The sequence below is a fragment of the Mirounga angustirostris genome, unplaced genomic scaffold, assembly GCF_029215605.1.
Source record: "Mirounga angustirostris isolate CCGP_5_RB_7025 unplaced genomic scaffold, mMirAng1.0.hap1 SCAF_4, whole genome shotgun sequence".
In the NCBI taxonomy this organism is placed as follows: Eukaryota; Metazoa; Chordata; class Mammalia; order Carnivora; family Phocidae; genus Mirounga; species Mirounga angustirostris.
Genome location: NW_026991712.1, coordinates 116,176,380 through 116,290,944, shown reverse-complemented (window position 1 = coordinate 116,290,944; position 114,565 = coordinate 116,176,380). Strand labels below are relative to the sequence as shown.

General features: G+C 39.4%; 1 protein-coding gene across 1 annotated transcript; it reads right to left on the bottom strand.

The window, feature by feature from the left end:
* Nucleotides 1–5,227: 5,227 nt before the first annotated feature.
* On the bottom strand, nt 5,228–72,560 carry LOC123860316 (guanylate-binding protein 7-like). Its single transcript, XM_064587534.1, is given in 16 exon segments — nt 5,228–5,282; nt 11,398–11,539; nt 24,586–24,757; nt 25,625–25,818; nt 26,146–26,248; nt 26,521–26,733; nt 28,090–28,370; nt 29,466–29,561; nt 29,564–29,620; nt 29,623–29,706; nt 31,013–31,120; nt 31,123–31,191; nt 31,194–31,216; nt 31,425–31,531; nt 71,735–71,862; nt 72,371–72,560. Coding segments are annotated over 16 exon segments (2,022 nt in total).
* Between the last annotated feature and the right edge of the window lie 42,005 nt (nt 72,561–114,565).

Below are 114,565 nucleotides of genomic sequence, written 5' to 3'. Positions count from 1 at the left end.
GTGGAAGAGCAAGGAGATTTTTGTCCAAGGAGAGAGGCAGTCCATAAACACAGAGCACTCTGAGGCTCTCCCCAAAGGGACTGGCTTTATTTGGAATGGAGTGTGGGGGGGAAGTTCAAGCCTAAGGACTTAAAGAAAATTTATTGCTAGCAGATTGACATTATAAGAAATACTAACAAGAGATTTTCAGGGGGGGAGCAAGTGACCCCAAGTGGAAAAACTAACAACATCAGTGAGGGAATATGTAATTATAAAAGACAAAATAAATGCATATTATTTCTCTTTTCTTAACTAACTTAAAATGCAATTGTATAAAATAATATGTATATAATTGTATCACAGGGCCTATAGCATATATAAATGTAATATATTAACAACAGAGCAAAGGAGTTACATGAGTGCAAAGCTTATTGGGATAAAGATATAACACCAGACATTGACTTGAATCCATGGGAATAAAGAGAACCAGAAATTGTAAGTAAGAAAGTTAATATAACAAGTCCTATACATTTATTCTTTCTCCTTCAGCTTCTTTAAAAGACACACAATTATATAAATTAATAATTACAGCAATGTATTGTTGGGCTTGTAATATATGTAGATGTAATATGTAATATATATGAGATCAGTAGCTCAAAAAGGGGGAGGAAGGAGTAGGAGCATAGGAGTAAAAATTCTATATCTTGCTGGAGCTAATTTAGCATAAATTTTAGGCTTAAAGAAGATCTATATCTCTATCTATTTATATCTATGTTTATATGTGGTTAGCCCTGGGGCAGCCATTAAGAAAATAATAAATCTCAACTCAGTATCTTTTCACCTTAAGTAACTGGTAAAAGAAGAGCAAACTAAATCCAAAGAACGGAATGGAGAAAATAATAAAGATTTTTGTAAATGAGTGTAATGAAATTAATGAAATAGAGAAAATTAATGAAACCAAAAGCCTATCTTTGAAAAGATCAACAAAATTGACAAACTTTAAGTCAAATTGGCCAAGAAAAAAGGATGGAAGACTCAAATTACTAAAATCAGGAATGAAATAGGGAATATTAATATCGACTTTCAGAAATAAAAAGAATTACAAGACAATACTATGAACAACTGTATGCCAACAAATTGTTTAAAGAATAGACTAGTACCGGGGCACCTGGGTGGCTCAGTGGGTTAAGTGGCCAACTCTTGATTTTGGCTCAGGTCATGGTCTCAGGGTTGTGAGATTGAGCCCCACGTCAGATTCCGCACTCAGGGCAGAGTCTGCTTGTCCCTCTCCCTCTGCTCCTGCCCTGGCTCGCTTGCACTCTCTCTCAAATAAATAAATAAATAAATAATCTTTACAAAAAGAAAATAAAAGAAAAATAGACTAGTACCTAGAAAGACACAAACTACTTAAACTGTCTCAAGAATAAATAGCTCATCCGAATGCACCAAAGTAGACAAGTAAAGAGATTGAATTACTGATAAAATTCCTCACAAACTTGGTAAAAGAGAGAAGAGATTTACCCAATTTCCCAAAGGTTATTTTACCACGTGTACTTTCCTTCTCTCTCTGAACTATTTCAGAGTTAGTTATAGGCATAATGCCTCTTTACTCCTAAATAATCCAGTGTGTATTTCCTAAAAAAAAAGATCTTATAGAACCTTATTATCTCCTTAGGTCATGGACTTCTTTGGTAGTTGCTGTTGTAAAAAGCAGGAATTCTGCCTCCCACCCTCTCTTGGAAGGGACCATCGAATATTTGAACAGACATTTTAGACCGGTCATTGCAAATGTTAAATAAACATGTAGCTATAAGAAAGAGTAGTTGATGTCTCTTATCCTATATCTATCTCCTTTATTATGAAATGATGGAAGTTTGAATCAAGGCTGTGGCATCCTTTGGTGCCATTCTTTAAGCTTTTAAGTTGAGGGATTGGAGTTATTCTCTTGGGACTACTTAGGCCTGTATTTGTCCCTGAGCTAATAAACAATATTCAAATTTTAAAAATTATTCAAACAATTACGAGATCATAGCTAGTCTATTCCAGAACTAAAAGTTTGTATATGTTGCTGAGTTAGTGAATAATTTTCACCAGGACAGACAATACTTATAACATGTAGTTTCCAAATGGAGTAAAAAGAAAAGAACCCTCAAAATTTGATGAAGATGCCACAGAGCATAAAAAGCTTTGAATTTACTTGGATTCACTATAAATCAAATATAAAAGTATTTATTAATGTCTTGAAACTTTGCTATTGTTTTGAATGAGTTGTTGCAATTATTACATTTTAGAATGAGGTTTGCTCTACTGGACATCATGATGAAGAGTGACATTCTTCAAATGTCATGGAAATCTTCAAACTATTTGCTGGACTTAATCAACTTTTGCATGACTACTTGGAAAAATGTTAAAATTAAAAAACAAAACAAAACAAAACAAAATAAATGTAGTATCTGTATCCCAAATAGATTATGATGAATTAGTCAAAATAAAAGGGAAACATAATAAAGTCAAGTGTAATGTAGAGTCCAAATGCTACTCCATTATTGTAGATTTTCCATGATTTTGACAAATACTGATCAACTGGTAATATTGTATGTTTAAGTTATGACAGAAAACCATGAGAAATTTATGTTTTTTTTCCCCAACTGCAAAATCTTATCTGTAACTTTATTCAACAAAGTGAAATATATTCTGGGTGATTGTAACTTGCCATTGGACAGTATTTGTGGGCATTGGTATGAGTATGTCATATAACAATGCAGCCATATAAAAAGTAAAGACAAAGGGCTACATGCACTCCTTATAAACATTAATAAATAAGTAGAATGTGCTGTCCCACAGGAGCTCATTACCTTTTTCATCAGAGGATAAGCTGACCTTCTAGTACCTGAAGTTATTAAATCCTTAAGTATCATTCCAGTTATATTTTCTCTTTGGGTTAGTCTTGTTTTGTAGAAGGAGTGTTTTAGGCACACAGCTCAACTTTGTTTAATAGCTAAAGGAGGATGCCTGCTTTTGGCTATAACAAGGAAAATCTAAAATGGGTGGTGGAGGAGAGACATGATGAACATCAATTATGGCCTATGACAAGTTGCAGGAGTTAAAGTCTGTGGCATGTACAAAGTCATGTGTATGAAGTCCTTTATAGGATTGTAGCTAGTCACCAACTTGAAGATACGATGATGGATTTCATTTACTGTAAGGCACAGTGATCAGAGTGGTGCAAGGAGTGAACCATTTTAGATGCTTCTGGGGCACTGACTCGAATCTTCTCAATCTCACCTCTGATGCTAGCTCTGGGTGTAGTGGACAGTTCAGAGAAGGCCTGAACTCATCTCAGGCTGAGAGCATCTTGCTTCAGTATATATAAAAACATTGTCCTCACAGGAGACTACAGGGGTTATGGACTTGGGGTTTCTCCCCTATAACTTCCCTCTCCTGGCCTCTCACAAACATGCTGAGCATGATCTTTCCCTAGGGCCTTTGTACTTGCTGTTTCCCTGGCAACCTAGGCTGTTCCCCTGTATATCCAAGTGACCTACTCCCTTTACAGCTTTAGCTCTTCACTGAAGGGTCACTTCACTGGTGCTCTTCCTGACCCCCTCTATAAAATTGGTCTACTTTAAATTGCCAGCATTTTCTCTCCCCTATTCCTGCTTCGCTTTTCTGCATAGAAACTGTCATATGACATTCTGGATAGTTTATATATGTATATATTAAAGATTTTATTTACTTATTTGACAGAGAGAGACACAGTGAGAGAGGGAACACAAACAGGGGGAGTGGGAGAGGGAGAAGAAGGCTTCCTGCTGAGCAGAGAGCCCGATGCGGGGCTCGATCCCAGGACGCTGGGATCATGACCTGAGCCGAAGGCAGACGCTTAACGACTGAGCCACCCAGGAGCCCCTGGATAGTTTATATTTTTATTGCCTGCTAGAATGTTACCTCCATGAAGGCAGCGATTTTTGTGTCTTTTTGACTTCCGAGTCCCTCAAAAAAGTACTTGACACATAATAGGCCTTCACTAAGTATTTGTGATTGAGTGGATCCAACTGTGAAAGTGAACACGTTGGTTAAAGGTTATGCTCCTCTTAGAGACTTTTGAGACATTCTGTAAAATTTCCTTCTGGAAATGTTTATACTCTCCTACTCTCCAAATATATATATAAAGTATGTCCTTTCACATCCTCCCAAACAAGTGGAATCATAGCTTTTTAAAATCTAAGCTACAGTGAGAGGTAGATAATATCACGCTGTTTCAGTAGACAATTTTTGATTACTGCTGAAAAAGAACATATACTTATATAATTATTTTTTACATTTTTATCTCATAGTATATAGGTTTTGTTGAGGCATTGAAACCTGAAATAATGTTGTAATAAGTAAAATGCATTTGGTGCCTACTATATGGTAGACATTGTATTAATTCCTTATAGGTGTTACTAATTAAATTTAATTTATTCTTCAGCACATGCTTATGATGTAGGTATTATTACTGGCATTTTACAGACCAGTAAATACAGTTTAAAGATTTTATTTATTTATTTATTTAAAAAATCAGTTAAGAAAACTATTTATACTGTCTTATAATTACATAATTTACTAGTGTTCTTCTCTTTATGTGCATTCATATTATCTTAGCTCATTTTCAATCTAAGAATTTCACTATTTCTTGTGAGATGAGTCTGCCAGTAAAAAATTCTCAGTTTTTATTTATCTGGAATTTTTTTTTTTTTTTTAGTTTTTATTTGTACACCTGAAACATTGTATGTTAACTAACTGGCATTTTAAGATATTTTTAAACTAGCTGTTCAGTGGGCCACAAGACCCTGACAATTGAGATTTCTTTAAATGTTAAGTCAGTATATTAAAAGAGGAAGGTCAAATTAAGTTCATCCATGCCTCTGTATTTGCAAAAGTGGCCTGGAACACTCTGGTGCTGTATATCTCTCCCTTTATCCTCACTAACTGTGACAGTCTGATTAGTTCTTTTAACAATAAAAAAGTCTCTGGTTCTCAATTAAGGGATTTCTTGTCTCAAGGACAACCTGGAACTATTTTTACTGAACACATGTCAGTTAAAAACAAGAGCAGGAACAAGCCCTTAGTTTCTCATAAATAGGCCAGATGTTAAGAAAAACCTCCTTCCTGTGTAACATAATGTGTGCAGTTTTTATTTTTGTTTCTATGTCAGGCTTGAAAATTGTTCTAAGGACTTTTTCTTTTAAACACTAGGTGTGAAAAGCTATATTTCCTCACTTTCCAGTATACTTGGAGTTGCAGCCTGTAGAATACTTATTCTAAAAGACAGAAACAAATCAAATTAATTTGCATGTTAGTATTATTACATTAAAATTTATGTATTTATATATGCTTAATGGTTTCAAATGTTATCCAGAATTACAGGTCTAGAATGTTTTTGTATTAAGCTGCTTTACACATGGAGAACTCCATGCAGAACATTTTACAGGACTCAATAGCAGGAGTTCATTTATTTAGTTGGGGTTACTGAGTCTCATATACAATAGGAGGCAAGACCAGCAAGTTAGAAAAACAACTTTCAGGGTGTGTGTGTGTGTGTGTATGTGTAGAGAGAGAGAGCAAATGTACATCCCATTCTCTTCTCACTCCAGCCCTTGGCGACCACCATTTCTACTTTCTGTGTTTGAGTTTGACTAACTTAGATACCTCATATAGGTGAAATCATAAAGTATTTGTCTTTTGTAATTGATTATTTCACTTAATGCTTTCATGGTTAGTTCTTTTTTTTTTTTTTTGATTTTTTTTTTTATTCATGGTTAGTTCTTGTTTTAGCATGTGACAGATTTTCTTGTTAAGACTAACATTCCATTGTATATATACACAACATTTTCTTTATCCATTCTTCTCTCCATATAGACATATAGGTTGCTTCTACCTCTTGAACATTGTGAATAATGTTGCAATAAATGTGGGTATGCAACTATCTCTTCAAGATCTTGCTTTCAGTTCTTTTAGATGCATACTCATTAGTAAAATTTCTGAACCATATGGTTAACTCTATTTCTAATTTTTTGAGAATCCATCTTATAGTTTTCCATAGCAACTGCATTTTTTTTTTTTTTTGGAGAGAGAGAGAGAGAGCATGCGTGTAGTACAGGGAGGGACAGAGAGAGAGGGAGAGAGAGAGAGAGAGATTTTTTTTTTCTTTCAAGATTTTATTTATTTACTTGACAGAGAGAGAGAGCAAGCAGGGGGAGCAGCAAGCAGAGAGAGAGGGAGAAGCAGGCTCCCCGCCGAGCAAGGAGCCTGATGCAGGGCTTGGTCCCAGGACTCTGGGATCATGACCCAAGCCAAAGGCAGATGATTAACCGAGCCACCCAGGAGCCCCAAGAGAGAGAGACTCTTAAGCAGACTCCATGCTCTGCATGGAGCCTGATGTGGGGTTCAATCTCACAACCCTGAGATCATGACGTCAGTCAAAATCAAGAGTTGGACACTTAACCAACTGAACCACCCAGGCGCTGCCATTTTTTATTTCCATTCACATTATACAAGAGTTCCAATTTCTCCATATTTTCACCAATATTTGTTATTTTCTATTTTGTTTATAGTGGCCATCCCAATATGTGTGAGATAATATCTCATTATATTTTTGATTTGCATTTCTCTAATGATTAGTGATATTAAGCATTTTGTCATATGCTTCTTGGCTATTTGTTTCTTCTTTAATGAAATGTCTATGTAACTCCTTTGAACATTTAAAAAACTGAGTTACTTCTTTCTTGTTGTTGTAAATTGTAGAAGCTCTTTATATAGTCTAGATATTTGTCCCCTATCAGATATATGATTTTCAAATATTTCCCCCCATTCCGTACATCGCTTTTTCATTCCATTGGTTGTTCCCCCCCCTTTTTTAAATCAGATTATTTTTCTTTTTTTTTAATTTAAATTCAGTTAGCCAGCTTATCATTAGTTTCAGATGTAGTGTTCAATAATTCATAAATTTTGTATAAAACCCTGTACTCATCACATCATGGCTGTTTCCTTTAATGCACAGAAGTTTTAAAATTTGACATAGTACCGTTTTTCTGTTTTTGCTTTTGTTTCTGTGATTTGTTATTGTCATATCCAAAAAATCATAGCCAAAACCAAAGTCATGAAATTTTCCTCTATGCTTTCTTCTAAAAGTTTTATAGGGGCACCTGGGTGGCTCAGTTGGTTTAGTGTCTGCCTTCAGCTCAGGTCCTAATCTCAGGGTCCTGGGATTTAGCCCCATGTCTGGCTCCCTGCTCAGTGGGGAGTCTGCTTCTCCCTCTCCCTCTGCTCCTCCTCCCCAAATAAATAAAAATTTAAAAAAAAATTTTTTTAAGTTTTATATTTTATGTCTAGTTCTTTAATGTATTTTGAGTTAATTTTTATATATGTTTTAAAGATTCAAGTTCATTCTTTTGTATGTGGATGTTCAGTTTTTCCAACACCTTTATTAAAGAGACTGTCCTTTCCCCCTTGTGTGGTCTTGATAAGCTTGTTAAAGATCATTTGACCACATATGTGAGGGTTTATTTCTGAGCTGTCTGTATGTCTATCTTTATGCCAGTACCCGACTGCTTTAATTACTGTAGCTTTGTAATATGTTTTGAAATAAGGAAATGTGCAGCCTCCAACTTTATTCTTCTTTTTCAAGACTGTTGGGGCTATTCAGAGTTCCTTGAAAGTCCATATGAATTTTAGGATACTTTTTATATTTCTGCAATAAAATGTCATTGGGATTTTGATAGGAATTTCATTGAATCTGTAGATTGTGTACAATAGAACGGACATTTTAACAATATTAACTCTTGTAAACCATGAACATGGGATGTTTTTCATTTATTTGTGTCTTCTTTAGTTTCTTTCACCTAGGTTTTATAGCTTTCATTGTATAAGTCTTGCCTTCTTGGTTTAATTTTATTAATTATTTTAGTAATTTGTATTTATATATAATAATTTATATTATGTATATATATGGTTTTTTTTTTTAAAGATTTTTATCTATTTATCTGAGACAGAGAGAATGAGAGAGACAGAGAGCACATGAGAGGGGGGAGGGTCAGAGGGAGAAGCAGGCTCCCTGCCGAGCAGGGAGCCCTATGTGGGACTCGATCCAGGGACTCCAGGATCATGACCTGAGCCGAAGGCAGTCGCCCAACCAACTGAGCCACCCAGGCGCCCTATATATGTTTTAATATACATGTTTATGCCTCAAAAAGTTATTTAAAAACATTCAGGGGGGGTGCCTGGGTGGCTCAGACAGTTAAGCATCTGCCTTCAGCTCAGGTCATGATCCCAGGGTCCTGGTATCGAGCCCCACATTGGGCTCCCTGCTCAGCGGGAAGTCTGCTTCTCTCTCTCCCTCTGCCTGCTGCTTCCCCTGCTTGTACACACACTCTCTCTGTCAAAAATAAATAAAATCTTTAAAAAAAATTTCAGGAATAAATCTAACAAAATGTACAAAGAGTATATGCTGCAAAATATAAAATATTACTGAAAGATTTAAAAGGGCTAACAAATTGTGGGACATAAGATGATGAATTGGAAGACTAATTTTGAGTGTCATTTCTTTATATATTTATCTATACATTTTATACAATTCCTAGTTTCACGCATGTAAGGAAAATTGATTCATGACAACTATAGCAAAAGGATAGTCTTCTCAATAAATGTTGCTAGGTCAACATTACACACTCATGAAAAAAAATAAAACTTGACTCTTACCTTCTAACATTATAAAATTGATTCTAGGTGGATTGTAAATCCCAATATGGAAGACAAAATAATAAAATGTTTAGAAGAAAGTCAGAGATTATTTTCATGTCCTCCAGGTCAGGCAATAGAACAAATAAATCAATAACTTGTAAATAAATAATTGATAAGTTTAACTATGTTACTATTAAAAATTCATGTTACCACTAAGAGAATTAAAAAGTAAACTAAATGCTAACAGAAAAAAATTATAGAATATAGGGTATATAAAGAAGTCTCTAAATCAAGAAGGAAAAAAAAAAGGATAGACAACCCATTAGACACATAAGCAAAAATATTGAATAGGAAGGTATGCAAAAAGCAGCAAACATGAAAATGCACTCAACCTTCCTAAGCATCACTAATTAATTAAAAAAATTAAACCCACAATTAAAACTATACACTTACTACAATGACTAAAATTTACAAGTCTAACATTAGTAAGTGATGATAAGATTGTGGAACTGGGAATTTTACACATCACCTATGACTATATAAATTTGGACAATCACATTGAAAAACTGATATTACCTACCATAAAATGAACAAATACATACCCTATGAGGAAATAATTTCACTCCTTGTTATATGCAGAAATATTGTTACTGAATACAACAATTTGGATGAATTTAAAAAATATAATGTTGAACAAAAGAAGCCAAAATGAGATGAATCATCTACATAATTCAATTTATATAAAGACAAAAACCAGACAATAGCAATCTATGGTTTTAGAAGTCAGATAAAACTTTCTGTATTAGTTATCTGTTACTACATAACAAATTTTCCCCAAATTTAGGAGCTTGCAATAGCAACATTTATAATCTCAAAGCTTCTGTAGGTCACAATAATCTGGCTATGGTTTAGCTGCATCCTCTGCTTCAATGTCTCCTATAGGCTGTAATCACAGTGCTGACTGGGGATGGTAGTCAGCACAAGGCAAAGTGGGGAAGGATCACTTCTCCAGATCACTTCCCAAGATCACTGATGTGGTTGTTGGTAGGGTTCATTTCATTATGGGTTGTTAGACTGGAGGCCTCAATTCCTTGAAGGCTGTTGTCTGAAGGTCATCCTTAATTCATTACCATGTGGGCCTCTCTACCATGGTAACTTGCTTCATCCATGTGAACAAGCCAAGAAAGAGAGAACAAAAGGAGGGAGAGAGAGAAAAAAGAGAATAGGATAGAGAGAAGCAATAAGAGGGAGAAAATGCTATCAAGATGGAAATCAATCTTTTGTTACTTAGTCATATAAGTTACATCTCATGTTTATGATATTCTGTTCACTAGAAGAAATTCACCAGGCTCAGCTCACACTCAAGGCAGAGGCAATTGCACAAGAGTGTGAATAATAGGAGGCAGGGATCACTGAAAACTAGTGTCAGAAATTGCTTTCTACAGTTCCTTTGTGGCAAAAGAGAGGGAGTGGAAATCTGGAAGGTGCTATGACTAAGTTTCTGGGCACATTTGTAAAATCTTATGCCTTGACTTACATAATGGCACAAAGACATGCCTACTCTTTGAAAATCTCCATAATATTACAATTTGGTTATTACTGTTTATGTATGTGAAATTTTGATTAATTTTTTTAAAACAAAAAACCGTAGAACTAGATTAGATCTCGGAGGGTAAGACTGAACATAGTTGGCAAGTTAAGAATTCTTAGTATAGAATTCTAGGTGAGTGATGATATGGAAATGGATTAGAAATAGTGATTTTTGTCTGACTCTAGATGTTTGTCAAATTTAGAATTCACAGGTTTTGTTGTTGGACTAAATTTGAGGCCTGAGAGAACAATAGAAATCAAAGATAGATTAAAGTAGTCATTATTCACCAAGATGGGGAAGACTGTGGAAGGATTACATTTAGAACCACAGGAGACAACCAAAAGTTTTAGTTTGGATATGTTAAACTTGCAATAATTACAGGGCAAGATATGGGGATGTCAAACAGTGAACTGAATTTATAGGCTTGAAACACGTAAGTAAAGTTAGAGCTAGAAATATGAATTCAGGGATTTTTTTTTTTTTTTTACATAGGCTCCACACCCAGTGTGAAGTCCAAAGAGGGCCTTGAACTCACAACCCTGAGATCGAGATCTGAGCTGACATTAAGAGTCAGAGGCTAAACTGACTGAGCCATTCAGGTTCCCCTCAGGGATAATTTTTATAGATTTACTCCAGTCATGGAAATGGAGCACCAGATTAAAGAAAAGAAAGGTTTCAAACAGAAGAGCCACAATACTTGGAGATTAAGATAGTAGAGCAAATTCCAGGGGAACCTGGAGCACTTGAAAGAGGTTTGGGAGTACTTGAGAGAGGTGCCGTTTATACTATGTGTAGGGGCACAGAGCAGTGAGCACTTTAAATGTTGAAATTACCTGCTATTGGAATTTTATCCTCATACGATGTTGGGTGATCGGTCTGGATTCAGTCAGGAAAACAGAGCCACCACCAAGCATTACAGAGAGAATTTGTTTTATGTAGGAATTATGTGAATACTAAGGACTAACTTTAATGACAAAGGGGTGTTGGGGTATGAAAGTCTGGAAAGAGGAGAGTCAGGGGAGGATGAAGGTATAATTACTAAACACTACAGCCTGAAGAATTGGTGAGGGGTAGAAAAGCCGTTATTTGTGGAGAAGTCTGACTACCTGTGCTGCCATCTGGTGTCAGTGGTCCTCGACAGTTCCGCAGAAACATCACATCTGACCACCACTGTATGAAGCCACAGCTGCTCGAGAATAACTGCATTTTTTCTACTTGCATCATCCAAATCTCCTTTGATACTTTTATCTAGAATATATAAAGGATAGTCATTATTCCAAAGAAGATATATAAATGTTAATGCACATGAAAATATGCCCAAAATAATTACTCAAGAGGGAAATGTAAATAAAAATCACAATGAGGTACCATTTCGTGGCCACAAAGATGGGTATAAACAAAATGAGAGATGGTAAAAGGTGTTGGCAAGGATATGGAGAAATCAGAGCCCTCCTACACAGCTGGTAGGGGATGTAAAATGGTGCAGTCAATTTGGAAAACAGTTTGGCAGTTCCTCAAAAGTTTAAACTTAAGAGTTACCATATGACCCACCAATTCTACTCCCAAGTATATACCCTTGAGAAATGAAGCCAGTCACAAAAGACCCATTAAATTCTATAATATGAAATGTCCAGAGTAGGCAAATCCATAGAGACTGAAAGCAGATTAGTTGGTTACCTAGGGCTGGGGATTGAGCAGAAATACTGCTAATAATACTGTTTCATTTTGGAGTGATGAAAATTTCTATAATTGATTGTAGTGACGGTTGCAACAACTCTATGCATCCACTAAAAACCACTGAGTTGTACCTTTTGAGTTTGTGAACTGTATGTATGTGATTTATATTCCAATAAAGCTGTTATCTTTTTAAAAAGAAGGCTATGTAACCTGCAGTCATGTATACTGCCACCTCTTTCCATGTCAGCTCCTCTTAGTCCCATTCTTCCTTGTGTCATATGACATGAAATTTGCTATGGAATTTTTGGGTATTTGCTAAGGACAGTTGAGGTTAAGATACATTTACTTTGGGTCCAGTGGGATATGTATATTTTTGGTTTACACTTACTTTCATAAATTGTTAATTCTTTTCTACCTGTTGCAGTGTAGTAATAATGACTTGCAGGAATTTTCCTACTGCTCACTGTCCATTATGATGTGAAGGTGTAAGGACAGAGGCCACATATGGGATCACATCTTAAGGTCCTCAGCACCAGCGTATGTGAGTAGTGGATATAAAACACGGTTTGTAGCACAAAGCACCAAAGCTAGTCTCTGCAAAACATTTTCCAGTCATGAGTTGAATAACCTTTTAAATGAGGAATTCAGTTCTTCATTTCATATGGTATTTGTCTTTCTCTGACTGGGTATTTTGCTTAGCATTATACTCTCTAGATCCATCCACATTATTGCAAAGGGCAAGATTTCATTCTTTTTTTATATCTGAAAAATATTCCATTCTATGTATATACCACCCCTTCTTTATCCATTCATCTATTGGTGGACACTTGGGCTGCTTCCATAGTTTGGCTATTGCAAATAATGCGGCAGTAAACACATGGGTGCATGTATCCTTTTGAATTAGTGTTTTTGTATTCTTTGGATAAATGCCCAGTAGTACAGTTACTGGACCTTAGGATAGTTCTATTTTTAATTTTTTGAAAAACCTCCATACTGTCTTCCACAGTGGCTACATCAGTTTGCATTCCCACCAACAGTGCAAGAAGGTTCCTTTTTCTCCACATCCTCACCAACACTTGTTTCTTGAGTTTTTGATTTTAGCCATTCTGACAGCTGTGAGGTGATATTTCATTATGGTTTAGATTTGCATTTCTCTGATGATAAGTGATGTTGAGCATCTTTTCATGTGTCTATTGGTCATCTGTATGTCTTTTTTGGAGAAATATCTGTTCACGTCTTCTGCCGATTTTTAATTGGAATATTTCTTCTTTGGGGGTGTTGAATTGTATCAGTTCTTTATGTATTTTGGATACTAACCCTTTATCATATATGTCATTTGCAAATATCTTCTTCCATTCAGTAGGTTGTCTTAGTTGCATTGGCTGTTTCCTTTGCTGTGTAGAAGCTTCTTATTTTGATAAAATCTCAATTTATTTTGCATTTGTTTCCCTTGCTTCAGGAGACATATCTAGAAAAAATGTTGTTATGGCCAATGTCTGAGAAATTACTGTCTGTGCTCTCTTCTAGGATATTTACGGTTTCAGGTCTCACATTTAGGTCCTTCATCCATTTTGAGTTTATTTTTGTCTTAGGTGTAAGAAAGTGATCCAGTTTCATTCTTTTGCATATAGCTGTCCAGTTTTCCCAACACCATTTGTTGAAGTGACTTTCTTTTTCCCATTGCATATTCTTGCTTCTGTTGTCAAAGATTAATTGATCATATAATTTATTTCTGGACTATATTCTGTTCCATTGATCTGTGTGTCTATTTTTGTGCCAATACCATACTATTTTGATTACTATAGCTTTGTAATAACCTGTATGTTGATTTTGTATCCTGCAATTTTACTGAATTCGTGTGCCAGTTTTAGCAGTTTTTTTGGTAGAGTTTTTCGGGTTTTCTACATAGAGTATTATGTCATCTGCTGAGTGAAAGTTTGACTTCTTCTTTGCCTATTTGGATGCCTTTTATTTCTTTTTGTTGTCTGATTGTGGAGGCTAGGACTTCCATTACTATGTTAACTAACAGTGGTGAGAGTGGACATCCCTTCCTTGTTCCTGACCATAGAGGAAAAACTCTCAGTCATTGAAGATTATATTAGCTGTGAGTTTTTCATATATGGTCTTTATTATGTTGAGGTATGTTTCCTCTGAACCTACTTTGTTGAGGGTTTTTAGCTTGAATGGATGTTGTACTTTGTCAAATGCTTCTTCTGCATCTATTGAAATGATCATGTGGCTTTTATTCTTTCTTTTATTAATGTGGTGCATCACATTGATTGATTTGCAAATACTGAACCACCCTTGCAACCCAGAATAAATCCCACTTGATTGTGGTGAATGATTTTTTTAGTGTATTGTTGGATTCAGTTTGCTAGTATTTTGTTGAGAATTTTTTCATCCGTGTTCTTCAGGGATATTGGCCCGTAGTTCTCTTTTTTAGTGGGGTCTTTGGTTTTGGAATCAGGGTAATGCTGGCCTCATAGAATAAGTTTGGAAGTTTTCCTTTCCTATTTTTTGGTTTAGTTTGAGAAGAATAGGTATTAACTCTTCTTTAAATGTTTGGTAGAATTTGCCTATGAAGCCATCTGGCCCTGGACTTTCGTTTTTTGGGAGTTTTTTGATTAATAATTCAGTCTCTTTGTGGGTTATTGGTCTGTTAAAGTTTTGTATTTCTTCCTGTTTCAGTTTTGGTAGTTTATATGTTTCTAGGAATGCATCCATTTCTTCCAGGTTGTCTAATTTGTTGGCATATAGTTTTTCATAATATTCTCTTATAATTGTTTGCATTTCTGTGGTGTTGGTTGTTATTTGTCCTCTCTTATTTGTGATTTTATTTGGGACCTTTATCTCTCTTTCTCTTTCTCTTTCTCTCTTTCTTTGGTAATCTGGCTAGAGGTTTATCAATTTTATTAATTTTTTTCAAAGAACCAGCTCCTGCTTTCATTGATCTGTTCTATTGTTTTTTTAGTTTTTGCTATAACCTTTATAATTTCCTTCCTTCCGTTGGCTTTAGGCTTCATTTGTTGCTCTTTTTCTATCTCCTTTAAGTGTAAGGTTAGGTTGTTTGTTTTAGATTTTTCTTGCTTCTTGAGGAAGGCCTGTATTGCTATATAGTTCCCTCTTATGACTGCTTTTACTGCATCCCAAAGGTTTTAGACCATCCTGTTTTCACTTTCATTTGTTTCCATGTATTTTTTTTTTAAATTTCTTCTTTGATTTCCTGGTTTGACCTGTTCATTGTTTAGTAGCATGTCATTTAACCTCCTTCTATTTGTGGTCTTTCCAAATTTTTTCTTGTAGTTGACTTGTAGTTTCATTTTATTGTGGTCACAAAAGGTGCATGATATGATCTCAATCTTTTTTTATTTGTTGTGGCCTGTTTTGTGACCTAATATAAGACCTATTCTGGGGAATGTTCCATGTGCACTTGAAAAGAATGTGTATTCTGCTGTTTTCTGGCGGAATGTTCTGAATATATCTGTGAAGTCCAGCTGGTCCAATGTGTCATTCAAAGCCATTGTTTCCTTTAGATTTTCTGTTTAGATGCTCTGTCCATTGGTGTAAGTGGGGTGTTAAAATCCTCTACTATTATTGTGTTTTGTCAACTGGTTCCTTTATGTTTATTATTGTATTATGTATTTGGGTAGTCCCATGTTGGGTGCATAAATATTTACAATTATTACATCTTCTTGTTGTTTTGTTCAGTTTATGATTATATACTGCCTTCTTTGTCTCTTGTTACAGTCTTTTTTAAAAATCTAGTTTGTCTAACTTAAGTATTGCACTCAAGTATTGCTACTCTGGCTTTCTTTTGACATCCATTTGATGTCACTTATCCACATGATAAATGTTTCTCCATCCCTTCACTTTCAACCTCCAGGTGTCTTTAGGTCTAAAATGAGTCTTTTGTAGGCAGCAAATAGATGGGTTTTACTTTTTTATCTTATGTCTTTTGGTTGGAACATTTTGTCCATCTTTATTCAAAGTAATTATTGATAGATATGTATTTATTGCCATTTTATTACTTGTTTTGTCAATGTTTCTGGAGATTTTTTCTAGTCCTTTCTTATCTTTGTCACTTTTGGCCTCTCCTTTGCATTCATAGAGTCCCCTTTAATATTTCTTGCAAGGCTGATTTAATGGTCATAAACTCCTTTAGTTTTGATTTGTCTGGGAAACTCTTTATCTCTCCTTCTATTCTGAATGATAATCTTCCTGGATTATCTTTTATTCTTTTTTTTTTTTAAGATTTTATTTATTTATTTGACAGAGGGACAGTGAGAGAGGGAACACAAGCAGAGGGAGTGGGAGAGGGAGAAACAGGCTCCTGGCTGAGCAGGGAGTCTGATGCAGGGCTCGATCCCAGGACCCTGGGATTATGACCTGAACCCAAGGCAGACACCTAACAACTGAGCCACCCAGGCGCCCCTGGATATCTTTTATTCTTGGCTGCAGATTTTTCCCATTCAGCACTTTAAATATATCATGCCACTCTCTTCTGTCTTGCCAAATTTCTGTTGAGAAATCTTCCACTAGTGTGATGGGTTTTCCCTGGTAATTTAAGATTTCTTTTGTCTTGCTGCTTTTAAGACTTTTTTGTTATCACTATATGTTGCAAATTTAATTACAATATGTCTTGGTGTTGGCCTGCTTATGTTGATTTTTATGGGTGTTCTCTGTGCCTCTGGACTCGGGATGTCTTTTTCCAGATTAAGAAAAATTTTCCAGATTAGGGAAGTTTTCTGCTATTATTTCTTGAAATAAAATTTCTTCCCCCTTTTCTCTGTTTTCTTCTTCTGGGACTCTATAATATGAATGTTATTACATTTGATAGAGTCACTGAGTTCCCTAAGTCTATTCTCATGTTGCATAATTCTTCTTTCTCTCTTGTTCAGCTTCATTATTTTCCATTATTTTGTCTTCTAGGTCACTAATTTGTACCTCTGCTTCTTCCAGCCTGCTGTTTATTGCATCAAGCCTGTTTCCAATCTTGTTATTGAATTCTTTGTTCTTAATTCTTTTAAACTCTTTTATCTCTGTGGTAAGGGTCTCACTGATGTCTCCTATTCTTTTCTCAAGCCCATTGAATATCCTTATGATTGTTGCTTTGAATTTTCCTTCAGGCATGTTACTTTATCTGTTTTTCTTAGATCTCTGGCCGTGGCCTTATCTTATTCTTACATTTGGGATAAATTCCTCCACCTTGGCATTTTGCATTTTCTCTAAGTCTCTGCCTTCATCTCTGTGTTAAAAAAGTCAGTTATGTCTCCTGCTCCCGAAAGTAATGGCATTATGAAGAGGTCAAGTAGTGCCCATGGCCTGGTGCTTCAGGGAGTGTCTCTGGTATGTGCCCCATGCACTCTACTGTTGTGTTTTGGCTGCTCTATTCTTCAGGCCAATCATCTGCAGAAGTTTTTGCCTGCTTGGGCAGTGTTCGGTTGCTGGCCTAAAGGTGCTGATTTTTAACTAGGTATGCTCTGGTCTGCTTGTGAAGTGAGACCTGACACCAACTGCACCAGAACTGAGGCCCTGCAGAATATTCTGGTGGGGAGATGTGATGTGGGCAGGGGTTTGTGCTGGCCTACTGGGGGAGGGGACTGCCGCACTGGGACTGAGAAGGGCAGTCCTGCCATAGTATGGGCTTGGGGGAGGGGGTGGCAGGCTTGGTGTAAGCAAGTTAGTCAGTGTCAGTGCTGAACGACTTCTGTTTTTATGGTGAGGGGTGGGGGAGGGAAGTGACACCAGCCATCTCCTTTGTTTCCAGAGAAATATCTCTGGGAATTTTCCCTCTCAAGGACACACTCAGGGAAGAGCAAACAGTCTCCCCACTGTGTGCCCCAGGCATCCCCCCGAGATAGCCATTTCCACACTGCCCACCCCTAGGTTGTTTGCCTGCCTTTTCTTCAGGAGCAATACAGTGCCCTCTGGTCTCTATCCCAGGCACCCCTTCTGACCTTTAAAACTCCAGGCTTTAAGCCCTGCTGGTTGCAAGAACTCATGAAATTCAGCCCCTTTCATTTTCTAAGCCAATGGTTTTGGGGAAATGTTCTCCTTGTGAGTTCCCCTGTGTGCTTCTGTCTCTTTTTCACTGTTCTCCATGACCACAGCTCGCTCCCCTTCACAGTGCTCATGATTCATTTCTCCCCAAACCACATCTCCATACTTCCTACCTTCTTGGATGTGTCCTCTTCTCTCCCTTTAGTTGTGGAGTTTGTTTTGTCAGTCTAGGAAGACATTTTGATTATAATTTTTCTCTTACCAACATATTCTTCTGTAATAAGACTTATTGGGATGGGTTAAATAGATGATGGGGATTAAGGAGTGCACTTGCAGTGATGAACACTTGGGTGATGTATGGAAGTGCTGAATCACTATATTTTACACCTGAAACTAATAATAACACTATGTTAACTAACTGGAATTAAAATAAAGCTAAAAAAATGTCTTCCTAAAGTAATAGAGTGTAATAAGTGTCAGCTTGATTGAACTGAAATTACATTTTTTGATACCCTACACATTTTTTTAAATAGACTTTATTAATTTTTTTAAGAACAGCTTTAGGTTTATAGAAAAATTAGCAAAAAGTGAAGTTTTTGTATATCCCTAACCCCTCTCCACCTCCCAATTTTCCCCAATTATTTATATCTTACATTAGCATGTACATTTGTTAGAAATGATGACTCAATGTTGATAGATTAAATTCCATATTAGAGTTCACTCTTTGTGTTGTACATCTATAGGTTTTAACTAATATATAATGACCATTATGGTATCATACAGAATAATTTTATTTTAAAGATCCCCTGTGCTCCACCTATTCATCCTTCTCTCCCTCCCTCTGAGCTCCTAGGAACCACTAGTATTTTCACTGTTTTGCTTTTTCAGAATGCCATACAGGTGGATGACAGAATGTAACCTTTCAGATGGGCTTCTTTTCATTTAGCAATATGTATTCAAGTCTGCTCATGTGTTTTGTGTCCTGATAGCCCATTTCTTTTTAGCACTGAATAACATTCCATTGACTGGATGTATCACAATTTGTCTATTCACCTGCTAAGCATATGTTGGTTGCTTGTAAGTTTGGGCAATTATGCATAAAACTGCTTTAAATATCTGTGTGCAGGTTTTTGTGTAAATCTGTTTTCAACTCATTTTGGTAAATAACTAGGAGTATGATGTCTGGATCAGATAGTAAGAATGTTAAGGTTGGAGAGAAACTACAAAACTGTCTTCCAAAATGGCTGTACTATTTTGCATTCCCACAGCAATAAATGGGAGTTATCACTTTACATCTTTAACAGTATTTGGTGTTGTGAGTGTTTGGATTTTAGCCATTTTAGTAGGTGCTTAGTGGTATCTTACTATGGTTTTAATGTGCAGTTCTCTAATGACATATGATGTGGAGCATCTTTTTGTATGCTTGTTTGACATCTGTGAATCTTTGATGAGGTGTCTGCTCAGATCTTTTGCCCATTTTTAAAGTGGGTTGCTTTCTTATTCTTGAGTTTAAAGAATTGTTTGTATATTTTGGTTACCAGTTCTCTATGAGATATATATTCTGCAAATATTTTATCCTAATGTGTGGCTTGTCATTTCATTCTCTGAATGGTGTCTTTTGAAGATCAGAAGTTTTAAGTTTTAATGAAGTCCAACTTATCAGTTTTTTATTATGGATTGTGATTTTTGGTGGTGTATCTAAAAAGTCGTCACCAAATCTAAGGTTTTCCCTTATGTTATCTTCTAGGAATTGTATAGTTTTATGTTTTACATTTGGGTCTATAATCCATTTTGAGTTTATTTTTGTGAAAATTGTAAGATGTGTCTAACTATCTTCTTTTTCTTTTTGGTTTATGAATGTCCAGTTGTTTCAGCATCATTTTTTGAAAAGATTATCCTTTATCCACTGACTTGCTTTTGCTCCTTTGTCAAGACCACACAGTCTTGATTACTGTAACTTTATAGCAAGTCTTAAAGACTTTATAGCAAGTCTTAAAGTTGGGTAGTTTCAGTTTCTTTTTTCTTCTACTTCAATATTTGTTGTTTATTCTGGGTCTTTTGCCTCTCCATATGAACTTTAGAATCAATTTGTCAATATCCACAAAATAACTTGCTGGGATTTTTACTGTGGTTATACTAACCTCTAGAAGTGACAGCTTGACAATATTGAGTGTTCCCATTCATCACATGGACTATTTCCCCATTTATTTAGATTGTCTTTGTTTTCTTTCATCAGAGTTGTTATTTTCTTTATAAAGATCTTGTACATATTTTTTTTTTCAGATTTATAACCTAAGTATTTAATTTTCAGGGGTGCTAATATAAATGGTATTGTATTAATTTCAAATTCAAAGTGTTCACTGCTGATATATAAGCAAGCAATTGATTTTTGTAGGTAAACCTTGTATCCTGTAATCTTGCTATAATCATTTATTAGTGCCAGGAGTTTTTTGTTGTTGTTGATTCTTTTGAGATTTTCTACATAGATAATCATGTCATCTGCAAAGGAAGATAGCTTTATTTCTTCCTTCCCAATCTATATATCTTTCATTTCTTTTTCTTGTCTTATTTATTAGAACTTCTAGTATGATGTTGTATAGAAGTGGTGAGAGCAGACATCATTGCCTTGTTCCTGATCTTAGTGGGACAGCATCTAGTTTTTCACCATTAAGTATGATGTTAGCTGCAGGTTTTTTGCAGCTATTTATCAATTTGACAAAGTACTCTTTCTCATTTGTGGGAAGTTTTATCATGAGTGTTAGATTTTGTGAAATGCCTTTTCTTCATTAATTGATATAATCATATGATATTTCTCCTTTAGTTTACTGACTTGAGTTTAACCTAACTCTGTAAAAGTTGGTGTGGCACCTTGCTTTGGAATTAGTTGTTATTTGGCATCTAGTATTCTCAGTCCAGGGTCCTTAGTGGACCCCTCATAGTAAGAGTCCCATTTAGCACCCTGAAACATAAGAAGAAGGAGCCCCAAACTGATGATATCCTGATCCACATGGGGTTCCTGAAAATGCAGACCTTAAGCAGTTTCAGGTCATCAATCTATTTGATGCAATTCTTCAGCTAATAAAAATCTGGGAATAAAGGAATAAATGATTTTGGAGTCAAGATTTATAGCTTTACAATATTCTTGAACAAGAGCAAGAGGCACTAGCCACTGTGAGAGAGAATTAAACACAACAAAACAAATACTCTGATATTGTTGGGATTGGGGAAATCTATTTTAAAAAAAAGAAATAAGAAGAAACTGTTATGTACAAATTTAAAAGAATAGCTGCCCTTAGTTCAGCAGTTAGTATTTTTGAGCTTGGGGAGAAGGACAGAAATTAAAATTTAAGAGGTTTTTGTATTTGTATGATTGATATCAGAAGGATGGAGGCTTCCTCTATGACCTGGGTTCTGGATGCTAGCATTAAATATTTGTGAATGTGGAAAAGACAAAAGGATCACAAATGCCACTCTCCGAGAGGTCCTGATGTCCCTCTGTTCATTTCCCTCAGCACAGTATCAGCTGACTGTAACTTTTCCTCCATTCCACCCTGAATTGAGTATAATTTGTCTCATGATACATATTTGATGGTGACTATAGGCACTACCGGTATGTACCATCCTAGTTTCTTGGCCATTCCTCGGCTTGCCCTGACCCTATTACTCCAGGAAAAGATTTGATGTCTGGCAGTGAGGCTAGTTGGAAAGAGCATCTTTGCCCTTGACCCAAAGATCCAATCTGCAAAATTAAAATAATAGTTAGCTAGTTTGGCTTCCCTTCATTGTCTGTGATATCTGGTTCAATAGTGAATATCTATGCAAGTAAATTTTTGTTAATCTCCACTTTTGAAAGTATCATTTATACATGTCATCAAACCTTTTGAGAATAGTTCATTTAAAGGTAAGGAATTTTCAAATTTGAGATTTTGTTATTAGCCTAACCAAAGCCTGCTGACAAAAAGCTATTACTTTATGTTTTGTCTATTTGTTATTATTATAAACCTCCCCGTCCTTCAAAACTAGCATTTCCACTGCTTTTGTATATTTAAAAACAAAGAAAAGTTCTCATTCTTGGCTAACCTGCATCGTGAAAAGGACAAATATTTTACCATTAAATAAGAAGTGATTACTGATAAAATAATGTTAAAAATAAAGTGTGTGAGGGGCTGCTGGGTGGCTCAGATGGTTAAGCATCTGCCTTGAGCTCAGGTCATGATTCCAGGGTCCTGGGATAGAGCCCTGTGTTGGGCTCCCTGTTCAGCGGGGTGTCTGCTTCTCCCTCTCCCTCTCCCCCTCCCCCTGCTCGTGCTCTCTCTCTCTCTCTCAATCACTCTCTTTCTCAAATAAATAAATAAATAAATAAAATCTTAAAAAAATAAAGTATTTGGTTGGCTACAAAAGCAACAATTAATCATATTCAGAAGGATTTTAGATGGCTTCAGAGAAGAGGTGCCATTACTGCTGGATCTTGAAGGATGACTCAGATTGCAGCAAAGAGAAATTGGAGGAAATGTATTTTAGACTGAAAGAAGGGAATGAGCAAATATATAATGGTAGTAAGCAAACGCTAGGAATCAGCTGGAGTTCACTATATCTGTAGGCTCGTTAAAGATGAGGTTGATAGATCAGTTGGGACCTGAGTCACGGAATTTATTCCAAAGGCAGATACAGGCTTTGAAGGTTATTAGGTATGTTCAGAGTAGTATTGAGTTCCACATTCTGATGGCAGAAGGAAGAAGAGTAAAGTGAGGACACTGGAGATAGAGATCACTTCAAAGGTTGCTGCTACAGCTTAGAAGACATATTACTACTGTTCTACCGCTCCAGGCATGTGTGGAAGCATTGTTCCACAGTGTTGTTCAGGGAGTCAGGTTCCTTCCATCTTGTTTTGTATCCACTAAGAAAGCCTATTTATCTCCAAGGTCAAAGCTCAACTGCTGCCAAATCTGATCTAGTAGGAGGGAAAAGATGTACTGGTGGAGCACAGGAGCATAATTTTATGGCCCAGACTTTGAGTCACATACACATACTTCTTTTTTTTAAGATTTTATTTATTTGATAGAGAGAGACAGATAGTGACAGAGATAGTGAGAAAGAGCACAAGCAGGGGGAGAGGCAAAGGGAGAGGGAGAAGCAGGCTCCTTGTGGAGGAGGGAACCTGATGTGGGGCTCGATCCCTAAAGGATGGCAGCTCCCATATTTATTCTAACATTTTTTGAACACCTGGTGTTTGTGTGGTGGCCTCTGTGCTGGGACAGAAATGTGTTCCAGTTCTAATGATGCCTTTTGGGAGAGAATGTAGGTTTGATTCTAACTAATTCTCAGTTCTACTTGAGGCAGCATGGTCACACCCATCTACAAAAAAATGGGAATTGCTAACAATGTGTAGAAAACAGGCTATCAAGCTGCATGTTGGAATAAGGAAGACCGTTCCCTTACACTTTACAGAGTAACTCACACAGATCTGGAAACAAATGCAGCAAATTATAGGGCTTTCTGGATTCTGTATTTCATATCAGGCATAATCTGATACTTTCATGACCCAGTGGATCCATTTTATTTTTTTTTAAAGATTTTATTTATTTATTTATTGGAGAGCGAGCGAGAGAGAAACAGCATGAGAGAGGAGAGGGTCAGAGGGAGAAGCAGGCTCCCCGCCAAGCCGGAAGCCTGATGTGGGACTCGATCCCAGGACCCTGGGATCATGACCTGAGCCGAAGGCAGTCGCCTAACCAACTGAGCCACCCAGGTGCCCCTCCATTTTAGATCTATCTGATGGTTTTACTAATACCCTAAGGACTATAGGACTAACGTCCTACTCACTCCAGGCATTATAAAAACATACTATTCTCACTACAAACAGCAGCCTAGCAATCTGGGGGTGCCATCTGTTCACTTCAGAGACTAACACTACAGAAAGTGCTAGAGTCTTGTGGATTTAAGGACCTCAGCAGAGTCCAGAGGGATCTGAGGTTTCAATGAATCATGTCGTTATGATTCTCCTTGGGATCATGATTTTCATTAGTTTTGGCCCTCCTCTTTCTGAGGAATCACAGACTTACCTTTAGCTTGTGATTCAACATTTTTTCCTGCTCCCCCTGAAAGTTTTCTCTTTCCCTCTCCAACTAATCTCTCAGTTGGGCTATGTTTTCTTTGAAGCTTCTCTCTTGAGCCTCCAGTTTTTGCTGTTGCTGCTTGTATTTCTGGCCTGGCAGGTCCATTTCCTTCTCAGATGCCTCCTTCTTAGCCTGCTCAGCTGTTCCACAAACATCTTAGAGAGAAGAAAGCAACAATCAGGTCTGATGATTTTATTTTGCAGTATTTTATTTGTTTTGCTGCAACTGCAAATCTGGCCTTTTCTTATACTTCTCTTTTACAATCTTGTTTACTATTTCTTTAATTTGATCAAAATTAAGTCTGACTTTTGTATGTCACACCTTAGTAATTGGTAATCATGGTTTATCTTTAAACTTTTGTTAGAAGAAACTAATATGACACAGGCTTCCAAAGTATGTCCCAGCATCACAAAACCCCCTCATTTTCTTAATCACTAAAAGGAATTCTGGACCTATGTCATTATGAGCCCAGAATCTTCATCCCCACACCAGGTAACTCACTAGGATCTGGCATTTCTTCCCCTAACACTTTATCAATCACATCAAAGATCCATGGGCCCAATGAATATTTATCTTCATTATTCATGGCAATCTCTTTTTTTAGTAGCTGTATCTCTGCATGCAACTCCTCAGATTTCTTTAGAAATCCTTCATTAAGAAGTTCTTCTTGGATCTATAAAAGAGAAGGAGTCCACTTTTGAAAATCCTCTGTTATCAACAGTAAGGGTTTTGAGTTTAACAGTTTCAGCACTGAAGCATCATGTCTACTGTTCTATCACCTGAGAGGGCTCTTTGATGAGTCCGTCCTGGAGAGAGGGAGTATCCATGGTTTACACCTTCCCATGATTCCCTCAGCACCACCTCACTAAGAGTGGGGTGGGGTCAGGCTAGGTCAGACCTGAGAACTATCCTCACGAGAGGAGTTCTAGCACTGAGGATGCCCTTCAGAGCGATATAGGATTAATTCTAATTATTTCTCAGTTCCACTGAGGTAGCATGAACACACACATCTAACAGATAATGGGAACTGCTGCCCCCCCTCTAGACTGCTGCTTATCAAGTGCCAGGTTGAGTTGAAGAATTAATTTTCCTCTGTGCTTTGCAAGATGACTCACACAGATCTGGAAACAAATGTAGTACATTTTAGAGCTTCCGGAATCTTGTATTTCAAGTTCAATCTGATACTTTTAAGACCAGATGGAGTTCTTTCAGGTCTGTTTGATGGTTCAACCAAGAATCCTAAGGACTAGTGGACTAAGGCCCTATTTAACTGGGGCCCAGTGAGATCACCCTAACAGTCACCACAAACAGCAGCCCAGCACCCTCAGGGATGTTAATTGCACACTACAAATTCTCATACTAGGTGCTGGAGTTTGTGGATTTAAGGGCCTCAGCAGAGTCCAGACAGATCTGAGGTTTCAATGAATCATGTCTTTATGATTCTTCCTGGGATCATGATTTTCATTAGTTTTGGCCCTCCTCCTCCTGAGGAACCATGGCACTGTCCACTGGGCACTGCCTAGGCTCTGTGCAGACTTACCTTCAGCTTGTGATTCAACATTTTTTCCTGTTCCCTCCGAAGGTTTTCTCTTTCTCTCTCCAACTTCTCTCTCAGTTGGGCTACGCTTTCCTTGAAGCTTCTCTCTTGAGCCTCCAGTTTTTGCTGTTGCTTCTTGTATTTCTGTCTTAGTAGCTACAGTTTCTTTTCAGCTGCCTCCTTCAAAGCCCACTCAGCTGTTCCACAAATGTTTTAGAGAGAGAAGAAAACAAAAGTCAGGTCTGAGTCTAGCCTCCTCAGCACAGATACCAAACTGATGTTGAAAAGGTAGCTGAGAAACCTCTGAATTATGTGGGTTACCAAGAGCACATTTCAGAATGTGATCGAGATGGCCCTCCTTGTCTGTCAGATTTAAAAAGACAACTCTGATTGTTATATTTAGCAGTGCTGTTTCACAGAAAGAGAGGAAGCTCTTTGTTTCAGGAAGGTTTTGCTCTCATCTCTGTCTGAAAGTAGTGCAAGAACCTACCCACTCTGCTAAGAGCTCAACCCTGCACCTGTACCTGCTAGGACCTTCTCCTGATAGGTGAGGACATTGTCTCCCTGCAGGATGGAGTTTTCTACTGCCACCTGGTTCTGTAAGAAGTGCTGGAGAACTTCATTTGCCTGAAGAAACAAGGAGCAGAGACATGTCATGTAGCAAAGAAAAATTGTTCTCTTTAATCCAGAATTCCCAATTCTACACCATTTCTTGGGAAGAAATATTTCTAGGCTCTTCAACAATATAAAACTAATTGCAGATAAAAACTAAAAGGGTGGAGATATGGCAATGCTCTGCTTTCTCCGTTAAAATGGTGCTATAATCTTAGATTTTCAGAAAAAGCAACACCCTTTGACTCTAGGATTCTGACGACTACCCCTCTCTCTTTATTCCCCACCTTAACCCCTTTCCTGGGCACTAGGTTATAGTCCCATTCAACCTTTTCCTTTGCTTCTAAGTAAAGATGGTATCCTCCAGGAACAAAGAAAGTTCCTCTTGAAATGCTTTTCATCAGGGTCTCTGAAAGTTGTTTATGCTGTGCCTGGGAATATTTGACAGAATCATCTTCATTCTGCAGCAAGAAATCTTCCTTTATCTCCTCTATGGTGTCCTGCCAGGGAAATGAGGGAGAAATCCAATAGAAAGAAACTGTTAGGAGGGAAAGTTCAATGTCATCCTCTTAGAAAAAGCATCATGATCACCTATGAATAGACTGGAACATGGAATGAACCAGGAGTCAAGAGACTTTTAGTCCTAGTTCTTTTTTTAAAAAATTTATTTATTTGAGAGAGAGAGAACACACATGTAAGTTGGGGAGGGGGTAGAAGGAGAGGGAGAGAGAGATTCTCCAACAGGCTCCTCGCTGAACACAGAGCCTGATGGGGAACTCAATTCAGCAACCCTGAGGTCATCACCTAAGCCCAAATCAAGAGTCAGACACTCAACTGACTGAGCCACCCAGGCACCCCAATAGACTTTTAGTCCTAGTTCTGATCGATTCTCTGTGTTACTTGGAAAGCCCATTAACTCTCTTGGATTCAGGCTTATCATCTGTAAAATGATAGGGTTGGAAGACCTAAACTCCAATTTTACTTCTGCTGTAGTATGAGTAACAGTGACTCAACCATCAACAATGAACAATAGGAAGTTGAATTGTGGCTGGAAGTAGTGTTTCCTCAGAGGATTTGGGTTGCAATGGATGGAAATGTGTACAAAGAAAATCAAATACCCAGTGATGACTGAAGAATACTCTGAACAGAGTTTGGAATCTTTCATGAGTTTTCCCCCAAGGACTCAACTGTGTGAAGATATAAGAAGAGAACTTTGGGATGGCTGGGTTGCTCACTTGGTTTGGCATCTACCTTTGGCACAGGTCATGATCCCAGAGTTCCAGGATCGAGCCCCACATCGGGCTTCTTGCTCAGTGGAGAGCTGCTCTCCCTGTGCCCCTCACCCAGCTCATGCTTGCTCACTCGTGCCCTCTCTCTCTCAAATAAATAAATAAAATCTTAAAAAAAAAAAAAAAGAACAGAACCTTTTTCCTTGAATCTGTAAATTGCAATCCATGGGACTGGATATGCCAACAACCTTAATGAACTGGAGGCTCCTCAGAGGCCTGCAGATGAGAACTTGGGTCAGGCTGACATTTGTTTTTAGCCTTGTGATACCATGAGCAGAGCACATGACCACCCCATGCCAGATTTCTGATCTATGGGTTGGTGAAGCTTATTCATGTTTGCTGTTTTAAACTGGTAAATTCATGGCAATTCTCATGCAGCAATAGAAAATTTTAAAAAATGCCTATGTTAGAGTAAAAAGGTAATCTATAACCTGTAGAGCCCTGTCTCACAACAATCCAGGCTCCTTTGAACATGATAAAGAGATGAGCTATTTGATCAAAAATATAGGCTCTAAGCATCATTTCAGAAGGGGAGAAATCAGGAGTGCTAAATGCTAAGACAATTACCATGAGTTTTTTCTGGAACTCCCGCTCGTCATCCTTGAAGGAGTGCTCCATGAACACTGCAGTGGCTTCCCTCTCACAGTCTGCATGCACATCCAGCAACTCCTGGAGCTTGTCTGTGGGGAGCTTCACTCGCTGGGCCATCTGCTTGCTGTAGTGGTCAGCTGCCTTCTGCACGGCCACTGAGTTCTCACGCTGGGCTAGAGCTGTCACTGCGTTCTCCAAGCAAGGAACTGCTTCATGATTAATGGCATCCACATAGGCTTTCAACAGAGTCCCCAGCCCTGAATAAGCCAGGAAATTTGAGGATAAATACCAAGGTCTCAATCACTGGCTTATAGTTTTTATGGAGCATCATTCTAAGATCACAAAAACCCCACCTTATTTACAAGGAAATTTTATTTTTCTCCTTTTGGGAATCTATTCCTTTCTAACAGCATTACTGTTTTCCTGTTCTTTCTTTTATTGTTCTCCATTTTGTCCTATGACAATTTAAATTAACAATTACACAGTATGTGCATGGATTACTGGAAAAATGATTTCCTGTTCATGAGAATGAAAAGGAATAGATTATATAGGTGAAGTAATGGACACAAACAAGACCAGCTACATAATTTGTGTGGCCTGGTACAAAACAAAAATGTAAACTCCTACTTGAAAATGATTGAGAATGGGGGCACCTGGGTGGCTTAGTCGTTAAGTGTCTGCCTTCAGTTCAGGTCATGGTCCCAGGGTCCTGGGATCGGGCTCCCGGCTAAGTGGGAAGCCTGCTTCTCCCTCTCCCACTACCCCTGCTTGTGTTCCCTCTTTTGCTGTGTCTCTCTCTGTCAAATAAATAAATAAAATCTTTAAAAAAAAAAAAAAGAAGAAAATGATTGAAAATTCAAAACAGGGATAGAGACTCTTAAAGCAAGTATGGGCCCATCTCCACACAGGGCACTACAGGACTGCTTACATCACATGCCCATGAAGCCTGCCCTGCACATAAGATTACACAAAATTCTGTTTCTCAGTGGACTTGCAGGAACTCGTAACTTCTACTTATGACCTGACTCATGTAAATTTGCAAAATATCTGCTATCTCCTTAAAGACAAGAAGTTATCCCATGGAATTTCTCAATGTACAGATGTCCTCTCTTTAACCCCATCTTGCCTTTTTATGATTAGTGGATGAGGTTCCTGAGATATATTAGGTCTCAGCAGACTCTCACATAGGGAGACTTTAATGAATAAACACATATGGATATCTTTTCATGGCATGAATATCTGCTTCCACAGTTACACACAGATGTAAATAAAATTACCGCCAAATCCAGGGTATCATCAAAGCTCCACCACACACTGACACAGAGACGTGCTTTGGGACAAAGGTGATTCACAGCTCTCAGTGACAATGATTCCCTCTTTTAGGGTCTTGGTCTTTGTATGATTGAAAATATAGGTACAGAATTTCTTTGATTGCTCCTGGAAGTACTGTCCAGCTTGTCTTCTGGCACCTTCTCAAGATGGAATAAGAGATTTCTGTCATTTGTAAGCCAAAGATGAAGCACTTCCATTTTGGAAAGAAATGCCTGATACACTCTCTGGACATGTTGGAGTTCTGGATTCTGGGATTTGTGCCTGCAAAGTGGAAAAAAAATGATCACTGAAAGGTGGCTTTAGGTAAGGGGGTCAGGACTTTCATTTCCAGGCATTTTTGCATCATTGCAGCTCCTGTGCCTATAAATCTCCTTTAACTCAATCATTTCAAATCAACCTGGGCCATCACCACAGACAAGGAAAATCCATTTCTGCATGGAGCAGAGCCAAGAAAATATGGGAGAAGAAGGAGAGGCATCAATCCCAACTGAAGCAACTTATGGTTGGTTCCTTAACACTGTTATGGAATTCAGTGGTTGAAGTATTCATTAAATCTTTATTAAATGACTAATGAGTAAAAAAAAAAAAAATGGTGAGAATTCCTTTTGTGATTTGACTGGCCCCATATTAGATATGAAATATGGACCCTAAAATAAAGTAATGCCCAAAGAAGAGTAAGATATTGCTTATGAAAATATCAGGAGGAGGACAAATAATACCAAGGTAAGAAAAAAACTTAAAATTCAGAGTAAAAAAAAAATGACACTAAATAAATATGTTTGGAGTTCTTTTAGCAGAAACATCCCTACGGTAAGGTTAACTTAAAGGTAATTGGAGACCTTAGCACTGTCTATATCAAACTGTATCTGACTTGACAATGCTTCACAGAATTTTGATTTTGGGGGGTATGTCAGATGTTCAATAAAAGTTCTTTGAGGGCGCCTGGGTGGCTCAGTTGGTTAAGCGACTGCCTTCGGCTCAGGTCATGATCCCGGAGTCCTGGGATTGAGTCCCACATCAGGCTCCCAGCTCAGCGGGGAGCCTGCTTCTCCCTCTGACCCTCTCCCCTCTCATGCTGTTTCTCTCTCTCTCTCTCTCATAAATAAATAAATAAAATCTTTAAACAAAATAAAAAAAATAAAAGTTCTTTGAAACAATGAATACATGAATGATGAAACAAAAATATGTATTACTTCAAAGTGCCATCAGTTATTCACCTGGCTAAAATAAATTAAAAATAAACTGCATGTAAAATTTACATGTAGTAAATTGATATTAAAATGGTAACAATGTACAAGACTATGAGAAAGAAGAAAGTGAAATCATGAGAAAGATCAATGTGAATCTGGAAGTCTTACTAGATGGACATTTTTTTTTTCTCCTGGACATTTATTGTGTAAATATCTTTTCTCTGAAATTTGTAACTCTGGCCATGAGTAAAATACTCATAGAAACATGAAATATATTTTTTAAATTAGGTCATTTAAATATGGTATATGCAAGCAAAAAAAATACTATTCAGTCTTAGAAAGGAAGATATTCTAACACATGTTGAAATATCCACCACCCAGAACATGCTCTGGAATCAGCTTCAAGGCAACCTCCAGGTACTCATCTTCGGTGATTGAGGCTTCATCTATCTTCAACTCTAGGGTGAAATCCCGAACAGTCCAAAGTCTGGAAAGAAGCTCACAAACTCGGTGGAGTCCTTTTCTTCCTCAGAGGTTGAGGAGGATTTTGCCCTTTTAGCTGTGTTTGCTCAGTCACATAGCTGAGAATTTAGCTAAGGAAGGAGAAAGTATTTACACCACAATTTTCAGCTCGTCGTATTTAAAAAACAAATTTTATAAACATTAACTTATGTCCCATGTCCCCTTCTCCTCAACCATGACAGTTAAGTCGCAGGAAAGATGACATCTCAGTTACCATTCCTGTAAACTCAATGAAACTTGGTGGCTTGGTCCCTGGAAGGATCTGGCAGCTGCTCCAGGGCCTGGTGGTTGATGGTGCCCAAGCTGTTGTAGATTAAGGTGCTGCTCAGAAGCACAGTCAGGGCAAAGATCCATGAGTCATTCTTAGGGTTTACCTAGAAAGCACCTTAGAGCAAAAGGCTAAAGAGTCCACTCTTCATGTACTTGTTAACATTTCCATTCCATAACACGTGACTGGAACATAGTAGGTGGGCACCAATAAACAGGAAATTATTCCTATAGCAAATTTTATGTGTCGTGGTCAACATTAAAAACATAAATGTTATTCAGTTAAATTCAACAGCTATTTGTTGAGTTTCTTCTAAATGCCAGGCAGTGCATTTGGTTGGGTGGATGCAAAGATCCATATGATAGTCCCTGCCCTCAAAAAGTTGGCTTTCTGGGTTGGCTGACCAATAAGTAAACATACAACAGCAACCAAGTTAATGATCTCAGGAGTAGAACCGAAAGCTAAAATATAAAAGAAGAAGGGGATAAATGCAAAAATGAAAAAAAAAAAAAGTGTCCTGGGAATTCTGAGCAAAACATTACTTCTGACTTTGAAATGATGGCAGTAGATAAAAAAAAAAATAGCTGGGTTGGAGCACCTGGGTGGCTCAGTCGGTTAAGTGTCTGCCTTCGGCTCAGGTCATGATCTCAGGGTCCTGGGATGGAGCCCTATGTTGGGCTCCACACTTAGCAGGGAGTATGTTTCTTCATCTCCCTCTGCCCCTCCCCCTGCTCATGCTCTTTCTCTCAAATAAATAAATAAAATCTTTTCAAAAAATTTAAAAATAGCTGGGTTTTAAAGAAATGATGGAACTATGGACTTGGACTTGTGGAAATGAAAAGATCATGCAGGCAGAAGGACCAACACAAGCCAAGTCAGAGTTGAAAAGCACAGTCATACAAAGATCTAATTATTCCATTTGTCTGAAGCAATGTGTAAATGTGTTACACATTTGTCTAACAAGGCTGGGAAGGAGATTCAGGACAATATGTGAGTGGCACTGAAGGCCAGGAAAACAGAATTGCACACTACCTAAATCACACCACATGTTCTAAATTTATTGAGCTGTTCTGTTGCCATCAGTTATTAATAATATAATATGTTTTGGTCCTTTAAACAAAAGCAATTAGATAAAAAGAAACAAGTTTGGGCCAAAATACAGTATTTTTCTCATTAAGAGTCCCTCTTCATTTTGGGGGGGCAAAGGGAGGGGATAGTGTGGATCTAATTCATTGGGAATTAAATTGAGGGGCCCTGTAAAATAAGTAACAAGTTGGTAGGGTTTGTTGTTGTTGTTTAGTGTGAAAAGTTGCTGGTACATTCAAAGAAGGAATAAACTTGTTAAAATTCAAACATGGTGAGATGAATTCATGAGGCTGAATAGGTATTGTTTTAGTTTCTCTTCTGTTTTTATTTTATACTTTATTTTATATTGAGGACTTTAAAACTTCTTAAGTTTTAAAATATTAAAAATTTTTTAAATTCAGAATTTCTAAATTTCTCCTTTATTTTTCTGGGCGGGGGGGCAGTATTGGAATCAAACAATCTACTGCTGCAACAATGTAGACTCAGACTCATATAAAGTAAGGAGAAACTACTGATCGCACCTAACACTATAAAGGCAACAAACCTACAAGTATCCTGTTTGCAATATTTTCTACTGGTCAAGATCATGCTTTTTAGAAGTCAGTGAAGAATTAATCTCTAAAGTCCAGAAACTTAGACTAAAATCATTATGAATGTTCCTGGAATAGCCAAAGCTTTTCTGGGGTTTATATAAATAGATTACTTTGTTTAAACCCTATTTTCAAGACTACTATATTCAATGTCACAAATCTATACACTTTAATTGGTAGTCCCATTGACCTGATGAGTTACAATTTAGATAGTTTACATGTTATTTCACCAGGAAAGTTTAGATCTAATCCTTACCTAAAACAGGGTTTCCTCCATGGCACCCTGTACTGGTTGTACTAAGTACTTGATATCTTCCCAGCTAGCCTCTGGGTCTTTACTTTCTTCACTGCAGTGTCTCTAGTACTTAGCAGAGAGCCCTGGATTTAGCTGCTTAATAAGTGCTTATTAAATTGTGTCATTAACCCTGGTGTTAAAAATAAGATGAATATTTTGCCTCAAAATACCAAAATATTTGTGCTCTCAAGGAAAAAATTCAAGGTAAGAGAATCTAACCTCATTATCCATAATTTGCACTTGCTATTTGTGGGAATATGGCACAGAATTTGAATTGAGGTGGTAAATTAATAGGCAAGAGCAAGGAAGGGTTCTCAACTCCCTGCCTTACCTTTTTCACATCCCCCAGCCCCTCAGTGTCCAGAAGGATCAGGGTGTGTTTCTTCTTGGTGGAGTGGGGCACACATCACATCCAGATGCCCTTGGTTTCAGATCTCACTGTGGAATTCAGTCGGAAATGTGCAAGGGAGGAGTCAACAACATACAGGGCCAGTGGATAGTCCAGGTTGCCCAGGAGCTACAGTGGTGAAACTTGTAAGAAAGTAAGGGCCCAGCAGGGAGAGGAGTTTTTTCCATTTTAGTGACAATCTAACATTTATGCAGATTAAGGACTTTCTTTTTTTTTTTTTTTAAGATTTTATTTATTTATTTGAGAGAGAGAGAATGAGAGACAGAGAGCATGAGAGGGAGGAGGGTCAGAGGGAGAAGCAGACTCCCTGCCAAGCAGGGAGCCCGATGCAGGACTCGATCCCAGGACACCAGGATCATGACCTGAGCCGAAGGCAGTTGCTTAACCAACTGAGCCACCCAGGCGCCCCGATTAAGGACTTTCTAAAGAAACACTTTGGGCCCCCTATTCACCTTGCACCTGTAGAGGTTCAAATAGGTCACATGACAGATTAATGTAAACTCTACCAACCTGTGTAGTTTTAGCTGACCCTTAAGAGGAAAGAAAAAGCATGCATCCATAAGTAGAATTAGAGAGGGGGCTGAAACAAGAACTCTGTGTTTCTGGTTCACTCTTCATGTAGCATCTCCCTTTCCTTATCTGGGTTATTTTTAAGAGAAAGCCATCTAAACGGAGAAGACACTGACATGGGAAGGACAGCATCGAGCTGTCACTCGAATCCAGTTCTGTCACAACAGTTGCCTAATAGGGGAGCAGTGAGGCCTGAGTCTTGAAATGTAGGCATCTTATCCATAATGTGAGGCTCTGAATGCCTAGATAAGTAGACAGGATTTGTTAGATAAGAAAATCACTAAAGTTTTTCAGATGGACGGTAATAAAACCAAAAATATATTTAGAAAAATTGGTATGGTATTGGAATAGGGGAATAATTCGGAATTGAGATTCTGAAGTAGTTAGAACGCTTCTAGAATTTTAGAGCAGGGATGGACTCAAGTGACCATGTAGTCCACTGGGAAATTGCCTTGTTATTATTTGACGTCATCTCGAGTAGAAAAGAAAAAGGACATTGTTGAACCTCCCTAGCTAATATTTATCTCTCAATTTTAAAAATTCTTTAATCCCGCAAATAAAACCTATGAATTTATTTGGATCAGACAAGGAAGTTTCCTTCTCTGATTGATGGTCAAGAATTTTCCTTAAAAGAAAAATAAAGACACGGTATTTTGCTTAGAAACTAATAGGAGATTGGAAAGTAAAAGGGGAGAGAGAAGGAAGGAGAAACTACAGACTGGGAAGGATGAAGGGAGGCGGGAGGGAGGGAAATGGATGAATGTGTGGGATCCTGAGAGTTTAGTGGACTGCAGTTCAACCTCTAGTGGTGCTGAGCTAGAGAGAAATTAATACATTTGAAAATAATAGCTGCATGTTCTAAAGAGACAGAAAGTCCTATAGGACAGTGGGGAAATTTTTATAAAACATCAGTAAGAACCATAAGAAACAACTAAGTTAAACAACAACAACAAAACTCCACATCAGGGAGCCATAAGAACGTTCACATTGCTCTTAACGACAGACTACGTTGACCCTATTATATTTATTTTTATAAAGATCATAACATTGAAAGGAAAGCTCAATGCTTGTCAGTAATTAGCACAGTGTTGGACACTGTACAAGACCTAGAAGCCACTTTTAGACTTCTTGTGACTCTTGGGACACTTATCACTGATGAGTCAAACATTGTAGAATTAATCAAGACTTTAGGCATTGATTCTCAAATAAAAAAGTATGTATCAGTATCAGTATCAGAACCAGCTAAAGTAAGTAAATGCTGTAGACTTATCCTAATTTGCTCTAACCGTGGAGGAAAGGGCTCAGATTTTAGATTTATTTATTTGAGAGAGAGCGTGTGTGAGCGTGTGTGCTCATACAGTGGGGGAGGCAAGGGCAGAGGGAGAGGGAGAGAATCTCAAGCAGACTCCCCTGTGAGCATGGAGGGCTGAGATTTTAAATTAGTGGTTTTTTTTCTCACATTTTACATGATTAATTACAGATGATTAAAAAAAAAGAATACTGTGGGGCACCTGGGTGGCCCAGTCACTTAAGCGTCTGACTCTTGGTTTTGGCTCAGGTTGTGATCTCGTGGTCATGAAATGGAGCCCCGTGTCAGGCTCCATGCTCAGTACAGTTATTTTGAGATTCTCTCTCCCTCTCCCTCTGCCCCTCCTACTCTCTCTCTTTAAAATAAATAAATCTTTTTTAAAAAAAAAGAATATTGTGAGGGGTGCCTGGGTGGCTCAGTCGTTGGGCGTCTGCCTTCGACTCAAGTCATGATCCCAGGGTCCTGGAATGGAGCCCCGCATTAGGCTCCCTGCTCTGCAGGAAGCCTGCTTCTCCCTCTCTCACTCCCCCTGCTGTGTTCCTTCTCTCGCTGTGTCTCTCTCTGTTAAATAAATAAATAAAATCTTAAAAATAAATAAAAATAAAAAAGAATATTGTGGATTAAGTAAAACTTCTGGATTTTATAAAGTCGGGGGGAAAGGAAACAAAGGAGAAATAAAATTTTTGCACTAAAAATAGGAAATACAAACAGCAAATAAATGTGAAAAGGTTCTCAAATTGATTTATAATTAGATATATGCCATATGACTATACAGTTACCAGTTGGTGATGAGGGTGTGAAAAAATCTCCATGACTGCTAATAATCATGTAAACTGTACTTAAAGTTTGAAAAGCTGTTTGATATTATCTGGATAGACTGAAAACATACAGACTCTGTGATCTTGCAAGTTCATTTCTGCATATAATCAACAGGGGAAGGTTGAGTACCAGAATATAAGTACAAAAACATTTATGATAGCTGAATTCATAAACAATAAAATGTGGGACTAATATCAACATTCATTTATAATAAATGGAGAAAAAATTGTGATATCTTCATACGACTGCACACCATAAAGCAGTTAACATAAATTACACATACCTACAAGAAAGTGGATGATTTTTATAAACTCCTTGATGAGAAAAACATGCAAAAGAATACATACAGTATAATTCCATTTATATAAACTTTAAAAGCAGACCAAATTAAACTTTTTTGAAACACGTAGACTGTAAAACCACTTTTAAAAAGCAAGGAAGAAGTGCCATGGAAATGAAAAACATTGGTGAGCACAGATGAGAATGTGAAAGGGTGTGATTTGGGCTTTTGGTATTGGTAATGTTAAACTTCTTGACCTGAGCAGTGATTACGCAGGCGATCACCTTTCATTTAATAACTTTATAGTACATGAATGTTTTATACACTTTTCTGTGTGTATGTTAGTTTGCACATTAGAAAATACTGAATACAGAAAGTGTAATTTATCAAACTTTTATTATGAAATGGAAAAAAAAATGAATCTTAGCTCCCCTGAGATTTGGGAATAACAGGTTTTTCCCTCCCTCCTCTCTTTCTCTTCCTTCCTTCTTCCTTTCCTCTACTTTTTTTTTAATATGACACAATAAAATAAATTTTTATGCTCTGGGAATGATCGTGTAGTTTGGGCAAAAGTGATGCAAAAGTGATGCAAAAGAAAGGGATCACAGCAGAAGCTAAGCTGATGAGAGTGGATGGGATCCAGAGGATAAGTAGAGGGATCTATTGATAGGGTTGGGAGACTCTTCTTTTTTACTAGATAAAAGAATAAGATTTTGTGGACAGATAGGGTTGAGGTTGTAAATTTGGTGGTGAGAATTAGAATTTTTCTTCAGTGGGAGGAGTTAGGCTCTTCCTGAAGATGACACTAGAAGAAGCATGACCAACCTGCACTATCAATGATTCCAAGCAAATGGCCTTGGTCCCAGGACAACACTCACCATGGTTCTGTCCCACCAGGCAGTTCATCAAGTAGGATTTTCTTGTCCAAGACAGCCCTGCAATGGCCACCACCACCACAGACTGAGATATATTGTTAAGAATCTCTAGTGCTTCTGGATTCACCATCAGCTGCTCTTCCTGGTTTTCTACCAGGCAAATGGGGGCCGTCATGGTGAGTCCAGATGCCATGGTGACCTGTAATCCAGAAGAGCTGTTCAATATAATGCAAGATCCCGAAGTCCCCTCTTAATGGTCATACAAATTACACACGTATCAGCTTTCTGCTTATGGAATATATACACCATTTCTAAGGGAAAAATATGTACCCTAGTTAGTGTGTCAAAGCTTGGGACAGAAGCCTTACATCTCTTATTTATTGATCTTAAAATGGCTCTTAAAATAACCATATCCAGGAGATGCATAAAATGAATATAATGAGGAAAGCAAAGGACAGAGATGGAGTCCTGAGAAAACCAACATTTTGGGGGTAAGGCAGAATGAGACATAAAGATAGATGAGAAGAGTAGTCAGAAGAGTTTCTAAGAGTTCCAGGACAACATGGTGGCTCATCAAGTCTACAAATATTTATTGAGTGCTGCATGTGTTGTACTGTTGTAGGTGCTCAGTATCCAGAAGTGAACACATGGATAAAACTCTTGTCTCATGGAGCTCTAGTCTAGTAGGGGCAGCCAGGTAATTAACAAAACAAATGAGCAAAGATATGTGTTAGATGATGGTAAGTGGTCTGGAGAAAAGTAAGCAGGGGATGAAATACATAGCAATGGATAGGGGTTGTTGTGGGTGGAATTACATACAGAATATTCCAAGAAAGAGACAAAATTAAGGTAATCAGTGCCCGTGACGAGGACAGATTTCATGAAAGGGCAGTAATAGGAGGCAGACTGGTTGGGGGAGTGAGCGCAAAAGAAGGGAGAATAACAATGCAGCTTGTCTCAATATGCAAGACCTTTATACATAGTGCTTAAAGAAATATATGGGTCCAGGATTCATTCATGTAACTGAAAAACATTTCCCCTTTATAAGTTTACAACAAAGAGAGCCAGTCGTAGGATGTTTAAGGATCTCCCAGATCTGACAGAGCTTCACATCTGAGCTAGATTCTGCCTTGTTTTCATCTAAATGAATGGAACATTCCATCATACCAAAAGACAGAGACTAGCCAAAGAACATTTGCTGTGTCTTTATTCTAAGTTAATGCTTAGTAACATTCACATGTCCCCACACTGCTTCTAGCCCTCTGCCTAAGGTGGGGTTACTCGAATAAGTCATTCAGGCAGTACGGGACCCGAAGTGGTAGGAGCTCTCATGGACAAAGGTGCCCCTATGAGGGTATGCTCACAAGTAAGTCAATGCTCACTGGGCACAATTACCTCCTTCAAGAGAGAAGTGAGCTCACCACTCTGGATAATATAACCCTGTATAATTTGGGACAGGTGGTGATACAAAATTACAATTTTCTTAGCTGGTTTGAGACACTAATTGAAATATCAGTCTGCAATCAAGCATGATTTCTGGATAAAGAATGCATCATTACATAACTTTTCAATGCTCTCCACATTTTGTGGGAATGGAAAATATTGCCCATTTGTTTCTTCTGAGAAACAAAATGATTAACTACATGGCAAATACCCATGAATTTTCAGGCACATAAAAGGGATTTGTCAAAGATGTTAGTAATAGACAGGGAGATGTAGAGCAGAGCTAAAATTAGAGCAAGAGCAAGGAGATAAGATTGACAGAGACAGAGAAAGACTGATGATTCTGGAGAGAAAGGGATGACTGACAAAGAGAGACAGCATCATACTCTATGTTTGGAGCCCAACTGTGGGGGTACAAATACTGGTTCCATACTTTACAAACAGTGTGACTACTGGAAAGATATCTCTCTCTGTGCCTCCGTTTTTTCATCTGTGAAACGGGAATTCTTATCGTAACTAAATTGTAGGGCCAGTAGAATAAAAATATCCCAGAATACATACATACAGAACACTTAAAATTATATTTGATACCTAATAAATGCTATGTAAGCATTGCTTAAAAATAAGTATCTAAGGGGCACCTGGGTGGCTCAGTTGGTTAAGCGTCTGCCTTTGGCTCAGTTCATGATCTCAGGGTCCTGGGATCAAGCTTGGCATCAGGCTCCCGGCTCAACAGGGAGTCTGCTTCTCCCTCTCTCTCTGCCCCTCATCTTCGCTCCTGCTCTCTCTCTCTCTCAAATAAATAAAATCTTTTAAAAAATAAGTATCTAAGGAAGCAAGGAGGGTGAAATTACAGAAGGCAAAGAATTGGTTTGGGTAGAAATGGTGACAATTCTTTCCCACGAATAAAAGCTGGTGTGAAGGAAACAAGGATTACTGCAAGCAAATTGTCCCACGAGAAGCCAGAGTTGGCAGAAGCAGAACCAGCATGAACCACTGACCAGAAGGGCACTGCAGACCATGTCAGGCAGGGGAAACCGAGAGACGTTTCAGGATGTTAGCACAGATTCTGGGGGAGACTGCTGTGGTTCAATACCTAGAGTTCTAATCATCTACTGCCTGGGAGACCTTGAAAAAGGAACCTACCTCTGTAAATCTTGACTTTGTTATCAGTGTTACAGTGTTAAAAAAAAAAAAAAAAAAGTAATTCCTGCTTAATTCATTACCATACAGGGCAATAACAAAAACCTCCCAGTACATTAAATTTTCCACAGTTAACGTACTGTTTCTACAACAAGCCTGTGAAGCTACCAAGTATTGAAGCAACAAGTTCTCTGTCAATAGGTTCTGTAAACTGGGACTTACCAAGAAATATTAGGGTAACTAAAATATTTTTTGTTAAAAAAAATCAATTTGATTCTTAACAGACTTCTGTGCAATTTATCTTCTTTTCTATGGATGGATGGGAGAAGAGATTAGAAGTAAAACATGAGCTTTGTAATACTGTGTCAGGAGGAAATGTAGAGTTCTCATAGTTAATATTTTGAAAAGCTTTGGGGAAGAGATGATATTACAAAGTGATTTAAAAAAAAATTTTTTTTTTTAGATTTTATTTATTTATTTGACAGAGAGAGAGATAGCGAGAGCAGGAACACAAGCAGGGGGAGTGAGAGGGGGAGAAGCAGGCTTCCTGCTGAGCAGAAAGCCCCATGCAGGACTTGATCCCAGGACCCTGGGATCATGACCTGAGCCAAAGCCCGATGCTTAACGACTGAGCCACCCAGGCGCCCTAAAAAAAATTTTTTTTAATGCAAAGCAGGACTGTGGTAGCAAGGCAAGAAGCTTTTATCTCCAAAATAGACAAGTAGAATGAGATAATTCTGCTATATACAGATAAATGATCATTGGTTTCCTAAGGTACTGTCTGTAAGAGTTATCTGGAGTGATAGTTAAATGGTCAAAACCTGTATTTTTAATAAATACTGCCATTTATTATTTGTGGGGTCGTGCATTTAGAAATAGCGCATGATGAACAAACCATATAGTCAGGTCATACAGTTATTTTTAACAGTTGATTAACAATGGATTAGGAAGAATGCCATTGAATTCTTCCATGTAATATAGCTTTGTAGTATCTTCAGAATATTGGATGTTATTAATAAAAGAACAATCGACAATCCAAATTTTAGATTTCAATTGTCTCTAAGGTAAGGATCATCCTTTTGTTTCTCCAATGCCCAGCAGGGCGCAGGCAGGACCTTGTCTGAGGAGGAAGGGTGCTGGGAAGTGGAGGGAGCGACCCCACACAGCACCTCTGCCACAGGGTCGGGGGTCGGGGGGGTTTGGTCCTTCAGTCTGAGAAAGGACTCCAGCCCCCTTTCTGTGGGTACGGTAGGATGCACTCCTTCCGTGCAGGGCTCTTTATGCAAACCTGAGTGGACACCAGGGGAGGAGCAGCGCCTTTTGGGGACACGCTGCGCGCGCTGTCACTTTGCAAAGCAAAGCGTCCCAAGGGCCACACACCATCCGGTACCCTCGCCATTCTTTTGCTGTCTTTGCCACCTGCCAGCGTGGAGTCTGCGCTTGGGAATTTGTTGTTGTTAGTTAACGGATATATGCATGGAAGACCAAGTTTAGGAGCGAGTTTACCTAGGGCGGGCGCTGCAGTCAGGGGACAAGTTCTCAGCTGCCCTCTCCTACCTTTTTTGCACTCCCGCGTCTGACTTCTACGGACACGGACTGTTCTCTTTAGAACTTAAAGCAAACCGGGTATTACAGCCATGCTTTTCAGGTTGCGGATGGAGACTGAAATCGAAAGGACACGCTTTATTCATGTTCCATCTATGTGGATTTTCACTTTTAGCAGTCAGGATACTTGAGTGTGTGAATGAGGCGAAGTAGAAAATCCCCGTTCTTCCACACCCGTCCCTCCTGCACAGTTGGCTTAGGTTTCCTTGGCCCCCCAATAAATACAGAGCAGTGGGAGTGATGTGAGCAAAATAGCTTGAGAATATTTCAACAACCTGTTTCTCAGGGGTACTTTGTCAGGGAAGAGGTTTTTGTTTTTGGTTTCTTTTACCATTTTTAAAAATTTTATTTTATTATGTTATATTAGTCACCATTCATTGCATCATTAGTTTTTGATGTAGTGTTCCATGATTCACTGTTTGCATATAACACCCAGTGCTCCATTCAATATGTGCCCTCCTTAATACCCATCACTGGGCTAACCCATCCCCCCAAAAAAACCATCAGTTGGTTTCTCAGAGTCATTGTCTAATGGTTTGTCTCCCCCTCTGATTACCCCCTCTTAATTTTCCCCTTCCTACTTTTTTTTTTTTAATATAATGTATTATTTGTTTCAGAGGTACAGGTCTGTGATTCATCAGTCTTACACAATTCACAGCACTCACCATAGTACATACTGTTCCCAATGTCTATCACCCAGCCACCCCATTCCTCCCACCCTCCACCACTCCAGCAACCCCCAGTTTGTTTCCTGAGATTAAGAATTCCTCATATTCAGTGAGATCATATGATACTTGTCTTTCTCTGATTGACTTATTTTGCTTAACATAATACCCTCTAGTTCCATCCACATCGTTGCAAATGGCAAGATTTCGTGTTTTGTTTTTTTTTTTTGATGGCTGCATAATATTCCATTGTGTATATATATACCACCTCTTCTTTATCCATTCATCTGTTGATGGACATCTTGGCTCTTTCCATAGTTTGGCTATTGTGGACATTGCTGCTATAAACATTGGGTTGCAAGTACCCCTTCGGATTGCTACACTTGTATCTTTGGGGTAAATACCCAGTAGTGCAATTGCTGGGTTGTAGGGTAGCTCTATTTTCAACTTTTTGAGGAAGCTCCATACTGTTTTCCAGAGTGGCTGCACCAGCTTGCATTCCCGCCAACAGTGTAGGAGGGTTCCCCTTTCTCCGCATCCTTGCCAACATCTGTCGTTTCCTGACTTGTTAATTTTAGCCATTCTGACTGGTGTGAGGTGGTATCTCATTGAGGTTTTGATTTGGATTTCCCTGATGCCGAGTGATGTTGAACACTTTTTCATGTGCCTGTTGGCCGTTTGGATGTCTTCTTTGCAGAAATGTCTGTCTGTTCATGTCTTCTGCCCATTTCTTGATTGGATTCTTTGTTCTTTGGGTGTTGAGTTTGATAAGTTCTTTATAGATTTTGGATACTAGCCCTTTATCTGATATGTCATTTGCAAATATCTTCTCCCATTCTGTCAGTTGTCTTTTGGTTTTGTCGACTGTTTCCTTTGCTGTGCAAAAGCTTTTTATCTTGGTGAAGTCCCAAGAGTTCATTTTTGCCCTTGCTTCCCTTGCCTTTGGCGATGTTTCTAGGAAGAAGTTGCTGTGGCTGAGGTCAAAGAGGTTGCTGCCTGTGTTCTCCTCTAGGATTTTGATGGATTTCTGTCTCACATTGAGGTCTTTCATCCATTTTGAGTCTATTTTTGTGTGTGGTGTAAGGAAATGGTCCAGTTTCATTCTTCTGCATGTGGCTGTCCAATTTTCCCAACACCATTTGTTGAAGAGACTGTCTTTTGTTCATTGGACATTCTTTCCTGCTTTGTCGAAGATTAGTTGACCATAGAATTGAGGATCCATTTCTGGGCTCTCTATTCTGTTCCATTGATCTATGTATCTGTTTCTGTGCCAGTACCATACTGTTTTCATGATTACACCTTTGTAACAGAGCTTGAAGTCCGAATTGCGACACCACCAGCTTTGCTTTTCTTTTTCAACGTTCCTCTGGCTATTTAGGGTCTTTTCTGGTTCCATACAAATTTTAGGATTATTTGTTCCATTTCTTTGAAAAAAGTGGATGGTATTTAATAGGGATTGCATTAAATGTGTAGATTGCTCTAGGTAGCATAGACATTTTCACAATATTTGTTCTCCAATCCATGAGCATTGGAACATTTTTCCATTTCTTTGTGTCTTCCTCAATTTCTTTCATGAGTATTCTATAGTTTTCTGAATACAGATTCTTTGCCTCTTTGGTTAGATTTATTCCTAGGTATCTTATGGTTTTGGGTACAATTGTAAATGGGATCGACTCCTTAATTTCTCTTTCTTCTGTCTTTGTTGTTGGTGTATAGAAATGCAACTGATTTCTGTGCATTGATTTTATATCCTGCCACTTTACTGAATCCTGTGTGAGTTCTAGCAGTTTTGGGGTGGAGCCTTTGGGTTTTCCACACAAAGTATCATATCATCTGCAAAGAGTGAGAGTTTGACTTCTTCTTTGCCGATTTGGATGTCTTTTATTTCTTTTTGTTGTCTGATTGCTGTGGCTAGGACTTCTAGTACTATGTTGAATAGCAGTGGTGATAGTGGACGTTCCTGCCATGTTCCTGACCTTAGGGGAAAAGCTCTCAGTTTTTCCCCATTGAGAATGATATTTGCTGTGGGTGTTTCATGGATGGCTTTTATATCGAGGTATGTACATTCTATCCCTACACTCTGAAGAGTTTTAATCAAGAAAGGATGCTGTACTTTGTCAAAAGGTTTTTCTGCATCTATTGAGAGGATCATATGGTTCTTGTTCTTTTTTTATTAATGTATTGTATCACACTGATTGATTTGTGGATGTTGAACCAACCTTGCAGCCCAGGAATAAATCCCACCTGGTTGTGGTGAATAATCCTTTTAATGTACTGTTGGATCCTATTGGCTAGTATTTTGGTGAGAATTTTTGCATCCATGTTCATCAGGGATATTGGTCTGTAATTCTCCTTTTTGATGGGGTCTTTGATTTAGGGATCAAGGTAACGCTAGTCTCATAAAATGAGTTTGGAAGTTTTCCTTCCATTTTTGTTTTTTGGAACAGTTTCAGAAGAATAGGTATTAATTCTTCTTTAAATGTGTGGTAGAACTCCCCTGAGAAGCCATCTGGCCTTGGGCTCTTGTTTGTTGGGAGATTTTTGATTACTGCTTCAATTTCCTTAGTAGTTATGGGTCTGTTCAGGTTTTCTATTTCTTCCTGGTTCAGTTTTGGTAGTTTATACATCTCTAGGGATGCATTCATTTCTTCCAGATTGTCTAATTTGTTGACATATAGATGCTCATAATATGTTCTTATAATTGTTTGTATTTCTTTGGTGGATTCCAATGTTTTTTTAAAGATTTTATTTATTTATTTGAGAGAGAGAATGAGATAGACAGAGAGAGCATGAGAGGGAGAGGGTCAGAGAGAGAAGCAGACTCCCCGCCGAGTGGGGAGCCCGATGCGGGACTCGATCCCGGGACTCCAGGATCATGACCTGAGCCGAAGGCAGTCGCTTAACCAACTGAGCCACCCAGGCGCCCCTCCAATGTTTTTTTAAAGGATTTTATTTTTAAGTAATCTCTCTACCCAACATGGGCCTTGAATTTACACTCCCAAGATCAAGAGTCACATGCTCTACCAACTGAGCCAGCCATGCACCCCGATTCCAACATATTTGAAAGTGTTCATTGTACTGTTCCCCTACACTGTTTTCACACTATGACCATTGGACAAAAACAGGTAAGTCATTTGATTAGGATATGGTATCTCTAAGTCCACAGTTCTAACAACTTGTATTTAGAACATTTATATAAAGAAGAAAGCTCTGCAATAAGGTCTTTGTATATCCTTTCATCATGAATAGACTTTACAAATGTGTATGAAATATGAAAAGAGAAATTAACCAAAATAACAAAATATTAATAATATTAGTAATTCTTATAATGTACTAATAGTTTTTGAATCATTTATTTTTGAACTTTTGTTGAATGAAAGTAGCATGACATACAGACTTCAAAAATGAGCCACAGTATTATACTATTAAAACAAAAGATGAAGGGCACCTGGGTGGCTCAGTCATTAAGCATCTGCCTTCGGCTCAGGTCATGATCCCAGGGTCCTGAGATGGAACCCCGCATCAGGCTTCCTGCTTGGTGGGAAGCCTGCTTCTCCCTCTCCCATTCCCCCTGCTTGTGTTCCTGTTCTCACTAGTCTCTCTGTCAAATAAATAAATAAATCTTTAAAACAAATAAAAATTAAAAAAATAAAACAAAAGATGCTTCATTTTATAATATCCATGCCAGGAAATACAAGCCTGTTTTGTCGGTGAGCTGAAAAGTTGTTGTTTTTTTTTTTTTTTAAGGCTTTATTTATTTGACAGAGAGAAAGACAGCCAGAGAGGGAACACAAGCAGAGGGAGTGGGAGAGGGAGAAGCAGGCTTCCCGCGGAGCAGGGAGCCTGATGTGGGGCTCGATCCCAGGACTCTGGGATCATGACCTGAGCCTAAGGCAGACGCTTAATGACTGAGCCACCCAGGTGCCCCTGGCGGTGAGCTGAAAAGTTTTATCCCAACACCAAACAGCTTAGCAGTCAGGTAGTGAAACAATTACAACACTGTCAGATGTGTCTACGACCTTTGAAATCCAGAACCACTTATATTTTCAGTTGTTTCAATTTCTTCTTTTAGTCAATATATCTCTTAATGCAACTCCTCAGACTTCTTTTTAAATCCTTCATTAAGCGGGGCACCTGGGTGGCTCAGTTGTCAAGCGTCTGCCTTCAGCTCGGGTCATGATCCCAGGGTCCTGGGATCCAGCCCTGCATCAGGCTCCCTGCTCGGCGGGAAGCCTGCTTCTCCCTCTCCCACTCCCCCTGCTTGTGTTCCCCCTCTTGCTGTCTCTCTCTCTGTCAAATAAATAAATAAAATCTTTAAAAAAAAGTCCTTCATTAAGCAATATTTCATTAAGCAGTTCTATAAACCAGAAAGGTCCACTTTTGAAAAACACCTAAATTATCAAGAGTCAGGGTTTTGTATTTAACAATTTCAACAACTAAACACTGTCTATTTCTCTACCACCTTAGGATGCTCTTTGATGAGTTTGTCCAATATTTGCATATGATTGGACATGAGAAATGGGAGTATCCAGGGTTTATACCTTCCTATGATACCTTCAGCACCATCCCACTGAGAGTGGGGAGGGGCTGGGACTGGGTCAGGTCTGAGTACTATCCCTTTAATATGTTACAGCCCATAAAATGCACCTTAGGGAGGGAGTGTAAGTTTGATCCTAATTAATTCTCAAGTCCATGGAGGTAGCACGAGCACATGCAGAAAACAATAAGAACTGTTGACCCTCTATAGAACACTAGTTATCAGGCTCCAGGTTAAATCAAAGAAAAAATTTGCCTCATCCCTGGGAATATGTTGGATTTTCATCCCATGATTAGGCTATATGATATGATACAAGTTGACCTTTAGAAATGGAAGTTACCCAGGTTGGCATTACCTACTCACATGAGAACATGCCCATCAAGGCACCCAGGTGTCACTTTTTGAAGGATACTATGGGCCAGTCTACTCCCTTGCAAGATAGTCAAGTAATCTGTTTCGCCTTCAGGGGTAATATTACCCAATGTGTATGTTAGGGCTTATGAATAGGCAGATGCCTTGTTCCCCCAAGATTCTGCTCCTGGGACTCAGCCTCTCCAGATACTTGCCCTGTTCCAGGTCCCTGGCTACCCTGGCCTTCCAGCCAGCAGGAGCACAGTACACATTCCACCAAAGGGCTTTGGGAATCGGGGGCCCTCCAGACCTGTGGAGCTCGAGTGCATGACTAACCACCTGTGTAGACTCCAGGATGGAGGGAGCACACCTACTGAAAATTATTCTGAGGTGGCAGCTTTAAACTGGCAACAGTCAGTCTTCATTTGGACTTGCGGTCTGATTGGGTCCCAGGCTTCTCCCATTATCAGGGCTCCCAGGTATTTCTGTTGAAGGAAACAAGGATGAATCAGAGCAGCCCCTCCGTGCCAATTACCTCACATTTTGCCTTCATGGGGAATATTAGTCAGTGGCTAGTTTAGGGCTTATGACTGGGTAAATGCCTTGTTTTCCCAAGGTCCTGCTCCTGTGATCAGACTCTCCCAACCCTTGCCATATTCCACATCGCTGATAATCCTGAAATGAGCTGCAAGCTCATGTGTAATAATACCCCCTCAGTAAACTCTGGGCAGCTGGGGCTTGCAAGGACTGGGGATCTAGGGCCTGGGCCCAAACACCTGTATAGCTTCTAGAATACAAGGAGCCCATATCTCAAAAGGTGCCACTCTGAGGTGGCAGTTGCAAGTGGGCTACAGTCATTCTCCATTTAGACTTACTATTGATTGTGTACCAGGCTTCTCCCACCAGAGCTCCAAGGTGTACTTTATTGGACTATACTGGAAAGGCAGTCACATCTTCCCTGGCAAGTCAGCAGTATAGTATCCTCCAGTATTGCCTTCAGGGGGAATAGGCTCATTTGTGTAGGTGAGAGCTTGGAATTAAGCAGATTCCTTGAACCCCTAAGACCTGTTCCTGTGACCCAGCCTTTCCCTCCACTTGCCTGATCCATGGCCCAGGCTACTCTGACCTGCTGGCCCATGCCTACACACCCTGTCACCCAACCTTGGGCAGCCGAGGCCCTCCAGGCCCCAGAGACTTGGGCCTGTCTCCAATCACCTGCTCACGACAAATCTTCCTGAGGTGGGAGCTTTAAACTGGTGACAGTCCCTATTTGGATTTGCTGCCTGATGGGGTCCTGGGCTTCTCCACCAATTAAGGGTTCTAGGTATCTTGTATTGGAGGCTATCATGGCAAGTCGGCCTGACAAGGCAGTCCAGATTCCTCCAGGTCTGCCTTCTGCGAGAATATGCACATTTGTGTATTTTAAGATTTGGAATGAGGCAGATGTCTAGTACCCCCAAAAAGCCCATTTTTGTGACCTGGCATATCCGGACACTTACTCTGTTCCAGGCCTCTGGCTACCCTGTCCTGCAAGGGCACATACCTGTGAACTATGCAATCCATTGGCTGGCTTTGGACAGCCTGGGCCTTCCATGCTTGTGTGGCTTAGGCTGGTCTCCAAATACTTGCACAGTCTCAGGGTAGAGAAAGTCCCCCCCCAAGAAAATTACTCTGAGCGAGCAGCTATCAACTGGCAACAGTCAGCCCCCATGTGGCCTTCTTGCCTAATGGAGACCCAGGCTTCTGGAACCAGGACTCCCAGGGATATTCAGTAGGATATTCACCATGGGGTACCTAGTGCGTGGGATTAAGCAGATGCCTTGCACCCTCAAAAGCCTATTCCTGAGACCCGACTTCTCCTGGCACTTGCACCGTTCCTGTGCTGTGGTGCAAAGCCTGCGCATGAGCAGTAAGCATCCCATCAGCCAAACTTGGACAGCCAGGGCCCTTCATACCTGCAGAACTCCGGCCCATCCGGTCACCTCTGTAGCTTCCAGGGCAGAGACAGCCCATAACCTGAAACCTTTTTGAGGCAGTAGCTTTAAACTGGCGACAGTGAGTCCTCATTCGGACCGGCTGCCTGATAGGGTCCCAGGATTCTCCAGCAATCAAGGTTCCCAGGAGTCTCTTACCGGACGAAAACTCGGCCAGGCAGCCCTGCGCCACCTGGGAAGGCACTGGAGATTGCCCCAGCTCTGGCTTCAGGGGAACTGCTCCCCACTGGGTAGGTAGAATTTGCGATAGGCAGCTGCCTGGTTGGCCAATTATCTGCAGCTGGTTCTTGGCTCTTTGCAGACTGCGCACGCATTCAGACTGCGCGTGCGCACAAAATATTCAGTGAGCCGGCCTGGGGCACAAAGGCTCTCCAAAACAGTAAAGCCACACTGTCCACGACTCCTTGCGTATCCTCCTAGCTGGAGGCAGCCCATCCCCTGAAAATCCTTCTGAGGTTTCGGGTGCTAATGGGTGGCAGGTTCCATTTAAACCTGCTGCCTGATAGAGTCCCGGCTTCTCTCCCAGGAGTGTCTTAATGGAGGATCAGTGCACTAGCCAGGCCATCCAGAACCAGGTAAGGCAGTCCAAATTTCTCCGGCTCTGCTTTCAGGGGGAATATGCACCTTTGTGTAATCCAGGGCTTGGAATTAGTCAGATGCCTTGTACTCCCAGGAGTGTGTCCTGTGAGTCAGCCTCTGCCAACACTTGCCCCGCTCCCCAGGTGCCTGCCTACCCTGACCTGCTGGGACCCCACATAGGCAGTAGGCCGCTCCTCAGCTGACTTGGGGCAGGCTAAGCCCTTCTGGTCTGTGGGGCTTGGGCCAATCTTAACCCCCCACATAGACTCCAGGGTGGAGGAAGCCCAGTTGGTGAAAATCATTCAGAGGGGGTGGCTTTAAACTGGCAACAGTCTCCATTTGGACTTGCTCACTACTGAGGTCCCAGACTTTTCCAGCAGCCAGGGCCCCCAGGTCTCACTTATTGGAGGATCACCGGGCCATCAGGCCCCGTCCCTCCCTGGCAATGTCACTAACTCCAATTCTGCCTTCAGGTGCTATATTCCCCACTGGGTAGCCAGGGTTTGTGATTAGTGCTGGATGCCTTGTTCCCACCCACCGCTTGCTCCCAGGGGTCCTCCCTGCCTGTGAAATTCCAGCATGGCCCCAACCACCTGCCATTGTCTTGCGGTAGAGGGAAGCCACTTCCCAAAAGTTGTTCCGAAAGGGCTGCTGCAAATGGGTTATAGTCATCCCCCTTTTGGACCTACTTTCTGATTAGGTCCTAGGCTTGTTTTATTGGATGAAACCCCTTGTCAGCCAACTGGGGTTGAGATCTGATTCCTCCTGCTTTGCCTTCAAGGAGAGTATGTGCTTTTCTATAGGTCAGGTCTTGGAATTAGGTCGATACTTTATACCCCTAAGAGCTTGCTCCTATGATTAGGCCTTGTTGACACTTGTCCTGTTCACAGTCCCCAGCTCCCCTCACTTTTGAGTCCAATGCATGTGCAGTTTGCACCCATTCAGCTGGCCTGGGTGGCCTAATGTGTTTTTTTCCTCCTCTCTTATAAGAGTTGAAAAGCCCTGGTTGTGCTTTATGTAGCATCAGAGGCCCTGGTTCCTTTCATATGCTGGTTAGCTGTTGTTTAACGTGCCACCTCCTGGGTAAAATTTTCTTACCCTCACATGTACCTTGCACTCAGCAGAAGAGTATAGGGAAAAAGAGGGAATGTCTCCTCCCTTTAAGTACATTGCCTAGATGATTGATTATGCATAATAACATCTCATTATAATTATTTACTAGAATTACATGTCATGGCAATATTATCTGCAAAGAAGCGTGGGGCGTTTAGTCTCTTTAATTATAATCTCTTATTCTACTTAAATTAGAAATTCTAATTTCTTATTGTAACTGCAACCTATGTGTCATGTGCCCAGGTAAAAATCAGATGTTCTTTTTCAATGAGAAAAGGAAGAGAATGAATGCTCAAGATAAATACCAGTGTCTTCCACAGCAATCATGAATAACTCTAGAACTTATGTTGTATTGAAGTAGACAGACAATACAACATTGTACCCTGAGTAGAGAAAGCAGAATGATATATATATGCACAGGATAGTACCTAAATAAAAAAGAAGGAAAATCCAAGTGGAGAGGGAGATACAGGCTTCCAGTTATGGAATAAATGAGTCAGAATAAAAGGCACAGCATAAGGACTACAGTCAATGATACTGTAATAGCCACGTAACAGGACAGATGGTAGCTATACTTGTAGCGAGCACAGCATAATGTTAAACTTGTCAAATCACGAAGTTGTACACCTGAAACTAATATAACATTGTGTGTTAACTGTACTCAAAAAAGAAAGATAATCTGATATCACTGAAGAAAGACTGACCCAAGGAAACTTTCTAAAAGGAGCAAGTTAGTAAAGATAGTTAAAATTGAAAAGTAACAGCATATAGAATGATTTAAAGGATTAAGATGATTAGAAGGTATCTAAATGATTCCTAGGTTTTTCACTTGAATAACTAGATGTCAAAAAGTAACAAAAATTATCATAGTGTCTTTTCAGTGGATGTTGAATTTTTGGGGGGCATGTTTAATAACTTGTATACTCTTAGAACATTTGAATGGAATTGTATAACCCTGAATACATGTATCTCCTGCTAGAAAAGCATTTATTCACAGTTTATCATGCTCATTTGTATCTCCCCATAGTAAGTTCTCATCTCAGTAAGATGAGAAGCAAATTTTCAGTTCATACAGGATACCAAATATTGCTACCTTGAACTGATGTGCAGCTCAGGAAAAAGTTCTGCCTGGGAAGTTAGATACACATTCATTGTATATCTGTAAGACTGTAGTTTATGCATGGAAACTGTAGGAATGTCCTTATAACACTTTGCCCAGAGGATGCATGAAATTAGAATGAGAAAAGCAAAGGACTGATGATGGAGCCCTGAGAACACTAATATTTTGAGTATTACTACAAACAGAATAAGATGTGAGGGAAACTGAGAAGGAGAGGCCAGAGAAGGGCCTAGGAGTTCCAGGAGAACATGCCTCAGAAGCATAGGATGAGTACGTGTCAAGAAGGAGGCAATGATCAATAATATGAAATATATTCAGACAGTTCACATAGAAGGACCAGATATATCATTAGGTTTGCCATTATGTATTACATCAAAAAAGACACACGGAGTACTTGCTATGTGCTGGGCATTATTCTAGATGCTCAGTATCCAGGATTCAAAAAAAAAAGGAATACAAATTCCTGCCTCACGAAGCACTAAGAAACCAGAAATATGTGCATGTTAGGCGGTGGGAAGTGCTCTGGAGAAAATGAGCAGAAAATGAGGATACAGCATATTGGGGGTTGAACTTACCGGAGAGTATTCTAAGAGACAAAATGAAGGTGATCTGTGAGCTTGCTGAGGACAGATTTAGTAAATCTGTGGGCTTTGGAGGCAGGTTGGATGGAGAAGTGATCTTGAGAGAAGAGATCAAGAATTTGGCTCTCTCTCAAGTAAGGATAGGGCACATCCCATCAAGAGGAAGAGCAAGCAGGAGAGAGTCATCAGCAAGGGCTGACTAGGAGGGCACCCTTGGAGGATGTCAGGCAAGAGGAACCCAGTGCCATCTAGGGCTGTCCCAACACATTCTGGAGTCAGGCTGTCAGAGTTCAACTAATTTGAACTGATCAGCTGAATCAGAGTTGAACTGATCAGTTCAAATTACTCCTATGAGAGCTTGAAAAAGGATCTTACCTTTGTAAGCCTCAATGTTCTTATCAATATTATGGGTGACAGGTATTCCTTCTTGATTCATTACTGGTTAATAACATTGTTTCTTAATAGGTTATTTTTAAATTCTCCGTATCAATATACTATTTCTCCAATAAGCAAGTAAGGCCATGAGTTCATATGTGTCAATAAGCCCATGTAAGTTGTAAAGTTCGAAGAAATCTAGATAAACTAAAAACCCTTTTGTCAGAAAAAAACATTGGTTTAACAGGCTTCCTCTGAACAATGTATCTTATTTTACATTAGCTATTGAGGAGTAGTATGGAATAATACATGAGTCCTTTCTTGGTGTTACAAGCAGGAAAAATACCAAATATTGCCACCTTGAACTGATGTGCAGTTCAGGAAAACGGAGTTCTTAGAGTTAATATTTCAAAAAGCTTTGGGAAGGAGTAAATGAGCTTACAAAATTGTAGGTTTGGTTTTGTTTGGTTGTTTGCTCCCGGTGACGCCTGAGGGGGAGCGGCGCCTCCCGGGATGCGGCGCGAACGCTGTCCCCCCGCAGGTGCCCGGTCCACGGGACACGCTGAGCGGCCGGAGCTAAGCTCCCCGCGCCGGCCTCCCGCCGCCTTCCCGCGGGCAGTGCGGAGCCTGCGCTTGGGCCTGTGCTGTTCTTGCTAGTTTGTTAACCGAAACGTGCACGCAAAACCAAGTTTAGGAGCGAACTTGACCTGGCGCGGGCGCTGCAGTCAGGGGACAAGTTCTCAGCGCCCCTCGCTCGCCCCTCGCGTGCTCCGCCTGCGTCTGGCTTCTCAGGAAACCAGGTGTTCCCTTTGGCAGCGGGAGAGCTGCGGGATATTACAGCCATGCGGCCGTGGAGGGGGGCGGGGTGCAGAGGACCGGAATCGAAAGTACACGCACCGCGTTTGCGGCTCTAACTGCGGGGTTTTCGCCTGTTTCGCGGAGGCGGGAGAGCGGGGCGTGTGAGACACGGCGCGCCGCAGGTGCGAGCGGTTCTTGGCGCCTCGGCTGTCTGGGCTCCCAAGCTCGGCCGGCGCCGCATGCGCAGTCGGCTCCGTGGCCTCAGTGGAGAAACAGAGCCGCGGGCGGGAATGCGGGAGCACGGTGGCCGGCGGCTGCCTGTCTCTCGGGGTGCCTTGTCAGGGGACAGGTTTGGGTTTTGTTTGTTTGAATGGGTTTGTGTGGGTTTTTTGGTAATATTTACTTGCTCATTTCTTATTTTGTCTTTCCTTTCTCATTTTTATAAAAAGTACTCTTGTAGTTAGCATGAATATTCTTTTCATATTAAAAATACTTATATAAGCATTATAGTATTATAAGTTACATATTATATGTATAAGACTAGTATTATAGGGGCCCCTGGGTGGCTCAGTTGCTTAAGCATCTGCCTTGGGCAGGTCATGATCCCAGGGTCCTGGGCTGGAGTTCCCGCATCAGGCTCCCTGCTCAGCGGGGAACCTGCTTCTCCCTCTCCCTTTATCCCCCTTTCCCCTCTCTCAAATAAATATAATCTTAAAAAAAAAAAATAAAGCAGCTTTTTTATTTTATTTATTTATTTATTTATTTATTTTAAGATTTTATTTATTTATTTGAGTCAGAGAGAATGAGAGAGAGAGAGCACATGAGAGGGGGGAGGGTCAGAGGCAGAAGCAGGCTCCCCGCCGAGCAGGGAGCCCGATGCGGGACTCGATCCCGGGACTCCAGGATCATGACCTGAGCCGAAGGCAGTCGCTTAACCCAACTGAGCCACCCAGGCGCCCCAAAGCAGCTTTTTTAAAAAAAGGGAAATAAATTGAGGGATGCGGAAGGGAGGGCGTGGGGGGATGGGGAAGGGAGGGCGTGGGGGGATGGGGTAACTGGGCGATGGGCATTAAGGAGGGCACATGATCTGATGAGCACTGGGTGTTATACCCAACTAATGAATAAGTGAACACTACATTAAAAAAAAGACTAGTGTAATAGTCTGGAGATAATCACTGATTTTGTTGCATATTTTTCTCTGCTTATTCTATGGGTTTTGATATCGTGAAGCTTATATAATTTGAGGTTCTGCTTTAAATAAAATAATAAAAACTCAAAAGTAAATGTTTAAAATGAGCAAATGAATCATAAGCACCATTTTTTATTTTTTTAAAAGATTTTATTTATTTATTTGACGGAGAGAGAGACAGTGAGAGAGGGACCACAAGAAGGGGGAGTGGGAGAGGGAGAAGCAGGCTTCCCACCGAGCAGGGAGGCCGGCGCGGGGCTCAGTCCCAAGACCCTGAGATCACAACCCCAGCAGAAGGCAGACGCCTAAAGACTGAGCCACCCAGGCACCCCATAAGCACCATTTTTTAAAGCTGACAAATGCTGCAGACATTTTATCTTTTTTTTTTTTTAATTATTTATTTGACAGAGAGAGAGAGAGCACAAGCAGGGGAAGTGGCAGGCAGCGGGAGAAGCAGGCTTCCCGCTGAGCGGGGAGCCCGATGCGGGGCTTGCTCCTAGGACCCTGGGATCATGACCTGAGCCAAAGGCAGCCGCTTAACCCAATGAGCCACCCAGGCACCCCTACAGACATTTTATCTTAGTTTCCAGTTTTTACTTCTGTTAGGGCACTTCCTATCATATTTGAGTTTCAGTATGAGCAATAATTCCAGCATACAAAGTTGAGGCATACAGATGAACCATTTTAATGCATCTTAAAATTTTATTCCCTTATACTGAGCAATAGAACAAGAATTGAAATTAAATTACTTTTTTATGACATCTTGTCTTCTGGACGAATATGGTAGGAGCTATTTTGCTAGAACAATGTGGTCTCTGGTTCATCAGCTGTTTTCCTATGTCCAGAATGTTCTGAGTGAAATGAGAAGATATTAAGAATCTTACCCAGCTTCATCAATATACTGATGTGTGTGTGTATATATATATATGTACATATATGTGTGTATATATATATATACATACCCAACTTTCATCAATTTGTGAAATTGATTCTGACAATAATGAGGTAGAAACTAAGTATCAGCATTTAGATACTAGAGATTCACTTCCATACCTTTTTTAAGTTCCTAATATGACAAACTTGTGTCATAATAGTGTAACCCACTGTGTAAGTAGAATTTCATATTGAAGCTTTAAAATATTTTTCCTTTGATATATTATGTAATGCTATTAATCACATTTTTATTGGAAAGTTGACCTTAAAGTGAGCTTGTATACGTCCTTCCTAATATTAAATGTTAAAATGTACTCTTCTTATGTAATATCATGGTGAAATTAGATTATTGGGTTTTTTTTCAGTTGTCTTTCCTTGGGAGTATTCAGGTTGGGCAATGAGGTGTTTTTTTGTTTTGTTTTGTTTTGTTTTTTTACCTTCAACACTTGAGGGCACATTTTACTAATGCATGTAACCCAAGATGGGACCCATTGTTAATGGATATTTTATAATGACCAAGGCAAAGTTCTCACTCTTGGTGAAACTGTACCTTGAAGAGGCAGATACTGTAAATAAAATGAGAAGTGATCACTGTTAATATAATGTTACAAATAAATATTTGAGTCTCCTTAAAAGCAACAATTAATTATACTTGAAAAAATTATAGATGGCTTCATGAGAGGGTATCATTTCTGCTGGATCTTGAAGGATGACTCTGATTTCATCAAAGAGTTAGGATGAATTGTATTTTAAAGCAAAGGAAGGGAATGAGCAAATATGCAATGATAGTGAGTAAATGCTAGGAATTAGCCAGAGTCCACTGTAGCCAACGAACTCTTTAAGGATGAGGTTGAAAGATCAGTTGCAGTCTCGGTCATACACTTTATCCTGGGGGCATGTAGTCTTTGAAGATTATTAGGCATGTTCAGAGCTGTGCTTGAGGTCCATCACTTTGATAGCAGGAGAAGAGGTAGAATAGAGAGGGGATACTGGAGAAAGCTTATTCAGGAGGCTCTTGGTACAGCTTAGAAGGCATGCTATAGTCCTGCTCTTGGCTTGAATGGAAACATTCCTCCACAAGATCATTCAGGGATGCAGGTTTTTTGCATCTTGTTGTTCTATACCCACTAAGTCATTGTATTCATCTGCAAGATCAAAACTTGACTGCTGCCACATTTGTGATCCCAGACAGGAGGAAAGAAAAGAGATTCATGGAGTACAGGTTCAAAGTTCTCAGGCCCAGATCCACAAGTGACATACATATACTTCTGTTCATATTATATATAGAACTTAATCACATGACCACACCAAGCTGGAAGTGTACCTAGAAAAATATAATCTCTAGCAGGATTGTATGAACTCATCTTGCAGAAGACAACTATATAATATTTAGAAGTGAAATATCTGTTATAACTCTAAAAGTGTATACAGTGATATCAGAGACAGATTTTTATGGGTCCTGACATTAAACTTGGCCATTAGGAGTGTTGAACCCAAGCTGGACTATGTATAGTGGCCCTGTAATTTCTGGGACACAGACATTGACGTAGGAGGAGGGTGGGCACATGAATAAGGATAGTCTTTTCTCTCCTAACTGGATCCAAGAAATGTACCCCCACTTATGTTTTTGTTTTTCATTTTTTTTATGAGGTTATAAAGATGTCACTCTAGAAAAATAAAAGTATCTAAAGCTATTTAGTTTTTTTTTAATATAAACAAGATTTTTAAAAATTATTATGTGGTAATGAAAGAAAAAATAAATTTGAACTTTCTTCCAGATTCCGTGGTTTGTAATTGTTGCAAGGAAGAATATCTTTTAAAATTATATTCGATAAGTCTCAGTCACAGGAGTGTATTATTGGTAAAATAAGAATTGTCAAAATGGTTTCCTAAACTGATAGAGGTTGATGAGGCTTAATTTAATTGAAATGATGTGTTTTCATATTCTATTAGTTGAACTCCAGAAAAGATGGTCTAGTATCTTGTTTTAGAAATTGTGGGTTTTTTGGTACCTACTGTGCTCAACCTTGGGGATTAGTGAAAATACTCAGACACAAAGAGTCTTATTTTGTAATATCTTGCTACACAAGGTTTGGTGAAAGACCATAAAAGTGGCCTCCATCAGGCAGGTTTGGTGGGGGGCATGAGACATGAGGGAGCTCCCTAGGCTGGACGGGCCACCTGAGCATTCCACAGTTTGTGGTTGCACAGCAATACCTGGAGAACACAGATAACCCATGCCTTCACCAGGAACCTTGAACTGGGTTACAAGTAACAGTAGCCTATCACTGGGGTAGGAACAAGAGCCTAAAGAAAAGACCCATGTGACATAGATATGTCAGGGCTGCTAAAACTGGGAGAGAAACAGTAATACCAAGACAAACCTTCTGGCATTTCAGGCCTTACATAAAGAACAATGTAGTAGCAGAATTGCACTGGGGAAATCTGAGGCTTCTGGTACACTGAAGCAGCTATAGAAAAAGCAAAACCCAGAGCCAACTGAACTACAACTGCATTGAATCAATGCTTGCCACAAATATTGTAACCTAAAAGAGGTCCTATTTCCAGGAATAAATATTATCTCAATCTCAACTATTTTTTAAACAATGTCTAGCATTCAATAAAAAAAATGAGATACACAGAAAAATCAAGTAAAACTATCCATTGTGAAGAGATAAAACAAGCACCAGAAACAGAGATAGCCCAAGTGTTGGAACAATCAGACAGGGCCTTTAAAACACTATGATTATTGGGTAAAGGGATCTAATGTGTTTACACATAAGTACATATGTATGTTCAATAGAGAAATGGAAACTCTGATAGAGTTAGAGGAAAATGCTAAAAATGAAAAGCACAATTTCAGTAATCATATACTATTGTGCATGTAACTGGAATATCAAAAGAAGAAATGGAAAGGAAAGAGATCATGACTGATAACTTTCCAGAATTACTGAAAGACAATAACCCACAGATCCAGAAGTTCAGGGAAGCCCAAACAGGATAAACACAAAGAAAAACACAACTAGGCACACTATAGGCAGAGTAATGAAATCTAAATATAAAGAATAAATCTTGAAGGCTGCTGGAGAAACACGAACATTACATACAGAGAAACAAATGGAAGATGTGAGGGATTTCTTTCTGGAAGCTGTAGAAATTAGAGAAAGTGTAAAAACATCTCTTAAGTACTGAGTAAGAATGAAAGGCAACCCAAAATTCTGTATCCAGTTAAAAATTTTCAAAATGAATATAAATGTTGATTTCAAAGTAAAGCTGATAGAAATATTTTTTAATGGATTCAGTGTAATCCCAGTGAAAATATAAACCATTGTTTGGGGTATAAGATGATTCTAAAATGTATATAGAAACACAAATGATCAAGTAAAGTCAAATGTACTTTTGAAGTACATTCTAGAAGGATTGGTTAGAACAGAAATAAAAACTTATTAAAATTTTAGTAAGTAATATGTTGTAATATTTGCATCTGGGTGAGTAAATAGACCAAAAGAGAGAGCCCCCAAACAGGTATACTCATATATTGACATTTAACTTATGGCAGAGGTAACCCTGGGGGTGCCTGGTGGGCTCAGTCCATAGAGCATGTAACTCTTGATCTCAGGGTTGTAAGTTCAAGCCCCATGTTGGGTATACTTAAAATCTTTAAAACAAATAGTAAGAGATGACAGAGTAACCCTTCATAAGGGTGGGGAAATTGATGAGAAAATGAGTGATCCTCCAGAAAAATACTTTACACTTGTACTTTCCACCACACGAGGAAAAAAATCTCAGTGGATTATGGACCTAAATGTGGAAGGGAAAATGATAAATATTTTAGTACAAGAAAAATAATTCATACAGAACACACACACACACAGGCTCCACTACCCATAAAATAAAATGTTAGATGACATTAACATTAAAAAATTCTCTTCATGAAAAACACCATAAGAAGAGTTAACGAAGCAAGTCACAGAATGGGAAATGACATTGTCAAATCATCAAGCCAACAAAAACTCATGTCCAGAATAAATTAAGAAATCATACAAATCAAGGAAAAGACAGACTACCCAGTATAAAGACATCAACAGCCCTTTCACAAAAAAGGACAAAGAACTAGCGAACAAGCATATGGAAAGATGTTCTATCTGATTTGTGTGAGGAAAATGCAATTAACATCTCAATGAGATATGAGCACACAGTCGCCATGTTAAGAGAAGTTAAAAATTCTGATGTCTGATGTGGAGTACAGTCATATTCTGCTGATAAGTAGGTAGATTGTAAGAGTGACTGAAATGATGTTAAACCTGATCCAGGGGCACCTGGGTGACTCAGTCGTTAAGCGTCTGCCTTCAGCTTAGGTCATGATCTCAGGGTCCTGGGATCGAGCCCCGCATCGGGCTCCCTGCTGGGCGGAGGGCCTGCTTCTCCCTCTCCCACTCCCCCTGCTTGTAGTCCCTCTCTCGCTGTGTCTCTCTCTGTCAAATAAATGAAATCTTTAAAAAAAAAAAAAAAAAACCTGATCCAGAAAGACTAGATACAAATCCTCTATGACATAGGAATTCCACTTCTGACTTTATTACACAAGGGAGTTTTATACCTATGATCAACAAATCCTTAAAAATATTTCATAAAAGATAAACCTGAAAATCCAAATACTTATCAATGATAGAATGAATAAATTGTTATCCTCATACAGCTCAATATTTATAGTTTATAATACACACAACGGACTAGATGAGTTTTACAAATATCTATTGAACAAATGAAGCAAGACACAAAATAATGCATACAATGATTCCATTTACAGTTTGAAAGCAGGCCAAGCTAAATTATATTATTTAGGGCTCAGATATCCATGATAAAATCCTAGAAAGGAATTGTGAAACTGGTGATATTGGTTGGCTCCTAGCAGGGTTGTGAGGGTTTTAGGAATACACCTTTAGGCTTTTAGGAATGTTCAATTTCTATAATTTAGGTATTTTTTCCCCCTTTCATCCCTAACTCTGTATATTCACTTCATGACACATCATTGATGGTAAACCACAGGTACTGCCTGTGGGTACAGCTTGAACTCTGGGTCTTTCCTCAGCTTGCCCCATTCCCTAGGAACAGATTTGGTGCCTTGTAAGTAAGGCCAACTGGAAATAGCATATTCATCTTTGGTCCTAAGGTCCAAACTGTGAAATTAAAACAATAGGTAATTTGGCCTGTGACATTGGCTTCCAGATGGTGAATATTGCATGTGAGTAGATTGTTGTAAAGTTGAATGTGCCCGTAATACATTTCCAAAACTCTTCAAAGATAGTTCATTTTAGGTTAAGGAATTTTCTAATTTATGACTGTGGCATCATGTTGGTTAAAACCCACTATTAAAAGCAATTGACTTGCATTTTGCCTTTTGTCATTATTGTAGCTCCAAGGCCCTCAAAACCAACAGAGTTGATAGATACAGCATAATCTATGAAAAAAGGCTCATATTAGGAAGTATACAGGCTCTGACTTGCCCGATCTAAGTTTCCCCGAGTGCTCTTTGAAGGGTTCAAGTTCTCGGGACATCCTGGAGTCTGGTAGTTAGAGGGGCCTTCGCATATTACTTGAGGTGCACCAGCCAGAACCTCAACACCAGAGTTAGAGCACTGATTGGACCAGCTACTTAGGAAAAAATCCTTCTCCAATGTAGGAACCTTTTCATTGTGGGAGTAATGAACAAACTTGAAGGAGAGCAGCATCAACCCCTTGTAGCTGAGGAGAGCTGTTACTTTTATAGTGATGCCACTTTTTGCTGAGATGGCATGCCCAGCATGTTTCAGAGAAGTTTGGCAGAATCATCGTCTTTTCCTTCTTTTTCCTTCTGTCTTTTCCTCCTCTTTTCTCCTTCTCTGTAACCAAACATCTTCTCCATCCACAGCCTGTTGAATCAGAAATATGTATTTATTACAAAATTTATTACAAAATATTCCACACATTATTCTGCTGTTTTGCAGGAATATGTCATTTGTGAGCAGATATATTTACTATGAATAGGATAACTAAACACACACATTGTTATGGCCTAAAAATACTACTCCTGAAAAGCTACTTGTGTTTTAGAAAACGTTAGGGTGGCCAGTGACATGGGTGGTGAAGAATTGCACAAAGAGTAGAGCAACAAGCAGGACAATTTATTCACTCTCCAAGGGAGGAGAGGGGCCAACATCAAGAGAGATGTCCGCCCTGAGTTTCTGTCAGGCTGGGCCTTTTAAGGGGTTTTGCAAGATGTGAGAAGGTTGAATCTGTGCCCATGGCTGGAGTGTGGGGAGGGGGTCAATTTTAGCCAGGTAGAAAAGGAAGAGGCCGGCTTTTTGAGGGCTCTGTCTGGGGCTCATCCAGGTTGTGGGTTGTGGTCAGACTAGAGGATATGTTTTGTGGTTGGGGTCTACTTTCTAAGAATGGAGGGCACCATGACCTAGAAAAACAAAGAGTTAGGGCCAAATACAGACACCTGTGAGTTTTTTCTGTAAGCTTGGCTGGGTCGGGGTGGGGGGGGCACTTTAAATAGATTCCTTTCAGAAATCATTATAATTGTGAGGATGATTTAAAATCATTTTGAAAAAATGTTTGGAATCATCTACTAAAGATGAACATAAGTAGCCAGTTGCCTGCCCATTTCACTCCTAATTTTATATCCAATGGGCATGTATGCACTTACCAACAAAGCAGAATAATCATAGCAGAAGTATTTATAATGTAGCTACTGTAATATCGTAAGTGCTCATTCAGACTAGAATAGTGTGATAGGTTTAAAAAATAGCCTGTCAGGGGCGCCTGGGTGGCTCAGTCGTTAAGCGTCTGCCTTCGGCTCAGGTCATGGTCCCAGCGTCCTGGGATCGAGCCCTGCATCGGGCTCCCCACACGGCGGGAGGCCTGCTTCTCCCTCTCCCATTCCCCCTGCTTGTGTTCCCTCTCTTGCTGTGTCTCTCTCTGTGAAGTAAATAAATAAAATCTTTAAAAAAAAATGGCCTATCGAAGATATATTCATGGCCTAATCCCCATAACCTGTGAATGTTACCTTTCTTGGAAAAAAGGGCCTTTGTTTTCTTGATCTGGGTAATAATTATAGAGATATGTTCATTTTGTGATATTTCACTGACTATATACTTTTTAGCTGAGCATTTTACAGTTTCTATGTTATATTTTAATTGAAAAGTTAAAAAATTTTCTCTTAGAAGTCCTTATATTAATATAAAGGCCCGTTGAGATTTTTAATTATCTATCTTGATCACAAAGCAAAAGAAAACAAACATGCTTCAAACTGCTACCTCTTCTCTGTCAAAGTTATCTAATAAAATTGGGGCACTTGGGGGATCCCTAGACAATATAAATTAGAATTCTTACCCAAGCCAAAAGAAAATAGTCTCAGATCCTAAAATGACTGATCAGTGTGTCAAAAGAGTTTGTAATTATATTCCACTCTAATCTGGGAGATACTAGTCAAGAATTCATTGATTCTGTGTGTCTTTCCTCTTGTCTCCTTAAATTTCTGTTTGATAACTTTTTTGTAGTTGATAAGGTCTGGAGTTACTCATTTCTCCATGAACGTAAAAGTGGTTCCAATTTCAAGACAAAGTTTATGACTTTATTTTCTATTAATATAGCTGAGACTGAAAGTGACAGTAGAGCAGGGCTACTTTGAAATTGGTCTAGTGCTGAGAAACCAGCTGCTTTTTCCTATGATCAATGCCATCTATCATTTATTCCAGTGAACTAAAAAGAGTTTCAGGGACAATTGAATGTTTTGTGAACTTTGTATGTAGAAGAACTGAATTTTTTGTGCATCCTCCAAACTGCTTTCCAATAAATTTATTGTTTGTAGATAAATTTGGATATGTCAGTTAAGAATAATTCATGGTGTGTAATATTCTGTTCCTGAAAAAAAGCCTTATAAATCAATAATATATAAATAAATATGTATTCCCAAAAGAATATATAATCCAAAATTAACAGTGTTTCTAGCTCAGCAATATGTTTTATAACAAAGTGTATTCCACACATTGTTTTGCTAGTTTCAAAGGATTAGAGGTTATATTTTATTTTTATACTTTTATGTATATTATGAATTTCTTTTCAATGACTGAATTATTTTTATAATCACATAAATATGTATACATATATATATGTGTGTGTATATATATATACACACACATATATATAATGCATTTTTCCACTTTGGTTAAAGAAAAGCACTTCTGGAAAGCTATTTCTGTTTTAAAAATCATTAGAGTTTTGAAGATGGTCTAATGTATCACCTAATGTACTTCAGCTTGAATGATTACTATACTGTGTATCTATATGTATATGATATATGTGTGTATATACATATAGACTTGACACAGTATGTGTATGTAACTACACAGTATGTGTGTGTGTGTGTGTGTATATATATGTATATATATAGCGCCAACACAGTGTATATATGAAACTAACTACACAGTGTATATATACCTGCTAATGAGAGGCATTGTGAAACTCTTGAAAAGAGTATGTATACTGACCTCTCTAAAACCATGAAAACCTTTGGCCTGGATTTCTACATTGTGAAGACTTAAAGAGTTCAATGATAGTTTAGTCAATGTATAAATGCTTGGATGTAACCCAAGTAGGCATAGAGACTTTAACTCTACCATATCACACAACTATAAGCAGTCGAAAATCAGACTTTTCACAACATGAACAGAAACCACTTTTAGACACATAGCAAGTGAGTGAAAATGGGGAAAATGTCAAGGAATATTGGTAAGTGGTTAAGCTAAAAGCAAAGCACTCAATATAATGCCAGTTTAGTAGCAGTTCTTCTATTGTGTGACCTCTACTTTAGTCAAGTGTAAATAAATTAAGGCCTATGTCCTTACATGACTCTCAATGTAAATTCCTCATAAATAAAACAGGACTCAGAAGGTCTGCCTGGCATCCTATCCTAGGCAAAGTTCATCAGGTGATTAGGAGATTATATGCAGGTTCTCTACTCTGACTGCCCAATCTGAGACATGCATGTGGCATGCTGAGCACATGGGAAGCAACTACAGCCAGTATGCCAATGTGACACCCATAATGATATCCTGTAGCTTCTTTTTCTTTTTCTTTATTTTCTTCTTCTTCTTCTTTTTTTTTTTTTTTGAATCCTATAGCTATTTTTTTTTTTTAATTTAAATTTACTTAGTTAACATACAGTGCAATATTGGTTTTGGGAGTAGAATTCAGTGAGACATCACAAACGACACCCAGTGCTCATCACAAAAAGTGTCCTCTTTAATACTCATCACCCGTCTAGCCCCATCTCCCACCCACCTCCAACCATCAACCCTCAATTTGTTCTCTGAGAGTCTTTTATGGTTTGTTTCCCTTTCTCTCTCTCTTTCCCTCCCTCCCATATGTTCATCTGTTTTGTTTCTTAAATTCCACATATGAATGAAATCACATGGTATTTGTCTTTCTCTGACTTATTTCACTTAGCATAATACATTCTAACTCCATCCATGTCATTGCAAATGGCAAGATTTCATTCTTTTTGATGGCTGAGTAATATTCCATTATATATATACACCACATCTTCTTTATCCATTCATCAGTCGATTGGCATTTGGGCTCTCTCCATAGTTTAGCTATTGTTGATAATGCTGCCATAAACATTGGGGTGTATGTATCCCTTTGAATCTGTATTTTTGTACCCTTTGGGTAAATACCTAGTTTACCTCTTTAGTGAGGTTTATTCCTAGGTATCTTATTGGTTTTGATGCCATGGCAAAGGGGGTTGATTGCTTGATTTCTTTGTCTACTTCATTGTTATTGGTGTATAGAAATGCAACGGTTTCCTGCACATTGATTTTATATCCTGCCACTTTGCTGAATTCATGTATAACTTCTAGCAATGTTTTGGTGCAGTCCTTCAGGTTTTCTACATAGAGTATCATATTGTCTGCAGATAGTGAAAGTTTGACTTCTTCCTTGCCTATTCAGATGTCTTTTACTTCTTTGTGTTGTCTGATTGCTGAGGCTAAGACTTCCAGTACTATGTTAAATAGTAATGATGAGAGTGGACATCCTTGTCTTGTTCCTGACTGTAGGGAAAAGGCTCTCAGTTTTTCCCCTAGGGATGATATTAGCTGTGGGTCTTTCAGATATGGCTTTTATGATGTTGAGGTGTGTTCTGTCTATCCCTACTTTGTTGAGGGTTTTTATCAAGAATGGATGCTGTATTTTGTCAAATGCTTTTTCTGCATCTATTGAGAGGATCATATGATTTTTATCCTTTCTTTTATTAACGTAGTATATCATGTTGATTGATTTGGAATATTGAACCAGCCCTGCTGCCCAGGAATAAATCCCACTTGATCGTGGTGAATAATTCTCCAATGTACTGTGGATTTGATTTGCTAGTATTTTATTGAGACTTTTTGCATCCATGTTCATCAGGGATATTGGCCTGTAATTCTTTTTAGTGGGGTTTTTGGAATCAAGGTAATGCTGGCTTTGTGGAATGAATTTGGAAGCTTTCCTTCCATTTCTATTCTTTGGAATAGTTTGAGAAGAATAGGTACTAGCTCTTCTTTAAATGTCTGGCAGAATTCCCCTGGGAAGCCATTTAGCCCAGAGATTTTTTTTTTTTAAAGATTTTATTTATTTATTTGAGACAGAGAGAATGAGAGAGAGAGAGAGAGCACATGAGAGGGGGGAGGATCAGAGGGAGAAGCAGGCTCCCTGCTGAGCAGGGAGCCCGATGCAGGACTCAGTCCAGGGACTCCAGGATCATGACCTGAGCCGAAAGCAGTCGCTTAACCAACTGAGCCACCCAGGCGCCCATAGTCCAGAGATTTTTGATTACTGATTCAATTTCTTTGCTGGTTATGGGTCTGTTCAAGTATTCAGTTTCTTCGTGTTTCAGTTTTGGTAGTTTGTAAGTTTCTAGGAATTTCTTCCAGATTGTCCAGTTTGTTGGCATAGTATTCTCTTGTAATTGTTTGTATTTCTGTGATGTTGGTTGTGATCTCTCCTCTGTCATTTGTGATTTTATCTATTTGGGTCCTTTCTCTTTTCTTTTTGATAAGTCTGGTAGGGGCTTATCAATTTCATTAATTTTTTGAAGAACCAGCTCTTAGTTTTGTTAATCTGTTCTACTGGGTTGTTTGTTTCTATATCATTGATTTCTGCTCTAGTCTTTATTATTTCCCTTCTTCTGCTGGCTTTAGGCTTTATTTGCTGTTCTTTTCTAGCGCTTAACTTTAAGTGTAAGTTTAGGCTGTATATTGAGACTTTTCTTGCTTCTTGAGGTAGACCTGTACTGTAATATACTTTTCCTCTTGAGACTGCCTTTCCTGCATCCCAAAGGTTTTGGGCTGTTGTGCTTTCAATTTCATTTGCTTCCATGTATTTTTTAAATTTCTTCCTTAATTTCCTGATTAACCCATTCATTCTTTCATAGGATGTTCTTTAACCTGCATGTTTTTGAGGTCTGCAATTTTTTTCTTGTGGTTGACTTCCAGTTTCATAGAATTGTGGTCTGAAAATATGCATGGTATGATCTCGATCTTTTTGTACTTGTTGAGGGCTGATTTGTGACCCAGTGTGTGATCTATTCTGGAGAATGTTCCATGTACCCTCGAGAAGAATGTGTACTCTGCTGTTTTAGGACGAATTGTTCTGACTATATCTGTTAAGTCCATTTGGTCCAGTGTGTCCTTCAAAACCATTATTTCTTTGTTGATTTTCTGCTTAGATGATCTGTCCATTGCTGTAATTGGATGTTAAAGTCCCCTACTATTATTGTATTATCATCAATGAGTTTCTTTATGTTTGTTATTAATTGATTTATGTATATGTGTGCTCCCAAGTTGGGGGCATAAATATTTACAATTGTTAGATCTTCTTGATGGATTGACCCCTTAATTATGATAAAATGCCCTTCTTCATCTTTTGTTTTAGTCTTTGTTTTAAAATCTAGTTTGTCTGCTATAGGTATGGCTACTTTGGCTTTCTTTTGACATTTGTTAGCATGATAGATGGTTCTCCACCCCTGACTTTCAATCTGCGGGTGACTTTAGGTCTAAAATGAGTCTCTTGTAGGCAGTATTTAGATGGATCTTGCTTTTTTATCCATTCTGATACCCTGTGTCTTTTGATTGGAGCATTTAGTCCATTTACGTTCAGAGTGATTATTGAACGATATGAGTTTAGTGCCCTGTGTTACCTGTGGAGTTGGTGTTTCTGGTAATAGTCTCTGGTTCTTTCTAGTCTTTGTTGCTTCTGGTCTTTTTTTCTCCCCTCAAAGAGTTCCCCTTAAAATTTCTTGCAGGACTGGTTTAGTGGTCACGAACTCCTTTAGTTTTTGTTTGTCTGGAAAACTCTTTCTCCTTCCTTTCTGAATAACAGCCTTGCTGGATAAAGAATTCTTGGCTGTATATTTTTCCCATTTGGCACACTGAATAATTCCTTCCACTCCTTTCTGGCCTGCCAAGTCTTTGTGAACAGATATGCTACAAAGCTGATCTGTCTTCCCTTGTAGGTTAATTTTTCCCTTGCTGCTTTCAGGATTCTTTCCTTGTCTGTCTATTTTGTGAATTTGACTATGATATGCCTTTCTGATGGTGGGCTTTTCTTGAATTTAATGGGAGTTCTCTGTGCTTCCTGGATTTTGATGTCTGTGTCCTTCCTCAGATTAGGGAAGTTTTCAGCTATAATTTGTTGGAATACACCTTTTGCCCCTTTCTCTCTCTCTTTATCTTATGGGACTCCTATGATATGAATGTTATTACATTTTACTAGGGTGCTGAGTTCCCTTCTTCTACCTTCATGGTTCATTACCTTTCTTTCCCTCTTCCTTTTGGCTTCATTATTTTCCATAATTTTATCTTCTGTATCACTGATTTGTTCCTCTGCTTCATCCATCCTTGTTTTTATGCCGCCTATTTATGTTTATATCTTGGTTATAGCATTTTTAATTTTGGCCTGACAAGATTTTAGTTCTTTTATCTCTGTAGTAAGGGATTCTCTAGTGTCTTCTATGCTTTTTTCAAGCCCAGCTAGTATCCTTATAATTATTGTTTTCAATTCTAGTTCAGACATCTTACTTATGTCTGTATTGATGAAATCCCTGGCTGTGAATTCTACCTTATGTTCTTTATTTTGGGGTGAATTCCTCCATTTCATCATTTTGCCCAGAAAAGAAAAGAAGACAGAAAAAACAACACAAAAAAACTGAAACAAACAGACAAAGCAAAAAACGAAGGAAGGAAAACAAAAACACAAAACAAGAAAACAAAAAAACCCACTAGATCCTGGGTGTGTTTTGGTCTACTTATTAAGTGAATCTAGATCCTAAAATAAAAAAATAAGATAAAATGAAAGTAGAAAAAAATAAAAAATATATATGAAAAGCATATAAAATTTAAAAAGTTAATAATAAAAGATTAATAAAAGATTTGGAACTATAAGAAAATAAATGAAAAAATAATAAATTTAAAAGAAATAAAAGTAAAAAGGAAGCTCAATCCTATGTCCCCTAGAGCTGAAGCTTTGTAGCACTCTATGATCAATAAATTTGGTGCAAGGTAGTTGTTTGTGCTGGTCTTCTCGGGGAGGGGCCTGCTGGGCTGATTCTCAGGTTGACTTGTTTCTGTGGAAATGCTTCTCCAGGAGCATGGGGGCGGGGCTTGGTGTAAGCAGCTCTGGCCTCCAGTAGGTGGACTGTTTTGCTCCCTGAAGGCTTTCCAAAGGTGGTTGTTTTTCTACTTGTAGACTTGCAGTTTTTGTTCTCTCAGACCTCTGATTGACTTCTTGGGTGTTCAGACTAATTTGATAGCTATCTAGCCATGTTTGAGGGATGAGAGAAGCTCAGGATCCCCCTACTTCTCCACCATCTTAACTCTTCCCCCTTCAGCAGTTTTCCTTAGAACTAGTTAGGTATTTGCAATGGATAGTCAAAGTTAGTGGGGTAACCAGAGTACTTAAAATCAAGATTTTCATCAAAAACACAAAAACAAGTATTGGTGAGGATGTGGAGAAAAAGGAACACTTGTGCACTGTTGGTGGAAATACAAACTGCTGCAGTCACTGTGGAAAACAGGGTGGAGTTTCCTCCAAAAATTAAAAATAGAACTACCATATGGATCATATGGATCCAGTGATTCCACTACTGGAAATTTACCCAGAGAATACAGAAACACTAATTCAAAAAGATACATGAACCCCTAGGTTTATTGTGACATTATTTACAATAGTCAAAATATGGAAGCAATGCAAGTGTCCATCGACTGATGAATGGATAAAGAAGATGTGGATATACGCACACATACATACATACACACAATGGAATATTACTCATCCATAAAAAATGAATTCTTGCCATTTGTAATAACATGGACCTAGAGGGTATAATACTAAGTGTAATAAGTCAGATAAAGACAGATACCCTATGATTTTACTCATATGTGGAATTTAAGAAACAAAACAAAAAAAGAGACAAATGAAAATAAAAAATAGACTCTTAACTGTAGAGACCAAACTGATTATTACTACAGGGGAGGCGGGAGGGAGTAGATGGATGAAATAGGTAAAGGGGATTAGAGTACACTTACAGTGATGAGCACTGAGTAATGTGTAGAATTGTTGAATTGCTATATAATACAACTGAAACTAATGTAAAACTGTACATTAATTATATTGGAATTTTAAAATAAAAGGAAAAAATCAAGATCTTCAATTGTGTAAAACAGATTTGGCCTGTACACATAATATGTATATCTATTTTATTGACTAGTTATTATACACAAGACATTTCACATTACTGGTCTTGTCTAATACTCAAAGCAATACTATGAGATATGTTTATAACTACGTTTTCATGTTACAGATGTGGAAACTAAAGCACAAAATGAGGTAACCATTTTGATTTTGTGGCAAATCAAAAGCAAAATGAAAACATGAAAAACAAGGGAAGTGCAAGGGAAAGATTCTGTTGGGTGCTAGAGCCAGCTCATACCAGCTCACAAGAGCTGATTGTACACTCATTGTTCTGAACCATGAGTTTAGTGACTTCACTTTGGAAGCTTGGAATTCGCTTTGATGGAAATATTTAGAAAACTGGCAAGTGCTACAAATCAAGTCTTCCTCCTAACCCCCACACAGTGGGCTGGTTGTTAAATACCAGTATAGAAGTGGAAAAAGCCCACGTGTTTACTGTTCAAATGCTAAGTTGTTTAAGATCAAAAAGAAAATAAAAGATCTGGGGAGATTTGCTCATCAAAGTCAGAAAGCTACAAGTGCCAGAGCCCTTATTTGAACCCAAGATCCTCTGACCCAGAGCTCACTACTAATCACTCTTCTCTGCAGGATCAGACTCGTGAGAGTGGTTTTATTTGTACCATCTTTTCTGCATTTCAGTTAACTGCCTAGCTCTACATTAGTGTCTTGTCCCAGTCATGATTCTGGCTTATAAATACATTTTTCTCATCTCAGATTTCCAAATTTTGATTAAAATATTAATTAAAAATAGAAAGGGAAAAAAGGAATACTCTGTCAAACAGAAGTACAAATTCAGAAAAACAAACACAAGAACAAACCTCCCTGTGTAAAGAATGTTCAGAGGTGAGGAGGAAACAAAAGGAATTCTTGTTCCTTACCTTTTCTACATGTCCTAGACCCTCTGTGTCAAGAAGAACTAGGGTGTGGTTTGGCTTCTTGGGATGAGGCACACACCACATCCAGATACCCTTGGTGTGAGACTGCACCGTGGTTCCAATAGAGAAGCCTGCAAGGGGGAAGGGAGAGGTAGTAAGAGAGGAGGGGATCTGGAAGTTGGAGATCTTCCTGACAACTGAGCTAGGGTTTAAGGAATGCACGATGAGGACACATCAAAAAGTATAGCCAGTATGGATCTGAATTAGAATAGAGGAATGGGAAAATGAGAGTATCAAATACCATACGTTGTAAATTTGATGTTTTTCCTTTTTACAGGAATGTCACACATTTTAGTAGTTTATAATTACATGTATAGAAATTATTTTATTGATGTCTTCCTCCTCAAGATTGGAAAATATGCTTTTTCTAGGGAGAAACTAAGAGAAGAAAAAGAGATGATATGTCAGGAACAGACCTCTGCCTTTGCTTCCCAGAAGATAATTAGCCACCTGTAGCCCAAACATTAGCTTTTGGCATTACTCCCTGTCTCTAACTTTCTCTCCTTTCATCACTGCACTCAGTGCTGGCAGTGTGGGTGGACAGAAAGGACTTGGCAGAGCTTTGTTGGTGCCACTCACCCTTGTTCTTTCCAGCCAGCTTGTTCTTCAGGTAGGATTTGCCTTTGCGGTAGAGGCCCACAATAGCCACCACAACAAGAGGATTCTTATTGGCTGCCAGGATCTCCAAAGCTTCCTGATTAGCCACCAGTTGCCCTCTGATGTTCTCAATGAAGCACACTGGGGCTGGCATGTGGGTCTTTGGTGTCATGTCTATGGTGTGACTTTGTCTGCAAGGGAAGAGATGAGATAGTTCAAAATTTCTGGTTTTACAGAAAAGAAAGTCATTTTGCTTCCTGAACTTGGGGACATACTACTTCCCAAAATGGCCAATGTTTCTTTTCTTTTTTTTTTTTTTTAAAGATTTTATTTACTTATTTGACACAGAGAGAGTGAGAGAGAGAGAGAGCATAAGCAGGGGGAGTGGCAGGCAGGCAGAGGGAGAAGCAGGCTCTCCGCTGAGCAAGGAGCCCGATGCGGGACTCGATCCCAGGACCCTGGGATCATGACCTGAGCCGAAGGCAGCCGCTTAACCGACTGAGCCACGCAGGCGCCCCATGGCCAATGTTTCTAAAGAAATTTTTGAAAAAAAGACAGCAAAGAGGGTCATAGTAAAATAAGTTCTAGGCCCTTCTCAGGACTATTACAGGCTACCCCATTGGTTCTTAAGTATTTGGTGGGCATAAGGAAATCCATTTCCTGAGTTTTACCTATTTTTAGTTTAAATCTGACTCTTCCCTTTAGGTTTTTGGCTTGCTGTGTTCCCTAGTTTTTACCTTCCCGAATCCTTAGATTGAATCTTTATGACCACCATTTGTTATATTATACTTCTTGCTTTTACCATTTATCAACTTGTTTCCCTCTAATGTAGGGCTATGTCTAGTCAAACTGTATTATACTAAATCCTGCCAGGTCATTATGTAGCATAATCTAACAAATCATAATTGTTTACTTCTTATAGCTGTACTTTTTTAAAAACGTTTGTTTGTTTGTTTATTTATTTATTTATTTATTTATTTATTTATTTATTTAGAGCTTAGAGAGAGGACACACAAGCCAGGGAGGGGCAGAAAGAGAGGGAGAGAGAGAACCTCAAGCAGGCTCCATGCCCAGCACAGAGCCCAACACGGGCTCCATCTCAGGATTCTGAGATCATGACCTGAGCCGAAACCAAGAGTCAGATGCTTAATCGACCGAGCCACCCAGGTGCCCCTTATAACTGTACTTTTAAGGAGTTTTTCATATAGCTGTAGTAGTGCCTTCTTCAATCAAAACTTCAATTCATGATTGTTTTATGAATGAGAGTGAGAGTGAAATTACCTTTGTAAATAATACTTGGCCATTGACTTCTGGGCATCAATTCCTGTAACCTGAAGAGTTGCTGATAAAGCATTTTTAAGAAAATGTTTGGTTTTCTGCCTTGCCTTATTATAAGAGCAATTTTCTTCCATTTTAGAAGTGATTATTTACTACAGAAACTAAAAATCCAATATCTGCTTGACTTTCACTAAAATCTTAATTGAAAAGTTATGGATTCCCTTATTAGCCAGTGGTAGAAACTGCTTTTTAAAAATTATAAGAACTCATTCTCCCCTCTTCCTAATAGCTAATGCACTGGAGATTATTCAGGTGACAAATAAAAACAAACTGCTTAAGAGCAGATCATAGGTGATCCTTTGCAAATGGCACAGCACCATGGTCATGGGAGCCAGGAAATGCCCAGGCCAACCCAAACCCAAGGAGGGACTCCATGATTTTACAGACTCCAATGCCAAGTCTATTTCCATTCTAATGCATCTCCAATATAATATTGGTACTGTACATTTGTAGAGTTCTGGTTGCCTGATTTACATAAAGCAGGGGTCATAATCATTTTTAGATTACAAGGATATGGGGAACTGGCAGTGATGATCTACAGTTAGCTAGAAAAACAGAAGATACACAATCCAAATCTATTTGCAGATATTGGAGGCTTACAAGCTTTTGTGCTTTAGGATGCTGTCACTAATGGGAGAGGGAACTATGGGTCTGAATTTTCAGACCTCCTAAAGAATAACATTAGCACTGTGTATTTATATTAATAGAAGTATTTTACACATTGCCCCCAAATATTATCTGGGTGACATCTTTAATGCTTTTAGGAGAGCCTAATCTCCAAAACATCTTTGCAGATTCAACATGAACACACCCATATATAATTAACGGTTGCTCTACCTTTCCTAGCCCGGCCTGTGATGTGTGCTCTGAGATGCATTCTTTTTAACTCTGTTAGAGCCTCATAAACTTTTGTAAATAAAAACAATGCAAAAGGGGCGCCTGGATGGCTCAGTCATTAAGTGTCTGCCTTCGGCTTGGGTCATGATCCCATAATCCTGGGATCAAGCAGCACATCAGGCTCTCTGCTTGGCAGCTAGTCTGCTTCTCCCTCTGTCTCTGTGATCTCTCTCACTTTTGCTCTCTCCCAAATAAATAAATAAAAATATTTTTTTAAAAAAATGCAAGAATGGATCAACACACACCCACAAATACACATTTGGCTTTGAAGTAAGGCAGACCTAATTTCCAATACTAGCCCTACAAGTGGCTATTTGTATGACATTGGCATTTCTACTCAACACTCTTAGCCTATTTGTGAAAAAAAAAAAAAAATATATAGAGGTAAATGTTTATTTATACCAGTATAACTTCTAGCTTAGAAAAGAGAGCTGAAAGAGAAGGGGAAAAAAGTATAAAAAAGGAAAATGCCAAGAACTATAGGAGAAAAGGCTCAGAAGTGCTAGTGATGGCGTGTCTAGAGGAAATCATCTCTGTTACCAGCCATACAATTCTAGTTGGTTTTGTTTGTTATTATTGTTTGCTTTTGCTTTGTTTTGCATTGTTTTTGGTTTGAGTTTGGAGGGGGAGGAAAGGCTTTTAGCAAGGAGATAAATGGAAATCAAACAAGAAGAAAATGCATGAAGCATGTGTCGTGGCAAGAAATCCAAAGGTATGAGCTCTAAGGAGCAAACAAAATTGCCAGACAGTATTGATGGGTCAAGTTGGGCAACTCAAATTAAATGATTCATGATAGTAGAGACAATAGAGGAGAAACAGAATCTAGCCCAAGAAGCCCTAAGGAACGAGTGCGTGCCGGAAAATAAACATTAATTAATCCAGGATTATTTCTAAAGGAAGAAATCCATCTTATTAGGTTCAAGTCTATGACTAAAAGTATATAGTTGTTTTCATTGAACCTCTTCATTGTTCACTCTGAGTTTCAATTTTTTTCTTTTTCCGTTTTTAACAATGTAAGCAAGCTATTTACCTATATCCCATTCATTGCTCTTTCTGGCTCTACTGCACCCTATCCTGGATAGAAAGTTTTGAAAACATTCTGACCCTTGCAAATCTTTCCCACCCTTGCTCCAGTCTTCCTTAACTGTAAATTCAGTAGCAGAGATCCTTTAGAGCTGGTAAGAAAGCTGCTTCCCTGAGAATGTCTTAAGAGTTCTTTGTCCCTTAGTTTAGGTGTGTTGGTTTCTGATCTACTTCTTCCCCAGTCCTGGGGATTTCTTACCCGCCCCCGGCCATCAGAGAACAGATGATTAGAATGTGAAATAGAAACTGAAAGTAGCAAGGGTCTTCAAAGCCTCACTCACTACAGAAACTAAAACCACAAGGCAAGCTGAGTGACTAGTCATTTCAATGGTAATTCCCTGTGTATTTTCTGGTGGAGAGCTGGATGTTTGGCCTGAATTCTCAGAAACTGCATGTGTTAGTGGAAGAGACTGTTTCTGCAATTTTTGAGATTGAGATCAGTTGTAATTTTTTTTTCTACTCTAAGCCTGGTCCTCAGGGCTGAAAGGAATCATAATAAGTCCACAGTTACAGTGAATATAACCCCAAAGTATGTCTGAGTTTTGTTAATATACCATTTTTGTTTGTTTTTGAGGAAGCAGCTTTTTTTTTTTTTTTTTTTAAGATTTAGTCATTTATTTTAGAGAGCACACGGGTGGGGGAGGGGCTAAGGAAGAGGGAGAGAGAAAATCCATGCAAACTGCCTGCTCAGTACGGAGCCCGACCTGGGGCTCTATCCCACAATCCTGAGATCTTGAACTGAGCCAAAATCAAGAGTTGGGTACTCAACCGACTGAGCCACTTAGGCACCCCAGGATGCGGCCATTCTGTGCAACACACAGAATAAATTGCTGTATAATTTCAGTGAAAGAAAATTAACTTTCTAAGGAGACAAATGCTGACAAGTTTTAAAGAACTTGTAAAATGATCAGTCATTACTGGGTCAACAGTTTTTTGTAACTGTATCTTTCACAAGTCAAGCAAATATTCAAACCAAACACTCTGAATACCTAGTAGATACTGCAGTGTTCAAAGACAAGCAAGAAACAAACACATTATAATCTCTATGAGGAAATTTCTGTCTCGATAATGCAATCTACTGCCTCCCCCACAACCCTAAATCCATTTTCCCAAGCATGTAAATATTTTTTTGGTTTGTCTTCTTTATTTTCAACCATTGTCTAATAGTGTTCAGCACTTTGAATATATTTTGCCACTCCCGTCTGGCCTGCAAAGTTTCAACTGAAAAGCCTGCTGATGGTCCTGCAAAGAGTTCCCTAGCAAGTAGTTTTTCTCTTACTGGTTTTAAGATTTTGTCCTTGGCTTTTTTTTCACTAATTATAATGTGTCTTGTGGGTCCCCTTGGGTCCATTTTATTTGGAACTGTCTGGATTTTTGGATCTCGGTGTCTGTTTTCTACCTCACATTAGGGAAGTTTTCAGCCATTATTTCCTCAAATAAGTTTTCTGGTCCTTTGTCTTTCTTTTCTCCTTCTGGGATTCCTACAGTGCAAATATTGGTCAGCTGGCTGTTATCCTATAAGTTCCTTAAGCTATATATTCATACTTTCTCATTCTTTTTTTCTTTTTGTTCCTCTATTGGATGAATTCCACTGCCCTATCTTTGAGTTTGCTGATTCTTTCTCGCCTTTTTTTTTTAAATGGAGAGAGAAGGGGGTGGGGGAGTGGCAGAGAGTGAAAGAGAGAATCTTAAGCAGGCTCCCTGCCCAGCACAGAGCCTGATGTGGGGCTTGAACTCACAACCCTGAGATCATAACCTGAACTGAAATCAAGAGTTGGATGCTTAACTGACTGAGCCACCCAGGTACCCCTTTCTTGCTTTTTGTATTAAATTTTTATTTTAATTCCAGTATAGTTAACATACAGTTTTATAGGGGTGTCTGGGTGGCTCCATCAGTTAAGTGTCTGACTCTTGATTTTGGCTCAGGTCATGATCTCAGGGTCATGGGATCGAGCCCCATGTCAGGCTCTGCACTCAGTGTGGCGTCTGCTTGAGATATCCTCTCCCTCTGCCCCTCCCACTGGCTCACACTTGAGTGCTCTCCCTCTCTCTCAAATAAATAAATACATACATATATACATATTTGAGGAAAAACATACAGTGTTATATTAGTTTCAAGTGTACAATATAGTGATATGACAATGCCATATATCACCCGGTGCTCACAACAAGTGCCTATCTTAATCCCCATCTCCTATTTCCCTCATCCTCCCGCCCACCTCTGCTCAGGTAACCATCAGTTTGTTCTCTATAGTCAAGAGTCTGTTTCTTGGTTTTTCTCTGTTTTCTTTTTCCTTTGCTCGTTTGTTTTGTTTATTAAATTCCACATATGAGTGAAGTCATGTAGTATTGGTCTTCCTCTGACTTATTTCACTTAGCATTATACTCTCTAGCTCCATCCATACCATTGCAAATGGCAAGATTTCACTCTTTTTTACAGCTGAATAACATTCCACTGTATGTATATACCATGTCTCCTTTATCCATTTATCTGTCAGTTAACACTTGAGCTGTTTCTGTAATGTGGCTATTGTAAATAATGCTACAATAAACATATGGGGGCATATATCCCTTTGAATTAGTATTTTTGGATCCTTTGGGTATATACCCATTAGTGCGATTACTAGATTATGTGGTAGTTCTATTTTTAATTTTTTGAGGACCCTCTATACTGTTTTTCACAGTGGCTGTACAAGTTTACATTCCCACCAACAGTAAAAACGTGTTCTTTCCCTACATCCTCACTGACGCTTACTTCTTGTGTTGTTGATTTTAGCCATTCTGACAGTTGTGAGGTGATATCTCATTGTAGTTTTGATTTGTGTTTCCCTGATGATGAGTGATGTAGAACATCTTTTCATGTGTCTGTTGGCCATTTGTATGTCTTCTTTGGAGAAATATCTGTTCATGTCTTCTGCTTCCACTTTTAATTGGATTATTGGAGTTTTTTTTGGTGTTGAGTTATATCAGTTCTTTATATATTTTGGATACTAACCCTTTACAGGATATGTCATGTGCAAATGTCTTCTACCATTCATTAGGCTACTTTTGAATTTTATCAATTGTTTCCTTCACTGTGCAGAAACATTTTATTTTGATGTGATCCCAAGTTTATTTTTCCCTTTTTAAAAAAAGTATTTATTTATTTATATATTTTAGAGAGCAAGAGAGAGAGAAAGCGAGAGAGAGAGCACACACAAGCAGGGGTAGGAGCAGAGGAGGAGGGAGGAAGAATCTCAAGCAGACTCCAAACCGAGCATGGAGCCCACCAGAGTAGGGCTTGATCTCATGACCCTGAGGTTACAACCTAAGCTGAAACCAAGAGTCAGACGCCTAACCAACTGAGACACTCAGGTGCCCTTATTTTTGCTTTTGTTTCCTTTGCCTAAGGAGACCTATCTAGAAAAATATTGCTATGGCCTATGTCAAAGAAGTTACCGCCTGTGTTCTCTTGTAGGATTTTTATGGTTTCAGATCTCACATTTAGGGCTTTAATCCATTTTGAATTTGTTATTGTGTATGGTACAAAAAAGTGATCCATTTTCATTCTTTTGCATGTAGCTGTCCAGTTTTCCCAACACCATTTCTTGAATAAACTGTCTTTTTCCCATTCTTTATTCATTCCTCCTTTGCTTTTTTTTTTTTTTAAGATCTTATTTATTTGACAGAGAGAGAGAGACAGCAAGAGCAGAAACACAGCAGGGGGAGTGGAGGAGGGAGAAGCAGGCTCCCAGCTGATCAGGGAGCCCAATGCGGGGCTCAATCCCAGGACCTTGGGATCATGACCTGAGCTGAAGGCAGACGCTTAACGACTGAGCCACCCAGGCGCCCCTATCTTATATCCTTTTATGTTATGAATCCCTTGACTGATTTTTTATGTTAATATTTATTTTTACTGCTTCTGTGTTTCCTACTTTTCATACTCTCACTTTGAACTTTCCTTTAAAGAACTTCTTTAGTTTTTTTATTTTTTTATTTTATTATATTATGTTAGTCACCATACATCATTAGTTTTTGATATAGTGTTCCATGATCCATTGTTTGCATATAACACCCAGTGCTCCATGCACTATGTGCCCTCCTTAATACCCATCACCAGGCTAACACATCCCCCCACCCCCTCCCTTCTAAAACCCTCAGTTTGTTTCTCAGAGTCCATAGTCTCTCATGGTTCATCTCCCCCTCCGATTACTCCCCCTTCATATTTCCCTTCCTACTATATTCTTTTTTAAACATGTAATGTATTATTGGTTTCAGAGGTACAGGTCTGTGATTCATCAGTCTTACACAATTCACAGTGCTCACCATAGCACATACCCTCCCCAATGTCCATCAACCACCCACCCCATCCCTCCAACCCCCCACGACTCCAGCAACCCTCAGTTTGTTTCCTGAGATTAAGAGTCTCTTATGGTTTGTCTCCCTCTCTGGTTTCATCTTGTTTCATTTTTCCCTCCCTTCCCCTATGATCCTCTGTCTTGTTTCTCAAATTCCTCATATCAGTGAGATCATATTCTCTGATTGACTTATTTCGCTTAACATAATACCCTCTAGTTCCATCCACATCATTGCAAATGGAAGATTTCGGGGTTTTTTGATGGCTGCATAATATTCCATTGTGTGTGTGTGTGTGTTTGTGTGTATATATACACCAAATTTTCTTCACCCATTCATCTGTTGATGGATATCTTGGCTCTTTCCATAGTTTGGCTATTGTGGACATTGCTGCTATAAACATTGGGGTGCACATACCCCTTCGGATCACTCATTTGTATCTTTGGAGTAAATATCCAGTACAATTGCTGGGTCATGGGGTAGCTCTATTTTCGACTTTTTGAGGAACCTTCATACTGTTTTCCGAGGGGCTGCACCAGCTTGCATTCCCACCAACAGTGTAGGAGGGTTCCCCTTTCTCCGCATCCTCGCCAACATCTGTTGTTTCCTGACTTGTTAATTTTAGCCATTCTGACTGGTGTGAGGTGGTATCTCATTGAGGTTTTGATTTGGATTTCCCTGATGCCGAGTGATGTTGAACACTTTTTCATGTGCCTGTTGGCCGTTTGGATGTCTTCTTTGCAGAAATGTCTGTCTGTTCATGTCTTCTGCCCATTTCTTGATTGGATTCTTTGTTCTTTGGGTGTTGAGTTTGGTAAGTTCTTTATAGATTTTGGATACTAGCCCTTTATCTGATATGTCATTTGCAAATATCTTCTCCCATTCTGTCAGTTGTCTTTTCGTTTTGTTGACTGTTTCCTTTGCTGTGCAAAAGCTTTTTATCTTGGTGAAGTCCCAAGAGTTCATTTTTGCCCTCACTTCCCTTGCCTTTGGCAATGTTTCTAGGAAGAAGTTGCTGCGGCTGAGGTCGAAGAGGTTGCTGCCTGTGTTCTCCTCAAGGATTTTGATGGATTCCTGTCTCACATTGAGGTCTTTCATCCATTTTGAGTCTATTTTTATGTGTGGTGTAAGTAAATGGTCCAGTTTCATCTTCTGCATGTGGCTGTCCAATTTTCCCAACACCATTTGTTGAAGAGACTGTCTTTTGTTCATTGGACATTCTTTCCTGCTTTGTCAAAGATTAGTTGACCATAGAGTTGAGGGTCCATTTCTGGACTCTCTGTTCTGTTCCACTGATCTATGTGTCTGTTTTTGTGCCAGTACCATATGGTCTTGATGATTACAGCTTTGTAATAAAGCTTGAAGTCCGGAATTGTGATGCCACCAGCTTTGCTTTTCTTTTTCAACATTCCTCTGGCTATTCGGGGTCTTTTCTGGTTCCATACCAATTTTGGGATTATTTGCTCCGTTTCTTTGAAAAAAGTGGATGGTATTTTGATAAGGATTGCATTAAATGTGTAGATTGCTCTAGGTAGCATTGACACCTTCACAATATTTGTTCTTCCAATCCATGAGCATGGAACATTTTTCCATTTCTTTGTGTCTTCCTCAATTTCTTTCATGAGTATTCTGTAGTTTTCTGAATACAGATTCTTTGCCTCTTTGGTTAGATTTATTCCCAGGTATCTTATGGTTTTGGGTGCAGTTGTAAATGGGATCAATTCCTTAATTTCTCTTTCTTCTGTCTTGTTGTTGGTATATAGAAATGCTACTGATTTCTGTGGATTGATTTTATATCCTGCCACTTTACTGAATTCCTGTATGAGTTCTAGCAGTTTTGGGGTGGAGTCTTTTGGGTTTTCCACATAAAGTATCATGTCATCTGCAAAGAGTGAGAATTTGACTTCTTTGCCAATTCAGATGCCTTTTATTTCTTTTTGTTGTCTGATTGATGAAGTTAGGACTTCTAATACATGTTGAATTAATAGTTGTGATAGTGGACATTCCTGTCGTGTTCCTGACCTTAGGGGGAAAGCTCTCAGTTTTTCCCCATTGAGAATGATATTTGCTGTGGTTTTTTCATAGATGGCTTTTATGATATTACGGTATGTACCCTCTATCCCTACACTGTGAATAATTTTAATCAAGAAAGGATGCTGTACTTTGTCAAATGCCTATTCTACAACTATTGAGAGGATCATATGGTTCTTGTTCTTTCTTTTATTCATGTATTGTATCATATTGATTGATTTGAGGATGTTGAACTAAACTTGCAGCCCAGGAATAAATCCCACTTGGTTGTGGTGAATAATCCTTTTAATGTACTGTTGGATCCTATTGGCTAGTATTTTGGTGAGAATTTTTGCATCCATGTTCATCAGGGATATTGGTCTGTAATTCTCCTTTTTGGTGGGGTCTTTGTCTGATTTTGGGATCAAGGTAACGCTAGTCTCATAAAATGAGTTTGGAAGTTTTCCTTCCATTTCTATTTTTTGGAACAGTTTCAGAAGAATAGGTATTAATTCTTCTTTAAATGTTTGGTAGAATTCCCCTGGGAAGCCATCTGGCCCTGGGCTCTTGTTTGTTGGGAGATATTTGATTATGCTTCAATTTCCTTAGTGGTTATGGGTCTGTTCAGGTGTTCTGTTTCTTCCTGGTTCAGTTTTGGTAGTTTATACATCTCTAGGAATGCATCCATTTCTTCCAGGTTATCTAATTTGTTGGCATATAGTTGCTCATAATACGTTCTTATAATTGTTTGTATTTCTTTGGTATTGCTTGTGATCTCTCCTCTTTCATTCATGATTTTACTTACTTGGGTCTTTTTTTCTTTTTGATAAGTGTGGCCAGGGGTTTATCAATCTTATTAATTCTTTCAAAGAACCAGCTCCTAGTTCATTGATCTGTTCTACTGTTCTTTTGGTTTCTAATTCATTGGTTTCTCCTCTGATCTTTATTATTTCTCTTCTGCTGCTGGTTTTAGGCTTTATTTGCTGTTCTTTCTCCAGCTCCTTTAGGTATAGGGCTAGGTATGTGTTTGAGACCTTTCTTGTTTCTCAAGAACAGTTTGTATTGCTCTGTACTTTCCTCTTAGGACTGCCTTTGCTGCATCCCAAAGATTTTGAACAGTTGTGTTTTCATTTTCATTTGTTTCCATGAATTTTTTTAATTCTTCTTTAATTTCCTGGTTGACCTATTCATTCTTTAGTAGGATGCTCTTTAGCCTCCATGTATTTGAGTTCTTTCCGACTTTCCTTTTGTGATTGAGTTCTAGTTTCAAAGCATTGTGGTCTGAAAATATGCAGGGAATGATTTCAGTCTTTTGGTACTGGTTGAGACCTGTCTTGTGACCTAGGATGTGATCTATTCTGGAGAATGTTCCATGGGCACTAGAGAAGAATGTGTATTCTGTTGCTTTGGGATGGAATGTTCTGAATACATCTGTGAAGTCCATCTTGTCCAATGTGTCATTTAAAGCTTTTATTTCCTTGTTGATCTTTTGCTTAGATGATCTGTCCATTTCAGAGGGGGGTGTTAAGGTCCCCTACTACTTTATATTGTTGTCAATGTGTTTTTTTGCTTTTGTTATTAATTGCCTTATATAATTGGCTGCTCCCATGTTAGGGGCATAGATATTTACAATTGTTAGATCTCGTTGTTGGATAGACCCTTTAAGTAGGATATAGTGTCCTTCCTCATCTCTTATTACAATCTTTGGTTTAAAATCTAATTTTTGTGATATAAGGATTGCTACCCCAGCTTTCTTTGGATGTCCATTAGCATGGTAAATGGTTTTCTACCCCTTCACTTTCAATCTGGGGGTGTCTTTGGGTCTAAAATGAGTCTCTTGCAGGCAGCACATCGATGGGTCTTGTTTTTTTTTTTTTTTTATCCAATCTGATAGCCTGTGTCTTTTGATTGGGGCATTTAGCCCATTTACATTCATGGTAACTATTGAAAGATAGGAATTTAGTGCCATTGTATTGCCTGTAAGGTGACTGTTACTGTATATTATCTCTATTCCTTTCTGGTCTATGCTAGTTTTAGGCTCTCTATTTGCTTAGAGGACACCTTTCAATATTTCTTGTAGGGCTGATTTGGTGTTCACAAATTCTTTTAGTTTTTGTTTGTCCTGGAAGCTTTTTTATCTCTCCTTCTATTTTTCAATGACAGCCTAGCTGGATATAGTATTTTTTTTTTTAATATTTTATTTATTTATTTGACAGAGAGACAGCAAGAGAAGGAACACAGGCAGGGGGAGTGGGAGAGGGAGAAGCAGGCTTCCCACCAAGCAGGGAGCCTGATGCGGGGCTCGATCCCAGTACCCTGGGACCATGACCTGAGCCGAAGGCAGACACTTAACGACTGAGCCACCCAGGCACTCCTGGATATGGTATTCTTGGCTGCATATTTTTCTCGTTTAGTGCTCTGAATATATCATGCCAGTTCTTTCTGAATAGATCTGCTGCCAATCTAATGTTTCTACCATTGTAGGTTACAGACCTCTTGTCCCGAGCTGGTTTCAGGACTTTTTCTTTGTCTCTGAGACTTGTAAGTTTTACTATTAGATGTCGGAGTGTTGACCTATTTTTATTGATTTTGATGGGGGTTCTCTGTGCCTCCTGGAATTTGATGCCTATTTCCTTCCCCAAATTAGGGACGTTCTCTGCTATAATTTGCTCCAATATACCTTCTGCCCCTCTCTCTCTTTCTTCTTCTGGGATCCCAATTACTCTAATATTGTTTCATCTTATGGTATCACTTATCTCTCAAATTCTGCCTTCGTGATCCAGTAGTTGTTTCTCTCTTTTTCTCAGCTTCTTTATTCTCCATCATTTGGTCTTCTATATCACTAATTCTCTCTTCTGCCTCATTTATCCTAGCAGTTAGAGCCCCCATTTTTGATTGCACCTCATTAATAGCCTTTTTGATTTCGACTTGGTTACATTTTAGTTCTTTTATTTCTCCAGAAATGGATTCTCTAGTATCTTCCATGCTTTTTTCAAGCCCAGCTAGTATCTTTATAATCGTGATTCTGAACTCTAGTTCTGACATCTTATTAATGTCCATATGGATTAGGGCCCTGGCAGTCAGTACTGCTTCTTGTTCTTCTTTTTGAGGTGAGTTTTTCCGTACTGTTATTTTGTCCAGAGGAGAATAGATGAATGAGATAACAAAATGATAACAGGGTAACAATGACCCTAGAAAAATATACACTAAACAAATCAGAAGAGACCCAAAACCAGGGGAAAAAGAAAGGGAAAGAAAGAAAAAATATGATCAGGCTGGTGAATAGATCAGAGCCACACACTAGATTTTGAATGTATTTTGGTCTGTTAGAAGAAAGTGCCTCCCAAAATTTTAAAGAAAGAAAAACATATATGTACAAAAATAAGGGTAAATATGATGAAAGGATGGAATATGACTGTAAAGATGAAAATTATAAAAGATTTTATAAAAGGAATTGATAAGGTAAGAAGTTGGTTGAAAAAGAAAAATTAAAAAAAATGGAGCGAATGTGATCAGGCAGGAAACTAGAACAAAGCCATACACTAGAGATTTAGGGTATATTTTGGTCTGTTAGAAAAAACTGTATCCCAAAATTTTAAAGAGAGAAAAACTTGTATACAAAAAATAAAGTTAATTACAATGAAGGGCTAGAATATGACTCTAAAAATGAAAAGTAAAAAAGATTTTTTAAAAAGGCATTGATAAGGTATTGGTTGAAAAAGGGAAAAAGAAAAATTAAAAAAAAATAGAAAAAGAAAAAAAGAAAATTAAAAAAAATAACTTTGAAAGAGTAAAGAATCATGGGAAGGAAAGCCATGAAATCTGTGTGCTGTATTCCCCTAGTGCTGGAGTTCTGCCATTCTCATTGATCAGTAAACTTGGTCTTGGCTGGCTGTTCTTGCTGATCTTCTGGGGGAGGGGCCTGTTGCTGTGTTTCCCAAATGTCTTTGCTGGAGGTGGGATTGCCCTACCCTTGCCGGGGCCAGGCTAAGTAATCTGCTCAGGTTTGCTCTTGGGAGCTTTTGTTCCCTGCAAGCTTTCCGTACAGGTTTGGAGGACGGGAAAGAAAATGGCGGCCTCCCAATCTCCGCCCTGGAGGAGCCGAGAACTTGGGGCCCCACTCCTCAGCGGAACCCCAGAGAAAAGCAGTCAATTACTCCCATCTCCCTGGTGTCCAGCCGCACTCCGTGCTCACCCGGCCTGTGACTGAGTGTTTCTATCTCTGGCACCCAACCCTGTGTGGAGTCTCCAAACCCAGCAGATCCCTGCAGTGCGTTCCCGCGCTGCTCCTCCCGGGGGAGGAAGGGGAGTCTCCCCGGATCTGCTGCTTGTTGGGTCCCTGCTGGAGGAGCAGTGGCCCGACTGTGCTGTGGATCTCGGCTTCTGGCAACCCCGAGCTGAGAGCCCACTCCTCGGCTCAGTCTCTGCAGCTGGCTTCCCTGCTCCGATACCTGGGAGCTCTGCCGCACTCAGGCACCCCTGCTCTTTCTGTGACCCCAAGGGTGCTGAGACCACACTGTCCCAGTTAGTGTTGCACCCCACGCTTAGCCACTGGAGCGACGTCCTTCAGCAGAGCAGACTTCTAAAAGGTTCTGATTTTGTGCTCTGCTGCTCTATCACCTGCCAGTAGCGGCTGGCGGAGGCTCCTTCCCCCGAGGTCTATCTTCCTGAATATCGCCTCAGATTCACTTCTACGCACGTCCTACCTTCCAGAAAGTGATCGCTTTTCTGTTCAGAGAGTTGCTGCTATTCTTTTCTTTGATCTCCTGTTGAGCTCGTAGGTGTTCAGAGTGGTTTGAGCCCTATCTAGCTGAATTCCTGGGACCAGACGAAATTTAGGTCTTCTACTCCTCCGCCATCTTGCTCCTCCTCCTATCTGAACTTCTTTAGTTTTTGTTTATCTGAGAAACTCTTTATCCCTCTTTCTTTTCTGAACTATATCCTTGCTGGATAGAGTATTCTTGGCTATAGACCTTCCCTTTCAGCACTTTGACTATATCATACTGCTCCCTTCTGTCCTGCATAATTCCTGCTGAAAAATCAGCTGATTGCTTTATGGGGTTTCCCTTACATGTAGTTGTCTTCTTTTCTCTTACTACTTTAAAAAACTTTTCTTTGGGGCTCCTGGGTGGTGCAGTTGGTTAAGCGTCTGACTTTTGGTTTGGCTCAGGTCATGATCTCATGATCATTAGATCAAGCCCTGTGTCCTCCGCGCTTAGGGTGGAATTTGCTTGAGATTCTCTCTCCCTTTCCCTCTGTCCTTCCCTCCCACTTGCATTTTCTCTCTCTAAATAATAAATCTTTAAAAAAAATTTTTTTTCTTTACTACTACTATTTGCCATTTTGATTACTACATGTCTTGTTATGGACCTCCTTCAGTTGATTTTGTTGGGGGATCTCTGTGCCTCCTGGGTATAGATATCTGTTTCCTTCCCCAGATTAGGGAAGTTTTCAGCTGTAATTTTTTCAAATAAATTTTCTGCCCCTTTTTCTCTCTTTTCTGTTTCTGGGACCCCTATAATATGAATGTTATTACACTTGATGAAGTCGCTGAGTTCCCTAAGTCTATTTTCTTTTTGCATAATTCTTTTTTCTCTCATTTGCTCAACTTGACTACTTTTCATCACTCTGTCTTCTAGTTCATTAATTCATTCCTCTGCTTCTTCCAGCCTATTTACTCCATCAAGTTTATTTTAATTCATTTTGTTCTTCATTTCTGATTGATCCTTCTTTATGTTTTCTACCTCTTTCTTAAAGATCTTACTGATGTTCTCCACTCTTTTCTCAAGTCCAGTGAATATCTTTATCATCATTACTTTAAATTCTCTATCAGGCATGTTACTTACCTCTGCTTCATTTAGGTCTCTTGCTGTGGTTTTGTTCTGTTCTTTCATTGATGACATATTCCTCTGTCTCCTAATTTTGCCCAACATTTTTTGTCTTTCTGTGTTAGGAAAGTCAGCTCTGCCTCTTGCTCCTGAAAGCAGTGGGTGGGTTGTGCACTTTTAACTAGGTGGTGTTGGTCCTCCTCCACAGGGGACGTGAAGCTGTGTGGACACTGAGGCTGCTGGGGCTGCTCCACAAAGCACATGTTGGTAAGTGGGGGGAGGTGAGTGTGGTGCTGGTCCTCCTCCACAGTGGGCACATAGCTACTGTGGAGTCCAGGGCCTGCTGCATCTGCTCTGCAAAGCATGCAGGTGTGGAGCATGCAGTTTTAACAAAGTAAACATGTTCTCCCCGGGATGTCAGGATATGCAGCATTGGCAGTGTTTATGTGGGTTGTCTGAGGGAGGGGATCTGCAGCACCAGGACTGAGGCAGGCCTGGCTAGAGGGGGTGTGGCACAGTGTAAGCAAGTTAGGAGTGAATGCCAGTGTCACACTGGTTCCTCTACGTGACTATGTATTTATGATGAGGGTGGGGGAAGGAAATGATGCCTGCCAGCTTCTTTGTTCCTGAAGAAGTCCCTCAGTGAACTCTGAGAGAAGTAACCAACTCTCCCTCCCATAAGCTCTAGGTGCCTTTCAAACTGCTGCTTCCAAGACGTATCTACGTGGGCTCTTTGCTTTGCTGTCTCTTTAAGGGCAGGGGCTCAGCTTCTCATTGCCTTCCAGGCTCTCTCAGAGCCAAGCCCACTGATTTTTAAGTTCTAAGCTTTAAGTCCTACTGGTTGTAAGCACTCACGAAATTTGACCCCTCTGATTTTCCCAGTAAAATGCTTTGGGGATTCTTCTTCCTCTTGCAGAATCCCTGGTGTGATAGTCTGTTTACTGTCTCTCTCCACACCTGTGGCTTCCTCCCTCCAGAGTTTAAACCCATGGGGTTTAGGTTCCCACCAAGTCCTTGCCTGTCCTACCCTTTTTGATGTGGCCTCTTTTCTACATTTAGTTGTGGAGTTTGTTTGGCTAGTCTTCGGGTCTTTTTCTGGGTTGTTTGCTCTTATGCAGCTGTTATCTAGTTGTATCCATGGGAGGAGATGAGTTTAGGGTCTTCCTTCTCTGCCATATTCTGCAGAAGTCTTATTCCAATTCTTTATTCTGCTTTACCTACTTTGAGGTTGAACCCTTCTATTGAATTCTTTAGTTCAATTATTGTATTGTTTTTAGCTCTGTAATTTCTGCTTTGTACTTTCTTATATTTTTCTATTTCTTTTTTGAAATTTTCATTTTGTTCATGCATTGTTCTCCTGACCTCAGTGAGCATCTTTCAACTTTTATTTTGAACTCTTTATCAGGTAAGTCACTCATTTCTCTTTTTAAGTTCTTTTTCTGGGATTTTATCATATCTTTCATTTGGAACATATTCCTCGACTCACTGTGTTGGTTTTTATGCATTGGATAAAATAGTCCTCTATCCCAGTTTTGAAGGAGTTTTCTCATGTGGGAGGAAAGCTTTATTGTTTAACCCTTCCCCAGTTTAAACCTTTCTGATTGTTTAAGCAGCCTTCTTTTTTCTTAATGGCTCCCAGTAGTTGAGGTTATGCCAAGACCCGTCAGTGTCCCAAAGGGGAGGCTCTCTGTCAGCACCTAGATGCAGTCTGATTGGAAGCCAAACTCTCAAGCAGAAGCTTTTAAAGTATGCAGGTATACCTCTTTTAGGGGAATGCTGGAAGATGGAATTTCTTTCTGCTCCTTCTGCACTGAGCCCTGAGGGGATAGCCAGTTAAGAACTGTTTCTTTGTTTGCTACCATCCTGTTGACTCCATGAACATAAGCTCCCCTGGCACCAGAACCAGACTGTTAAGGGATCTGTCCCCTGTCTGGGTGGCAGCCTCAAAAGCCAGGGTGCCAGACATACGCACAAGGTCCTTTCTCAGAACACTGCTGACTTGGGATAGGGTAAGAGGTAGAGGGAAAATATGGTACCTGCTTGCCTTCTGCTTTCTAGAGAGGATTGCAGTGGGCCTCTTGAAGTGTGTTAAATTAGAAGCCTGATCCTCAGGCCACAGTTTTTAATATTATCAAATAGGCCTCTTTCATTGCAAGACTGGGCATTCATGTCTGCTGTCTCTGTGCTGCACCATGTGGGAGCATATCCAATTAAGAACTTTTTCTCAATTTTTTTACAGTTCTGTGGGCCCTATGAATGTAAGCTTTGCTGGCCATCAGAGCCAGGTGATCAGTAAGTGTCCTCTGGGCAGTAGCTGCAAAAACTGGGTCACTAGACAATACACAAGCTAGTTTCTAGGAGATACTTGTGACTTGAAGTGAGGGAGAGGGTGAAGATGGCGTCTGCTGCCCTCCGTTGTCTCTGGAGAGTATTGTAATTGGCCCCTAGATGTGTTTCAAGTTAGAAGCCTGCCCCTAAGGCCTAAGCTTTAGAATAAACAAATAAGATTCTTCCATGGAAAGATTGATGTGTTTCAGTTTGTTGCCTCAGCACTGGGCCTTGGGAGTTAGCCATGCTGAGTTCACCTGAACCATTTAAGAACCGTCTCTGAGTTTGTTATAGCCTTGTGGTTCTCATGGATGCAAAGCACTGTTGGCTTTTAAAGCTAGATGTTTTGGGTATCCATCTCTCAGGTGGAAGTATTAAAAGTTGGGCACTAGTGGGGTCTAAACCATTTGCTCCTCCAGGAGAATCTGGAAGTTGTGAGTTCCCTCCCAGTTACGTATTGCTGCACTAAGGGTGGGGTTTATGGCAAGATTGTGTCTCAGCTTCTCCTGTTTCCATGTTTTGTTTTGTTTTGTTTTTTCTCACTTGCCCACTGTGTAGGAATCACTAAGCTAGTTTCTGAATTTCTTTCAGAGGGAATTGTCCCATATGTAGCTGTAGACTAGGTGTATCTATGGGATTATGTGAGTTCTGGAGACTCCTATGTCACCATCTTTAATTGGCTCCCAGATCTTCAAAGTATATGGTATTTTACCAAGCGTGAAATATAATGATATTAATCTGAAGTTTGGAAGCAGAGCAGGGAGAAACTACATACACTTTTGAAGTTTAATTTCCTGAAATATTAGATACACACAGGACTAATTTTATTGCTTTTATAGTAGGAGAACTTAAACTAAGCCACAAGAAAGGACAAAGTTCTTGGCTCTTAACACAGAATGAATGATAACCAGGACATTATTTATTAAATATGTGCTATGATCCATACATAGTGCTCACTATTTTATATATATCATCCTGTTTTAATTCTCATAACAAATATTTGCCCCCAATTTTTCAAGAACTAGGGCAACAAGAGATTTAGTAAATTGTCCAACATCACAGAGTTACAAATAAATAGATCATAAGATTCAAATTGAAGTATCCTGAACCACTTCATTGTACTACTTCTGTATTTGCTGGGGGAATTATCATCCTCATCATCACCATAATCATTCCTTTTTATTAATTGGATTCTAAGATCTGGACACTTTAAATATCTCAATTTATCCTGATAACAATTATATAGTTAATTTTATCTCTATTTTATAATGAACAAAGGGGCTTGTAGGCTGTGTTTCCTGAGAAGCAGTTCCCAAGACAAGTATTTTAGAGCAAGGAGTTTATTTGGAAGGTTATCCTAAGAAGCATGGTAGGAGAATGAGAAATTGAGAAGTAGAAGGGAAGGAAACCAATAAATGGGAACATATTTTGTGAGTCCCTTTTGGGGACCAGAAGCTCAAATCTCCTGAGATAACTCTAGGAAACAGTGTAAAACCTGCTTCCAAATACCCTCTAGAATGGGTGAGTAACGTGGGTTACTTCTTTCCATAGTTGGATGGGGATCTCTCCTGTGAGTATAACTCCCTAGTACTTCTGGCCTGGCCCATGTGAAGGTCAAGAGCAGACCCTCAGATGGAGGGTCTCAGGTTATATAGTAAGGTTTCACTGGGAATACAGAAATGGTGAGTGATAAGGGGCCATGGATGGGGCACCCACAGCATCTCTGTAAGGCTATATTTTGCACTGTTCAGATCCTCTCCTATCTTGTATAAAGTTGACTCTCTTCCAGCATTGCTTCTTCAGTTCAGTGGCCAGTCATGACTTCTTGAACATACATACATACACAATAGTCTAAGATACAGTCCTCACTGTTGCAACTGATTTCACAGTCATGATTGATATTCAGTATCTCCCCCTCTACTATCCATTCTAGATTTTGTTTATATTTGGTCAGCAATTCTGCTGGTCTAGTTTGCTTTCCTGGTGGGGGAACATGCATTTTTATTCCTGAGGAAGCATAAAACCTGTTACTGTGCTCAAATTAGGCTGTGGTTGCTGCCAGCATTTTAATAGGCCATGAAAACACCAAGAGTATCCCAGTGAATCCTTTGAGTTCTAGATTCTACTCTATTCTGCTTCCATTATGTATCATCTCAGCATGAAAATCATGGTCATTTAAGCCTGCAGCAGAGCAATCTGCTTAATTGCCTACTGGGTGATCTACTAGCATGAAGTTCACAAAATGATCAGGTGGCAGCCATAGTTTTAGATTTAGTGGAACCTTACTGTGATCCCTGGTAGAGCTACTGCTAACCTCTAATCCTGGAAGCCAAGTCCTCTAGTCCAGCAGAGACTCAAGTAGTGGGGCAGTAGAACAGAAATTGCCAAGTGAGTCATTGGGAGTTCTCCTACTTCCACCTTTTTGTTCTAGACTTTATTCTAGCTAGCTGTTATGGACACAAAGGCCATTAGTTCACCAATTACATATTACATCTTGGGTGACAGTGCCCAACATCTCAGTGTGTCACAGCTACATCTTTAAGTGGCCATTCCAATGTTCTATTAGGTGGACAGTTTCTGGATAATGTATAAGAAAGGACTGGTGGATTCTGTGGTTTCATTCATATTATTTTACTTTTCTCTTGTAAAGTCAGAAACTTGTCTAAGATGATGTTTAATAGGATCCCATGACAACAAACCAGAAACTATGAGTCCTTGAACAGGTGATAGCCAAAGCACTCTAAGCAGAGGAGGCAAGCCTATATCCAGAATTCACATTAATTCCAGTAAGAAAAATTGTTCCCTCCTTCAGGATATGAAGGGACTGGTGTGGTCATCTTGTCATTTAGTGGCTGGTTGGTATCCTCAACAGATGGTAACATATTAAAGGCAAACATTGAGCTCTGTTGCCTTCAGGTCAAACATTTAACATGTAATTCGATTAGCCTTGGTGAGATATAGTCCAGGCTAATGTGTTCATATGTAGCCTCTATCCCTGCTACCAAGTCTACTCTGAAGAAATGGGTGGCTGAGGAGAAAAAGTGACTCAAATCTACTGGATGGGTCATTCTAGCCACCTGATTGCTCAGTGTCTCTATGGAGTGTATACTCTTTGGTGAATATTAACGTAAGTTCCACATACCTTATATGCCCAGTCTCCATGTTAATCCACAGATCTCCTTATTGCTGATTATCTAGTGTTGGTCCTTCTAAGCTGTGGCCGACTAGATAAACCATTGCCACTGCTCAAGATTCTGTTTATATGGTTACTTCAGACCACTTTTTCCTTTATACAAAACTGATAGCCTGTTGTTTGAAACTATCCACAGGCAAGATTTCTCCACATCAATGTCTTTTGGGGACATCCCTACATGTAGCAGCAATAAATTTTTAATTTGGTTTTTATAAATAGAAAAACTCAAACACTGGAGTTAGAACAGCCATAAAATTTCATCCCCTGAATTGAGGTTCTCAGATATATTGAAAATTTCCCGCACAGGAATGCAAAATTCTATTGGCCTCGTATCTTACTCTAGCCTCTGACAGTGTTACCATTTCAGCAGCTTTGCATAGGTGTCATTGGGTGGTTTCTCACCTGGGGTGGTGCTTCTCATCTTCTATGCTTTCACAGTGTGGGGCTCTAATGAAAATTTACTCTATACTCTTTCACGTACAACCCTAAAGTGTACAATAATGGAAAGAAAGGAAGCTAATGAGGAAATGCTTTCCTATTTTTTTTTCTGTGTGTTCCACACAGATGCTTTTCGTAAACTATCTCAGAGTTCTGATGAGATCAGTTAGCAATTACTCACAGGGGTGACTAACACAATGATTTTTTCTTTCATTGACTGTTCTTTCATTGACCTTCCCTCCTTTTTTCCTGTTTTATTCCCCTGATCCTCTATCCTAATCCCTATAGCCTTTCCTGGGATCATTTTTCTAAAAACAGCTCTTTTTCATCCAGGCTTTGTTTCAGCTCATCCCACAAGCAACTTAGAACATCCAAAGTGCTGGATGAGGGTTAAGAAAGTCTAAAATGAGTGGTACAAGAGGGAGGCAAAGAGTCGATTATGATCTCAAAACCTACAGTTTTAAGCAGGACATAGCTTTTCCCACTAAGTCTGCTTTATGAAATCCTTGCCGTTTCCAGCTGAGAACACCCTGAAGAGGATTGTATGACTGATCCTAATGGAGAGGGCAGGTGGATCAGATGGTGTTGTGAGTTGTTCAGGCAGCCCTTTTGTACCACTTCAAATTTCTCATGGCTTGGGCTCATAATCCAGGTCCTGTTATTGCAACCAGTTCCACATGGGCTGGGACGGGCTTCATGTTGGTGAGCACTTTTTCTCGGGCCAGTACCCTATGCCATTTCTTTCCTGCTCTGAGGCTTTTTTGATGCTGCAGTCTGGATCTACATTAGAATGTGCTTAGCCCTCATTCTTGCACAAGCTGGAAGATAACATACTGACCTCCTTCATCAATAAGGGAAGGGTGCTAATGGGTAAAATGCTTTCCTTTTTCAACTTCTTGGGATAACAGTCCTGAAATGCATTTGTAACACTCCCCAAAGATCCCAGTGGAATCAAAAAGCTCTATACCAGAAGTTCCCAGCTTGATAACCCATTCTTTTATTGACTTCCCTCCCTTCCCTATTTCATTCTATCATTCTATTCCCAATTAAAGCACCAGTGAGAAAACTGTTATTTTCAGGCTCTGCTTTTAGAGAAACCAAAGCTAAGAAAACATGAATTTATTATCTTAGATATCTGAGTATACCAACATTAGATAAACTTTACCAAACTGGGCTAAGGGTGTTTTCTTACTTTTTCTCTTCATTCTACTTCCAATTTCTTTCATTTCTAGTAACAACTTTGCTATCCATATTGGACATCTATGTGTTTATTTATCTAATGACATGTATATAGGAAATGACAGCTCTACCTTTAAAATAGATCCAGAATCTTATTTTCAGTGCTTTTCCACTTATCTCCCTGCTATAGGCCATCATCATCTCGAGTGGATTATTGTAGGAAACTCCAGTAGGTCTCTCTGCCTCCACCCTTTCTTGCTCCCTTTTCAGCATCTAGTGTTATCCTTTTTTTAAAAGATGTTTTTATTTATTTATAAATATTTATTTATGTTTATTTATTTATTTGAGGGAGAGAGAGAGAGAGAGCAGGAAGAGCTGCAGGCAGAGAGAGAGGGAGAAGCAGGCTTCCCACTGAGCCGGATGTGGGGCTTGATCCACGACCCTGAGATCATGACCTGAGCTGAAGGCAGAGGCTTAACTGACTGAACCACCCAGGCACCCCTAGTGTTATCCTTTTTACAACGTAAATCAGGTACTGTAATTCCATTGCCCCAAATTTTTCAAAATGATTTTGCTAAATCTTTAAAAGACCTGTAAAAACCAAGTCCTTATATTGGCTTAATAAATCTGGCTCCTGTTCTCTTCGTCAACTCATCTGCACACTGCTGCGCAGTGCACACTGCTGCTTTCTTGCTGTTCCTTGAACATGCCAAGGATGCTCTAGTTCAATACATTGCACATCGCTGCTCCTTTTACATGCAGAGCTCTTACTTTAAATATCTACATGGCTACTCTCTAATTCAATTTACAAAATCTGCCTCCTTCTCTGACTTAAATTTCTGTCTCTGCCCTCTTTTTTTTCCAGAGCATTTATCACCATCTGATATATTTTACTGATTTATATGTTTATTTTTTCCTATCTTCATTTATTAGAATGATCCATGTGATGGGTCTTTGTACCTGGTTTGTTCACTGCTGTATCCCTAGCACTTCACATGCTACATAACATAAAATCAATAAATACTGATTAAATGAATGAATAAATGGATAAATGAACAAATAACCTGTGGTATCTATAATATCTGTGAGATGTGATACCAATTTGGGGTGGATAGCTGATTGAATTATAACCTCATAGATCATTTCCCCACTGTCTACAGTTCACGGGTACAATGGTGGGCACCTAAACTGAACTAATTCAATGGTGCTTCTTTGATTAAGGACCACTGATCTGGATTTTCAATGACATGATGAGAGAATAGATCAGCCAAACATACAAATATATATTTAGACATGTCTAGTAAATCAATAATTCAAAAGAGTTTGAATACACTAAACAATCAGGGTAAATATATAAAATTGAAAAAAGAATATGGGTACAGAACAGCAATTTAGGAAATTCTAATTCACATCCTCAGTGAGAATGGATGTGCCTTTGCTCTAATTAAATGAGAAGGCTGTCAGGGTGCCTGGGTGGCTCTGTTGGTTAAGTGTCTGCCTTCGGCTCAGGTCGTGATCCTAGGGTCCCAGGATCGAGCCCCACATCAGGCTCTCTGCTCAGTGGGGAGCCTACTTCTCCCTCTCCCTCTGCTGTTCCCCCCCTGCTTATGCTTTCTCTCCCTCTCTCTCTCTCTCTCAAATAAATAAATAAAGTCTTTAAAAAAAAATGAGAAGGCTGTCATGAAAAAGGACTATCCTGGGACACAAAAATAGTCTCAAAATAGAAAGATACGTATGTTGACATATAAAATCAAAAGAGGTACTGAAGAGGAGAAGTGGATACTGCTTAAAACTGATTACTAATAAGAAAATCAAAACATCAAAAACTAATGATGTACTATATGTTGGCTAATTGAATTTAAATAAATAAAAAAAATTAAAAACAAAAAAAAAGAAAAGAAAATCAAACCAAGAAATCTTTGGAAGGAGAGCCAAAGAACAAAGACAACATGAAAGAAAACAGAGGGGTCCCAGTGGTGCATTATCTACACTGGGAGTTCCAGATGGTGCATTATCTACATTGGGGGTCCCAGTGGTGCATTATCTACATTGGGAGTTCCAGATAGAGGAACAGGAGCAAAAGCAATCTAAACAATAATCAAAGAATACTATAAGAAAATTTTCTTCATGTGAAGAGACAAAACTTCAGATCAATCCTGGAATTTCTGAATTCCAAGAATAAAGAAAATAAAAGTCTTTGGATGCCTGGGTGGCTCAGTCAGTTAAGCGTCTGCCTTCAGCTCAAGGTCCTGGGATGGACCTGGGATGATCCCAAGGTCCTGGGATGGAGGCCCACATCAGCCCCCCTGCTCAGCGGGGAGCCTGCTTCTCCCTCTCCCCCTGCTGCTTGTGCTCACTCTTTCTCAAATAAAGAAAGAAAATCTTAAAAGAAAAAGCAGTCTCTAGAACTGAGAAGCTGTAATATTTAAGATTAAAAAGTAAACAGAAAATATGAAATTGGAAACTGAAAAAAATTACTTGTGAGATAAAAAAAAGGAGTGTATGACAGAGAAGCAGCCAGAAAAATAAAATACAGGAAGGGAGGGAGGGGTGATAAGCTTTGTCAAGTGTTGCTGGAAAGTAAAATGAGGACAGAGAATTGACCACTTGCTGTGGCAGCATGGAGGAGGTCTTGAGAAGGATTGACTGTGTTGGATGCTTGAAACTGAGATTATGGAGGAAGTTTAGTTACCAGTGGAAAAATGTCTAGGCTAAGGTGAGATGGTTGACAAGACTTTGAATATGAGAGAGTCAAGGGACCAAGAGGTCAGGGTGTTAGATGGCTGTTTACTGGATGCTAAAGACCCCAAGATTAACAAGAGTAGTAGTAACGTGGGGAAGAATCAAGTGCTAAAATCTTCAGTGAATGAAAGGATTGTGAGATCTAGGACGCCTGGAATAAGAGGGAGTAATGAGTAAAAGAAGTCTGATGACATGTGCTTCAAAGATACTTTGTGTTTTGTTGTTGTTCTGTCATTTTGTGTTTTTCATGGGAGGGCTGGGGGCTAAAAAAAAGGATAAATGATCTGGAAGTCATAATAAGGAGCAGAAAGGGCAACTAATGTACCTCACAGCTGTGTCAAATTAAGAAAGTGGAGGAAAAAGCAGCTGCTACTAGGAGCTGCCCACATAACACTTATGCAAATCAACTGCCCCTCATCAGCTTTCAGTTCTCTGTGACCTTCTCCATCATCCTCTCAATAGGTATATTAATACCCAATTCATAAGGACTTGTGAGGCTTGAGGTAATGTATATAAAAGGCTTATCACCGATCAGGATTATCATGATCATTTAAAAATGGTAACTTTTAATTGACTCTAAAAAATCAAAAAACATTTCTTGATCTTGTTAATTAAATATGCGCTCCCTCTGGGAAAGTTTTCAGGACACAAAATTTGTAACAATGTATTATCATTTATGTTGTTCCTATTAATATTTAGTTTCTCTTTTATTACTTTATACACATGCGAAAATGTCTATTTCAGGATTTGAATATATACAAGTCCTTAAAATAGAGTTTTGCTTCTGTATAAAAAAAAAGATGGCTTTATAGACACCATATTCTAAAGAAATTATTCATCTGATGGATAAAGAAGATGTGGTATATATATACAATGGAATATTACGTAGCCATCAAAAGGAATGAGATCTTGCCATTTGCAACGACGTGGATGGAACTGGAGGGTATTATGTTGAGTGAAATAAGTCAAACAGAGAAAGACATGTATCATATGATCTCACTGATATGAGGAATTCTTAATTGTAGGAAACAAACTGAGGGTTGCTGGAGTGGGGGGTGGGGTGGGAGGGATGGGGTGACTGGGTGATAGACACTGGGGAGGGTATGTGCTCTGGTAAGCGCTGTGAATTGTGCAAGACTGTTGAATCTCAGATCTGTACCTCTGAAACAAATAATGCAATATATGTTAAGAAAAAAAAAGAAGAAGAAGAAGGTAGCGGGAGGGGAAGAATGAAGCGGGGGAAATCAGAGGGGTAGACGAACCATGAGAGACGATGGACTCTGAAAAACAAACAGGGTTCTAGAGGGGAGGGGGTGGAAGGATGGGTTAGCCTGGTGGTGGGTATTGAGGAGGGCACATTCTGCATGGAGCACTGGGTATTATGCACAAACAATGAATCATGGAACACTTCATCTAAAACTAATGATGTAATGTATGGGGATTAACATAAGAATTAAAAAAAAAAAGAAATTATTCATCTGTTTTTGTCTCATTGCTCATAGTATGTGAACAATATAGGGGGAAGGGACAGTAAACACTTTAAAAACGTCAGAATTATTCTTCATTCGAATTTTGTCCTCATACAATTTTGGTGCATTGGTATGAATTCTGTCAGGAAAACAGAGCCACTACCAAGCATTACAGAGAAAACGTTTTTTATGTAGGAATTACATGAATATAAGACTAACAAAAATGATGTAGGGAAGCTGGGATGTGAAAGTCTAGAAGGGGTAACTTGAAGGATTAAAGTCACTAACCACATCAGCCTGAAGAGCAGTTGAGGATGGACAAAGTGAAGCTTTGGACAAGTCCAAAAGTCTCTGCGTGTCTGGCTGCCCAAGTGGGGCCAGAGAAGTCTGCTGAACTGCTCTCTCCAACCAACACTGTAAATGAGGCCACAACTACCCAAGGATAATGGCATTGGCTCTACTTCTGCTCCCCAAATCTCCTATGGCTTTCCCTCATTAACAGCCTCTCACCCAGATACACAGAGGGAATGGAATTCTGCAAACTAGCTACCAGCCTTAGACAGGTGTGGTGTTGCCAAGACGATAACAAACCATGCAGCACAGCTGGGTTTGGGGTCCTCCGAATTGAATTCAATGACAGAATTTTCCCTTTACTATGTAGAAAGAAAAATGATACATTTATTATAGTAAATTGTAACCCTGAACCTAGTTAAAAAACATTTAAGGATGTACTGTTACTTTGATACAGGAAGTATTTTATTTTCTTCCTGAATTACCCTGTATCTCTTAGTCCCCCAGTGTCAAGCAAAAGTAGATCTTATGGGACGAAGCACACACTACATCTGGATTCCCTTGGGGTGAGGCTGCACTATGGAGCCTGTATGGAAGCCCACAGGGGTAATGGGGCTGTGAGCTGTAGCTGTAAGAACAGGGAACTCTGTCAATCAGAGACTATTTTGGTAAGTGAACAGAGTTGGATATAGCAGCTCCTATAGATCCCATTCCCAAATGCAGGCTCTCTAAAAAGCACATGCTATCCAATTTTTCTAGTCCTGGAGACACGGGGGGTTCCCGGGTGGAGGAAGGAGGTGTCTTGAGAGAGTCTGCAAAGGCCTCTTCCGGACAGTGGTTTAGTTGTCCTTTGAACACTTTTTCTGCAGTCTGCTAAAGTTTAAATACTTTAAAAATCATGTTCTTTTTTTGCTAGAATGGAAAAGCAGCTGATTTCCTAGAATTAAGCCTATTACATAGGCTTTTAGTTTCAATCTGAAATATATTTCAGGAAGTGCCATTTCACGTAGCCTTGAATTGACTTAAGAGATTGTTTTCTTGGCCAGGAAACCTTGATGTTAGGTTATTTTAAAACCTAGTATCTGGAAGTGTATGCAGTTTGGAGGAGCTAAAGAGAGAGCCCTTACCTTCTTGTTCTACCAGAGCAAGTATCTGACATTCAGCTCTAAGTCTTCTTACAAACAGGCTTGTTCCATGTAGGAAGCTGCAGGCAGGCCTACTGCCAGGGCTGATGTTATGACTTATAATCATTCTTTTTTTTTTTTTTTTTTACCTTTTTTTTTAAAGCTCTTATTTTAATTCCAGGATAGTTAACATACAGTGTTATATTAGTGACAATTCCATATGTCGCCCGGTGTGCATCTTATATTCTCTACTTTGCCACATGTTCTGTGTTCAGGACCAACCCTGCCAGCCTGTTCCAATTCAAGAGTTCTGCACAAACTCACCTTTGGCATGGAACTCACCTTGTTCATTTATTTCCTTATTGCACTCTTATTAAAAATAACTTTAATGCTCACTTTCTCAGGGAGCATTTCTGACAGGTTATTTAAAATGGGTCTCCCCTCTACATTGACCCTGACCCCCTATACTCGTTCTTTACAGTGCTTGTCAGAAATTGAAGTTTTTACATTTGTTGATATGACTATTTGTTGGTGTCTAACTTCAATCAAAAAAAAAAAAAAAAAAAAGAAAGAAACACGAGCACAAGGACTCTGACTATTTGGCTAATCCCAGGATCCTCAGTGCCTTCCTGGTGCCTTCCACAGTGCCCAGCTGATGACTAAAAGGGCTGATCAGGGGTCAGTACATACCCAGTGATGACTAAATGCAGTCACATTTAAAAACACCTGCTTTGGTGTCAGGGAGGCAGGGAGGTCCACATTTGAGTTCCACTCACAGCTTTCTGGCTGTTTGACCTAGTAGAACAAAAGATGGAAAGCCCGTCCCACATTGCTCAAACATGATTCTGTGAATGTGAGCTCCTGTTACTAAGCTATTTGTTGCTGGTTTTTGTTTTTGTTTTTTCTTTTTTTAAAGATTTTATGTATTTGACAGAGAGAGACACCACGAGAGAGGGAACACAAACGGGGGAGTGGGAGAGGGAGAAGCAGGCCTCCCGCCGTGTGGGGAGCCCGATGCAGGGCTCGATCCCAGGACGCTGGGACCATGACCTGAGCCGAAGGCAGATGCTTAACGACTGAGCCACCCAGGTGCCCACTATTTGTTGCTGTTATCATTGTCATTGTTGTCATTGTCTTCCCCCCCCCCATCTTATCTTGTTTGGATGGGCCATGATGGTTCTGTGACCCAAAGAAACCCCTGTCTGTGAGATAAATATATTGTACAAAAGGCAGTATGTTTAAAAGTTTTGTTTAGATTTGTTTTGTTTTGGATTTCACTCTGAGTTACTTAATATTATTCTGCATGAAAAATAAAAGGGAGAATTAGAAAAGACTTCCGAATCTAGCAACATTTGAACTAGACAACATGAAAATTCTTTCATCAAAAGCATTGAAAAAAATTACCCAAATGTGGCAAACAGCCACAAAAAAACAGATCTGGGAAAATAAAGCATGAGCCCACAGGTTGGATCATGTTACCTCATCTTCTATGCAGAGTCAGATAATTTAACTATATTTGAGGTAAAGAAGATTTCTTCTTAGACATTGTTAAGTGACCTCTCCTTCCTCACATTTCTTTAGATCTCATAGCTGTTTAGACCCTGAAATATCGTTTATGAGTGGGATACGTTTGAATAGAACCATTTTAATTATTCTAGCTCGGTGGTTCCCAATGAGGGGGTGATTTTGCCTTCTGGGGGTTATTTGGCAATGTCTGCACATATTTTTGGTTGTCACAGCTGGGTTGGTTAGCATAACAGGTGCTATTGGCATCAAATTGGTGGTGCCATGGATGCAGCTAAACATCCTACAATGCATAGGACAGCCCCCCACTCAAAGAATTATCCATTCCATATGCCAAGAGTGCTGAGGCTGAGAAATCTTTTATAGGGCAATGAAAGACTGTGAACTCCTGCTGTATGAAGCAAAGATGACCATCACAAACATCATGTTGAGTGTAGGAAGTCAGTCAGAAAAGACTACATAAAATTATATTAAGTACAGAAACAAAACTATTCTATGGTGATAAAAGTCAGAATTGTGGTTAACTTTGGGTTGGCCACAATGAGGGAAACTTATGGGGTATTAGTAATGTTCTCCTTTTTGATCTGGTGGGAGTTACAGGGATATATATATATATATATATATATATAGGAAGAATACATCTGAAATAAATGTCATTATCTTATGTCTGTGTGTGTATGTGTATTTTGTCTTTTTATTGATATCATTGTTTATCTACTGACTCAAATATGACTTTAGACAGGTCTGCTGTTTTTATGACTATAGACTGAAATCTATAGACTTTGAAATCACACACTTAATGTTTTGCAAGATAGAAACAGATATCTAATCTTCTCAACTGTACTTTCTGATTATTTCCCTACTTTGTCTCATTTTTTCTAAATCTGATGATGCTTAGCTTTTACTGTTGCTGTTTAGGTCTGTGGACATATTACAATGCAAGATGAATAATAGATGCTATTCCAGCAGGGATTTTTTTTTTTTTAATTATTGTCATGCTGATGATCACATTGTGTACTTTTTCTCAGAGGAGAGTATAGTTATTCTTCTTTCTTTACATGACCTTTTGAAGTTAGTCATATGAACTGCAACAAACAGAATCGAGGACTTTGTCTTCATTTGGCAAGGACTCTAATGGTTTCTGGTTTCTGAATTGAATGGTGAATAGATAGAAGCAAGGAAAGATTTCAGTGTCTTTATTTTTTTCAAACAGTACTGTGGTTAACTCATCTACCACCATCTAATGCAAACAGAGGGTACTGGCATTCCTAACACATCCCTGGTCCTTTAACCACAGATGTACTAATATAGCTTAGATTTTTCCATAAAAATTAATTTGGTTTCAAAAGAAAACTGTTCCTCTGCATTTAAAGCATTCTGACACTAAATGTATGGGTTTTTCCATACCAATAAGCACTCTCCAACTCTGCAACCCACAGGGTAAAGCCTCAGTACTGACGTGGTTTGAAGTAGTGGGGTTTGGAGCCAATGGCCAAGAAAGAATTCTTGAGACATTTTTGGTGCAAAAAGGTGGTTTTATTAAAGCACAGGGACAGGACCCATGGGCAAAAAGGGCTGCACTGGGGTCGTGACAGGTGATGGATTATATACTTTCAAGTTGGGGGGTGGTTAGGGACAGCACAAGCCTCCAAGGTATTTTGGAACCTTTCAGTTCCAAGTTTCAGGACCTTGAGGGGTCTAGTTCTTGGTGGGAAAAGGTCATTTATTACTGTTTAATAAAGACTCAGTCATGAGACCCTTCAGGTATGTATCAGTGGGTCATATGCTTGGAGGATGATTGCAAACATATATCTTGGGGGTAGAGATAAAGGAAGTTTCCAAAGGAATCATTATATGTTAAAGCAGACTTACAGGATCCTGGGGAATCAGGATACAATTAAGCTAAGATTGCCTTTTACCCTTTGCAAAGTATTAACATCAAGGCAGCTGAGTTCCTAGAGGAATGTCACTGCCTGTTTCAAAGACTTGTCAATGGGCTGGAAGTAGTAAGGAAATTTAGTTTTTCTTTTGCCTTTGTTTCCCACATCAAGTCTCATTTCATACATCAGTGATGAGTCCAGGCCTGTGGTACTTAGGACCAGCTTGACTATGATTTGAGGGTTCCTATCACCCTCTCCGTGGGTTTGATAATTTGCTGGAACGGTTCGCAGAACTCAGGGAAACATTTATGTTTACTGGTTTATCATAAAGGGTACAAATAAAAAGCTCCAGAGGAAGAGCCATGGAGGACAAGGTATATAGGAGCATGGTCTCAGGTCACACCACTATCCCAGGATCTCCCATGTGTTCAGCAACCAAGAACCTCCCCAAACACCACTGCTTAGGGTTTTTAATGAGGGCTTCATTATATAGGTATGATTGGTAATTAAGTCAGTCTACAACCCCTCACCTCTTGCTATACCTTGCTATACCTTCTAACTCTCTAATCACGTGGTTCGTTCCCCTGATAAGCAGCCTTCTTCCTAGACTCACTCATTAGCATAAATTCCAGTATTGTTGAAAGAGGCTTACTATGAATAACAAAAAGCGCTCCTCTCATTCCAGTCACTCAGGAAATTCCAAGCAATTTAGAAGCTCTGTGCCAGGAACCTGGGACAATGACCTAATGTGTATTTCTTATTATATCATGTCACAGTTCCCAAGGTGAATACAATGGTTTGTTTTCATTTTTGTTTTCTAAGACCTTGAATCTGCAAATACCTGTGTTGTAAAGTATTACTGGTTAAGAGAAATTTGTATTATTACAAGTGAGTCCCTTCTTCTCCATAAAGATATCTAGTTAAAGAGGAGAAGGCATAAGGTCACTTCACACTTTCTGCTCCGTATCTGTTTAAAACATTCCAAACTAGTCCTTCATGTCTGTTTCAGAGATTAAACAATTGTGGTACATCTCCTTGAAATGATGAAGGCATAACTAGTGATAATAAGTAACAAAAAGGCACTGAAATAAAATACCTCATAAACCAACAACTGCAGGATTTTGTTTCTCTTCTTCACCACAAACTGACATAAAAACTGAAGTAATAAAACAATTCTAATCTGGAATTTCACTGGTACCTTGATTAAAATTTATTAATCAGCCATGTCTCACAGTGTCTCTGGAATTTATATGTAGTCCCAATCATTCAATAATTTATCATTACTGTTTTAGTTAAAGTCATCTGCTTCTTGTTACATTAAATTATCCCTAAGAATAACAGCACAGTTGAAAAACCTAGAATATGAATATACTTGATTTTTTAATGGACAAGCTGATTAAAATCCCTAATTGAGGTTCAGAGTATCTGCAGTTAATTGGAGCTCCTTGAAGCCCTCATCAAAACACTACCTAAAGTCATACACAAGAAAATCCTACACATCCTTGCAGAATGCCCATGTTGTCATTAGAGAGCAAATGTGGAAAGCTGCCAAAATCAGAAAGAATGTATCTATGTGGGAATTAAGAAAACAACTACAATTTCAAAACATCAAAAGTACACATAGTTTTATCAGATAAAAAGGAATATTTGTACAGGGAAAATCCCGATGGTGAGTAATTCAAGTACAATGGTTCATAAATAAGCATAAAAAGATGTCAACAACAACTTCATTGATTTCTCCTCTTTTATATTAGATATTAGACATTTGTCCCTTTTCTTTGTTCCTTTATCAAACTTGATCAAATTTTGTTTTCTTAGTTTTTTTCAGTAACAAAGTGTTGGCATGGTTTATCCTCTCTCTCTTTTTTTTTTTTTAAAGATTTTATTTATTTATTTGACAGAGAGCACAAGAAGGGTGAGTGACAGGCAGAGGCAGAGGGAGAAGCAGGCTCCCCGCAGAGCAGGGGGAGCCCGATGCAGGACTCGATCCCAGGACCCTGGGATCATGACCTGAGCCGAAGGCAGTCGCTTAACCAGCTGAGCCACCCAGGCGCCCTGTCCTCTCTCTGATACATTTTTTGTTTTGTTTTATTCGTTTCTGATCTTGTGGCAATTATTTAACTTCTTCCAGAAGATTTGATTTATTTTGTTTTAATTTTTAATTAAATTTAATTAATTTTCTAAGTAGATGGCCTGCTCAACTATATTTTAACTTTTCTTTTTCCTAACATGCAGATTTGTGGGCTATAAATTTCTGTAAAAGGACTGTTTTAGCAGCATCCTAGGTTTTATATGTGACATTTTCATCACCGTTCAAACAAAATAGTTTCTACTTTCAAACATTTCTGCCTCTTTCGTCTATGAACTATTTAGAATTTTTTTTGACAGAGAGAGACAGCTAGAGAAAGAACACAAGCAGGGGGAGTGGGAGAGGGAGAAACAGGCTTCCTGCCAAGCAGGGAGCCCAATGCAGGGCCCGATCCCAGGACCCTGGGATCATGACCTTAGCCGAAGGCAGCCGCTTAACCAACTGAGCCACCCAGGTGCCCCTAGAAATGTATTTTTCAAATTTCAAATGTGAGGTTCTTCTAGTTGCTCTTCTAAAATTAATAATTCCCAGTTTATATGAACTGTTTTGCATGGTGTTAGTCTTTTCCAAATTTCGTGAAACCTGCTATCTGAATGAGTTCAGGTAAATTTTTTTCCAAATTTTTTTTTATGTGAATCACCATACATTACATCATTAGTTTTTGATGTGGTATTCCATGATTCATTGTTTGCATACAACACCCAGTGGTCCATGCAGAACGTGCCCTCTTTAATACCCATCACCAGACTAACCCATCCTCCCATCCCCATCCCCTCTAGAACCCTCAGTTTGTTTTTCAGAGTCCATACTCTCTCATGGTTCGTCTCCCCCTCCGATTCCCCCCCTTCATTCTTCCCCTCCTGCTGTCTTCTTTTTTTGTGTGTGACATATAATGTATTATTTGCTTCAGAGGTACAGATCTGTGATTCAACAGTCTTGCACAATTCACAGCGCTCACCATAGCACATACCCTCCCCAATGTCTATCACCCAGCCACCCCATCCCTCCCACCCTCCACCACTCCAGCAACCCTCAGTTTGTTTCCTGAGATTAAGAACTCCTCATATCAGTGAGGTCATATGATACATGTCTTTCTCTGATTGACTTATTTCGCTCAGCATAACACACTCCAGTTCCATCCACGTCATTGGAAATGGCAAGATTTCATTCTTTTTGATGGCTGCATAATATTCCATTGTATATATATACCACATCTTCTTTATCCATTCATCTGTCGTTGGACATCTTGGCTTTTTCCACATTTTGGCTATTGTGGACATTGCTGCTATAAACATCAGGGTGCACGTACTCCTTCGGATCCCTACATTTGTACCTTTGGGGTAAATACCCAGTAGTGCAATTGCTGGATCGTATTTTCAACTTTTTGAGGACCCTCCATACTGTTTTCCAGAGTGCCTGCACCAGCTTGCATTCCCACCAACAGTGTAGGAGGGTTCCCCTTTCTCCACATCCCCACCAACATCTGTCATTTCCTGACTTGTTAATTTTAGCCATTCTGACTTGTGTGAGGTGGTATCTCATTGAGGTTTTGATTTGGATTTCCCTGATGCCGAGCGATGTTGAGCATTTTTTCATGTGTCTGTTGGCCATTTGGATGTCTTCTTTGGAAAAATGTCTGTTCATGTCTTCTGCCCATTTCTTGATTGGATCATCTGTTCTTTGGGTATTGAGTTTAAGAGGTTCTTTATAGATTTTGGATACTAGCCCTTTATTTGATATGTCATTTGCAAATATCTTTTCCCATATCTGTCAGTTGTCTTTTGGTTTTGTCAACTGTTTCCTTTGCTGTGCAAAAGCTTTTTATCTTGATGAAGTCCCAAGAGTTCATTTTTGCCCTTGCTTCCCTTGCCTTTGGTGATGTGTCTAGGAAGAAGTTGCTGCAGCTGAGGTCAAAGAGGTTGCTGCCTGTGTTCTCCTCTAGGATTTTGATGGACTCCTGTCTCACATTGAGGTCTTTCAACCATTTGGAGTCTATTTTTGTGTGTGGTGTAAGGAAATGGTCCAGTTTCATTCTGCATGTGGCTGTCCAATTTTCCCAACACCATTTGTTAAAGAGACTGTCTTTTGTTCATTGGACATTCTTTCCTGCTTTGTCAAAGATTAGTTGACCATAGAGTTGAGGGTCCATTTCTGGGCTCTCTGTTCTCTTCCATTGGTCTATGTGTCTGTTTTTGTGCCAGTACCACACTGTCTTGATGATTATAGCTTTGTAATAGAGCTTGAAGTCCGGAATTGTGATGCCACCAGCTTTGCTTTTCTTTTTCAACATTCCTCTAGCTATTCGAGATCTTTTCTGGTTCTATACAAATTTTAGGATTATTTGCTCCATTTCTTTGAAAAAAGTTCATGGTATTTTGATGGGGATTGCATTGAATGTGTAGATAGCTCTAGGTAGCATTGACACCTTCACAATATTTGTTCTTTCAGTCCATGAGCATGGAACGTTCTTCCATTTCTTTCTGTCTTCCTCAATTTCTTTCATGAGTATTTTATAGTTTTCTGAGTACAGATCCTTTGCCTCTTTGGTTAGATTTATTTCTAGGTATCTTATGGTTTTGGGTGCAGTTGTAAATGGGATCAACTCCTTAATTTCTCTTTCTTCTGTCTTGTTGTTGGTGTATAGGAATGCCACTGATTTCTTTGCATTGATTTTATATCCTGCCACTTTACTGAATTCCTGTATGAGTTCTAGCAGTTTTGGGGTGGAGTCTTTGGGGTTTTCCACAAAAGGATCATTTCATCTGCAAACAGTGAGAGTTTGACTTCTTCTTTGCCAATCTGGATGCCTTTTATTTCTTTTTGTTGTCTGATTGCTGTGGCTAGGACTTCTAATACTATGTTGAATAGAGGTGATAGTGGACATCCCTGCTGTGTTCCTGACCTTAGGGGGAAAGGTCTCAGTTTTTCCCCATTGAGAATGATATTCGCTGTGGGTTTTTCGTAGATGGCTTTTATGATATTGAGGCATGTACCCTCTATCCCTATACTCTGAAGAGTTTTGATCAAGGAAGGATGCTGTACTTGTCAAATGCTTTTTCTGCATCTATTGAGAGGATCATATGGTTCTTGTTCTTTCTTTTATTAATGTATTGTATCACACTGATTGATTTGCGGATGTTGAACCAATCTTGCAGCCCAGGAATATATCCCACTTGGTCGTGGTGAATAATCCTTTTAATGTACTGTTGGATCCTATTGGCTAGTATTTTGGTGAGAATTTTTGCATCCGTATTCATCAAGGATATTGGTCTGTAATTCTCCTTTTTGATGGGGTCTTTGTCTGGTTTGGGGATCAAGGTGGCCTCATAAAATGAGTTTGGAAGTTTTCCTCCCATTTCTATTTTTTGGAACAGTTTCAGAAGAATAGGTATTAATTTTTCTTTAAATGTTTGGTAGAATTCCCCTGGGAAGCCATCTGGCCCTGGGCTCTTGTTTGTTGGGAGATTTTGAATTTTAGAATATGACTCTAAAAATGAAAAATAAAAATGTTTTTTAAAAAAGGGATAGATAAGATGTTGGTTGAAAAAGGGAAAAAGAAAAATTAAAAAAAAAAGACAATTAAAAAAATTAACTTTGAAAGACTAAAGAATCATGGTAAAAAAAGCCATGAATTCTATGTGCATTATTCCCCTAGTGCTGGAGTTCTGCCGTTCTCATTGATCAGTAAACTTGGTCTTGGCTGGCTGTTCTTGCTGATCTTCTGGGGGAGGAGCTCGTTGCTGTGGTTCCCAAATGTCTTTGCCGGGGGTGGAATTGCCCTGCCCTTGCCAGCCTGGCCGGGCTAAGTAATCTGCTTGGGTTTGCTCTTGTACTTTCCGTACAGCTTTGGAGGACGAGAGTGAAATGGCGGCCTCCCAATCTCCGCCCCGGAGGAGCCGAGAACTTGGGGCCCCGCTCCTCAGTGCACCCCCAGAGAAAAGCAGTCAGTCACTCCCGTCTCCCTGGTGTCCGGCCGCACTCCGTGCTCACCCGGCCTGTGACCAAGCGTGCTCACCCGGCCTGTGACCAAGCGTTTATATCTCTGGTGCCTGACCCCGTGTGGAGTTTCCAAACCCAGCAGATCCCTGCAGTGCACTCCCATGCCGCTCCTCCCGGGGGAGGAAAGGGAGTCTCCCCGGATCTGCCACTTGTTGGGTCCCTGCTGGACGAGCAGTGGCCCAACTGTGCCGAGGACTACGGTTTATGGCAACCCCGAGCTGAGAGCCTGCACCTCGGCTGTCTCTGCAGCCGGCTTCCCCGCTCGGATACCTGGGAGCTCTGCCGCACTCAGGTACCCCCGGTCTTTCTGTGCCCTGAGGGTCCTGAGACCACACTGTCCCATGAGGGTTCCAACCCTGCTTAGCCACTGGAACAACGTCCCTCATTGGAGCCGACTTCTAAGATTTCTGATTTTGTACTCCGCGGTCTATCACTTGCCAGGACCTGCTGATGGAGGCCCCCTCCCCCGCCATCTATCCTCCCGAATATCACCTTGGATTCACTACTCCGCACGTCCTACCTTCCAGAAAGTGGTTGCTTTTCTGTTCAGAGAGTTGTTGCTATTCTTTTCTTCAATCTGTTGAGTTCGTAGGTGTTCAGAATGGTTTGATCCCTATCTAACTGAATTCCTGGGACCAGACGAAATCCAGGTCTCCTACTCCTCCACCATCTTGCTCCGCCATGAGTACAGGTAAATTTTATGGGAAAGTTCCAAGTGTACTTTGAGGTAATGCTTATTCTACTTCTTTGGGTTTAGGTCTGTATATTAATAAAATAAGCCACATTTGTTAATCATTTTTTCTAACTTTTTTGATGTATTTGTTCTGCGTTTTTTCTGAGTTACTGAAAGATGTGTTAAAAATCTCTTGTGATAATTATGAATATGTCTGTTCTCCATAAAGTTCCATATAAGTTCTGTTTTCTTATACATTTGAGGCTGTGTTATTAGAAGTTGTTGTTTTCAACTTCGTACATTATTCTGATAAACTTGGCTGCTATTATGAAGTGACGCTTTTCAGTTTGGTCTTTTATTTTTCCTTTGGTGTAAAGCCTACTTGTTCAATATAAAGTTGGTTATGGATGCTTTTCTTTGTCTGGTGTAACATACTGATGTGGCTTGGAGTAGGGTCTGTGAGCCAATGGCCAAGAAAAAATTCTTGAGACGTCTTTGGTGCAAAAAGGTAGTTTTATTATAGCACGAGGACAGGACCCGTGGGCAGAGAGAGCTGCACTGGGGTTGTGAGGAGTGACTGATTATATAAGATTTTCTATACTATGGAGGAGGGGAGGAGAGAGAGAGGTTAGGGCTCCAAGAAATTGGGTCTATAGATTTCTGGAGATTACTTTTTTTTCTTGTAAATCATTAAGGCAGTTTCAAACGGACTCCTGTCCTGCATGACCGTGATCTCTATCAGTTAACCATTTATTTTTCCCTTTCCTTTGTTTTGATCTAGGGCAGCTAGGAGTGCCTGAGGAATGTCCCATATATCCAACCTGGGGGGGTTGGTGGGCTGTTAGCTTGTACTTTGCCCTCAACTTGCCTTTTGCTCCTTCATCAATAATACATCATTTACATTCTTTTACTTCTTATGTTTCTATATTTTCATATATTCTATTATTCTTTTCTAACTAGCATGTGGTTTGTTATTCAACAAGACGATCTTTACCTCTTAAGTGAAGCATATCATTCATTTACATTCAGGGTATTCACTGATATATTTGATTCAAATCATTATCTTACTTGGGCTTTCTCTTTGGCCTGTCTGCTCTGTTTTTCTCCATCAGACCCTGAAGGGGCCAAGGAATCCCACTTATGTGGGGACCTGTCAGTTCTCCCTGCTCCCTTCAGACATCTCAACTTAATCCCTGTTCTGGGTATTTGCGTGGTTCTTTGACTCTGGGAAGAGTTTATGGCCTCCCAGAGCTGAGGTAATTCTATTGTGAGTAAATTCAGTGAGGAATTCTACAGTTTATTCTTTCACTCTGGGAAGAGTTTATGGCCTCCCAGAGCTGAGGTAATTCTATTGTGAGTAAATTTAGTGAGGAAGTCCACAGTTTATTCTTTCACTCTGGGAAGAGTTTATGGCCTCCCAGAGCTGAGGTAATTCTATTGTGAGTAAATTCAGTGAGGAAGTCCACAGTTTATTCTTTCAGGTAAAAAGGTAGCAGCCAAGAGGCAGGCTACAGGCAGACAGGCAGAGGGGAGAGTATGCTTTACATAAGAAATGGCCAAAGAACCAGAATTTTCATAGCTCTAAAAATCATGCAAGAGTGGTTGTATGAGTCCCACATCTTCAAATGTGTGAGGGAAAAAGACTGAAGAAAACTTTGTAGTTTTTTTCATATGTTTAACAATTACTTGTGAGGTTCCTCCTATACGTTGGGCATGTATCCTAAGTGCTGGAAGCCTAGCAAAGGAAAGGGATGAGGTTGAACCACAACAGCTGGAATGGACTTCAGCAACTCTTCAAGGGATGAAGTTTTATAGAATGGCGTTACTATCTGTTCTGTGATTAATTATACAACTTATGATCTCTTCCATTGTTCACTATAAATCTTTTTCTTAGGCAGAATAATCTCCTGTTTCCCTCAAAGAGTTTTAAATAAGTGTGGGTAGCAGGTTTCCTCATACTTGCAGTGATTTCTGATAAAAACAGCTCGAGTTCCATAGAGGCCCAGGCCTGTCAAGGACTGGCCCTGAGGGGGAGGAAGGTGCAGGTCACAGTGAGTTCATGGGGAAGGGGAGGTTGGCCCCGACCCTTGGCCCCTTCTACAAGATGACACAGCTGAGATATTACCATCAACACCAAGTGGGGGCACAGACCTCTGGGTGTTACCTGTGGGGGAGACATGGCTGCATGAGCTTTTATCTCCATGGCTTTTGTTTGGGAACATCTGGTTCGTGGTTGAATCCTGACCTCACAGTCTTCTCAAAGAGACCTCTTGGCCCTCTCAGTGGGGAGTAGATGAAGGCTCTCACAGTACTCAGACTGATTCCCTGGAGGTTAGTTCAGTAAGAAATTGAACCTCATCCACCTGAAGGAACAGGATGGATGTGAGAGATTTCCACGATTAAGAGATTTTCTTTAAAATATATGTTTTTCTGAAGAACTCATTTTTGTAAAATTTTATTTACTGTTTATTTTTCCTCCCTCCCTTCCTTCCTTCCTTCCTTTTCATCATAATAAGTATACTCTTTAATCCCCATCACCTATTTCACTCACCTCCTCACCTACCTCCCCTCTGGTAACCATCAGTTCTTTATGGTTAAGAGTTTGATTCTTGGTTTGTCTCTCTCTCTCTCTCTCTCTCTTTTTTTTCCTTTGCTTGTTTGTTTTGTTTCTTAAATGCCACATATGAGTGATATCATATGTTATTTGTCTTTCTCTGACTTATTTTGCTTAGCATTATACTCTCTAGCTCCATTTCTGTCATTGCAAATGGCAAGATTTTATTCTTTTTTATGGTTGAATAATATTCCATTACACACACACACACCACATCTTCTTGATCCATTCATCTACCAGTGGACACTTGGGTAGCTTCCATAGTCTGGCTGTTGTAAATAATACTGCAATAAACATAGGGATGCATGTATCTCTTTGAATTAGGTTTTTATATTTTGGGGATAAATACCAAGTAGTGTGATTACTGGATCACATGGTGGTTCTATTTTTAATTTTTGAGGAACCTCCATACTGTTTTCCATAGCCACTACACCAATTTGCATACGCACCAACAGTGCAAGAGGGTTCTTTTTTCTCCACATCCTTGCCAACATCTGTTGTTTCCTGTGTTGTTACTTGTGGCTATTTTGACAGGTGTGAGGTGATACCTTCTTATGGTTTTGATTTGCATTTCCCTGATGATGAGTGATGTTGAGCATCTTTTCATATGTTCTTTTAAAATTTAAACCTCACAATTGACCTGTGAGTCAAAAGTGAGTGATACTATTTGCAAGTAGTTGTCACAGTGTTAGGAGTTAGTTGGACAGTTAGGTAGTCAGGGCTAGAGTCCTGAACAAGAAAATATGGAGTCAGGACAGCTAAAATAAAACAGCACTGACATCCTGTTTTGCAGCTTAAACAGGACCGCACTGACATTCTGCTTTGCAGCCCTTGCAGAAATGACTTCTGCGTTACCTCCTAAAATAAGACAATTAACCACAGAAGCATTTGTCAGTGTCATGGGCAAGGAGAAGTTAAGACCTGAGCCCCCAGATGTCAGCAAAAAAAGGATCATCAGCATGTGGACATTAACCTAATAGGTAGACAGGTGGCCAAAGCCCTGATTGGCACATGGCCAAAGCCTTGATTGGCACAACTCAGCACACCTTGATTGTTTAAGAAAGTTCCACAAAAGAGCTCATAAAAAACCCTACATTTAGAAACTCCAGGGGCAACCCTCTTGGGTATGCCCTCCCACTCTGG